Source organism: Dendropsophus ebraccatus, chromosome 2, assembly GCF_027789765.1.
Source record: "Dendropsophus ebraccatus isolate aDenEbr1 chromosome 2, aDenEbr1.pat, whole genome shotgun sequence".
Taxonomy (NCBI): domain Eukaryota; kingdom Metazoa; phylum Chordata; class Amphibia; order Anura; family Hylidae; genus Dendropsophus; species Dendropsophus ebraccatus.
Window position 1 is genome coordinate 200,783,760 of NC_091455.1, and position 136,417 is coordinate 200,920,176.

Genomic DNA, 136,417 nt, shown 5'->3' on the forward strand with positions numbered 1-136,417 from the left:
AAGAGGATGTAGGGTGGGTGGGCTCCGAATGCGAGGCACTCTACTTCAGGGGCCCCATTAAAACTACACAAAAGTTTTCCAAAATATCTACCCACGTCTAATTGTATAAGTTATACTTTTCACAGCTTCTAACCTGCCCCATTCACTTACTGTGAATTCCTTTGTCAGCCCCATTGTCATTCCGCTCGCACGTTTGGTGCCAGGTACCATTCGTCATTGTTGCCATTGTATGAACCATTGTGCGAATCATAAATTTATTGGCGAGAACTTGATGGCTCTTTACATTATGACTTCCAGCTGCTTTAATATAAATCATTACTTTCCTCGTGATGAATTACACCGCACGCTCATCTATTATTGCCTGTATACAAACAATGTTACACAATGCAGTTATTCTAATGGTTTTAATAAGGTTATTTATTCCGTTGCAGCACGCGTTATACATGTACGCTCAGCCCAGGGCCATTGGATACGGACGAGTACTCTGAATTTTTTTATGGTCTGAAATTTGCCTTTGACCTTGCCTCCCATAAAGAATCATTGAGTCGGGGTGAGTGTAAATAATGTGTAAGTAAATATCTGAAGTTCCTCTGCCATAGGGAAGATGGGCCTTAAAGGGAAATTCCACTGAAAAGCATGAAATCCCAGAATTCGTCCGGGCAGGCAGTGTTGGTGTTGGCAGGCTATGGGCCTATTGATGCCTTGCCTGCACATTTATGAATGACGGCCGCAGGACGGACAGAAGGCAGCAGGTGACAGTCTTCACGTCCTGCATGCAGCTGCTCTACAATGGACGGTGAAGGTAGGGGACAACTAGCAAACACTTTGCTAGGTCTTACTTCAGGGGAGGCCTTATATTTAGCAATTCAGCAAAACCTCTACTAGGTTTTCAGGAGAGTTCTTATTTTTTAGGAAAACAGAAAATCTAGCACTTCAGTGTACACTATGGCTTCAGGAAGCTGGCTATGCATCTGAGCAGGGAAATCCTCCATCTGGTTGGTATTTTACAGTAAAAACCTTTCCAACCTCCGGATCATTGAAGAACTGGTGAGCCGATCAAAGTATGTTCATTAGGATCTGCAGGGGTCTTACATCATGGAACTCCTCCATTACTGCTAATACTGTACAGCAAGGAAGATTACTTGTAAATGCAATGAACTAGAAGGGAAAATAATTAGTTATTTAAAAAATGTAATATATAGCTGCTTTAATAGGATTTTCCTAGAACATTATGATAAATAGGTTAAAACTCTATATATACAGTATTTACTATATTGGTTGGCGTTAAGAACTTTTTGCCTTTGGATGTGTCCACCTTGTGGAATCCACAAAGGTGGTCACACATGCTCAGTTCAACTGCAATCTCCTGGCCTGTCTCTGAAGAATTGGCAGTTGGTCTCCACTGATCATCCAAGCAAAGAGGATTGTTGGGAAGCATGTGCAATATCACACACTGTACAGAGCATGGACACCGTTCAGAGAACAATCGAGGAAGTGATCAGATCCAATGGTTGAGATGAACAGTAGAGCCATGTAAACTTTTGTACCTGAAAATGGCTCGTTTGTACCCCTTTACATTATATATGTGGTGCTGATTTTACCAATTTAATGTGAAACACCTTTAATAATCCAACTCAATATATCATACTACTGACACAATTCTTGTATATAAGAGGTTGTTAGGTATATAAGACCCATATTCAAGTACTCAATGAGAGAATTCTGAATCACCAGAGAAATATCTTTCATTCCGGACGTCCATCAATAGCAAGAGCGTCTCTTGTCCCGGAGGTTGTGGAAGATCTGTGTTACATATGCATCCCATTGGTTTCAGCAGGTATAGTGTAATGCTTACAAGCTGGGACCACACCCTTGGAAGCATGCAGAGGATCCAACGAGTAGGGCAGGGCAGAGCTGCAATTTATACTAGAAGGCTGCTTATGCAGCAGCCAATCAGGGGCACACTGTCCCCTTAAGTTTAAGTAGAGTCGGCATGTGTCCTAGGAGACAGGGACGTGCGCGCCGACCCAAGGAAGACATGGACTGTCGGCAAGGGGAGGAGCTGGAGCCTTGGGAAAAGATGGGCGGCGAGCAAGAGGAAAGTGACAGCGTTTTAAGACTCACAACTGAGGCTCCACGGGCCCCTTTTTTGCATATTCAAATTTTTTAGGGGGTAATGTATCAATAGAGACTGAGTGCTCCATTGGATTTTTTTTTACGCTGATCTCCCTGAGCTCAGTCATTGTTGTGTTTCATCTAGTTTTCATTGCCCCCTGTTGGCTAGAATCATGCTTCTAACTGATGAGGGGCAAATACCCCGAAACAGCTGTCTGTGGATGGATCCTTTGCTTTTCCCTTGTCATCTCACAATACTCGCAACTGAGTTAGACTTTGATGTAGAAGGGGCCATCCTGGTATTTCCCTACTTATGTTCCAATACTCACAACCAAGTGGGACTTAAGGGGCGACATATCAGGGTGGTTTGGTGATCTCCCCACTGGGAGGCACCTCTTGGCAACAGGTTTTCCTTCCCTCGAAAGGTTATCTGGCTATTCTCGTGTTTTGAGACTCGCGACTGAGACTCCACGGACTCCTTTTTTGCAGGTTATTGTTTGCAAACCTTTCTATACAGGGATGAAGAATTCTTAAAATTTCTAAAATATTCACTAACATTTGGTAACAACAATCAGATAAAAAGCATATTATTATAAAACAGACGTCTAAAATGACATCTGAACGCTTATACGATCCACTCGATCCACCCAAGAACACCCACAAAGCTTTAAAAAAAACAACAACACTACTTTGAAGCTCTTTGCAGTATAGTATCCCATATATATATATATATATATATATATATATATATATATATATATGTGTGTGTGTATATATATATATATATATATATATATATAATGATGGTATAGGATTTCAGTACCTTATAATGCAGAGAAAGCCAAAACAGCTGAAAAGTAAGACTCAAGTCAAAGCAATAGACGAGAAGGGCAGAGCATTCAGCCGGCAGTCATTGTTTATAACCTAACGTCTATAATTATATGTTGTATGAAACAACCATCAGACTGTATATGTATGCTCAGAGGTGAACACAGTAATTTTACCTGAAGCACCGAGTGGGTGCTCAACAGATTTCTCAGCCTTTTTACCCCTACTGTTTTTTCTATGATTCATTGTACGGTTTCTTTAGGTTTCAATGGCCATTGCAATCAGAGGTTATACATGAGGAAACCATGCTGTCCAGGAGAAGAGCTAGCAGTATGATACAGTCCATTTTATTCTAAGTGCAGCATTAATGATAAGTTTGAACATTACTCAGGGTGTGTAGACACAAGAAGTATCCAAGCCCTTCAACAACATGTGTCATTTATAATACTAGACAGCCATGTCCTGCTTCCTTCTTCTCCTCACAATCCTGTGACTTTGTGTAAGACCACTGGCTTCAAAAGAAGCTTCCCCCATGTCCTGACCAAAGTAAAACCTAAGGATATTTAAAGGGGTTATCCCTTGTTCTCAGGTTGTGTGTGGTATTACAATTCAGCTCCATTGACATCAACAAAACTGAGCTTCAAAATCACACTCAAACTTAGAACATGAGTGGTGCTGTTTTCCAAAGAAATTGGCCATGTTTTATAGGCCTGGTTAACCCCTTTAATGGGCTTTAGGCCACACTCCAGCTGCTGATTAACAGTTGTCTATACACAGTATAGATAGACAACTGCCAGAGTGTGCTGGTGCTCATGAATATTCAGGACTACTGAGCACACACATAATAGAGAGGACCACAGATTATATGATATGAGAGTAAGGGGTGACAGTATTGCTTTAAGTAAACTGTAAAAAAGTCCATTTAGCATTTTCCAACTACCCTTCAGCTACTACAAGCAGGTCAAGTAGGGTTGGGGGACTGACTCTTAAGATTGGTGTGGGTCCAAAACATGAGACCTATATCTACCAGAAGGGATACCATAGATGCAAAAGGACGCTGGTTGAGCTCAGGGAGATCAACCAAAACACAGCAGAGAAACCAACACGTGTCTCGATGTCAGTGAGCTAGTCAGACCTTCCTCTGGGAAGGAAAAACCAAGCCAAGGAATGTCTCCAGTCAAGGGAACCACCCAAGCAAGGTATCTGTCCACAGACAGCTGTTTCAGGGTATTTGCCCCTCATCAGTGTGAAGTAGGATTCTGGCTAGTGGGAGCAATGCCTAGTAAGTGCATGCAAAAGGACGCTGGTTGTTCCTTCCCGGAGGAAGGTCTGGCTAGTACACTGACGTTGAGACACGTGATGGTGTCACTGCAATGCTTTTTGCATATTTGATTTCCCAGGGGGCAATGTTCTAGAATACGCTGACGTCGAGACACGTGATAGTGTCTCTGCGGTGTTTTGGTTGATCTCCCTGAGGTCATCCAGCGTCCTTTTGCATGCACTTACTAAGCATTGCTCCCACTAGCCAGAATCCTACTCCACACTGATGAGGGGCAAAACCCCTGAAACAGTTGTCTGTGGATGGATACCTTGCTTGGGTGGTTTCCTTGACTGGAGACATTCCTTGGCTTGGTAGTTCCTTCCCGGAAGAAGGTCTGGATAGCTCACTGACGTTGAGACACGTGATGGTGTCTCTGCAGTGTTTTTTGCATATTGGGATACCTTAGATGTCCAGATAGGCATACCCCTTTAAGAGTATTTAGTAAAATTATTAGCGAATTACCCACAATGCTCTATGGGAATCATACATAATGTGAGCAATACTTTCCTTATTGACTGTTTTTATCTTTTTATTTTTTTTTTTGTATTTTTATTTTTGAAGTTTGCATAAAAGCAACTATGTATAATTCTTATTTCTACTGATATTATTTTTGGGAATAATATTTGGATTTATAACTACTTCAGACCTTACATGAGGAAACATCTGTCGCTATTTGGTAACTAATAAAACAAAGCGATTGTCCTGAAGGTGAGAAATAGTTTGCACAATAATGCATTGTCTTTTGCACCTTCACGCTGTGCATAAATCCAGTATAAAACTTTAATTAATTCCTCTTTTGTGGATCGGCTCTTACCTTGGCCGCTTCTCTCAGACCGACACATTAGCTCCTCGCCTATTATTCTAATTGGAAGCATTAATATTTCAGCAGGCCGGGCCTAGGATTGATTTCCACTGCCATACAAAGTATACTACTGTACCCTAGAGCTGCTCTCTGCAGGGAAACCTGTAGGGCTCGGTCTAAAGAAATTAATGTTTTATACTAAAGATTATTATACCAAAATATTAAGGGGAAAAAATGATAATTCAGGTCAGCCTACCAAGAACATAGGAGGAGATTTATCAATCAAACATGGTGTAAAGTGAAACTGGCTCAGTTGCCCCTAGCAACCAATCAGATTCCACCTTTCATTTTCCAAAGAGTCTGTGAGGAATGAAAAGTGGAATCTGATTGGTTGCTAGGGGCAACTGAGCCAGTTTCACTTTACACCATGTTTGAGAAATCTCCCCCTTCATAACCCTATTACACATACTGTCCACCTTGTTTTGGACCAAGTAGACAGACAGAAAGTAGATGGATCTGTGAAACTGGCTCAGTTACCCCTAGCAACCAATCAGATTCCATATTTGATTTTCCAAACAGTCTGTGAGTAATGAAGTGGAATCTGATTGGTTGCTAGGGGCAACTGAGCCAGTTTCACAGATCCATCTACTTTCTGTCCGTCTACTTTTGGACCTCCATATACTGTATATACAGGGTGGTCCAAAACTAGGTGGACAGTATGTGTAATAGGGTTATGAACGGGGAGATTTATCAAACATTGTGTAAAGTGAAACTGGCTCAGTTGCCCCTAGCGACCAATCAGATTCCACCTTTTATTCCTCAGAGACTCTTTGGAAAATGAAAGGTGGAATCTGATTGGTTGCTAGGGGCAACTGAGCCAGTTTCACTGTACACCATGTTTGAGAAATCTCCTCCATAGAGTGTGAACAGACCTGTAACTTTAAAGTGAATCTGTAGCCCCCTGATCACTTACCAAGCTGATGGCACTGCTGGATAGGTATCAATGAAAGCATTCAGAATATATTTTTGTTGCCCGTGTCTGTGTTTTTGTTTTAATTTAAAAAAAACAACAACTTTATTTAGGCTGTGAATGGTGTCAAGGAGGCGGAGCCTATTATTCCCTGGGTCTTAGAACCACTACACCTCACTGTGCTGTATGCAGCATGTGCTGATTATACCCACATAGCACAATAAGGCATAGGGATTCTAAGGCCCAGAGAATAATAGGCTCCACCTCTTTGACACTATTCACAGCTCAAATAAAGGTTTTTGTTTATGAAAATTGTAAAGACCAGCATCTACTCGTCCTCAGCACTTTGGTGACATCTATTTGTTGTTTGTAGATGCTTTTATTACATATTTTCAACTATGCTATTATAAAGAAAGAAAGTTTTTTGCAACTATTTTTTGTCCTGTCCCGTGGTTTGGATGTTTATTGGAACATATACCAAGGTAGCGACTTGGTTTGGGATAAAGTCACACGCGGTTGGCACCAGTTTACATAATATTTATTGAACATAGACTTGGCAACAAAGGTATCTTCTGAATGCTTTCATTGATATCTATCCAGCCGTGCCGTCAGCTGAGTAGGCAGTTGGGGGGGGGGGGGGGGGGTACATATTCAGAGAGCTGCTTTGCATCTACTGCTCTATAGATCAGGTCAATGATCACCAATATTGCCTTTCTTTAGAAAAATAAATAAATGAATAAACACTGCATTTCTATGGCAGTAAAAACTTTAAAGGAGATGAAAAAAAATATTTTACAAAATCAGTCACTATCGATTTCCATTGAGGTGTTTTATTTGTTCCTTACATTTTTCATCCTAGTCACCAGAGCTGTGGCCCCCTTCACACTTCAGTAAAATCTATCCGGATTTCGAATTTTCTGACCCATAGGGTTCTATTGGGCATGGACACCCTTCAGGATTTTTCCTGAAGGGTGTCAGTGCTGAAATTTAGACCTGGAAATTATAGGACATGTCCTATAATGGTCTGGAATTCTGGCGCAAATGTCGCATAGAACCTTATGGGGGCATTCGGAATTCTAACATCTCCGGTTGTGCATCTGGAAACTAAGGATTGTCCGAACCTGCCGAGGTTCGGGTTCGTATGAACCGGAACGCTCGCCATCAGATTCCCGCTGTCTGACCGCTCCGTGCAGCGGGTGGATACAGCGGCAGGACCGCCTGGAAAACTGGGATACAGCCTATGGTTGTGTCCCAGTTTTCCAGGCAGTCCTCCCGCTGTATCCACTCTCTCCACGGAGCGGGCAGACAGCGGGAATCATTGCCGAGAGTTCGGGTTCGTACCTCGGCAGGTTCAAACCATCCCTACTGGAAACTGTTCAGAATTCTGGGTGCATTGCTTGGCAGCCCGAGCCAGTAGCAGCACCTGTGCAAGTGATACCGGGTGCTGGCGATGGCACTATAACTGTAAGCAGTCCTAATTAGGAGCACATACAGTAAGATGCGGTGTTAAGTTTGACAGGGCTGGGAGCCATTGGCTCTCTGCCCTGTCAATCCCTCTTCTGGCCAGAGGCAGCACTATGACTTTGGCCTCAAGAGGCCACTCCTCTCCCCCAGCATTGCGGTGTATGAGTAATGTCACTCATTGGCTCACAAAGTCCGAAGACAGAGGGAGAAGCTGGAGGAAACCGGAGCAGCCTGCAGCAGGTGGGTATGTTTTTGGGTTTTTTTTCTGTTTTTACAGTGAGGAATAATATTTATACTATTCAATTTTGAAGCAGACGTTTCTTCTATTTAAATAAAAAAAAAACAAAACATATAATAAAATAAGGCCAAATGTCCATAGTGAGGTCTACTATTCTAATGGGAACACAACCCCGTACATAGAGTCTTGGAAGAAAGTGCCCAGCCTGGGGTATGTGATGTCTAATGATCATTTCACAAATTACCAATAGAATATTTAGTACCTACTGTATTTTCCCGGCAGCATAGGAATAGTGCAGTTCCCTTTCTTTACCAATATCATTTACAGTATCCCTTTCCCCTTTGGTCACTTTGATGTATAGGTTTGCATGTACCTGCTAGCTCGCCTGGCTGAAACATTAGTAATCATTAGGTTGCTGGTTCGATGCCAACTTAGTGTATAGGGCACGTTTTCTTCTGATGATGGCCGCAGACAACGGCATACGCAGGAATATAGGAAACTAAAGCTTGTCATACACATATGTATGTGGATGTGTGCCATAAGGGGGGGGGGGCAGAAGGATTCAGCATGTTGCATTTGAGGTGCCACTCGCCCAGCCCCTCCTGCTCGCCAGTAATGATAAATGTCACCCTTTATCATTGTCTTTTAGGGTATATCTGTGTTTTTTTTTTTTGTTTGGGGGGGGGGGGGTTCTACCCCATTACCCTTTGCAGGAACAATAACATTTTATTTTAATAATTTGGAAAATAAGATATGCAAATATACTACAATAAATAGCAAATATACTACACTATTGAGAAACAGATTGCTGAACTCAGGGAGAGCAGCCAAGCGACAACACTGCCGGCTCTTAGTGAAAGCTCTCAATGCAGTGAAGTGCTAGGTGCATTGCCCCCTGGGAAACATGAATATGCAAAAGAGGAGCCCATGGAGCTTCATTGAAGAGTCTAAAAACACAGGAGTAGCCAGATATCCCTCCGGGAAGGACCCAGCCAAGGGGCAGCTCCTGTAAGGAAACCACCAAATCCACTATATTAAGTGGCCCTATAAGTCAATGTAATGACAAGGGATAAACCAAGGCTAGGTAACCATCCACATACAGCTGTTTCGGGGTGTTGCCCCTCATCAGTGTGGAGCAGGATTCTGGCTAGGTGGTAGCAATGTCTAGTAGAGCCATAAGAGAGACAGATTGCTGAACTCAGGGAGACCAGCCAAACGACAACACTGCTGGCTGCTAGTGAAAGCGCTCAATGCAGTGAAGTCCTAGGTGCATTGCCCCCTGGGAAACACAAATATGCAAATATGCTCTACTAGGCATTGCTCCCACCTAGCCAGTTAACCTATTACATTTTTTAAAAGCAGTAGCAAATTCTCATAGAAAACCTCTTCTGCTCTGAACAGTTCCTGACACGGACAGAGGTGGCAGCAGAGAGCACTGTGTCAGACCGGAAAGAATATGCCAATTCCTGCAGAACATGCAGCAGCTGATAAGTCTTGGGAAAAATTAGATTTTAAATTAAATGAAATTTTAAATGTAAATAACCTTCTGACATCAGTTGGCAGTGGGAAATTACCATCTCAGCTAATAAAGTTAAACTTGTAGGATAAGTCAAGTTAAATATTTTTAAACTACATTTATTAAACTTGCCTCCTGATATGCTGCTCTTTCCCTCCTATTGTTGACAACCACCACTCTGCACTAAGTGTTCATATCTATCTATCTATCTATCTATCTATCTATCTATCTATCTATCTCAGTCCTCCAAGTATAACTACATATTTTTTTTACAGCCTCCTTTTTAATCTTCTGTGATCATTGTAACAAACATATATACATATACAGTAAACATGAAAGCATTGCACTTACATATATACAGTACAAATAATAGTTGTATACACACACACACACACGTGTGTATATATATATATATATATATATTAGATGTGTATAGATATAGTATGTTGATATGTTCCAACCAGCAGGGGAAGTGTTAACCGTCCAGTGGTAAATAAATCCTCTTGCCGGAGCTTTCCAGCTACACCTTCTCTAATGGACCCGGGAAGGGATTAACTATTTCTGGAAGTTAGTGGCCTGCGTGCGAGGGAATGTCTGTGTGTAATCTGGCGGCTATTCTAGGAAATAGCCTAAGGTTCTGCTTACTTCCATTACCTTTCCCTAAGATCCATGGCCGCTAATCTGCTGGCCGCGCCATCTGAGACAATGAAGCCGAGGGGTGAAAACTTCTAGGGCAGCGTAAGTAAGGGAAGACGCTCGCAGTGACAATGACACCGCTTTGACTGTTCACATTGGACATCACTATGTTTACCTGTAAAAATTTAATGCACCGCACATCAGAGAATAGGCAAGTAACAGGGGACGACGCTGGCTGTGTAGATGAGGCTTGCTACCTATGCCTGGCACTCTCGGACCCTGCTGCCTTCTCCTAGGTGAGTACTGCTTTATATACTATATATATTCTTAAATAGGACTCTCTATGTAAGGGATGGGGAACCTTCGGCCCTCCAGCTGTTGCAAAACTACAATTCCCATCATGCCTGGACAGCTTTGGCCGTCCAGGCATGATGGGAATTGTAGTTTTGCAACAGATGGAGGGTTGAAGGTTCCCCATCCCTGGTCTATGTATTATATGCACTTTATAAGACATGGAGCCTTTGGGCCCCTCTAAATCCATAAGGACCGCTTAAAGAAGCATTGTAGTCTACTTAAAGGGGTATTACCATCTAAACTGATGGGGTTCTTCCAGTTATATATTTTTGCACATACATTCAATTAGCAATCTTGCCTTCTTCTCCTGATATGCTGCTCTCCTTCCTTCCTATTGTTGACAATTTTTTGTCTAGGTCACCAACCACCTCTCTGCTCTAAGAGCCGTGGTTTGGCTGATATATATATATATATATATATATATATATATATATATGTGTGTGTGTGTGTGTGTATATAGCTATAGTATACTTTTATATGTATGTTATAAAGTAGAATTTATCATTATTGTGCATGGTTGGCAACATTTGGGGGTGGAGCTTCCCATGACAGAGAGTGGGCTTCCCACAACGGGGGCGGATATTCCGAACAAAGCCGGGACATGGTTTTGCTGGGACTGTCTCCTCAAAATCGTGACAGTCCCTGCAAAACCAGGACTGTTGGCAACTATGGAGGAGGTGTGGCCTCCTCCCCCACCTGATTTATCATGATTTACGCCTACTAGCAAAATTCTACACCTGCTCCTTAGTAGGTGTAGATGTTTGTGCCTGTCACAGATCCCCTGGATTTTCTTGGAGGCGCGCTTCTCTTAGTAAATCTGGTGGGGTGCATGGGGGCGGGGCTTTATTTAAAATCAGTGTCAGGCTACCCCAGTCAAAATTCCCCCCTTATCTCTATACATCTACATTGTAGCTATATATACACCAGCCCGACCACTGCTTTTAGAGGAGAGTGGTGGTCGGTAACTTAGACAACAAGTTGTCAGGAGAAAGGGACAAGGTTGCTAAATGAATGTGTTTGCAAAAATATTTAACTTGGCGAATACTATAAGTATAACTATATAAGTTGAGATAGGAATACCACTTTAAAGGGGTTGTTCACCTTTTTTTTTCTTTCAAATGAACTAGTGCTAGAAAGTGCAAGAGATTTGTAATTTACTTCTATTAAAAAATCTCCAGTCTTCCAGTACTTATCAGTTGCTGTCTGTCCTGCAGGAAGTGGTGTATTCTTTCCAGTCTGACACAGTGCTCTCTGCTGTCACCTCTGTCCATGTCAGGAACTGTCCAGAGAAGGAGCAAATCCCCATAAAAAACCCTCTCCCGCTCTCCAGACTGGAAAAGCTCTCAAAGCTCGAGCTTAAGAGGTTGGTGCCCCCGGTTCATGACCTGATGCTGTGTCATCCTTAATGTACTTAGTCCCGTGTTTCAAGACTCTCGAATGAGGCTCCACAGACTCTTTTTGCAGATTTGTATTTCCCAGGGGGCAATGCATCTAGGTTTTCACTGTGTTGAGCGATTTTACTAGCTGCTGACAATGTCTTCTTTAGCTGGTCTAACTTTACCATGGTGGTCTACTGGGCATTGCTCCTGCCTAGCCAGAATTCTACTCCACACTGATGAGGGGCAACACCCCGACACAGCTGTCAGTGGATGGATACCTTGCTTTGGTATTTCCCTTGTCATTTCCTTAGACTTGTAAATTGAGTTGGATATTGACTAAAAGATCCACTTACTGAGGTGGTTTTTGTGGTCTCCGTACAAGAGGCACTCCTTAGCTGGGTCCTTCCCTGGAGGAATACCTGGCTAGTCCCATCTTCCGAGACTCATGAATGAGGCTCCACGGACTCTTTGCACATATGGATTTACAAAAAGAAACAATAGGCAACTATGTTAGAAGGAGAAGTGAGGAGTAAGTTAGGAATATTCCAAGCAAGAAGGTGTGTATCAGGCAGGGGGGCTATAGGGCAAGAATCCCACTAGTTATGAGAAGCTCATGTGCATGGAGGTTACTGGGTCAGGAGAGGTCTATTGCTGCCACTACATATAGGTCAGACAGAGTTCCACATGAGACCAGCATGGACTCCCCAAAAGGTACAAGGATCAGAAAAGGGAAGCTTTTTTGGTTCTTTTGTCCAAAGAGACTGTTACTTGGGTCCTCTGTAGACATGGCAGAACCAACGATGGCCCAAGAAGGTTGGGCAAGTAGAGTTCAGCAACATTACTCTTTGTTTCTCCTGTCTGTGTTCGAGTTGTGCCATTCCAGTTCTAGAGGAAAGATCAAGATTGGGTTGGGTTGATGTGTGCCACTATCATGATACAGTCTAAGGGCTGGCTAGGCTCTGTAGGTTCCCACACCAGCACAGATAGGTAATGGTAGCTAGAATGAAGTCTCTGACCCTGGGGTGTGCATTCAGCTGACACAAAAGTGATAATAGGAAGGATCTATACAGTCGTTGCGAGTGATGTTGGTCCCTAATATTATTCCCCTGAAGACCCTCAAATACAGTAGCTGATCATTGGGACCTTCAGGCTCCCTTGGTTTAGGATTGTCCGAAACACACTGCACAAGGTTCGAGCTCGGGCTGCTCCAAACTTGGCCATGTTCGTGCCGTTGGTTCCCAACTCTATGGAAAGTCCCAACACGACTGGAGGTCAGCTAAGGTACTAGATTGCCAATAACTCCTTGAGAAAAGTTTCCCTGGAAAGAAAGAGAAGTAAACTGGTACACAGGGTGTCTGTAAATTCCTTGAGAGAACCGGGCACGTAGGCCATGACTCTTTTGGTACACTCTTGCTCTTTCTCTACTCCGGTTCAATCCTTATTACTCGTAGACAGTAGTATGGTAACAAGGCTCAAATAAATAGAAATAAATTAGGTTATCACACCCCTTACCCAGAGTTACCTGGAAATTACTACCCTGCGGCCCCGACCAGTGGCTCTACATCTGCGGCCCCACATAGAGACAACACTGCCAATGCTGTTACCTATAACCAGTAATGAGATTATAATTCTAGCCTTTAGTACTAGTAGATGAATGGTAACATCTGCTGGGCTGGCAATGCTTTTAACACCTTTATTCCATAAGTAGCTGGTAAGACTATAAGTCTAATTAAGACCATAGAGTATAGTGAGGGGTGAGGGCTTTCTCTATGCTACCAACAGTGATAGAACTCATGTTCCTGTATTATTAATGATAAAGATACAGTGTGGTGCAGGATACAGAGGGATAGGGGAAATAGCAGGATAGATAGATAGATAGATAGATAGATAGATAGGAGATAGATAGATAGATAGATAGATAGATAGATAGATAGACAGACTGTGCTTGCAGTGGACATGGTATTGTAACCAACCCCCAACCTTGTCTGCATCCTGCTGGGAGATGATACTTAAAGATATCTTTCTGTGGTCTTGTATGTGGGATTGAGTATAATAAAGTATTTTTATACTTTTCAATGTGTGGTGGAGTATTTTGGTGATTAAAAACAATTGAACAAGAAGAGTTCACCCTCATCCCCAGACAGATGCAAATATTAGGGCAGCATCCAACTTCTTCAACTGCGGGGGGATCAAACACTGAGTGTTCAGGTTCAGATAACATTGCCAAAGCCGAACATTTTGATAGTTCCGCTCAACACTACCAAAAACACCAATGTCAATATTTTTTTTTAAAGTGATAGCGCCCATTTAAATTAATTTCCATATAGAAATGTGTAGTGGCCAGTACTGCCATATTACCGGAGCATTATATGGTATGTAGGTGTCTTACAGTACATATCACACTATATATATATATATATATATATATATATATATCCCTACTTACAGTATATTCCCTTGAGGTTAGTCCTTGCACTTTATCAGTTTTATTATCTCACATACTTAGCATGAAATGACTGCGCATGAATTTTTACCAAGCCTTTAACTCGCTTTGTGTCAGAGTCTTTTGTAGCTGTGGCAGCCATTGTTCTCAAGAAAGTATTGACTGACAGTGTTTGCATGTATTCCTATTCTTCTGCTTCCAAAGACATGCAGGTTTTTCCTGTCTATTGTGTTAGTCTCACAGCTTTTGTTACAAGATGCTCATTGTCAGCGATGCCTGAAGGTCGCCAACAGGTCAGGTTTGCAGGAGGAGTATAGTCAACGCAAGTTATTGAAAGTAACACATGCTGCAATGGCCTTAAAGGGGTATTTCTGTGGGAAATAAAATTAATAAAAAAAATAAAATAAATCAAGGTGCTTATCATCTGCTGTACGTCCTACAGGAAGTGATGTATTTATTTGTAATACAACACAATGCTCTCTGCTGCCATCTCTGTCTGTGTCAGAAACTGTGATAGAACCAATTAGAAAATGACCTATGAACTTCTATGGGAGAGTTAATTGATCATGCTCTGTGACTTGTGCAGAAGTCACTGTATATGGAGGAAGGAGGAGCTACTGTACACTATCACCTATGCCAGTGGAACGTTACCTTCCATTGTATCCTGAAGTCTGATGAGAAGAAGGTGATGGCGCACCCTGTCCCCAGTGTAACAGGACAAAGTGACAGGAAGTGTTATCCTAATGTAAGTGTTAAGTGGTCAGTGCTTCATTTTTTACAGATAATATCTAGAGATGATCAGCCCTCACCAAATTCATTTTAAGAGATTTTCCCAGAAATTGGCCATCATTGAGGTCGGGTTTGGAATGTAAGGAGTTAAAGCGACTCTGTATCCACTGTAACCCACTCCCCCAAACCACGGGTAGCATCCGTTTGATGAGAGTAAGTCCTTCTTGGTTGTCTCTTTTAAAATGCGCCCGATACCTTGGTTAGGGTAAAAAAAATGGTGTTTTAATCTGCAGCAGCCGAGTCAATGTGGCGTGGCCTAGAGCGTCTGTGCCCCAGGTGAGTGACGCCTCTCCTTTCTTCCTCCCCACTCTCCTCATCATGCTCAATGCCCCTGGCAGGATTTCTCCTACTTATCGCTTGTTTAAACACTGCAGCAGACAGTAAGCAACAATCAATATTGCTGCTCACTGTACAGGAACAGGGACCCCTGTCAGAATGATATGAGTCCCTGATCTTCTATGTGGTTTCAAAAGCAACCTTCAATGAAAATTGTGTACTTAGCAGGAGACATGATAGCCTCCCTGTTTAGTAAACACCTGCTGGACTTGTTGCAGATCACCTGACTCAGCATGTGTAAGGAGTATGCGGCAATGCATAAAGCATCACCAATTACCTTTTGAGGCCAATCATTCGAATGGGTGCTCTGTGGACATCCCAGCGTGTGTGAGCTGAATAGCAGTCGTGCAGCGTATTCTTCACTGCTCAGTAAGTACAGGAGCAGGGATCCCTGTCTTAAACAGGTGTCCCTGCTTCTATACTGCTTTGGCCACAGCAAATTGCAAGATTAGTATATTCAAATTAATTAGATTTTTTTGCAAAATTAATTATTCATCTGATGAATTTCTAACCAAATTATTCATCATTTCTAATAAGATGTAATTAAAAAAAAAAAAAAAACTTTTTAAAAGAATGTTTAACATAACAAAAACTTGAGTGATTTAAAGTTGCAATCCTGGTATATAGAGTCTGTTTCTATAGACTGCAGCTGTTATAGGCTCTCTGCTGCCACCTCTGTCCGAGACAGGAACTGTCCAGAGAAGGAGAGGTTTTCTATGGGGATTTGCTACTGCCCTGGACAGTTCCTGACATGGACAGAGGCGGCAGCAGAGAGCACTGTGTCTGACTGGAAAGAATGCATTACTTCCTCCAGGACTTACAGCAGCTGATAAGCAGTGGAAAACTTGAGATTTTTTTTTTTAATATCCACCCACAGACACTTAAAATTCAGTGTGAATACAAAATGAGTGTCGTTGTGCAAGTATACATAAGATATTTTCTACACCATTAGGTTAAGCTTTATAATTGCAAGATGACTCATTGGAGTTCTATAGGCCTCAGTGGCTCCTGCAATGTGTTTGACATAGGAATACAATACATAGCAAAGGGATTATTAATGCCTTCAGATCTTGAAAACAGACAGCTATTATAATGTATACGGTATAAATGCATATGGTATGAATTATGGGAATTACAGAGCTGAAGTGTCCTCTTAGCTGGAAGGACTGATGTATTTGTGATATTAGATACTTGAACAGGGATGCGTTATAGTGGCTCCAGTAAGGAGTAGTAAGAAGCCTCCGCACACAAACCTGCCATGAACTGTTCTCACTTACACATGCACCTGGGGATGTGGTCATATCTAGAAGATCATCAGATGTCATTGCTGAGTATCAGCTGTACTGACCTCAGTTTAACCATGTGAGAGAGACCTCCGCCAGTTGTGTAACACGTGCCAATAGCTAGTTACATAACACTTTAAACAGGATAAGAAAACAAAGAGGTGGGGTTCCAGAAACAGCGCCACTCTTGTCCTTGGTCAATGTTTGGTATTACAGCTCAGTTTCTTTGATGTCAATGGAGCCAAGTTGTAATACCCCACACAACCTGAGGGCAGGGGTGGCGCTGTTTTTGCAAGAAGCCAGCTACGTTTCTCTGATTAGGATTACTAGTTTTCAGGAATGGGACCAAAAGCAAAAAGTATAAGGGTATGTTCACATGGGCGAAAGAAACCCAGCTTCTATTCCAGCTTCTTACTATGGGGAGCGCAACAAAAAAAAATAAAGTTGGGTATTTTTATTTATAGCATGGCAAAAAAATATATAAATATTTATGACTCAAAGGGGTATTCCAATTTAATAGATTGCGGTGGGTCCGACCTTTGCCCACCTTCTCCCCGCCACCGGTGATCTCGGTATCGGCCCACGGCTTTATTCAAAAATTCAAAACAAAGGAACCAATACCGAGATCGCCAGGGGGTATGGTATATGACCCGCGGCTCTATTCATTCCTATGGAGCGATGGAGTGAGCTGGGTGCCGTACTCTCCTCTTTCTGGCGGCTCCATTCATTCTCTATGGAGCTGCCGGAGAAAGCCGCACCTTACCCACATCTCTATTGAAAACAAAGGAGCCGTGGGCCATTACGAAGATCGGTTAGGGTTATGGAGGTTGGACCTCCCCGCAATCTCTTACTTGTCCCCTAGCCTGTGGATAGGGGACAACTTATTTAATCTTGGAATACCCCATTTAAGCATTGCAATTTGAGTACATGGCAAAGTATATTCTCTAAGTATATTCAGGGGGTTTGGAGCTCCGTAAACGTAGCCTTGACTGATATAGAATATTAGAAAGAGAACATGGTGTTAAAAGGTGGACAGTCACTTTAAAAACAATTAAGGTCAATTAATGAAAAGAGAAATAACCAAAGGACGGAGAAGAACAGCGGTCGTTGTATATTCTGCAGGAATTTTAGACTGCAATTTATTATTCCTGAAAATACAGGAATGCCTGGGGGGATGGCAACCCTAAAAAAAAAAAAAAAAAACTGAAATAATACAACCATTAATTTTCCTAATCTGCTTTCATTATGGCGGCATCACGTGTAATGAGTAATTATCCGGCAATTATGGATTCAGATTGTACTCACTAAACTGTGATACCAGGAAACAACTATCACGCTACTAATTCCTATTATCTGGAGTAGCCAAGCTTTACTCGGATTGGGACGTCTACTTTCAAGCGTCTGTTTCAAAGGATTTTTCTTAAAACCTGAATGGTTTTGTTAGATTAACCCTTTAATGTAGTGACAAGGTGTTTTTTGGACTCTCATTGCTGTTATTGACTCTCCTCCATGGTACACAGCTATTTCTCAATCCCTTCAAGGAGCGGCACCAGGGCTTAGTTTGCCAGTAGTACACGCAGAGGCACTTCCTTTCCCTTAGTTGTCTGGCAAGTCATAGTACAGAGTATATTTCTCTGTGTTATGTCATGACACATCTCTGCGTTGTGATGAAGGATGACTTACAGTAAACTACTATAGATGGGAGAAGAAAGAAGACTTACTAATGCTCTGGCTTTGCAAGGTTAAATGAAAGAAACAGCAGCAGAGAAGAGGTTACGTTGAGCACTAAACTACTGAGAGTGAAACTTTAATTCAGTATGGACCTGCTAAAAAAAGGCAGAATGGCTCACAGATTACAAGTATATATCTCAGACTCTTCCCTTCTCCTGCACATAGAAGTATCTGAGACCGTCCTTTGTCTCATCCTGGTGTCTTTGTAACTAGAGACAGACTGAGTCTAGCAACAGTCAGTGGGCTGCAGGTTGCAGAGAAGTGGGACACCTAGTGGCCACAACTTTTTTGGTATAGGAAGTGACTTATAAATATGTTAGGAATCAGATAAGTGTCACATGGAGATAAATTGTTTGAAATAACAGTGATAGTTGAATGCATCTTTGTAACATGTGAACATCCTTAAAGTGTCACTGTCGTTTACATTTGTTTTGCAGAAATCAATAGTACAGGCAATTTTAAGAAATTTTGTAATTGGGTTTATTAGCAGAAAAATGCATTTTTATCATGAAAAAGCAGTTTGAAACTCTCCCCCTCTGTCTTCATGGTTCTCTATGGAGAGGGGAGGGGTTGAGGGAGATGTAGCACCAAAACAGGACAACAAAGAGTTAATTTACAGCTACATCACCGGGCTTTCTCCTCTGAAGTCAGCACTGACCTCTCTGACCTCTGAATACAGCTTTCACACAGCTCCCACTGTGTAATCCTTGGTTCTCTGCTCTCTGCTGGCGACTAATCTCTCTCCTCCCCCCTCCTCTCTCCATAGGTTACACAGGGCCCGACTGATGTAAAAGAGTCCAGATTTCCTGATAATAAGCAGTGAATGAGAAAGAGGAGGAAGGGAGGGGGAACCTGGGGAAAATCTTTTTGAATGCAGATAATGGCATATTTGACTAATAAACCCAATTACAAAGTTTCTTAAAATCAATAGATTTCTGCCAAAAAAAAACAGACAATGACACTTTAAATTTGAAGGGTCTTATTGGTTATTTTTGGTGTGAAAAGCTTTAAGGAGTTGCCCCCCCCCCCCCCCATTAGCATTTATCCCCTGTAGGGGATAGAGTGCTGGGTCTGAAAACCGGGTGATTGTTTTATATCGGGAGCCAGAAGCTTCACATTACGCCTCTGCCGCTTGCTCTCAGTGACAGCAAACAATCATTGTTTGCACCAAAGTCTGAAAACCTGAGCTGTCCTGCTGGAAGAAGCTCACAGTCTGCTTCTCTTTGCTTGTATACCTGGGTCACCGGGATCTGATCAGGACAAAGGGTTCAGATGAAAACAATTCCATTCCCTGACAGCAAGCATTGGAAATGGTGAGAAACAGACACATGAAAGTTCTAGAACTCGTCCTTGTACCATGTGATTATTATGTCTAATCAAATGAGATTCTATCCTGTAGATATTACATAGTATAGCAACTTTTTTATGTTTATTTATTTATTTTTAAGGCTGTTTCACTGAAAATGTTTTCATTCCGTGGTAAGTCAATGATATTCGATGGATTTCCAGACCCTTCTGACACTTGGGAAATAATCGAGACTATTGGTAAAGGAACATACGGTAAAGTCTTTAAAGTTGTGAATAAGAAAAATGGAAGCAAAGCGGCTGTGAAGATCATGGATCCATTTCATGTAGGTAACTGAAGCTACAATATCTTATAATGAGTATAACATTACAGAATGGCAGTGCTCATCTACTATTGTACCCCAAACCTCTGTCTTGTGTCTAGAATTTACTATGTGCGGCTCTGCTGCATGTATCTATTTATCTATAACTTCTCCATTCATCAGTAGTGGCCAAATCTTATATAAGAGAAGCTAGGATAGGGCTCTGTTCACATTGGTGCCTTAGGTTCTGTTTGGAAGTGATTACAGTGACTGTGATTGTGACCACCCCATTATACAATGGATCTTGCTGCTGATGGATCCCATTAACTTATGGGTCTTTCTGGGATCCACTGAATCCACTATTTAATATATTGTATTGTAGAATATACATGTACAGTGCACAAATTTTCAACTGAATACTCATATATTTCTATCTATCTATCTATCTATCTATCTATCTATCTATCTATCTAGCTATGTATCTGTCTGTCTATCTATAGTATCTATCTATCTATCTCCTATCTATCTATCTATCTATCTATCTATCTCCTATCTATCTATCTATCTACCTATCTCCTATCTATCTATCTCCTATCTATCTATCTATCTATCTATCTATCTATCTATCTATCTATCTATCTATCTATCTGGCTATGTATCTGTCTGTTTATCTACAGTATCTATCTATCTATCTATCTATCTATCTATCTATCTATCTATCATCTATCTATCATCTATCTATCTATTTATCTCCTATCTATCTATCTATTTATCTATCTATCTATCTATCTATCTATCTATCTATCTATCTCCTATCTATCTATCTCCTATCTATCTATCTCCTATCTATCTATCTTTCTATCTATCTATCTATCTATCTATCTCCTATCTATCTATTATCTATCTATCTATCTATCTATCTCCTATCTCTCTATCTATCTATCTATCTCCTATCTATCTATCTATCTATCTATCTATCTATCTCCTATCTATCTATCTATCTATCTCCTATCTATCTCCTATCTATCTCCTATCTATCTTCTATCTATCTTCTATCTATCTATCTATCTATCTATCTTTCTATCTATCTATTTATCTATCTATCTATCTATCTATCTATCTATCTATCTATCTATCTCCTATCTATCTATTATCTATCTATCTATCTATCTATCTATATATCTATCATCTATCTTTCTATCTATCTATCTATCTATCTATCTATCTATCTATCTATCTATCTATCTCCTATCTCTCTATCTATCTATCTATCTATCTATCTATCTATCTATCTATCTATCTATCTATCTATCTCCTATCTATCTATCTATCTATCTCCTATCTATCTATCTATCTATCTATCTATCTCCTATCTATCTATCTATCTTCTATCTATCTACCTACAGTATCTATCTATCTATCTATCTATCTATCTATCTATCTATCTATCTCCTATCTATCTATCTATCTCCTATCTATCTATCTCCTATCTGTCTATCTATCTATCTATCTATCTATCTATCTATCTCCTATCTGTCTATCTATCTATCTCCTATCTCCTATCTATCTATCTATCTATCTATCTACCTACCTACCTACAGTATCTATCTATCTACCTATCATTCTGTGCTCCTCGTGCTCCTTGCAGTATCTCTCCATTAAGTCACGCCACCGGTGGTGAGTGCCCCCGACCTCTCTGTAACCCTTTATGGACTTTATGAATTTATGACAGCTCATTATCGAGCGATGCACAACGCACTTTACACAGCACTTACTGTGTGTATATATACACTAGTGATCTCTGGATCTCAGATGTCACTCATTTTGCACTTGATTTCACTCTGTATGTCTATTTGTTTTTGTATGCAAATCAATCTATGACATCACTAATTATACCAATGTGTTGGATATAAAATGACATCACTGAGACACTCCCACTATGCTTGATAATGATCTTGTGAGGAGGTCGAAACGTCGCATCTTTTGTACTACTCTGTATTTTTTGGAATAAATCACCTTTTACACATATGCTGGTGTGCTGCGGAACATCTTTACATATCTATCTATCTTCTATCTATCTATCTATCTATCTATCTCCTATCTATCTATCTATCTATCTATCTATCTATCTATCTATCTACCTACCTACAGTATCTATCTATCTACCTATCATTCTGTGGAGTGCTACTGTCGACCGGTCACTTGCCAGATTGTGCTGTGTGAAGCCACTATGGTGGTGGTTGGTCGTAATATAGCTCAGCCAGATGGTATGTTGTCGTGACGCCAGTGCCAGTTGGGCATACAGATTTGGGGGCACACCTGCTTTTATTTTACAGTGGCTAGCTATACCCTGGGGGTCCCTTGGGTACTTATCACAGTGGTCCGAAGTGGAGTTGTGACCCACCTGGACTATCGGTACCACCACCCACAGAAAGAGGAGATGACCCAAGGTTGGTGTAATGACTGTGTAGGTGCCGGAATAATAACCACTGAGTCCTGTTACCATAAAAAGAATCTTCATTACTTTAGAAATACATAGTACAGTAGCTGATAATAGACTTCTGACTTGACTAGACACAATCTGTGTTAAGAGCTTTTGGAGCAGAAGAGCTGTGCTGACTTGGCTGTGTGCTGAGAAGTAGAGTGAGTTGAGAGTAGTAGAGAGGAGTTTGTGCCGAGAGTCCCAACCCAGGATAGAAGTGTGCTCTGCCGGAACTTTGGAAAAGGAAGAAGTAGAATACTGAAGAATACTTGAAAGTAGAAGACTACTTGTGCCCGTGTTTCGACCTTTGTTTTCGCTGTACCACCTGTCACCCAGTGTTGGGTGACCCGTCCTCCTAGGGTGACACAAGCCCCAGACCTTGTTACCTGAGTTGACCAGGGTGGCCAAATTACCTGGTTACACCCGCGCTGCGAGATAGAAGGCGTAGTCTTGTAGCAACTTTTCTCTATCCAGATCAGTTCCTCTTGGTTCAGGATACTGTCCTGCACTGTTAGAGAAGTTCACGGCGTAGGTTGAGGTGATTTCTGACTTGTCCTCTCCTGAGTGGTTTAGCACTGCATAACGAGGGTAAGTGTTGCTTGGAAGAAAAGTAGAGTCTCTGGGCTGTCAATACGTCTGTCCGTTACCACACTCCCGACTAGACTAGAATAAGTGTGGGTGTGTACTTCCTCTCCCCATGTGACAACTTCCTGCAGGGTGTGTAATACCGCCTGTGAGTGGTGGAGAAGAAAGTGCAGAGAAAAGAAGGAGACTAGACATAGGTGAAGAAAAGAGAAGAGCACTTATTGGTGTGCAGATTACAAACAGACAATAACTCCTTATTCACTACAGCTGTGCAATATACAAGTGCATATACAAATAGTAGCGACATCTAGTGGTAAAACTTAGGCATAACTTCATTACCATTTTACTTGAAGTTCAGACTTTTGCAAGGGGTGTATAAACTAGTAACACCCGTGGTGGGATACCACACATCTATCTATCTATCTATCTATCTATCTATCTATCTATCTATCTATCTATTTATCTCTATACAGAGAAACATAACTATTCAGACAGAACCCATCCCTATAGCAGATATATGTGATAGGTGTTAAGGATTTTCAGGAACGTAGAATTAGGTGTTTTGACCTGTGGAGTAAATGTTATTTACTGATAAAGATTATGTTTTGTGAAATGTCATAGAAAATACTATTAATTTTCTCCATCTTCTCCTGAGCCGCGGTCCCAGCAGAATGAAATGTAACAGGAGGCAGACGTTGATGGACATTCGCCCTTTAAACTTCATTTAGTGTGTTGCTGGTTCAGGAGACACGCTCATACTAACAGAGTTATCGCTCAAGGGGAAACTTTGGTAATAAAATATTATGTCGCTCATTCAGATTGGAATTATTGGACACTTTAAAAATGAATTCAGTACTTTTATTTTGTTGTGGAGAAGAAACTAACTACAACTATACAGGACATAATAACATATATATCAGCTACTAACTACTACTATACAGGCCATAACATATATAGCAGCTACTAACTACTACTATACAGGACATAATAACATATATATCAACTACTAACTACTACTATACAGGACATAATAACATATATAGTGGCTACTAACTACTACTATACAGGACATAACATATATAGCAGCAACTAACTACTACTATACAGGACATAATAACATATATAGTGGCTACTAACTTCTACTATACAGGACATAATAACATATATATCAGCTACTAACTACTACTATACAGGACATAATAACATATATAGCAGCAACTAACTACTACTATACAGGACATAATAACATATATAGTGGCTACTAACTACTACTATACAGGACATAACATATATAGCAGCAACTAACTACTACTATAAAGGACATAATAACATATATAGCGGCTACTAACTACTACTATACAGTGCACATATACATCATGTACAGTGGCTGTATGTTCCCTTGTAGTTAGGCCTCCCATACTCTATACTCCCCCCCCCCCCCACTGCAATAAGGCTCCCCCATACTGTATACTTTTCCCCTTTGCAGTAAGCACCTCCCATACTGTATACATGCCCTTTATACTGGCAGTCCCCATACTGTATGCCTCCCTTCCCCTCTATATTTCTTCCCTCATTCTTTATACCTCCTTCCCCCCTCTGTAGTTGTTCCCCCGTACTATATACATACTCCTCTACAGGTAGTCCCCATACTGTATACCCCCCCCCCCCCCTTCAAGTAAGTCCCATACTGTATACACCCCCCTCTGTAGTTCCTCCTCCATACTCTATACACCCCCCCCCCTCTGTAGTTCTTCCCTTATACTGTATATCTTCCTCCCCCTGTAGTTCTTCCCCCATTCTGTATATGTGATTGGATATTTGGTGGATGGATGGGTCGCTGTCGCAGTGTTATGATGCGGTAACCTGCTTTGGCCAGTATACTATCCCCAATGGTCGGTAACTTCCAGGAGTTCCAAGATAAAAAGTTCATGGCACTCCATTTCCCAAAATGACGATCCTTTATTAATAGCAAGCATGAATAAATCCACATAAAAGTAGAGCGTGCACAGCAACGCGTTTCAACGTTTCCGTCTTTATCACAGCTTCAAGGAGTGTTTAGGGTCACTTGGGCACTTGTCACGGTAGCCTGGAGTGGTAGAAGACCGACCCGGGTTGTTGGTACCGCTACTCACAGAAAGGGGTAAAAGCAAAGTATACGGTGGTGTGTGGGTGCAGGTGCTGACAGATTTGACCAGAGTCCTATGCGGTTAGTTATAAAATATAACTCCTTACTGTAAGACGTGTGTTTAACAGTACACGTGATACAGTAGTGCAAATCTTGAAACGTTGAAACGTTGGTTCTGACACAGAAGTAACCAGTGCTTGTGGAAGTAGAAAGTGCTTTGTAGTACAGAGAAGAAGAGGAGAGGAGTGGCTCTGAACCTCCTTATGCTCCCTAAGTGCGAGATACCTGTCCTAGGTGGGTAATGCGAGCCCCAGTCGTTGGTTATCTGGGTTTAGCAGACATGCAAGGTTTCCCAGTCGCCCTGTACTGTGTAGTAGGATACGTAGACCTTTGCATGGTAGCTTTGTCCTACTGGGGTCAGTTCCTCTTGCTTCAGGATACTGCCCTGCACTTTTTAGAGAGGTTCCTGCTGTGGACAAAGGTTTTACAAGGTGGATTCTCTCCTCTAAGTTTAGCTTAACACTGCATAGTTACTTTAGTGTCTAGCAGGAAAACTTTGTAAGAAGCTAGTCTCTCACACATCCGTCCGCTTAGACCTCCAACTACTTACTCCCAACTTCCTTCTACCAGGAAATAACTTCTCCTACAGGGGCTAAAACTGAACCCTCCTGTGAGTGGTGGGGCTCAGTGTGTGTGAGAGAGAAGAGATAGGATAGGATAGGATAAGAGAAAATAAGCACCTCTGACTGGTCAGCAATACAACACGTGACATAAACACTTAACCCTTTGTGACTTCAGTTGTGCAACAGGTAAAACCAAACAGTAGAAACACCTAGTGGGGGACAACACAGTAATACATATCCCACTGGTGAACCTGAAAGAGTGACTTACTCTGGTGCTCTACTGGCGAAAGCACATACTCCCCCTCTTGAACCGAGAGGAAGTCATGAGACAAGGTGAGCACAGCATCGGTTAAACAAAGCAATATATTAATATAAATAGATATACAGTATATATAACAATATAAATAACTCTGGAACAGTGCAGAAGGCAATGGTGAGATTGTGCATAGTGTATAAACTTTGTAAACAACTGGAACTGGTCATCAGAAGTCTCTGAGGGCAACATATATACAATGTAGAAGTCCATAAGTCCATGGCTTATATCAACACCTAAACTAAACTAACTTATCTATGTACACTGCAATCAAAGAACAGGAAACATTTCAAGGGGCCTAAATCGAGGGGCAACTAATCAAAATCCAGGTCTCGGTAGTGCTCAAGTGGTTTACCTTTGTTGGATCTGGTGGATCTTCGAAGAATTCCATCTTCTTAGGAGATCCCAGAGTCAGGTTGGGGAATGTCCGCCGGTACATGGAGATATGTAGGGTGATCTGGGCTTCTTGGCGGACCAAAGGGAACCTCTGTGGGAGCCGGAACAGTAGTAGGCCCGTAAGGTAAGTACAAAGAAAAGAAGCACCTCTGACTAGTCAGCAATACAACACATGACATAAACAGTTAAGCCTTTGTGACTTCAGCTGTTCAACAGTTAGCGGATAAAACACAGTACTACCACTGGTGAACCTGAAAGAGTGACTTACTCAGGTGCTCTATACAGCACCAGTGGTGGGACACCACATATGCATCTTCCTCTGCAGGTAGTCCCTATACTGTATACCTCCCTCCCCCCTCTGTAGCTGCCCAAGTACCCTCCATCCCCCATATTCAGTGTCTCCTACTGTGCATCCTCTAACCCCTCCTTCCTCCCCTGTAGCTTGTGTTGAGCAGGTGGGGGCGTGGCATAATAAGTTTGACCCTGATTGGTTAATGCTCATTCACCCAGTGTCAGGGATCTGGTCAGCTGACTTTAAAGGGGTGTTCCTGTCAAACATAACTTTTTATATGTTGCTGCCTATGGTGAGACTAACAATTCCTTCTATACTTGTTATTATCCAGTCAGTGTCCTTCTCCCAGTTCTGATCCTACTGCTTTGTACTGAAGACAAAGAAATCTGTGTTTGAGCTGTTTGAGAGCAATATTTGACTCTTTTTACGTCATTTCAGGAGGATATTGATGAGGAGATTGAAGCAGAATACAACATCCTAAAGGCTTTATCTGACCATGCAAATGTTGTCAAGTTCTATGGAATGTATTTCAAGAAAGACTCTAAGACCGGGGATCAGCTCTGGCTAGTCTTGGAGGTTTGTAATCAGTTTTTTTTATACTATATTAAACCTTGTCCCTTGTGCTTTAGGCTCATGCTAACCTGTTGTCTGCTTTGGGTATTACAAGCTGAGAGAAACTTTTTACAATGATTACAATTCTTTCTCACTCCTCCCATATTGAGGCTGGGTTCAGACTACGTATATTTCAGTCAGTATTGTGGTCCTCATATTGCAACCAAAACCAATCCAATTGGTTGCAATATGAGGACCACAATACTGACTGAAATATACGTAGTGTGAACCCAGCCTAATGGTACTTTATATTTACCACAACTGGTGGTCACATGTCAAGGATATAAGGAGTTTGGTCACATGACCTTCGTACAAGCAGTATCAATATGAAGTGCGGTCTGAGGGAGAACTCTACCATGTTTAACCCCTTTCCACATTAGAACCAATCCCAAGTCCGACCCTCTCTCCTCAGAGAGCTGGAAGTTTCTAGTTAGTCCTGGCTCGACTAGGGTAACGAGTGCATCTACAGCTTTCTCCTGTTAGGTCCTGTACTAGTCTTAGGCCAAGTTCATTTTCAGCTTCTAGTTCCTACAAGCAAGTTTCCAAAGATCCTACTTAAAGCGAATCTGTACCAGCGAGTACTCACCCCCAAACCACTGATGCCGTTTTGTACACGTCATCATGCCATGTCCAGTCTGGGGACTTACTGGTGAGCATGTGACATACCTATGTTATACACAGAGCTGTAGGGGCGGGAGAAAGAAGCAGCCTAAACCAATAAGAAGACAGGGGGTGTGTCATAGACTAGCCCAAACCCCTGTGTGCACTGTAGCTGAGCAGTAGTCACAGGTCACAGCTCTTCCCTAATATAACTGAACTAAAAAGCAGCCAAGCGGCAAGATGTAAGGGAAATAAAGAACACATAACAATATCCTCTAAGTACTTATATATACAGTATATAATGTTTGAGCTCTTGACTGTACAGTCCCTTTAAATCATGATTCTATCTTTGCAGTTGTGTACTGGAGGATCTGTAACCGATTTAGCCAAAGGTCTTTTGAAGAGAGGAGAAAGAATGAATGAAGCCATCATTGCTTATATTCTGCATGAAGCTCTTATGGTGAGAGGTGTAATATTCATTTATATAGAGCTCTGTTATAAGGCTAGATGGAGTACGTAGCAGCAGGATAGCGATCGCATTATCCTATGAGTTTATGTGTATATTGGAAAGGAAATAATTTTATCATTCTGGCTAGGTCTACAGAAGAGAGAGAGAGAGATACTATATAGTATATACTGTGCACTGCTGTTTGTGAAGTAGACTATAACTTAAAGGGAATGTGTCACCAGAAAATGTCACATTGCTTATTTCAAAGTTGTACGCGAAAGTTTTAAAGATATTTTTTAAAGGCACACACACACACCGCTTGTACCATTGGATCACTGCTTTTAATCTAAGATCTGTCCTGGGGTCCGTTTGACAGGTGATGCAGTTGTTTTTCTAAAAAAAACTTGCAGCCCTGTATCAAATTGGCGTGGCCTAGGCCTGCACTGCCTTTCTTTTCTTGCTTCCCGCCCTCTTCATCATTAGTAATGCCTCTAAAAGGATTTCTCCTGTTCATCACTTGTCTGAACACTGCACACGTGCTGCATTATTAAGGCCCATGTGCAGTGTTCAGACAAGTGATGAATGGGAGAAATCCTAAAAGCAGCTATCCGACTTTACAAATGGTTTGGAAGGGCAGTTGGTGGGTACAGAGTCACTTTAAGTTTCAACTTTACTATCTATATTATATGATATGATATATTATTTATGATGATAAGAAGGAGGCTACTGTAAAGGATATGCACCCACACCGTTAAAAGGATAGTTGTCTTTCAGGACTGCCGCCTTCCGGTAATGGCGGGTGCATTTGAGGTGATATATACCCTTTAAGTAGTGTATGGCTTCATAGCTTTGGCTGCCTTTTGCAAATGGAAACAGAACATTGCAATATGCATAACCAGGGAGAGGAGCCCATTGCCCTTTCCTATAGATCCTTCCACCTCTCCTGTGAAGAGCACAGTGTATGTAAAGAAACAATGTCTTGTATAGTATATATGGGTAGACAAAGTTGTATGTTACTCTACTGATTCTCCTGTTGTTTGAAATTATTATTTTCTAAAAGGGCCTTCATCATTTACATAGCCATAAGACAATTCACCGGGATGTGAAGGGAAACAATATCCTGCTGACTACAGAGGGAGGGGTCAAACTGGTGGATTTTGGTAAGTGTGCGAATTATTGTTAAAACTTCACCCAAAATAAAACATATTTAAGGATGAACCATGTCAGGGGTATACAGAATGGGGGAGATTTATCAAACATGGTGTAAAGTGAAACTGGCTCAGTTGCCCCTAGCAACCAATCAGATCCCACCTTTCATTTTCCAAAGAGTCTGTGAGGAATGAAAGGTGGAATCTGATTGGTTGCTAGGGGCAACTGAGCCAGTTTCACTGTACACCATCTTTGATAAAACTCCCCCATTAATATGTCTACAATGTGTCAGGGGTATACAGAATATGTCTACAATATGTCACAAGTATACAGAATATTTCTACAACGTCTCAGGGGTATACAGAATATATCTAGAATGTGTCAGGGGTATACAGAATATATTTACAACGTGTCAGAGGTTTATGTTAAAGCGACAGCTACACTTTAAAGCTATGTTCACACAACGTATCAGACCGGCCGTTCCGTGACCCCGGCCAGGTCACGGAACGGCCGGTCTGTGCCCGGATCATCGTGGCCGGTACTTAAGTACCGGCCAAATGATCTGTCCGGCCGCAGAGCTCTGATGCGTGCACATCAGTGCGCGCCCGCATCAGAGCTTCCCATAGCGCACAGTGAAGCGAGCCGCCGGAGCCGCTCGCTTCACTGTGTGAACTGACAGGTCTTTCTGCGGCCAGAATTCACTGAATTCCGGCCGCAGAAAACTGACATGTCAGTTATTTATTATTATTATTATTATTATTATTATTATTATTTTTACTCTTTTATGTAGTAGCTAGTTTCTTAGCTTATAGACCTGTATCATGGATATTAACATTGAACAATTCCTGCAGGTGTATCAGCACAGCTAACTAACACTCGTCTCCATAGGAATACGTCAGTGGGGACCCCCTTCTGGATGGCCCCAGAGGTTGGTCACAATTTTTTATCAATTGATTTCATTGTAGGTAACGTTATTGACAGATCTAGAGCAATGCTTGTTCTTACGTCCTTTCTAAAAAGAACAAAGGGGGAGAGTTATCAAACATGGTGTAAAGTGAAACTGGCTCAGTTGCCCCTAGCAACCAGATTCCATCTTTCATCCCTCACAGACTCTTTGGAAAATGAAAGGTGGAATCTGATTGGTTGCTAGGGGCAACTGAGACAGTTTCACTTTACTCCATGTTTGATAAATCTCCCCCATAGTCTTTCGAGTTAAGACCTTTTTTTTAATAGTTTCCTTTTCTTGACTTGAAAAGAAACCCTATTGCACTTTGGAGCACATCCCACTGACTGGAAATGATTTCTTTTATTTTTTTATTTTTCTTCTTTATAACCGGATACAATGGACATAGTGGCAGCTGGTGTGTTCTATTGTATTACTTGCTTCTCTTTTATAGTAAATACTCAATATTAGTTATGGTCCGAACCGAGTTCGGTTCGGGTTCGTACCAACCCGGTACGGCAATGATTCCCGCTGTCTGCCCGCTCCGTGGAGAGGGTGGATACAGCGGGAGGACCGCCTGGAAAACTGGGATACAGCCTATGGCTATGGCTGTATCCCAGTTTTCCAGGCGGTCCTCCCGCTGTATCCACCAGCTTCACGGAGCGGGCAGACAGCAGGAATCTGATGCCGAGCGTTCGGGTTCATACGAACCCAAACCTCAGCAGTTTCGGACCATCCCTACTCAATATATCTGGATGAAGGGGGTCAAGTCCATGGTACTCTGGTCCAGACACATTTTAGTGATTGTTACCATATGTTAGTTTAATAGCTATAACTAGAGATGAGCGAACCAAACTTCACAAACCGAGATTCATTATGAACTTGTAAAGATGGCAGCCGCGCAATTTAGGGTATGTTCACACGTACAGGATCCGCAGAAGATCTGCAGCCGATTTGAAGTTGCAGATTTGCATTAAATCTAATCTGGGCCATCAAATCCGCTGCGAGTCTGTACGTGTGAATGCACCCTTATGGGGTGAAATCCGCTGCAGATTTAGTACTGTGAAGCTGAAGGGGTCCCATACATGCAGCGGATCCTCTGCGTGTATGGGATCCATTTAGCTTCACAGTACTGAATTCGCAGCAGATTTTGCTGCAAACTTGCAGCGTGAAATCCCCTGCGGATTCGGTACATGTGAACGTACCCTTAAAAGGGTTTTCTGCTCAAACATAACTTTTGATATGTTGCCGCCCATGGTGAAACTAACAATTCCTTCCATATTTGTTATTATCTATTCAGTCTCCTTCCCCCAGTTCTCAACTGCTGCTTTCTGCTGAAAACACAAAAATTTGTGTGTGACCTTTTATCTCTGTCTCCCCCTCCTCCCCCCTCCCTTCTGAGACAGCTCATGTAAACAAGTCCCTTGCACGCTTTATCTGCAACACTGTAGCTTCTTTATAATCCTGGGAGGGATAATCACAGTGAGTTCATCAGCAACTTGACCTCATATTAACCCTTCCAGCATTACAAAGAAACTACAGAGTTGCAGATACTGCCTGCCTGTTTACATCAGCTGTCTCAGAAGGGAGGGGGGACAGAGAGAAAATCTCACACAAGTTTTTTTGAGTCTTCAGCAGAAAGCCGCAGCTCAGAACTGGGGAAAGGAGACTGAACCCAAGAAAAGCGTGCAGCAGTGACAGTGGGACCCCCTTCTATATGAACCAGTTTGCATAAAAAGTTTTTAATGCATATCTCCAGAACAGTGACAAGTTATGCCCTATCCTTAGTATCCATGAAATAGAGATCATGGTGGGTCTGACACGCAAGATCTTGAGTATCGAGACCCTGCTGGATAGAGCTGCAGACCACTCTTGTGCACTGCTGCTCCATTCATTCACTATGGCAAATCCTAAGATAGACTAATGCAGCTTTTGGCTATCTTTGTTGGCTCCATTAAGAATGAATGGAGCAGCATGCATGGGTGGCCAGCCACTCGGATTGTCGGATCCCCATTCTCGATATTGCAGAAAGCTTCGGCCATCTTCAGTCGCCTACCCTATCCTGTGAATACTGCGGATAGGAGGACGTAACTTGCTAAGATGCTCTGATCATATTGAAATTATGGAAATGTTTAGAAACCTTCAAAGGTGTCATCACACATGAACGATCAATGGGGATTCAGAAGGTATTTTTCATGATTGAAAGACAATAGAATTTCTTTGTTCTTTTGGTAGGTCATAGCATGTGAACAGCAAGTGGATACAACGTATGATGCAAGATGTGATGTCTGGTCTTTGGGTATTACAGCCATAGAACTTGGAGATGGCGATCCTCCTCTTGCTGACTTACATCCAATGAGAGCCCTGTTTAAAATACCAAGGTACTGTGCCCATTACTACAGCAATTTCTATCAAAGTTGAATTTACTAAGGAACAGACATGAGCGCAACCTGAGTATGCTTGAGTCCGATCATTCGTCATTGGAATACCAGTGGCTGAAGAAGTTGGATGCAGCCCTAGGGAGTCCTTGAAAACTTGTATACAACCACAATCCATAGGCTATATCCATAATATCCAGGACTCCCTAGGGCTGCATCCAACTTCTTTAGTGACCGGTATTCCAATGACGAACGATCGGACATACTGTACCTAGCAGCTTCCCCAGCTGTAGCTGAATGGTTTATGTTTTCTTACTATTGCAGCCACCCATGCTGTTACCGCCATGATGTCTGCAGTCATTGCTTTGCATGTAAGCTTGTTGGCAGATTAGGGCAAAATGGAAGGGACATACTGTATTGATAAATACCTACTATATACAGTACATGTTCCGGCATACATTTTTTGTTTTTCAGGAACCCACCTCCGACTTTGCGTCAGCCGGAACTGTGGTCACCAGAGTTTAATAACTTTATTAGCAAGTGAGTATGAACATAAAAACATAAGAATACACTAAACATTTCTTGTTATATTACTTTCCTGACCCTGGGAATTGTATGCAGTTTTTGCCCGTTGCCATGTGCTGACTGCCATGGGGTTTCCTGGCCAGAGCTGGAACATTTTTGGTGTATCGTGTCTCAAAAGATTTCTTCCCAGGAAATCCCATGGCACTTAGCAGCATACCAATACTGCAAATCAGCACTGTTGGCTTGTTATGTAGTGCAAGGGACAAATATTTTCAGGGAATCTATTACAGTAAGCTAGGGATGCATAAAGCATCCCTAGCTTACTGTATGAGCAAGTGCAGCCAAAATAAATTTCTTGAGATTTAGGATCATGCTAATTTTATTGTTTTGCAAAGTTTACACCAAATCCAGGTCTGTTAGGTTGGTTTGCCTAACACTGGTGTCTACAACTGGATATATTACACACATATTGTATATGTTGCAATTCCCTAACATTTGGTGCTTTTTGATTTCACAAGCCTAGGACAATTAAATATTCTAGAAAATCTACCTCTGTAGTAACCACAGTTTGGGTAATGACAGCCTGGATCACCTTTTCCCCAGTTTTGCAAAATCGTGGAAAAAGCCTCAGAAAAACTGCAACGTGTGAACCCAGCCTTAAAGAGATTGTCTACCCAAATATAACTAGTCCTCTATCCACAGGATAGTTGACAAGTAAGAGATCGCAGAGGGGTTCCGACTTGTGTCCTCCTGGCCAATCACCATATCAGGCTCCGGCTTCTTTTTTGTGAATACAGCTGTGGGTACGGCACTTGACTGCGGCTCTATTCATTCCTATGGATCCGCCGGAGAGAAACTTGTTGATAGGGGTCAAATTAATTTTGGGTGGAGGTTAAGGCAGTACTATTAAGACCAGTGCTTCTCAATTCCGGTCCTCATGGCCACCAACAGGTATTATCACAGGTGTTCTTTGTATGGGAGATCCTCAAAACATGACCTGTTTCATGTCCTGTCTCATAGACACCATTCTATGGTCAGGCAGATTCCGCCATCTGCCCAAAGGATTGACATGTCCATTCTTTGGGTAGACAGTGGAATCCACCTGACCATAGCATGCGTGCAGATTCCTCAGTGTGCACACACCCTTAGACCTTGTATTGGAGTGCATTTGATTACTTTATGGAGTTATGGTCTCTGTATGTTGTATTATTGCAGTGTTCTTCTTCAGGTAACTCGGCAGATTCTGATGTTTGTTCTGCATATTTATTGCACTGATGCAAATGGCCAAATGCAAACCTGACCAATACTTTTCTATTTTGTTTTACTGCAAGCAAAATAGAATTGAGGACACATCCAAATAGTGCTATTCAAAGTAGTAGTTTCTTGTTTATTTCCAATCCGGACTGCTCTTCAGACGTCACTTATACAGTCTACTGACCTTGTGACGGTGGTTTGAGTTTGTGCTTATGCACGTATATTTGGCATTTAGATTTTTGCATATTGTTTTTATGCATATGTATAATGTATATTATAGGGCTATATTGTAACTGTATACCTATTGTTGCTGTATGCAAAGTGCCCAGCTCCCTCTGTATTTCTGCTTCTGAGTGAAAATATATTTATATGACTATGTTCACATGACTTTTTTCTGCCTGTTCGAAATCCCCCCCCCCCCCCCCCCCTCAACATGACGCCATTCATTTGGCGTTTTGGGTGTCCGTCATTACGATGACAGGTGTGGGTACATTATTTCAGTTCAGGCCCTTTTGGGTTTGGTTCCTTTTTTTTTTTTTTTTTGCAGGTTCATTGAATTTAGTATTAAATATGGTGAAAAGACGGTGGAAGAAAAAATATACATGTGTGAAAAACTGATTTTTGCATAATAATGTCCACGAATAATTGTCACCAACATTAAATTGACGTCCGCGCAAATAACGTCCCTTATTCAAAACACTATGGGCCTCATTTACTAACAATGCATCGATGATAAGCCACTATGTTGTTATTTGTAACTAAAACCCGTCCATCCTGCCACACTAGATGATTTTTAGAATTAAAAACCCGTAAAAAATCAGAATTTCAAGTGGAATCCGTGCTTAATTTTACACGTATTATGCTTGAAATTCCGCCTGTACAATATCTACAGAGCAATGTCCCATTGTGTTCAATGGGATTTCCGCTCTGTTGTTCACACTGCAGAAATTGCGCATGGAATGGAATGTTCTGCCCGAAGGATTGACACGTCAATTCTTTGGGCGGATTCCACTACAGAAATGCCATAGAAGTCATTGGGGCTTTGTATTTCCGCTCGCATTCTGTTCAAATTCTGATGGAATTCCACTTGAGTTCCGCACCAAATCATCCAGAACTGAAGAAGAGGAAATTTCAAGCAGAAAACTTTCCTCTTCAATTTCTCGCCTATTCCTCAGTATAAACCTGCCCTTAGAATGGACTATGGCAGTCGAGTGCTGCAGCCTCCTGATTGTCTCCATGCTCTCATATACTGTGCTGGACATTTATATGGACTATGCTAGTTAAAATTTTAAGGTAAAACTCTATATTTCATCCTTCCTTTTCTGCATTTCAGGTGCCTTACCAAAGATTTTGAGAAGCGCCCCATGGTCTGTGATCTTTTGGAGCATCCTTTTATTAGGCAAATTAGACATAATGAAAGAGCACTTCAAAAGCAGCTAATGGAATTCATAGATATCCACCAGCAAATGGGCATAATGGAGAAGAAGAGGTAAACAACTCAGATCTGCTTAATTGGGTTAACATCAATGAATGGGCTGCGAATGGCGCGCACAGGAAGCCCAGCCGTCCGGTTTAATCACCGCATGCTGCACTAAATGGAGTTTCACTTAGATTCGTCTTTCTGACTAATTTACAATTGAAACAAACTATAATAAACCAGATGTGGAAGTATAGTTGCGTTTTATATCAGAGTAATAAGAAGGGATAATCTAAAGGAAAAGTTTGTTACTTAGCTTGTTAGATTTCTCGCTCTGAATAAGTGGAACAAATTATAGTCTTAAAGGGGTACTCCAGAGAGATTTTTTTTTAAAATCAATTAGTGTCAGATTTGTATATTAATTCTATTTAAAAAACTAAAGTCTTCCAGTACTTATCAGGTGCTGTATGTCCTGCAGGAAGTGGTGTTTTCTTTCCAGTCTCACACATTGCTCTCTGCTGCCACCTCTGTCCATGTCAGGAACTGTCCAGAGCAGTAACAAATGTCCATAGGATTACGCCTATGGGGATCATGGCAGAGATCAACCAGCAGGCGCAATTCCTGTATAATATATATATATATATATATATATATATATATATTATAGCTACATATACACCATCTAGACCTCTGCTCTTACAGCAGAGTGGTGGTTGGTAACCTAGAAAATGAGCTTTCAATAGTGTTGAGCAAGCCCTTAAATGCTTAAATGCTCATTTCTCCAGTTGAGCATTTTTCAATGTTCGAGTGTTTGTCTTGAGTAACGAACCCCATTGAAATCAATGGGAGACTCGAGCATTTAAAGGACGAGTGCCATGAAAAACTTTTTCCCAGTAATTGAAGCACATTACAAAGTTATATTACTGTGTAATATGCTTCAATCACCTATCTGCCTCCCTTCCCTGTCTTTTCCCCCCTCCACCCCCCACCAGGAAGTGTCCTGACTCACACAGACCTAATGACTGTCGTCACCATCACCAGGCAGCTCCTTCTTGTGAGGATGAGTCATCAGCAGGAGGGCTGCTCTAGGTCCTGTTACACCAGCCTCCCCCTCCCCAGTCCAAGTGATGGCTTGCAGTTGTTCAGCCAATGGGAGCTGAGCAAGCCTGTTACCTGACAAGGCAGGGGAGGGGGGAGGCTGGTGTAACAGGAGAAGGAGCTGAGAGAAGAGCTTGGTGACGGTCTGTGTGAGTTAGGACACTTCCTGGTGGGGGGTGGAGGGGGGAAAAGACAGGGAAGGGAGGCAGATAGGTGATTGAAGCATATTACACAGTTATATAACTTTGTAATGTGCTTCAATTACTGGGAAAAAGTTTTTCATGGCACTTGTCCTTTAACTAGGTGCCTCCTGCTCATCCAGATTACATTATCCGAGGTGCCCATAGGAGAGAGTGGTGGTCTGCTGCCACCACTTCTATTACATGAAGCGACGCCAGCAGACCATCAATATCATTATTTTTCGGGATTTTTGGTCATGATTTAAATCAACGATCAGCCAACATCATGTATGCCAGCTGATCATTAATTTAAAACATGACCTATTACACAAAACTGTTATCGGCTGTAACAGTAGTACGACCAATAATTGCTTTGTGTAACAGTACCCTAAAGAAGAAGTCCGGCAAAAATTTTTATTAAAGTATTGTATTGCCCCCCCAAAAGTTATACAAATCTCCAATATACACTTATTACGGGAAATGCTTATAAAGTGCTTTTTCCCTGCACTTACTACTGCATACAGGCTTCACTTCCTGGATAACATTGTGATGTCACTTCCTGGATAACATGGTGATGTCACTTCCTGGATAACATTGTGATGTCACTTCATGAATAACATGGTGATGTCACGACCCGACTCCCAGAGCTGTGCGGGCTGTGGCTGCTGGAGAGGATGATGGCAGGGGGTCACTGTGGGACACAGGGCACTGGAGGGACACTGAGCATCCCCCTGCCATCATCCTCTCCAGCAGCCACAGCCCGCACAGCTCTGGGAGTCGGGTCGTGACATCACCATGTTATCCAGGAAGTGACATCACGATGTTATCCAGGAAGTGAAGCCTTGATGCAGTAGTAAGTGCAGGGTAAAAAGCACTTTACGTGCAATTTCCATAATAAGTGTATATTGGTGATTTGTATAACTTTTGGGGGGCAATACAGTACTTTAATAAAAATTTTCACCAGACTTTTCTTTTAAGATTGAGGAGGAGTGAATCGGCCTTACAACTACATCTTTTATTACAGCAAACTACAGTAGGTGAAATATGGGATTAGAATCCAGAATATGCAGATGTGTGTGCTGTACACACAGGTTCGCTCATCTCTATTGGCCATGCTTGCACATTATTTGCAGTCGTTATTTATTCAAAGAACATTGTGTGAACACGGCCTTACATTGAATCCCCCAATAGTCTCTATCACAGTCCATCATATTTATTCTATGAGAGTTTGTATTTATTCAAAGCACATCCAGTTAGCAGACAGCACCTGGCGCCAGCACCTGCGCTGTATTCTGCTGAGTATATCATTTGACTCCCAATGAGGCTATTTTACATTGGACTCGTTCCTTGCCGCTCTCTTGTGTACCAGAAAACAACTCAAGCAGCATCTTCTATTTATTTCACAGTCAAAGTAGCTTACACGGTGAATGTAAAACTCGTAAGGTTCTTTGCCAGTCGTCCGTACTTATCGCCTGCCGATTCACGTTGTAGACGGTTACTTTGAAGACTTCTTTGATTGACTTGGGTTTTGGTGTTTAGGCATGAGAGGATTCATACCAAGAAGGGCATCTTCAGAGAGTCTATGACCACCAACCAGAACGATGTGGATGACCTGGCCACCTTAGAAGTCCTGGATGAGGTAGGCTGCTGCCCGGGAATTTTAGACCTTTAAATGGGGGAGATTTATCAAACATGGTGTAAAGTGAAACTGGCTCAGTTGCCCCTAGCAACCAATCAGATTCCACCTTCCATTTTCCAAAGAGTCTGTGAGGGATAAAAGGTTGAATCTGATTGGTTGCTAGGGGCAACTGGGCCAGTTTCACTTTACACCATGTTTGATAAATCTCCCCCATGGTGTGAAATTAAGCTGACTCTGTTGCCCCTAGCAACCAATCAGATTCCTTTTTCCTCGCAGACTCTTTGGAAAATGAAAGGTGGGATCTGATTGGTTGCTAGGGGCGACTGAGCCAGTTTCACTTTACACCATGTTTGATAAATTTCCCACCTTATTTGCAGTTTCCTGATTTTGTGGTTACATACTGTATACTTTAGATGGAACTCTATGACTTTTAGGCTGTATTCACTCATTCCTTGAAGTTTTCTGTGATCATGGACAATTTTATAGCTCATTGCTTTCTATTGGGCTAGTCACATGTTCCGTTTTGTTTTTTTGTTTTTTTTCCATGGATCTGCAATCTGTTTGTGAAAAAATACATTAGGACAAGATCATGGCACGGATTCACCCATAGAAGTCTATGAGATCCATGGAAAAACATCCGTGTAGTCCATGAAAAACACGGATGTGATGTAATCAGTGTAATTTAAAAAAAACTTTGAAGAGATCCTTAAAAAACACGGACATGGATGCAAAACAGATGCAATCGTGGATGTTTTTCCACGAATCACGGACGTAGATAGCGGACATCATTCACGGACCTTAAAAGTCACTGAACGTCTGAATGCAGCATCAGGTTGAAGGGGTATTTCGGCAAAAAATCCTACAAATCAACTGGTGTCAGAAAGTTACTGTATATTGATTTGTAATTTACTTCTATTTAAAAATATCCAGTCTTCCAGTACTTATTAGCTGCTGTATGTCCTGCATGAAGTGGTGTATTCTCTCCAGTCTGACACAGTGCTCTCTGCCGCCACCTCTGTCCATGTCAGGAACTGTCCAGAGAAGCAGCAAATCCCCATAGAAAATCTCTCCTTCACTGGACAGTTCCTCACATAGAGAGGTGGCAGCAGAGAGCATTGTGTCAGACTGGGGAGAATACACCACTTCCTGCATGACATACAGCAGCTGAAAGGCTTGAAATTTTTTAATCAAAGTAAATTACAAAGTTATATAACTTTCTGACACTGGTGTATTTCAAAGAAAGAAAAAAAAAAAAAAAAAAAACCCTGCTAAAGTTTCCATTTAAACCTATTGGGTAAAGCTTACTGTTAAATTCAGACAAGATTTGATGAATGTTAAGGCTGAATGTTGTCTGTAAATAAAATCTACACTACTGTACCTTTAAGATACGGACATGGAGAGAAAGGAGCTGCTGCACCCCACAGGTGTTAGGCGCAGCAGCTCCTTTCTCTCCATGTCCGTATTCTACCTTTAATATTATAACTTGTCGTTTGCATGGTGTTCATTGCTTGTTACAGAATACTGTGACAGATCAGCTCCAGAAACGTTACAACAGGGATCAGATATACACCTATGTGGGGGATATCCTTATTGCTGTCAATCCATTCCGGAGTTTGGATCTCTATTCATCACAGGTCTGATCATGTTCAATATTCCTCTATAAAGGGTACCCACACCATTTTTTTTAAACTGGTGTCAGAAAGTAAGGCTATGTGCACACTGAGGAAAAGGGGAGGAATTCAGCTTGAAATTCCTCCCGTAAAAAATGTACAGAGCAAAGTCCCATTGTGTTCAATGGGTTTTCTGCTCTGTTGTTCACACTGCAGAATTTCAGAGCAGAATTTTCTGCCGCAGATCTGCTAGAGGAATCCTATAGAAGTCAATGGGGGGCTTAAATTCTGCTTGAATTCTGCCTGAAAAATTTCTGCTTCAATTCCTCGAGAATTGCTCAGTGTGCACATACCCTAATATAGATTTAAATTACTTTTTAGGTCCTTATCAGCTGCTGTATGTCCTTCAGGAAGGGGCGTATTCTTTCCAGTCTGACACAGTGCTCTCTGCTGCCACCTCTGTCCAAGACAGGAACTGTCCATAGCAGCAGCAAATCCCTATAGAAAACATCTCGGGGGACATTTATTAAGTTCGGCGTTTTCTGCGCCGGACTGCCTCTACATAAATCCTGTGCGCGCCGGTGCGCACGGCAGGACACCTACGCCAGCTGAGAGCTGGAGTAGGTTTCCTGCTTATTTTTTGGCGAATCTAAAGATGAATAGCACGGACTCTGAGTCCGCGCCCCCCGTACCGCCCCCTCCCCGCCCCCTGGTGTACCGGGAGGAAAGTGCCCATTTGCAAATATTTTATTCGCAAAACGGCCATTTGCGAATAAAATTATTCGCAAATGGGCACTTTCCGTTGAAAAATATGATTTAGCCGCTTAAAACATGTCCCTCCTCCTGTTCTGTCCCGGCAGGACATACAGCAGCTGATAAGTACTGGAAGGATTGATATTTTAAATAAAAGTAAATTACAAATCTATAAAACTTTATACCACCAGGTGATTTGAAAGAAAATTGTTTTCCCCGGAGTACCCCTTTAGGTTTTTGATTGCAAAATTTCTTGGATTCAGTAAAAAGTTTTCACCTATATTAAATGTTGAGCAGTAATAGAATGTTTAAATTATAATATATACAGAACCTTTAAAGTGAATCAGCTGCAATTCACATTTCAAACTGCAGGTTCTGTTAGATAAGTGTTAGGTCAAGGAGACACATGGTACCTGTCATATATCCGTTTGGGCTTCCTTAACATAGAAAATGGTTTTTATTCCCCTGTGCAAAGTGTTCCCTGTTCTGCTTAATTCAATGTTTAACTCTGTTTTCTCAGCATTCAGAAACATACAGCAGCGTAAAGCGGACATCTTACCCACCACATATATTTGCTGTTGCTGATATAGCTTACCAGTCTATGGTTACTTATAACTCAGATCAGGTAATTTCTTTTGCTCTTTTTTTGTGTAGACTTTTGTCCTTGTTAAAGGGTTGCTCCAGAGATTTAAGGCTGGGTTCACACAGTGTATGACAGCGGCCGTTCTGTGACACGGCCGTGTCACAGAACTGCCTCTGTCTGTGAAGTTCATCCCGGCAGATACTGCAGTACCGGCTGCATGAACTTAATTTCTTTTTAATTGGAATGCGAGCGCATTCAGGTGTGCCCGCATTCCAGTTACCCATTGCAGACAATGTAAAGTGCAGCCGTAGTCACACTTTACATTGTCTGCTCTGTCAGTCTTAGGTGGCCGCTATTCAATGAATAGTGGCCGCACAAAACTGACATGTCATTTTTTTGTGCAGCTGCAAGGAATCCCAGCCGGAGTGAATACAGTGTGTATACACTGCAGCCGAGATTCCATTATCGGCAAAACTACAACTACGGCTGTTGTTTAATGAATTTTTATGTTGTGTGAACTTCTCCTAAAGATAGATATTTTTTTTTCTTGCTTAGGCTGGGTTCATACTGTGTTTTTGCAATCAGTTTTTTTTATTATTATTATAATTATTATTAATTTTTGTGTGCATTCGTTTTGATCCATTTTTCCATTGACTTCCATTATAAAAAAAATTATACTTCTGATTAGTCAGCAGTAAGGGCCGGTTCACACTGAGCAAACACGGCGCAATTCCCGCCATGCTCAGTGTGCTGCTTTGAGCGAATAGGAGAGCGCGCGCCTGTCCGCTCCCTCTCCTCTCCGCTCAAAGAATGAACATGCTCATTCTTTGAGCGGAGAGTGGCGGCAGCGGACGAGCGCGCGCCCTCTCCATTCACTTAACAGCAGGATACTGAGCATGGCGGGATTCCGCGGCGGAGAGCTCCGCCGCGGAATTGCGCCGTGTTTGCTCGGTGTGAGCCGGCCCATAGAAGCGACACAGCCTCCTCTGCTGCCACCAGTGTTTGTGTTAGGTACTGCAGGGCTACTCTCTTTCAGTTCCCAATCCCAGTTCCAATGTTGTATCGCCATACAGAGCAGGGTCCCATTTCACCCATGTACTGTATATTCTTAAAGGAAGCCTGTCACTCCGGCTGCCGGGGTGAAGCCCGCCCGTCCCCCTGGTGGAGCCCCTTATATTTACCCCTTCCTCGAAGTCCCGGTCCAGGACCCTGTCCCGCCACAGAGAAATCCCCACCAGAAGATGTGCGTGCGCTCACCAGAGATGAGTCCGACGCCCATAGAGAATGACTGCATCTCTGGTGAGTCCATGCATGGCCTCCGGCGGTGGCGGGACAGGGTCCGGGACCGGGACTTCGAGAGGGGGATAAGTATAAGGTGGCTCCACCGGGGGGGTCGGGCGTGCTTCACTCCGGCAGCCGGGGTGGCAGGTCCCCTTTAAATACAGTACACAGGAGGTGTATATACAGTTCTCCTGGCAGTGGTATTCAAATGCCAATTGTTTGGGTTTGTGTGAACTTGAACTTTCGGCAAGTTCACTCATCTTTAACCAGGAGATTTCTCACTTGCCAAGCATGTAAAATTACCATGTTCCCTATCCTAGTTTTCTCCAGCATCAGACGTGTCACATACACATTAAATTGGCAGATCTGACATATGAGGAGGGTAGCAGCACTAATTTTTTGCCCATGGACCTCCACCAACCTTGACCAACGTAACCTTACCTAGATTGTCAAACGTTGTGGGGGATAATGATACTATATACTTATTTGCAGAAGTTCTGAAAGGCTGAAGAAAACATGCAGGTAATAATTTGTTCTTCCAATTCTAGTGCATTGTTATATCTGGTGAAAGTGGTGCCGGAAAGACAGAAGGGGCTCATCTTCTGGTCCAACAACTCACAGTCCTTGGAAAGGTGAAATAGTGTTTAAGACCACAAATTACATTGTGTTAAGCAATGAAAACATTAGCCTACCGCAATCTCATTCCTAGTCTCCAACATGGCTCCCCATCTCATTCCTAGTCTCCAACATGGCTCCCCATCTTATTCCTGGTCCCCAGCATGGCTCCCCATCCTATTCCTAGTCCCCAGCATGGCTCCCCATCTTATTCCTAGTCCCCAGCATGGCTCCCCATCTTATTCCTAGTCCCCAGCATGGCTCCCCATCTTATTCCTAGTCCCCAGCATGGCTCCTCATTTTATTCCTAGTCTCCAACATGGCTCCCCATCTTATTCCTAGTCCCCAGCATGGCTCCCCATCTCATTCCTAGTTCCCAGCATGGCTCCCCATCCTATTCCTAGTCCACAACATAACTCCCTATCTCAACCCTTTTCCTAGCATGGCTCCCCTTTTGTTTCTGGTCCCCAGAATCTCTCATTCCTGTTTCCACACATGGCTTCACATCTTACTCATGGTTTGAAGCTTAATCCCCCTTCTCATTCCTGGTCCCTATCATTATGTTCTGTCTAATTCCAGGTCCCCAGCATGTCTCCATGTCTCATAATTCTCTCCACGCATGGCTTCCTATCTTGGTTGTGGTCCCGAGCATGGCTTTCCATCTCAGTTCTGGTCCCAAGCATTGAACCTCACCTTAGTCCTGAACCCCGGCATAGCTTCCTATCTCTTTCCTTGTCCTCAGCATGGCTCCCTATTTCTTTCTTGAATCTAGCATGGATCTCCATCTCATTTTTGGTCTTCAGTAGTGTTGAGCAAACTTGAGGGAACTGTCTGGGTTCAGCAACTTCTCCAAACCTGAACGCTCAGAATTTGACTTCCGGCGCCTGGAGAAGTTGGATGCCACCCTAGGAAATAGGATATAGGCTATGTTCACACTACGTAAAAGTAGCCATCGGCAACAACGGCCGTACTTTTTGCGCCTGTGAACACTGCCTTTACTTCAATGGGATCCCGGCCGGAGCGTATACACATGGTATACGCTCCGTCCGGGATCCCGTGCGGTGCCGCAACTAACAGACATGTCAGTTTTCTGCGGCCCGAATTCAGTGAATTGTGGCCGTAGAAACCCTGTCAGTTCACACAATGAAGAGAGCGTCTCAAGCCGCTTGCTTCATTGTGTGCAGTGGCAAATTCTGATGTGGACGCGCGCTGATGCGCCCGCATCAGAACCCTACGGCCAGAAAGATCATCTACAAGACTACAGTACTGGATGATCCGGGCAGAGACCGGCTGTCACAGAACCGGCTCACGGAACGGCCGGTCTCTTGCGTAGTGTGAACATGGCCTTAAGCTATGTTTAGACGGGGTAAGAGACCGGCCGTTCCGTGACCCGGTTCTGTGACAGCCGGTCTCTGCCCGGATCATCCCGGCCAGTACTGTAGTCTTGTAGATGATCTTTATGTGTGTTTATTTGGATCCCGGCCGGAGCGTATACAATGTGTATACGCTCCGGCCAGGATCCCATAGAAATGTAGGCAATGTTCCACACTGCATAAAGTACGCCCGTTGTTGCCCATGGCCTTACTTTTACGTAGTGTGAACATAGCCATAGGCTGTATCCATGTTTCTCAGGACTCCCTAGCGTGGCATCAAACATCCTCAGATTCCAAGAATCAAATGCTGAGCGTTCAGGTTTGAAGAAGTTGCCTAACCCGGACAGTTTCCTCAAGTCCCCTCAACACTAGTCCCCAGTTTGCACCCTCTCTCCTTCCCCCATTCACTTACCCAGTATTCTTAAATGGGCAGTATCACAAAAAAAATGTTGACGTGTCAAAGAGACATATTAGTCATGGCCTGAACACTCCGACCTTGACCGATCAGAACTACGAGCCAGGAGAAGTGCACAATGAAAGTCTATGGGACTGTCTCACTCACTTAGACTACAATGTGCCTCTCTCCTTCCTCGCTAGTTCTCCTGATGGGTCGTGGAGGAGATATCCATGATTAAAAAAAAAAAAACAAAGCTGCTTTCTTCCAAAAACACCACCACTTCCTCAGGTTGTGTGCGGTATTACAATTTGGCTTCATTCATTTCAATGGAACCAGGCTACAGTACCACACTCAAACTGAGGACAGGTGTTTTGTTGTTTCTGGGAGAAAGACGCTATGTCCTTCTAATTCTGGACAACCCTTTAAATTAAGAAATTATGACATATTATATAAAAGAGAATAGACATGCTATTGAGTATGTACAGTATATTTATAATGTATTCTCCATGCATTTGTTTTAGTCTCACGTAAGTTGGAATTCATTTTTCCGAACCTGGTGTCTAAAAGAAATAGTATAATTTATTGGAAAATGTAATTAATTGGATATTGTAAATCGCTGTTTAAACACATGTTCCTATGGGGAAACTCAGTACAGAATCAATTGCGTAAAAACCAACACAAACAAAGCCTGAAATTTACTCAGCTCCTCTATGGGAATTTCCATTGCAGAACAGCCTTGCGTAACTTGCACCAAATAAATGATATTTGTCTAGCTAAGCTCATAAAGGGGTGGGCGATGATGTTTGTTTGGATTCCCGAAAACTTGTAACGAAGCCAGAATTCTTCCATCGCAAAATGGAATGTGATTGGTCGGTGATCTCATCAGAATGGAATCCATCCAAATAGTATAATTGATGGGAGAGAATTATCCTATAAGGAAATCAGAGAAGTCATTATAGAAAGGAATGGAGGAAATTATTCATAGAACAATACAAATGTTATCGACTCTACTATGTGCTGGTGCTTCAAGGGACATTTTAGGAAAAACTTGATTTGTATAAAAATATTGGGAATTCTTTAGGTTATGATCAGCAAGGTATACATGGGGCTATTGGCAGAAAGCCATCTGTTGACTTTAAAGTTAACCTGTCACCTCTCCTGTTTTAGTTAATACTCGTATTCCCCCTGAAATAATTTCAGAACATCTTTTCTTACAGCTCTGTTATGTACCATTCCTCTACTATTCTTACTTTAAAGTCCAGACATGGGGGAAAAAAAGCATTGCCTGTAGAGGGAACAAAGACAATGGGAGGAGATTTATCAAACATGGTGTAAAGTGAAACTGTCTCAGTCGCCCCTAGCAACCAATCAGATTCCACCTTTCATTCCTCACAGACTCTTTGGAAAATGAAAGGGGGAATCTGATTGGTTGCTAGGGGCAACTGAGCCAGTTTCACTTTACACCATGTTTGATAAATCTCCCCCAGTATGCTTACCAGCCCGCGTACCCGCACTGCTTGGCATCACCAGGCTCCCGTACCCTGTGAATGTCGTCCTCTCCCATCTTCGGGGTATGTCACGACTCGGCTGACATGTGACAAAGTGGTGGGATTTAGCTTCCACAGCCAATCAGTGACTACAGCGGTGTCCTGCAAAAGGACGCTGGTTGACCTCAGGGAGATCAACCAAAACCCCGCAGAGACACCATCACGTGTCTCAACGTAAGTGTATTCTAGAACATTGCCCCCTGGGAAATCAAATATGCAAAAGAACACTGCAGAGACACCATCACATGTCTCAACGTCAGTGAACTAACCAGACCTTCCCTCCGGGAAGGAACAACCAAGGCAAAGGCGTTCTGCAGTCAAGGAAACCACCTCAGCAAGGTATCCATCTACAGACAGCTGTTTCGGGGGTTTTGCCCCTCATCAGTGTGGAGTAGGTTTCTGGCTAGTGTCCAGATAGGACAGCGGTGTCCTATCCCAGTCACCAACTGGTTGAGCTGGGCATCCGTTAGCCAGGTCTCATGACACAGCTGCAAGGGAGCTAGGAAGACTGCTGGCTGGGGTCCAAGAGCGGGGCATGGCACTGTGGGTGCATTGGGACAGGTAAATATAACTTCTTTATTATGTTCCCCCAGCCCACAATAATGCCCCCCTTCCGCTGGACTTCTTTAATTTAGTAGATCATGGAATCGTCAAATTCTCTCAAAAACTGTGACGTCACGAATCAGTTGTAATTCCTATGGAGTGTCCAGCAGGGGGTGCACTATATATAGAAGTCAATGAGTACCATTGACTTCTATATAAAGTGCGCCCCCTGCTGGACACTATATGAATTCAATGGATGTCTATGTAACACACGTCTATGTATGCACACATATACACTGTATTATTCCTCCCATCATCTGCTCAACTGATTCGTGACGTCATGGTTTTTGAGAGAATTTGAAGTTTACATGATCTACTAAATTAAGGGAAATAGCAGTATATGTGCATTTCCAATGTACATTAGGAATTTGTCTAACTTTCCATAAGTAATAACATATAAAAAAATACTTTTGGCCGAATTTCTCCTTTAAATGTATTAACAAACTGGGTGTTATCAGTTGGGGGCATATCCCTACAGTCTGGCACTGTTTTCTCTGATTGGATAGTGTCAAACAGAGTAAAGACACGCCCCCTAATGGTAACAGTCAGTTAGTTATAAAGTCATACATTACTAGTAGGAATAACAGGGGAACGGCACATGGCAGAGATATAAGAGTAGATGTTCCAAGATTCATATTTCATGGGTATTGCAGGTATTTGCTAAAATGGACAGGTCAGGAGTAATGACAGGTCCACTTTAATGGACGGACATGCAATAGTCTACTGCATAAAAGTTCAGAAACGTAGTCACTAGTAAATTATGTTTGATCTGTTAAAGTCAAGGGGTGCCATATAAATTGGCACCTTTGTACTGGTAACATTATAAGAACCATTACCAAGTGCTATACCGGCAGCATGTATGAGCAGATTCTAGTAAACCAATTGTATCCTCTCTAGGCAAACAACAGGACCTTGCAGGAGAAGATCTTGCAGGTGAATAACCTGGTGGAAGCTTTCGGAAATGCATGCACTATCATTAATGAAAATTCAAGTCGCTTTGGGAAATACTTAGAAATGAAATTCACCAACAATGGAACAGTTGTAGGAGCCCAGATTTCTGAATACCTTTTGGAAAAATCCAGAGTTGTCCACCAGGCCATGTAAGTTCATAGTTATAGAAAAGCCTGATGTAGTATTACAACACGCTGGATAATGGCGGACCACTACAGGCATACTGCCCCAATTAGGGTAAGGGCCCTATTACATGGACTGATGAATCTCTGTATGCGAGCGCTGATCTCCTAGATCGGCAATCAGTTACTGAGCCCATAAACTGCCCAATAATGGGGCAGCAAGGGCCGTGCCGTGATTCGGAGGAGGATCGCGGCACAGATCCTCCAGCAGTGCAGCCTCCCCAGCAGCAGAGATGACAGAAGCGCATAATCAGCGGGACCGTCCGTGCCGCGATCTGCACTAGGACATGTCCAATTTTGGGGGTCGCACCATGGATTGTATGTATGGCTGCATTCACTTTAATGGTCTCTGAAATTGTCTGTGGTGACGGAACTGCCTGCATTTTTTTGCGACAGTCCTTTTTTATTATGCAAAGTGTGAGCTGCAAAGAAATGACACAGACACGCAGTAATAATCAGGAGTCATTATTAGAATGTTCCAATTAAGGGATTACCGGAGATAATCATTGATCCATGTGTTTGTCCATAGAAATATCCAACAAGGAAGACATGTGGACTAGGCATTTGTGATAATCTCACGGTAACTCTTTATAGTGCATAAGCTACGGACTATGTGCCGCTCAGCTTGATGTGTAATGACACCCATGAGACTACAGAACTGGAAGGTCATAAATATCTACAAGCTACCACCATGCTTCTATATATCTGGCTCTAAACAGCCACATCTTGTCACTATCAAATGTAGACGTAACCTTGAGTGGTGCCGAGCTGACAATAACCTGTTCATTCATCCCCTCAGGCTATATTTTTGATCCTCATTGTATCGTGTTGACAGGAGCTGAAATTACAAATAGCCTCATAGGGAATTTTTCTGATGACCACAGTTTCTGATGACCACAGTACTATCCCACCCAAGGAGACTTTGTCATCAGAATAATCGTGGAGTCAGCAAACAAACAAACAAAAAAAAAACAACAACAAAGTTTGACATGTCAAAGACACATGCAGTGGTGTAGCTAGCATGGAGGCAGACCACGCAACTGCTACAGGGATAGATATATCCATACACATTCCCTTTAAAAACTCACATTTTCACTTTTTTTTTTAAATGTTTTGCTCTCTTCAGAGGAGAAAAAAATTTCCACATTTTCTATTACATTTACGCCGGATTGTCGGAGAAGAAGAAACTCGCACATTATAAATTGCCAGAAAACAAGCCTCCCAGGTAATGCCATAGATTAGACGTGTTCCCCAGCGATGTGATTTCTATTCCGCTCTCATTGAAGCGCTGATCATTTATCTCTCCATTTGCAGATACCTACAGAACGAGCACATTAAGATGGTACAAGACTTTATGAACAACGCCTTCTATAAAACCCAGTTTGACTTAATTGAACAATGTTTCAAAGTAATCGGTTTTACAATGGAGGTGAGTGATTGCATCTCTTGTGTCCATTGTATTGTATTGTATTGTTCATAGTCATACTGTATTCCCAAGACTAGCGACGCTTGGGTGAGTTGCGTTTGTGTTTTTACACTTTAAGGACATTGTAATGATTGTTCAATATACAATGTGTTTGAACCAGGAAAAAGTATATGTTTCCTTCCATTGTGACGGCTTGAATTGCCACATACTTGTTACAATGAATAATTTATACATTTCAAACAAAAGTTAGGATGGTTTCCCATGGTGTCTTCGTCCCATGTGTCTGGAGAGCCCCTGCATAAGTCAGGGTATATGCACACTGAGCAGTTCTCACAGAATTTTGAGCAGATTCCGCATCAAAATGCGCACGGGATCCGATTAAATCCAGTGAAAAATTAGTAACCTTGGCTCCCATAGGTTTCTGTTGGCTTTCCGCGCATTAGTGCACATGGCAGAATTTTCCACCTGGAAATTCCATTGTGGATCTGCGTTTCGCCAGGGCGGATTCCGCTAAAGGAATCCTAAAGAAGTCAATGGGGCTTGAATTCTACTTTAATTTCACTCGCATTCCACTCAAATTCTGCTCTAATTCTGCTAGAGATGAATAGGCGGGGAATTTCAATCAGAAAACTTCTTCAATTCCTTGCAAAATTTGCATGAATTCCATAGTGCGCACATACCCTTAGAGGCTTGTAACATGTCCCAATGTATAGGCTTTTAGGGGGAGATTTATCAAACATAGTGTAAAGTGAAACTGGCTCAGTTGCCCCTAGCAACCAATCAGATTCCACCTTTCATTCCTCATAGACTCTTTGGAAAATGAAAGGTGGAATCTGATTGGTTGCCGGGGGCAACTGAGCCAGTTTCACTTTACACCATGTTTGATAAATCTTCCCCCTAGTGTTTTACTGTATGTTGCCCTCTCCCAGAAGGGAGGCCCTGGAGAAGCTCTGATGATGTCATAATCCATATATGGACAGAGGAGACTGGGTGGTTTAGCTTTGCACTGAGCTTTCCTCCTCCTCCTGAGTTCTCTGCATAGTGCCGACATTGCTGACAGATTATTATTATTATTATTATTATTATTATTATTTATTTATAGAGCGCACTTAATTCCAGAGCGCTATACAGGTAACAGGGGTAACAAACAAGAACATTACAAGATCAAAACACATTACATGAAGGCAGATGGCAGACTGATACATGGGGAAGAGGACCCTGCCCACCAGGGCTTACAATCTATAAGACAGATACCCAATATACATTCTGAGGCTATGTTCACACAGCGTAAAAGTACAAGTGCAAAGTGCAATCGGCAACTACGCTGCATGTTCTTCTATGGGATCCCGGCACACATAGTATATGCTCCAGCCAGGACCCCTCACGGCGCTGCAAAGAACTAACATGTCAGTTTTCTGCGGCCACTATTCAGTGAAACCAAGTGCACACTATGAAGCGGCCGAAGCCGCTCAGTTCATAGCCTGCTATGGGTTCTGGTGCGCCCACATCAGAACTCTGCGACAGGAAAGATCCTCTGTGGCAGGAAAAGAAGAAGAACAGAACTGTTTGCTGTTTGCTTTTCTGTTCTTACCACGAATAGAACAGCGCGGTACCGTGGTCCTTTTTTTGAGGCGCAGTCCATTTCCCACGCATGGTGCCAGTATATTACTGAGCACCGACCCGGTGAGGGGAGTAGTTTCCTCCCACTGGGAGCAGACTGGCCCACCTCCTGTGCTTCAGCACGGGTCAGTGCTTGGCAATAGAACAACGTTGTGTGCGGGAACTGGGCTGCGGTTCAAAAAATGGAACGCGGCATCGGCATCCCTATACCGATGCTGTTCTATTCATGGTAAAATAAGAAAAGCGATGTACCACTGGTACATTCGCTTTGAAGGGGTTGCCATACCAATAAATATTATATTTATTGTATATGTCATAAAAAGGGATTGTTATTTACAAGCGGTTAAATTGAGTCATGACATTTACTTCCATAGTATGGCACCACCTGGTGTTCGGCGTATATATCGATGTACATGTCCACCAGATGAGCTGAAACTGGAGGACACACATGCTCAGTCCCTTTCCGCACAGCCGGGTCTCCCTATAGTAATCTTCTGGCCACTGATGAGCAACCGATGCAAATAGCTTTCTGTACTGTTTATCAGGGAAAGATCAGTCTCTGAAATACATGGCAGAAAAGCTTCTTTAGGCCATGTTCACACGGCGTATTGTACCGGCTGCTCCGTGACCCGGCTGGGTCACGGAGCGGCTGGTCTCTGCATTTGTTTATTATCTGCATTGAGGAACTAGCTTACATGTGTCCCCTTTACTTAAAGGAACTGGGAAGTGTGTACAGTATCCTTGCTGCCATTTTGAATGTGGGAAATATAAACTTCACATCCGTGGCATCAGAACATCAGATCGATAAAAGCAACATCTCCAACCCATCAGTGCTGGAAAACTGTAAGATTCCATCATGTTCAGCCTATATCACTGCAAACCAAAGAAATACTCTGTATTTGTGATACTGTGCATTGGTCTGTATACATACATCTTCATATTCATCCTCCCATTAGCATGGACTGTTTCAATTTATAAACCTCGATAAAGATCCGTTCAGTCAAAATGTCACATTGTAATGGGGGAATAAATAAGAATATCTAAATATATTTGCATATCATGGCATTTTTTTCTTGATCTTCTCCACTGCAAGATCAAGATCCTAAAGTGGTCTCCTGTTATAATACACTATGGAGAAGATTTATCAAACATGGTGTAAAGTGAAACTGGCTCAGTCGCCCCTAGCAACCAATCAGATTCCACCTTTCATTCCTCACAGACTCTTTGGAAAATGTAAGGTGGAATCTGATTGGTTGCTAGGGGCAACTGAGCCAGTTTCACTTTACACCATGTTTGATAAATCTCCCCCTATGTCTAATGCTCAACACATTCCACCTCTTTTCTGAAGATCATCTACTTATCACAGTGCGGCTTTTATTTCTTATTCTGCTCCAAAAAGAGGAAGTGGTGTATTCTTTCCAGCCTGGTGCTCTCTGCTGCCACCTCTGTCCCTGAAAGGAACTGTCCAGCAGAGGTGTAATTAGAAATTGCTGGGCCCCACAGCACCCCCACCCGAAATATGGTGCCGTTTAATAGAACCCTTATCCACATATAAAAGACATTTTCTTGTGCATAATAACATTGTATACGTAAATACATTAGTCAATCAGCTACTAAATAAATCAAATATTGTGACCATATATATTACCGCCATACTTTTTCTAACCAAATCCTAGACACGAAGAACAATGATATCAGTATATAGTACCACCATACTGTTACTGACCAAATAAGTATACTAAGGGTGGTATTACACGGAGCGATTATCGTTCAAAAAATCGTTAAACTGTTCGGATTTGAACGATAATCGTTTCATGTAATAGCAGGCAAAGATTAAACGACCAACGAGAACTTGTTGATCGTTTAATGGGATCCAGACCTATTTTTATCGTTTGATCGTTCGCACATCGTTCGCACATCGTTCGGTGGAATAACAATTCGCAGCTGAAACGTACGCAAACGACCGCAAGAACGATCATAAGTAACGATCATCGTTCCGTGTAATTGGGCGTACGATTTCGGTTCGTTTGCCTTAGCGGTCGTTTAAGATCGTTAATCGTTAGTCGTCGAAAGATTGCTTGGTGTAATAGTACCCTTAGACTATTAATACCAAAAGAAAGACAAAGAGATAAATATTACCACAATATGATTACTTATATCACCGCATATTGACTAACGCCACCATTATACCATTATGCCACAAATATCACCTCATACAGTGCAGTTACATCCAGTGACTCATAGGAGACATCTTCTTTGAGTAAATCTCAGGGGTCTTCTAGTCTCATTGGAGTCAATCACTTTTCCTTTTCTTTTCCATTATGAGGTCATCTGTCAGACAAACATTTTAGACTCCTCCGTCATGCAACATCGTCATCCTCCACCCCACATATAGTAATTAGGCCTCTTTGTCTCCATATAGTAGTTAGGCCCCTCTCTTCCAAGGATAGTAGTTAAAGTGACACTGTCACCCCCTTTTGCATTCTGACATCTCTACACAAGTGTAAAGGGTAAATTTAGCAGTTTTCATACCTCATTTTATATCATACATCATGGTGCTTGTTCAAGTAAAAAGTGATCTTTTATGAAATGCAGATTGTGTCAAGTGGGCGGGACCTCGCCCCCTTGGAAGCCATTGGTGGGCCGACCTAGAGGGGGTGGGGCCTAGACCTTTAGGCCAGCCTGTTCCAATGGCTGGTGAGGGGGGCGGTGCCAACAGTGGCGTTGTGGGCGGGGCTAAGTGGTGCTGTTGCCGCGAGGATAAGCTGATAAAAGATGACTTTTTACTTGAACAAGCACCATGACGTATGATATAAAATAAGGTATGAAAACCACTAAATTTACCCTTTACACCTGTGTAGAGATGTCAGAATGCAAAAAGGGGGTGACAGTGTCACTTTAAGCCTCTCTGTGCATCTATAAATTTACAGCTATGTCTCTCTGTACAGGTAGTGTCCCCCATGTACCCAATCCCCACCCTTTCCCTGCCAGTCTGCCTAATTGCTTGCTGTAGATACCCCCCTCCCCCGGATTTAACTGCAAGTGCTTGTCAGGAGCACTTGCAGTTAAAGAGACATTTGCAGCACCCGGGAGGCTCGCTCAACTACTCGTTGATGCAAATGATGCAGGCTAAGGAGGCCATAAAAACCTTTCCTGCTCTGGACAGTTCCTGACATGGACAGATGTGGCAGCAGAGAGCGCTGTGTCAGAATGGAAAGAATACACCACTTCCTGCAGGGCATACAGCAGCTGATAAGTAACAGAAGACCCATTTTAAGATGGAAGCCATCACTATAGTCTGAATGGGGCCTAAATGCTTACTTTTAACTTCTATTTTAGTAAATATTTTGAAGGCAGTTGCTGTTTTTATCCTCTAGCTCCTTTTATAACCGACTGCTTTGAAAGAGACATAAAACAGAAGAAAATACTTTTTTTTTTTCTATTTGAAGACTTGGCAAAGACTTTTTAGCAAACTTAGTGAAAAATATAAAATATGCCATAAACAACAGCTGTGCTCCAGCTCCGGAGGTTTAAGTCCCATTAGCATAAAGGATTGTGATGGTGCATTTTGAGTGATCAGCTAAAAATGTCTCTGCACATCATGATATAACAGCCTATAGCCTATCGTGTACGTACACGGCAAGTCTCAGCACAAATAGCTTCTAGGCAGAGCCCAGCCTATGTAAAGGGTTCCATCATTACTCATTTGACATGATTAGGTTAATTTTTCATAAGCTATTTAAGATCTTTTGATTGATTGGTCCTGTAACTGCATAGTAAATGGTTGGAAACATTCAGGAAATATTGGTTTTATGGGAAAAAAAATCCTCCTGTAAGATTCATATAGAATGATTCCATGTTATGGCTATGTTCCCGCTATGTCTTTTTTGCCCATTTCATGGCTGTCTTTTAGGACGGTTGTAATTGTGAGTTCAAATAACGTCTGTTATTGTGGAAATAATGGCTGTTAGGCCGCATTCACACTGAGCAAAACTAGCGGAATTGCCGTCAGCCTCCCTCTCATAATGGGAGTCTATGGGAGGCGCCTCTCATAGACTCACATTATGAGAGGGAGGCTAACGGCATTCCGTGGCGGACAATTCTTGCTTACTTGGCTTAAAAATTATGTCAGTCCTAAAAGACGGCTGTAAAACGGCCCAAGGCTATGTGTCCACTACGGGAACGGCCCATTGTTTATCGGGGAAAGGTGGCCATCTGTTGATAATAACAGCCAAAAATATTGATCATAATCATTATTTGCAGCCGTCTTTATGAATAGATAGCCTCCTTTGCCCGATAAAATCCCATAGTGGAAAAGACATAGTGGGAACATAGCCTATAAGCAAAGTATTCAATATTGTAACTAGGATTTAGACTGATTCCCATCTGATAAGTAACCCATGATAGGGGTACATGGTTGAGCATAGACAGAGTGGTATGGTGGTGTACTGTATATGTATAGCGTTGTCACCCATTTGGGCTCAATGGTTCAATAGCCCGCTAGTGACTGTGTGAAAACCATAGTAAATCCAGCCCAGCAGTTCTCTAGTAACACAATGAATTCTTCTATAGGCTATGTTCCCACTACAGGACTTTTACGTGAAATTACAGCGGCAAATAATGATCGTGACCGTACCCATATTCTGAACCTAGCCTTATGTTACTTCTTTAATATTCGAGATAGAACATGTGAAGCATGCTACTACTTAAAAGCTAGTACCTAAAAAACCAAGGGTAATTTGCCAAAATGACTACTATCTGTCGCTGTTGTCTTAAAGGAGACTACCCCTACCCTTGCCTATATGCTGTCCTTTACGAGCTTATAGAAATCATAAAGGGGGGGGGGGGTTTCTCCAACTCAAGAAATTTCTTTATGAGCTAGAACAGGGATGGGGAACCCTTTAGGTGAAGGTCCCCATCACTGATCTGGAAGATTAATCTGGTCTAAAGGCAAAGGAAGTTGGTAAAATGGAGGTGTGTTCAGCATATGGTGGGGAGTATGTCCCACGTATTCCTCCAATAGAAGGCTGGGACATTCTATAGCCATACAATGGGATACATTAAAGTGGACTCCCACCAGTTTTTCTTTACTATATACCTTTGTAAAGAATAGCTTGGTCTACCAGTTGATATTGCTTGATGTCTTACTATTACAAATGGTGCCCAGCAGGCTGGTCCATAACACGAAAACACTTGGCCATGGCGTATATCCTAAATGACAATCTTAGGCATAGTTTTCTAAAATATAATTCTGTAAATATGACTTTGTATCTTGTCTCTTAGCTGCCTCCTTACTCTGTATACAACCTGATGAACTGCAGGATGCACTCACCTCTCATTGTGTGGTCACACGTGGAGAAACCATCATTCGGCAGAACACTGTGGAGAAGGCAGCCGACGTCAGAGATGCCATGTCCAAAGCGTTGTATGGGAGACTCTTTAGCTGGATTGTAAACCGAATTAACGCTTTGCTGAAACCAAGTAGTGAATTAAGGTGAGACCATTGTTGTTATACTGTATGTTCTAGTTTCACATTATATGGTGGGATCCCGAACTGTGAATATGCATTCCTAGGTGTCAGGAGAATTGAGCCTTCGAAAGTTGGGTAGCTGGGTTCCATGAATGATTGTTGGATCGTTAAAGTGGGCTGTCATTGGCACATCCCTATTACATAGGGAGATGTGAGGCCAATCATCTTTTAGGGGGTCAAAATGGCCTAATCACCTAATGATGGCAAAAATGACCCAATCACTCAATGAACGAGTGTTCGGCAGGTATGCTATAGTTGGGCGTTACCCTCCTTAGACTCTTCCACATATGGGCTTGTATAAAAGCCTTTAGTCTCATAGGGGTGCAGTCCAACTACCAAGCTTTAACCAAAGACTTTATCCACAAGTCTGTTGCCTGATGCTAAAGCGAGGTTTCTACGATTTGCTGGAAGGAACATAGACTTGCATTGCGAGCACTGTTAGCGAATCCACTTTAGCTGCCCACTATGGACATTTTGTCAAAGGTACCTGGAAATTTACAACTATATCCTGCTGCCCAGAAATTGATAGAGCTGTGCTTTACACTGCTGCTCTTCTGTTCATTTGTACAAGTCTATTTACCCACAATGTGTGAGAGTAACCATCAAGCTTCAAGAAAGACTGAACCCATTATGTTTATGTTCCACTTAAAGGTCAAGTCATGCCCTATCCACAGTATCAATTGAAGAGGGAATAATTAAAGCGGTTGTGTCGGTAACAAAACAAGGTCTATACTGAGGCATTATGTTAAATGGAACATATTTTAAATGTACAAGCATTTCTTAAAATGTATCGTTTGGGAGTTATAGACTCACTAATGCCCCATGTGCTGCTTTGTTTATTATCCTGTTGCCCTGGTTAAGGCTCGCCAAGCATCCATGAAGTTGTGTGCACATGCTCAGTTCAATCCCAGTCACCTGATCTGTCTCTTTAGTACTGTAAGTTGGTTTTTACTTCAAATGCAACAAGGGGAATTGTGGGAAAGTGTCTGCACTTCTGGGCTCCATTCTTACTACAGAATATTACGTGCGCAAACCCTCCGCGTGGACTCGGCACTAAATACTGCCTTCTATCACTTTGAACGGGAGGGCTCGCACACTTCATGTCAATTCTTTGAGTGGAGAGACACAAAGAGCGGAGGCGCGCAAGCCCTCCTGTTTAAAGAGATTGAAGGCAGTATTGGGCACCGAGTCTGCGCAGGGGGGTTCCGCACAGAATCTCGGCGCTGATTCCGTAATGTTAATGGGGCTTTGCACAGCAACATCAGGGTCACAGCTGAGAGAGGAAACCAGGAAGTAAATAGATCCATTGGGGGGCGGAACAGTAAAGTTACCTTACTAAAAACATCACATTTTTTTCTCCTTTACATAAATGTATGTGGTACACATCTGATTATACCTTCTTTGCTTCATGACGCCACTCCTTTAAGAGAATGCAGGGGGGTCCATCTACTGAGGCCCCCCTACAATCTTGAATGCAGAGACTTTGAAATCCCTGCAGGATGGAGCTGAAGTCTGCACATACGCCACCGCTCCATTCATTCTTTATGAAGGCTCTGGAGAAAAATGCAGCTTCGATAGCTCCATAGAGAATGAATGGAGCAGCAGCACACATGCACATCACGCTACTGGGATTTTGGGATCCCCGTACTTGAGATAGTGGAGACCCCATCTGTTGGAGCCCCAGCAATCTCTTGATTTTGCCTTATCACATGGATACTGTGGATAGGGTGTAACTTGTCCGCATGGGAATTACCCCTTTAATGGAAACCTGCCCTCACTTTCATGCTTCCCTGTAACACAAGTCATCAGGAGGGTCCCCGGAAGGCCTCATCCACCCCCCGCTAGTCCACACCTCTCACATACCCATCCTCTCATCTTACTTTTGTCGCTCCGGCTCAATTTTCAAACCCGATTAAGATCGTTTCATGAATGATCCAAACATAATACATGAAACGTGTTCAATTTAAAAGATTAATCCTACAAATAGAGGATAGCCATGGACGGAATACAATTATACAGACGTGTTTGATCTTTCAGTGAGGAGGAAGCCGGCTACAGTATCGGGATTCTTGATATCTTTGGCTTTGAGAATTTCAAAAAGAATTCCTTTGAACAACTGTGCATTAACATTGCGAATGAACAAATACAATTCTACTTCAACCAACATATATTTGCATGGGAACAGGTAAGGAGATTTTATGGAAATGCATCATTTATGCATTAACCCATTAGCACATTTTTTTAGACTAGCCCAGACGTATGTTTTTGGGAATGTCCTGTTGTGTTTTGTTTTTCTTTTGTTTTTTTAATTATTATAATGTTTAGCTTAAATTAATGTCACCTTCAAAATGGTGACTGAGCATCTGGCACTGTGAAATGCATTGCAATAAAAACTTTGTATTGACTACAGTGCTGGCAGTTCAATGACCCTTTCAAGGCGACTTTGTACCCCCCCCCCCCCCAACCACTTGCAGCCCTGTGTCAAATTGGCGTGGCCTAGAGTGTCTGTGCCCTAGGCCTGCGACACCCCTTCATCCCTCCTCTCCACCCTCTTTACCATTAGGGATGCCCCTAATCATCACTTGTCTGAACAGTGCACATGTGCTGGATCATTAAGGCACATGTGCAGTGTTCAGACAAGTGATGAATAGGAGAAATCCTGGGGGAATTCCTTATGATGAAGAGGGTGGGGAGGGGGAAAATAGGAGTGTCACAGGAATAGGGGACAGACACTCTAGGCCACGCCAATTTGACATAGGGCTGCAAGATTAAAAGTTGTTTTTTTAGGACAATAACTGCATCCCCTGCCGAACGGACCCCAGGACAGATCTTGGATTAAAATCAACTATTAAAAGTACAGATGGTTGGGGGGGGGGGGGGGCAGATTGTGGGTCCAGAGTTGCTTTAAGGATGACAGATTTGCTTTAAACAGATACACTGTATAGTATCATGACACTGTTTTCAGGTAATATATGGGGTCATAATACATATAACATTAAGATTTTTATCTAAATAACATAGAAAAGGCTCTGTTCACATCGTCTCCGTTACACACTCCATAAGTTTTGATGGGAAGAATACATGAAAAGCATCCAAACTAGTTAAAAGTAAAGCACTGCTGTTTACTTGTTCTCTAGATGTATAAAAAAAATAACTCTCCAACCATTTACAGCCTTCCAGTGTCCCCTGGAGATGGTTGGAGGTCAAAAACAACTTCTATTGACATTAATGGGGGTTAGGCAAATGGTGGAGCCCAGTAAACTGGAGTTCTTTTTGTATCTTTCCGAGTTACTTAAACCACACAGCTCCTGCTGCTATGTCATAGTCCCTTTCTGTTCCAATATATAAGCCTTTGTGTTAATATGTAAATGAGGATCAAGTGTCCAGGGGGCGTTCCCCAGCACAGCAAGATTCCAGATACGTCTAGCCATGTTTTCTGCCTCTGTGCAAGATCGCACCCACATATCCTATTCGACAGACGGCATCTAACGGCCATATTACACGGCACAATTAAGAGGAAGAAGCACACGCTAACCTGTCAAGTCAGCACTCGCTTCCTTCTCGTTCTCTGCTCTCTGTCTGTGTGCATGGAGGTGCAGGAGGGGCTGCCCAGAGCATGAGTGGGTGCCCGAAGCGACTGGCTGCAAACTGTTGCTGTCGAGATCGTTTACATTCAACATGCTGAAAAACAACGATCAGCCAACATGCATGTCGGCTGATCGTTACCTTTCTAGCATGACCTAATAAACCAAACGGTTATTGGCCAGAACAGCCAATAATCGGCCAAATGCGGCCGCTATTCGCTTGGCGTAATAGGGCCCCTAATCAGAAGCTAATAGTCTGGACTTACCTGGGCTCCTGCCATGCTTAGGAACACCCCCTGGGCTTTTGGGTTTTGCTTACATAATAACAAAAAGGCTTCCATCTCTGAAATGGACTAATAAGTCATAAGGGTATGCCGGGAATAATGAGGACTGGCCTTATCTAGCCATGGGCTTATATACACCCCTGTTTACTGCTAACAAGTCCACTTTAATAAGATAAAAAAAAGATCCTTCATGAATCCAGCAGAAACAGAGGTCAGATGCAGATGTGAACAGAGCCGTACGGTATTATTCACCCAATTGTTTTCAATAAAAAGAATGAAATGAATCCCAACCAGGATTAATCAGGATATTTATACCACAATTATACAATTCAAGCCCAGAACAGATTGTATTGTTTTAAGCACCAACAGCTTGCAAATGGGCTCCAGAAGCTCGGACATGAACAATTTCATACCTAATGTACTGTGAAACCTCCTATCTCCCATGTACAGTATGTGGACAAATACGGCGCTGGATGCCACCGCTCTATGTGTGCACAGTAAGAGAATTTACAATGCAAATCCCCATTTAGGAATTTGCATTTCTAATGCAGGAAGCTACTGTATATGTAATTGACGTGACCTTTGGATTCGCTCTCCATAGGTCGATTAGAGGAATAGGTTTGCTCTGCGTACATGCAAATTGATGGATGAATCACTGATGTAATCATCTTTCAGCTCGACAAATAATCACTTTGCAAATTAATAATTGTAATTTTTACTATAATTATTTGTAGTGTATTTTGTTAGTGTTGGGAAGATAGGGGTTTGTAGGAGCCTACAAAGCAAATTAGAATAGTTGCTAATTTTACGTCCCGGTACATGGAGTATATGGAGGACCCTTAGGGCTCTATTACATGTAGCCATAATCGGCTGAATCAGGCCGATTCGGCCAATTATCATTCCATGTAACAGAGACATCGACTAGCCAATGACAACGATCATCGGCTGATCGTGTCTTTAGGTCACCATGGTATCACCATGTATCATCACTCAAGATGAATGGTATTACACGTAACGATTATTGTTCGAAAAATCGTTCGGATTTGAACGATAATCGTTTCGTGTAATAGCAGACAACGATTAAACGACCAGCGAGAAATCGTTAGTCGTTTAATAGAATTTGGACCTTTTTTTATCGTTGATCGTTTGCAAATCGTTCGCATATAATAGGACGTCGTATGGTCATTCGCAGTAGTTGCGAACGCAGTGGCGACGACAGGACGAACACAATAACGATCATAGGTAACAATCATCGTTCCATGTAATTGGGTGAACGATTTCAGGTCGTTCGTTAAAGCAGTCATTTGAGTTCGTTTATCGTTGATCGTCAAAAAATCGCTTCGTGTAATAGTACCCTTCGTCAGGCTCTCATAGCAACCCAAAAAATACGTTGTAAATGGATTCTAGAACCAAACTGCAAATTGATTCTAGACAACAGATCAACTGGAAAACCCAGAAAACCCTGAAAGAAAGAGCACATCTGTAAAGTGTAACTACCATTTTAAAAAACTGACATGTCATAGTGTATATCGGTTGGGGTCCGGCTGCTGAGAACCCTGCTGATAGCTAGAACGAAGGGGCTGCCATGTGTGGGCACACGCTCTATGCCCCCTTATCTCTGCTTCAGGGAGCTGAATTCTACTGCTAATACGAGCCCTTCATTCTAGCTATCAGCAGGGTTCAAAACAGCCGGACCCCGACCAAAATACACTTCTGACATGTCGCTATGACGTGTCAGAAGTTTTTTAATTAGTAGTTAGACTTTAAGTAGATTCTAGAATCCATAACATTGGACATTGATCCCACTTCATGTAAGGTCTGGAACCAACTTGTAATTTCATTGGTTCTAAAATCTTTATAAAAATGTTTCCTTTTCCTGTTACGACTTTTACCCCAGTAACCCAAGCACCACACGGTTCTCAGTGGAGCATAGCGCACAATTGAGCACCCCGATGCTAAGAGCGATAGAGCATGCTCGCTCAACACAAGTTAAAATTTCTGATAAAGCAATATTTAAAGGGAATTAAATAAAACTTATTTCATAGTCATAAGGTAAAGGGGTATTCCAAGAAAAGTTAACTTGTCCCCTATTCACAGAACCCTCAGTTGATTTACGCATCTGCCCCCAGCTTCTGTGTTATGAATAGAGCCGCTGGCACGGCTTGAGACCCACAACTCTATTCATTCATATGGAGTAAGCCGGAAGAGCGATGTACTTGGCTCTCTCGTGTACCTCCATGGGAATGAATAGAGACGCGGGTCTTGTGCTGTACCAGCGGCTCTATTCATAACACAGAAGCCAGGGGCCAATACGGAGATCTCCGGGGGCTTCGGAGGTCAGACCCCCTGCGATTTCTTACTTGGCCCCTATTCTGTGGATAGGGGACAAGTAAAAATTTTCTTGGAATACCCCTTTAAAGATTGTGAGCTCCTTGTCATTGCATAGAAATCATGCCCTCTACCTCCTGTAATGGAAAGGAAAAATGTTAGGATGCCGGACACATGGTTCATTATATGGCTTTTGTCAAACTGGAGATCGCTGCAATAGTTTTAACTGGTGGACAGTTTAAAGTGGTCATAGCTATGTCAATGCACACAGGTTGTGGATACAATATGTAACAGTGGGATAACAGGATACGGTTCCTTTATGAAAGTCCAGGGTTTGGACTGGTTAATGATCCTCTACATGTGCAAGATAAGAAGGTTCTTATGGCCCTATTCCACGGGTCGTTTTAGAGGAGCAAACGAGCGCTATTAGCGCTCGTTTGCTCCTCGTTCGCCGCTCGCTGCCGCCGCTATTCAACGCGGCTGCAGCGAGCGGGTGAGTGCGGGAGGGGCGGCGGGGAGCTGCGGGGGGGCTGCCCGGGGGATCGCTGATCGTCCGGGCAGCCCGATAATCGTTCCGTGGAATAGGGCCTTTAGCCTGGAGACAACCTACGGGAGTCAGTCTTCACCCTGACAGCTAGGGAAGCAATGATGTACAATAAGTGACCAGACAGCCTTCCATTTTCTTTGCGCTATTGATGTGATTACTTTGGGCGAAAGGAAAATAAATAGAGATGAGCGAACCTGGAGCATGCTCGAGTCCATCCAAACCCGAACTTTCGGCATTTGATTAGCGGTGGCTGCTGAAGTTGGATAAAGCCCTAAGGCTATGTGGAAAACATGGATATAGTCATTGGCTGTATCCATGTTTTCCAGACAACCTTAGAGCTTTATCCAAGTTCAGCAGCCCCCGCTAATCAAATGCCAATTGTTTGGGTTCGGATCGACTCGAACCCGGTTCGCTCATCTCTAAAAATAAAGCTTGGTTGATGCCATTTTAATTGAAATTCCCCCGATTCTTGGTTACGTCTGGCGCCGTGAGCATGTCTAACCCAGGAGACGGCAGACCCCCAAGCTAATCCCTCTTACAATACATAATAAGTGACTAATAACCAGGTACCCATTCCAACCCTTTTAAACCAGAAAATACCCTTGATTTCCACACTGTCATCGCTTAGATGACTAACCTCATTCATTTACGTGCGTCTGCTTCTCTACTAATGAAAGAAGACATTAAACAAGCTGTGTACGCCGCTCGGATTATAATAGGAATTGTAATCAATTTTACGACCTGTCATATTGTTGTCTATGAAGCTATAAAACCAAGACTTATTCTTCTCCTAGATTGCTTGGTTCTTAGAGTTACATGATATTACGGAAATATTACATATACATTCATGTTATTATTTCTAAGAATGAATATTTAAATGAAGATGTGGATGCGAGAGTCATTGAGTATGAAGATAACCGTCCGCTACTGGACATGTTCCTGCAGAAACCGATGGGTCTGCTTTCTCTTCTCGATGAGGAAATTAAATTTCCTAGGGCAACCGATCAAACCCTTGTAGGTACGTAGTATCACAGTAATAGCATGTTAATGTAGTGTACATCAGATGTGTGGATATCAGCAATATGTATGCCAGATATAGTGAAACCTGGTAACTTGGTTGGAGAGCGTTTTGAAAGACAAGCCAACGATTTTATAAAATTGTCGGTAAACAAGCAAGATTTAGTGATACGAGAACCCTGTGCCCCATCCTGATACTGTACTAGGTGGAAATCCTTCTCATGTTAACCCACTGCTACCTGATGTACTGACAGTGATTGGACATCTTCAGGATCTCCTCTGGTGGCCGCGCGTGTCAGGGCTCTGTAGAACTATGGAGACCTCCTGTGGAAGCGAGCAGCTCAGCCTTATCTCCTCTCCTTGCTGCCGGAGGACTGAGTGTGAGTGTAGTTGCGGTGTCCTCCTACTTCAGTGCTCATGCAGCCTAGATCCTGCATGCACAGACATAACCCAAGCAGTGAGGGCTTGTCTGGACATGTCCCTCCACTTCTGTGCTACCATGTTGCTGCCATCTTGCATACACATGGCATGGGATGGTGTAGGCCCTCTACTTCCCTCTGACCCCTGAATTAACCCCTTCATCGATAGCTGCTCCAGGCAGCCGGCACTAGTAAGAGCAGGTACCAGCACCACAGGTTTGCAGCCACCTGGGGATTTGTGTGGGGAGAGGTAGTTAATTTATTAACCCCTTCTTTACTGATACAGTGTTCTTTATTGATCCAGAACACCTTACCCACCTCATTTTTGGGTTGTGGAATAAATAATCTGTGTTTTAATTATTTCTTATGTGAAAATCTGCTTTTATATATGAGTAATTTAGATAACAATTACGTTCCCGGAATGAATTATGCTCGTTATCCAAAGATTCGCTGTATATAATAATATTGTATATTCTACATATATCATAAAATCTATGAGATAGGGGGAAATACAGATTGCTGTATATGTAATATGTGCATTTAAATCCTAACCATAGTTGGAAAACCTTCCATTCCTTAGTTGCACCTTTGGGGAGTTAAGGAGTTTAGTTGTTATATAATACTTATTCTGTGCAAAAAGATGATCCCTGCTTAAAGAGGTCCAATGTATCAACACGGTTTTATAATACAAGTTCCTCTACTTCTGGTTTCCATGTTTAATCCTTGCCAAAATTGGATATAGCTTTCCTAAATTGTCTCACTAATGTTTATTCACCTGAATATAATTCACAGAAAAATTTGAAGACAACCTAAAGTCAAAGTATTTTTGGAGACCAAAGAGAGTAGACCTAACATTTGGAATTCACCATTATGCAGGAAAGGTAAAATGTCATAGCAATCCGTAACACTATGTGACTATTGAATGTGTAGTTTTTTAGCATTTCTTGTCTATGACTGTAAACATCTCTTGAGCAATACATTAACAAGGCTGCTTAAAGCAAATGTGCAGTACCAACAGGTACATCGCTGTAAGATTTTAACATCAATAGAGTGGTGCCGGCATGGGAATGCCGATGCTACGGTCCTTTTTTTCAATCGTGGCCCAGTTCCTGTGACCGGTGTTGGTCCATTCCCGTCACCGGCCCAGTCTGAAGCACTGGAAGCGAGCCGGCCTGCCCCCAGTGGGAGGAAACCCCCTTTCCTCTGTGACACGGCTCCATTAGAATCTCTACCAGCCGCCACCCACCTCAAACCTCCGGCATCATAAACTTCACCCCGTCATGTTCGGTCCCGGGGTGCAAGTTGTGGAAAGTCAGGAAGTTTGTCCGGGGGAGCAGAAGGCTTGTGCCATGTAAATGGATTTGAGGCTCTTAAATGGCTATTCTGGTCTATAACACATGGCCATTCCACAGAAAGGGGGCATAAGTATTTGATCACAGGTGGTTTCTGATCACTGAGACCTCCATTGGTTTCCCATCTGAATGGAGCAGCCAGTCAAGAATGCACGCTCCATTTATTGTTTACAGGATCTGTTGAAGATAATTGAGCCCAGTACTTAGATGGTACCTATCATAATGCTTCCTGCCCCAATCAGTTGCTCCTGCCATTGGAAGTTTGGGTAACTATGAATGCGATTACACTGGGTTCCGTGCACAAGCCCTATTTTTATTTTATAGGGCACCAACCCTGGATGGTCATATCCATAGCTACCCTTACTTCTGGCGGCAGAAGCCAATCAGGGCAGAAAATCTCATACCCTTTAACTATCTCCAACAGCTCCAATTGTCGATGAATGTTGACATAGTGTTCATACTCAACTGGCTTCTCCATCACAGAAGTCCCCGTACTCTTATCACCCATGAAGAAGAGAAAAATGAAAATATGGGATCCTTCTTCCCCTCAATGTATAAATGACATCATAGTTATATAGAAGGTAGAATTTTCAAAATCTACTGTTCTAAATGATCGAATAACTTTAGTGTTTTCCCGTTATTTTACTACTTATACCACCATTTACATTACGAGGAAGGAAATTCACTCGCTCACAGTACTGTTCACCTAATCCTTAAATCCTAATGACGGCTAATCCTGACATTCCCAGAACTACCTGATGGGATTTCACCATAACACTCAGCTGCCGAGTCTTGTGGCCGCAGTGGAAGCTATAAATGTCATTACCCATTTTATTCAATGTCAAACACTTTTGCTTTAACTACGTCTCCAGCCATAAATCAGATGAGGGAAAGCTGTTAATAAAGCTGTGCTTTCCCTCAATAACTCTCCATTGCTGCCGCAAATTGCTTAAAGGAATTGAAATGTCTTCAGTCACATTGAGATACACTGATCAGATGTTTTACTCCAAGCTTTTACCAGTTTGCTTTATCTTAAGGTTCTCTACAATGCAGCTGGCTTCCTCGAGAAGAACAGAGACACGTTGCCAGCTGACATTGTGCTTCTCCTCCGGTCCTCCGAAAATAATCTCATTCGTATATTGGTGACTAATCCACTAACTAAAACAGGTAAATAAAATTTTTTTTAAGTTTGAAGGGGTACTGCAGAGAGAAATTAGTGCTCTCTGCTGCCACCTCTGTCCATGTCAGGAACTGTCCAGAGCAGTAGCAAAACCTCTCCTGCTCTGGACAGTTCCTAACATGGACAGAGGTGGCAGCAGAGACTACTGTGTCAGGCTGGAAAGAATACACCACTTCCTGCAGGACATACAGCAGCTGTGAGTACTGGAGGACTTGAGGTTTTTAAATAGAAGTGAAGTACAAATTTATGTACTTTCTGACACCAGTTGATTTGAAAGAAAAAAAATCTCTGGAAAACCCCCTTTAAGGTAGCAGTAATCTTAAAAATTCATTATAAAAGGGAAAAGAAAAAAAAAACAAGCAGAAATCTAACTTTCCTCCTGGTCCCTTCTATTTTTATCTTACTGATGACTAAGATGTGGGCAAAGAGACTTAAAAGGGAAGCTGCCATCTTTTTCATGCTGCTTGAACCCTGACTCATTGGGGCCATCTCCGGTAGCTTCTCCTTATCCCATCAGTCTTCATTGATAAATCTCTTTCTGTTTGGTGATATGGAAAAATCTATAAATCAATGCTGGGGAGATGGGACCACCCCAATGACTCTTAGTTCAGGCAGCATGGAAGTGGGGACAGGTTCACTTTAAATAACTAAAAAAAGAGTCTAGACTGCATGTGTCCTATGATGCCCATAGTGGAATTCCTCCATTGCTAGTGAATATTATTTCTTCCTCATGTTATTTGGGGACATAGGAGACCACAGGTATAGCAGGTGCGGCTAGGAGGTGAATTTCGAGCCAAAATGTCAACTCCACCTACAAGTTTATATCGCTTCTTGACTGAACCAATCCGTTTTAGCTTAGTATACATAAGACTTCCCTGATTTTGTGACTCTTCTCCACTTTTGTTTTTTTCTACACTTTTTTACATTTTTTCTCTTAGTCTTCCCTATCCATAGTAGTCATTTTAAACCACCTGACTGATTTTCAACCATCATTTGAGCCTTCCTAGTTGACTTCTTATTCAAGACTCCAGGATCAGTCTCCTCTCAGACCATTTGGTCTATAAAATAAAAATAATTTTTAGGCCCCATGACTACTATGCTTCATTCCTTCTAGCCATGATTCTATGGACTATCTCCTCCACCAACATATAATCATCTGTATTCCTCAGGAGAGAGGTTTTGGGGCATCTCTTTTCTGTCTGGTGTTCCCAGGGGCCATCTGCTATTCCACATTTTACTAGTATATTTGATGGCATGACTGCTAAAATCACACTACTGAGTTTTTCCCCTACTTCCGAAACGTACTTCTCTCAGCAGTGACAGACTCAATCACCGACTGAAGTAGGACAGCGGCAAGGCGGCAAGGCAGTGGCAGTGGCAGTGATTGGCCGAGTGGGCTGTAACAGCTGAGACAATTCAGTCTTGGAAGTAGCAGCCACAGCTTACGGCAGGGGACTCAAAGACGTCACAAGAGGACCCCTGGAGTTCCCCTTTAATGTTTAGTTTCATTAAAAAAAAAAATGATAAAAAGTCATGAAAGGAATATTTTATGTTACTCAACTTTAAAGGAGAAGTCTGATACTGCAGAGGCAGGGGGGAACATAATAACCACCACTACTCACCTCTCCCCCGTGCCTGTTCAGATCCAGAACATGCAGCAGCTGATAAGTACTGGATTTTTAAATAGAAGTAAATTACAGATCTGACCCCAGTTGATTTGAAAGACCATTTTGTTTGCTAGAGTACCCCTTTAACATCAATTTTGGGTGAAAATGTAGACAAGGAACACCCGAAGCTCTTACATATACACACAGTATCTGTTTTGCATGGACTATCCCTTTAAATCCTGTAAGTAAATTGCCTTTTTTGTTCATCCAGGCAACCTCGCTCACACTAAAACAAAAGCAAGAATAAATTCGCAAACGCTTATAATGCCAAAAACAGCCAGCCGCAGCAAGGTAAAAAGAATTCTTTGTTCTAGAACTTACTGTTTCTTCCCACAAGGCAATGCTATTGACATGTAACATCCTCTTGGTTTATTTGCTTTCCATCCATCTATCAAGCTGGATATCTTAATATTGTACAATACTTGTTACGCCTGTGAGGTAAACACATTTCTGTGTCCTCTGTCTGTCGGCTTTGTAGAATAACAGATGTCAGCCTAGATGAGTCTCCTATGTATCACCTTACTGAAATGTATATGTGGCGGTGTGAAATTATTTAGTGTAGCCTATACCACTCACTGCTTAAAGGAACATTACACCCGGGAATGAACGATACAGGAGAAACCTGCCCTTGATGTCTCCTTATACCTATAGATATCTTGTTAATTTTTAATCCTGATTGCTACAGTTTTTGTATGAAATAGACAAGGGGGTGGGGCTTAGCAAATAAGGCGGGGCCTGGCGATACAGAGCAATGAGTTAAACTATTCAGTAGTTATAGTATGTACAGCAAAGATATCAAACTCAGGCCCTCCAGCTGTTGCAAAACTACAATTCACATCATGTTTGGACAGCCAAAGCTTTAGCTTTGGCTGTCCAGGCATGATGGGAATTGTAGTTTTGTAACAGCTGGAGGGCCTAAGTTTGACACCTGTGCCCTACAGTTAGTCACGGATTTGACTAAAAAAAAGTGGAGAAATGGTTGACTATAATATGTGGGAGATTTATCAAACATGGTGTAAAGTGAAAATGGCTCAGTTGCCCCTAGCAACCAATCAGATTCCACCTTTCATTTTCCAAAGTGTCTGTGAGGAATGAAAAGTGGAATCTGATTGGTTGCTAGGGGCAATTACTAGCAATGTAAAATGAAACTGGCTCAGTCGCCCCTAGAAACCAATCAGATTCCACTTTTCATTCCTCACAGACCCTTTGGAAAATGAAAGGTGGAATCTGATTGGTTGCTAGGGGCAACTGAGCTAGTTTCACTTTACACCATGTTTGATAAATCTCCCACTATATCTTCACAGTTTTAACTGCAATATAAGATACAATGGGATCAGAAGGAAAGAATTTCCATAAATTTATTTATTTTATGTGTATTTTTAATTAAATCTTATTTTTGTGCTTAAGAGCTGATATCAGCGTCTCGATAAGATTTCTTTGCATTATTCCACAGAGCGAGTTCGGTGATGCCCGTCACCCTCGAGAGACAACCAACATGAAGACTCAAACAGTCGCGTCATATTTTAGGGTAACATTTTTCAGCTTGTGTTTATGTAAATGGCAGAGCCGAATGCTCATATTAATATTATAGGCATTATTGACCATAGGAACATGCCACATGCCGGGCAATCCCTGCGTTGTAATACAACGGCCATAGTTTAAAAAAAACAGCTGTTGTATTACAGCGTGTGAACCTAGCCTAAGGCTAGGTTCACACACAGGAAAATAAAAGCAAAATAAAGCTGTAAAATAGGCATAAAATGCAGCCATATTTGTAAGCTTATAATGTGCTACATGTCTATGGAAAACAGCTGTCCGTGCACACATTGTAAATAAATATGAGAACGCACTGACATTTTGACTTTACTGTAGCATAAGGAAATGTTTTTTTTGCAGGCTTATTTTAATAATATTTTTTTTTTTCTGTAATTATCAAATTATGACTATATTATTACCTCAAAAAATGTTTTGGACATCCATCATTTTGAGGTGAAAATATGTCCATATTTGATCATTATGTCATAATATAGCTGTATTTTTGCCTCAATAAGATGTCCAAATTTACGTCCGAAAACAAACATTGTGTAAACATAGCCTTGAAGTGTTATTATCATTTCAAGTGTTACTGGTTACACCGGGTCTCGTTCTTAAGACCTGCTGTAATCCCAAAATACAATTGGGGGAGTATGCGGTATCCCCCTTTACTCCCAGGGTGCTAATCAAAACCAACCTGTTCATTCCATTAGAGGCTATGGAGCAAACAACTCAGATGTCCCTGCCAGCTGGGTGTTGGGTGCACTGCCTCGCTACATACTTCCCATAGTGGAATCTCAGGATCACAGTGGGTCTCAGCAGTGAGACCAGGTACCATAAATAACTTTGACATTTCTGAGGACATATCAAAAGTTACTTGAAATGACAGAAAGGGCTGTTCACAAAAAATTTTCTTTCACATCAACCGGTGCAAGATATTTGTAATTTACTTCTATTAAAACATGTTATGTCTTCCAGTACTGGAAGACGTGATATGTTTTAACGTAATCTCTGGCACTGTAAAATATGTAAAACGAATCTATGGCACTCTCTGACACGAGTTGATTTGAAAAAAAAAAAAAAAAAATTATTAGTGAACATCCCCTTTAATTGTAAATATACTATAAATATACTATCAAAATGAATATTACACTGTATACACATATAAAGTCTGCATAGCTGTAGAAGTAGCCCTGGCATTTAGAATAATAACCACCATAATTACATAAAGTACATACATACACTGGACTACGTATGTATATAGACTTCCTATTTCTGTCGCAGTATTCCCTGATGGATTTATTGTCAAAAATGGTGGCTGGACAGCCGCACTTTGTGCGATGCATCAAACCCAATAATGATCGCCTACCAAGTAAATTTGACCGGGAAAAAGTATTGGTGCAACTAAGGTACACAGGAATTCTGGAGACGGCAAGAATACGCCAGCTGGGATACTCACATCGGATTTTATTTGCCAACTTTATAAAGAGGTAAGAGCGAGTGGGATCAGCTGTCTTGGGAATTATTCTCCTCCTGTATACAGTACTCATGGATATTAAAAAGCTGACAAAACAAAAAGGTTGAATGAAGCTTATTAGAATATTAGTGTTAATTTCTATGTACATGTAGCTCTTTACATAAGCTTAAAGGGGTACTCCAGCAAAAAAAAAAAAAAAAATGATTTCAAATCAACTGGTGCCAGAAAGATTTGTAATTTACATCTATTATAAAAAATCTCCAGTCTTCCAGTACTTATCAGTTGCTTTATATCCTGCAGGAAGTGGTGTATTCTTTCCAGTCTGGAGAGCAGGAGAGGTTTTCTATGGGGACTTGCTACTGCTCTGGACAGTTCCTGTAACTGACAGAGGTGGCAGCAGAGAGCACTGTGTCAGACCGCTTTCCAATGCATCACTTCCTGCAGGACATACAGCAGCTGATAAGGGCCGGAAGACTGGAGATTTTTTTAATGTAGGAAAATTACAAATCTCTGTCACTTTCTGGCAACAGTTGATTTGAAAGGGAAAAAAAATCACTGGAGTACTCCTTTAAGTAGTTACTAAGACATTTCATTGAAACTTAAAGAGCTATAATGGTATGTCCACAAAACAGAATCCTGGCGGATCACCCGCCGCAGATTCCGCAGCTCGCCCCCGCTTAATTCTATGCTTCAAATATGTGTTCCAGCACATAAAGGCTATGATCACACATAGCATGAGACCGACCGTTCTGTGACCTGGTCGGGTCATGGAACTGCCTGTTTCAGAAAAAAACGGAAGCTGGGGGATTCGAACGCTTATCGAATATTTATCGAATATTCGGCGAACTATTCGATAATATTTGATAGATCGAATACCTTACTATTCAATAGAATATCTATTCGATCGAACAGTATTCGCTCATCACTACCGGCCGGTACTGCAATTAGTTGGCGCCCGCATCAGAACTTCTCACAGCACACAATATATACTATGTGTATACACTCCGGGCCAGGATTCCCTCAGCCTGCAGCACTAAGTAAATACCGCAGAAATCACAGCCATTGTAACAATGGCCGTGATTTCTGCTGAACTTACTGTACATAGTGTGAACATAGTGTGATGAGCCAGATTTGCTTTGCTTTAAATCTGCTCCATCAAATCTGCTGCGGATCCTGTACACGTGAATGCACTCTTAAAGGGGTTGTCCTGGAATAAGAAACGACTGAAGCTAACAGGTAGTGTAGAGTACTTGCCAAACTGTCCGGGTCCAACAACAATCTCTAAACCTGAACGCTCCTGGGACAACCCCTTTAAGAGTTACATTTTTGAAACTTAGAATTTATACGTGATGGTTGTAATGTATCTTTACTGCATGTGGTGTGTTATTGCTGCATATTGATATTATTACTCATCATCATCGTGAATCATCTCTGGCTCCTTTCAGATATTACCTGATTTGCTTTCAGTCCTTTGAAGATACCCCGGTCAGCCCTGAATGCTGTGCTTCCATACTGGAAAAGGCAAACTTACACCACTGGGTATTAGGAAAAACAAAGGTATTTATGAGTACAGGTCTGCCATCAATTCTGCGGGTTTGGATGGAGAAGTAACGTAAGGGTCCTATTAGATGAAGCAATTTTTCATTTAATCCGATTAACAATTGCAATTATCATCATTTGTATACTGTAGTCTATGAACGATTGCAATAACGAATGAACGATGTGTACGAAAGATTTACGAACAATTAGCGATGATTTTATGGTCACCTCAAAAAGATGCGATCAACGTCATACGGTTGAATTTTCCTTGGTCGTTTTATCGTTGCCTGCATACACACGGAAAGATAATCGATTAAATTCTAACGATATATAAGGATCTTTCCGTGTAATAGGGCCCTAACCCTTCTTGCTTCCTATGTATATAAGCCAATGGCTTAAAGGGGTTACCCATGGAGATACTAGGTCTTAACTGATGCTAAATGTGAAAGTAAGTGAATTGCATTTTTTTTTTAGAGATATACTAATCATAATACTAATTTGAGACACTTACTAATTCCGCATGTCCCTGTTTGGTTTGATAACCTGTTATCTTTCAATACCTTATGAAATCCACAAAGGTGGTCACACATGCTCAGTACAACTGCAAGTCCTTGTCCCAGAGGTATTGGCAACTACTCTTCACTGTGCCCGCAAGCAAGGGGGGGGGGGGTGTTATGAGAAAGTGTGTGCAATGTTACATGGCAACTAGGATAACACTGCTAACTGCACTGGAAGTGCACCGAGGATGAAGGTAAGAAACATACCTTCCTCCTCGGCACCCCATGTGCAATAAGGGGCTAACGGCAAGTTAGATTTGTCTGATAGTTCCCCTTTTTAAAAAAAAAAAAAAATTCTGAAATCAATTCTAATGTTGTCCTAATGGTAGCCAGTCCCTAGTTTTGAACCTTCCCAATTTTATCAATGTATCAGAATATATAGTTTTATTACCTCTCTGATATACAGTAATTTCTCTACTTTTTGCTTCTCTATTATTTAGGTCTTCCTCAAATATTACCATGTGGAACAGCTGGATCGTATGATAAAGACCATAGTCAATAGAATTGTTCTTTTTCAAGCCTGTGTCAAAGGATGGTTGGGGGCCAAAAGATACCAAAAACTGAGGCAGAAACGAGAGGAAAGTGCTGTAAAAATCCAATCAGGTAATATACTCTATGTCCAGTGATCAAATAACTTTCATTTCAACTTAGTTGTGTGATTTTAAACTCTAAATAAATAAATAAATATAATCTCCTATCTATGCAATGGTTCAGTGGGGTACTTCGGCTTTAACTGCGCTTTGCCAACACTGGGGATAGTGGGAATAGTTGAAGAAAGTCCTGAAGACAACCTTTGTTGCATGTGGTTACCCCAGACGTAGACAGGTTAGATCCCCTTGGTGGTAGTTTCCCCTTGTAGGGTTTTAGCAATGGACACTGCTATGGCTTGCACATGTACAAACTGAATAAGAAGGTACAGTATCTGGCAGGTGCAGGCACCTACCCACAAGGGCAAGGCCCCCTGGCCAGCTATCTCTGAAACAGCTGACTGATCACCAACTAGAACCCCCTAGGCTTGACCAAACTTCCTATATAAGGTCCAGACCTTGGCTAATCTCCGATTGGTGGAGGAACTGTGAGGTGACTCGACATCCCATTGGTGGGAACTTTCTAGAATAAGCCCAGTACAAGCTAGGCATTGGGATTTGACAGGCAATCACACTCTTACACAGGTAAAACATCATATAATATCAACAATGCATTAACCCCATAGACCTTCAATGTGCTGTAAAAGAATAAACAATACTCAGTGGCTGCATCTTGTGGCCAAAAGTGAAAGCTACAGGTCTGAGCATATAATATAGAAAATACCAGCACAGTGGTGTTATGGAGCACAAGGAACCTTCTAGCAACTACCTTCAGCGCCAACTAGAATAGACTAGGACACGGTAGGGGCTCGTTGTTTCCAGGACACTACACATATATGCTGAATATAGAGCAGATACTAAAGGTTTATACTTATTCAAGGATGATTTCAGTCTTTGACAGAAAAATTGATGGCTAAGGGGGAAAACGTAATACAATGGTGCCTTGGATTACGAGCATAATTTGTTCCGGGTCCATGCTTGTAATCCAAATCCACTCTTAAACCAAAGCAAAATTTCCCATAAGAAATTATAGAAATGCAGACAATTGGTTCCACACCCCAAAAATAATGATTTATTATTCTGAAAAAAATGTAAAAATAATGAAGCAAACATTTAGAAACAGCAGAATATGTTATATTATAAGTTACTGTACAGTAATGGAGAGGATGGGAAACACAAGGGCTGACAGAGACTGCAGGGAGCATGAAGGAATAAGCAGGCAGATGTGGGCACATACATGCAGCACTCTCTGTCCTGGGAGAGAGGGGTTACAGCTATGGAGAGATTACCTCCACAGTCCTGTCCCCTGATGTAAGCCCCAGCCTGAAGTGGGTCTGCTATGATTTGGAAGGTGAGGGAGACTTCCTGGGTCAGAGTACAGTGCTGTAGACCACGTTATGCAGACCCTGCCCCTCCCCCACTCCCCTCCCACCCAGTACAGGGAGCTCTTAAACCAAAGCAATGCTCTTAATCCAAGTCACAATTTTGAAAAACTAAACCAAAACGCTCTTAAACCAAGTTACTCTTAAACCAAGGAACCACTGAATATAGTCTGTGATGCTATGTGGCAAACCATGATGGGATGGGGCTATTCTGAACTAGGTCCACTATTCTTATATGTCTTTAAAAGGGTAACTATTACTTTCAAAAACTTTCAAAAACATATTAAAGAGACATGGGACAAGTTGTAATTGGTGGAGGTCCGGGTCCTTAGAACCCCCATGATCACTAAAACTAATGGTCAGACCTCCGCTAAGATTTGTGCCCATTCACTTTCACTTGACAATGCTTTGCACTGCTAGAAGAGCAGTATAAGAGAAAGAAAGATAAGAAAGATGTGTGCTGTGGGTCATGTAAGACATAGAAGAAATATTCTCTTATGTCACACACAGACCGATCTTGCTGCAAGACTCAAATATTGATCAATGGGACCATTTTTAAAAATAAGGTTAAAATCGATGAAAAAATTTGATGCTTTCCAGCACGCAGTAAACAGATCTCTAGGATGATGTATGGTGTGCAACAAAACTTTACCTATTAGAGGGACGAGTGAGGAATGGAAAAGTCTGTAATTCTATTACCTAGGGTCTGTGCATTATACTGCAAATAGCTTGCAGAAATGACATATAGTAACGGGTCAGTCTGTCCTATACTGGGCACTATTGGTCATGTGTCACCAAAAAACATTTGCCCTGAAGCTCCCATTGATTATAATTGGAGCTTTTGTGCCGAACTGCACTGAAAAGTCAATGGGAGCAGTTTTTTTGGGCAATGATACAGAGGAAGCGGGTTGTTTTCCCCATATTAACCAGCATTTATTTTGCCCATATGAACATACCCTTAGGCTATGTTCACACTACGTAAGTTCCGCAGAATTTACGCCCGTTGTTACAACGGCCATGATTTCTGCGGTTCTTATGTTGTGCTGCAGGCTGAAGGAATCCAGGCCAGAGTGTATACACATAGTATACACTCCGGCTGGGATCCCTAGCAGCGCCATGAGAAACTGACATGTCAGTTTTCTGCGGCCGCTATTCAATGAATAGCGGCCGCAGAAAACCTTGTCAGTGCACACAGTGGAGCTAGCGACTACAGCTGCTCCCTCCATTGTGTGCCGTGGAGAGTTTTCATGCGGATGAGCACGGATGTGTCCGCATCAGAACTCAGCGCCGCTAAAGATCATCCAGCTGGTACTACAGTACTGGCTGGGGTTATCTTTTCTAAGACCGGCCGGGTCACGGAACGGACGGTCTGTTACAGTGTCTGAACACAGCCTAAGGCTGTGTTCACACATAGTATTTCAGTCAGAAAAAAAAAAGAAAATAGAATATAGATATTTGCTCTTTTTGGCTACGTTCCCACTGTGTCTTTTTTTGCCCGTTTTATGGCTGTCTTTTTGGAGGGCCGTCATTTTGTCCCAGATTTATCAAACGGTTTGAAATATAGACTGGTGTAAACTGCCCACAGCAACCAATCACAGCTCCTCTTTCATTTTACCAGAGCTGAGAGCTGAGCTGTGATTGGTTGCTGTGGGCAGTTTACATACTGTAAGTCTATTTTTTTACCCTTTGATAAATCTCCCCCTTTGAGTGTAAGTAACAAACATATTCTGCAAATAATGCCTGTTATTTGAAGAATACCGACGTTATTCGGCCTCAAAAGTACAGCCGTCCAAAAAGAAGGTAATAAAATGACAAAAAAAGACATAGTGGGAACATAGCCTACGAGGCCAGTGGAAGCGTGTAAACACCAAACGGCTGTAGCCTCAATGGGACGCATTCTGCCAATCTGCCTGTGAACCTATGCTGGAGCTATTTGAAAAAACGCAGCACTTGAATAGTGAGTGACCGCCTCTTCGTCATTCTTCGCTACCTCTGTGTTTTTACCCCACTCCTGGTTTTGGTTTAAAAAATATTGACAACAATACTGAACGAAAGGGTTTCTGCGGTTGCTATTCACTGAATATGTCAGTTTTCTACGGCGCCACAAGAGATCCTGGCGGGAGCGTATACAATCCGGCCGGGATTCCATAGAGGCCAGGTAACGTATATTTTCGTATTATTCATGGCCGTTGTTGCACTCGGCAACAAAGGCCATACTTTTACAAAAATATACGTCGTATGAACATGGCCTTCTAGTGAAAATGTAGTTTTCAGTAATTTTGGTATTACTATAGTCAACAACGCATTTTCTTTGCTTACACTACAAAAACATTATGTTAGGTCAGATGATCATACCTATACATTATATCACAATCAATATTCTGTATTCATCTAAAACATGTCGGCTGTAATGTTACTGTATATTTCTACGTGTTTTACAGCTTACAGAGGACATGCTGTACGAAAAGAGATTCATGCAAAATCGGAGAAGTCGGGAAACGTCATTATTAAATTCCAAGCGCGTACGTATGCATATCAATCTCATTATACAAATCCTCGGCTTTTATAGGAGCATTTTCATTTTTTCCTCATCCTTTCTCTGTAATATGTTCCAGGTGCCAGAGGATACTTGGTCAGGAGGAATCTCAAGTTAAAAAAAGAGACTGAGGCGGCAACTACCATCCAGTCTCACTATCGCGGGTTTAAAGAACGAAAGAGTTTTGAAAGAAAAAAGTAAGAAATTTGGTTGGCTTATATTGGAACATGCTATATAGAGCTATATTTTCCAGTCCAGCCCAGGACTGGATCCAGCTTTTAAGTAAAAAATCCATCTAGTCTCCCCTTTTAGTATTTCCTTCCTTATTATCTTAGGATAGATATAGGTTTATCCCAGGCAGGTTTACATTCAGTTAATATTTTCTCACTTTGCTTCTGATCTTTCCTCCCAACTAATCTCAGATTGTGTCCTCTTGTTTTTGAGTTCAGTTTTTTTTTTATTAAAAACTGATCGTGCCCCCCTCCCCCCCCCCCTTCCATGTCTTCTTTCCTCTAGACTATACAGCTTCATGTCCTTTCTTGATATGTTTTATGCCTCACACCATCTACCATTTCTGTAGCCGTTCTGGGCTTTGGACCTGTTCTATTACATCAATATGTCTTTGTAGGTGAGGGCTCTAGAATTGGACACAGTACTCAAGATGTGATGTCACTAGATCTCTATACAGCTGGATCACAATCTCCCTATTCCTACTGGTTATACCTCTAGCTATACAGCCCAGCACACCATTATATATACAGCCCAGCATACCATTATACATACAGCCCAGCATACCATTATATATATACAGCCCAGCATACCATTATATATATACAGCCCAGCATACCATTATACATACTGCCCAGCATACTATTATATATATACAGCCCAGCATACCATTATATATATACAGCCCAGCATACCATTATACATACAGCCCAGCATACCATTATATATATACAGCCCAGCATACCATTATACATACAGCCCAGCATACCATTATATATATACAGCCCAGCATACCATTATATATACAGCCCAGCATACATATATATATATATATATATTAACCCTTTGAGGATCAGGCCCAAAATGACCCAGTGGACCGCGCACATTTTGATCTTAGTGTTTTTGTTTTTCCCTCCTCCCCTTCTAAGAGCTCTAGCACTTTCAGTTTTCTATCTACAAGCCATGTAAGTGCTTGTTTTTTACAGGAATAGTTGTACTTTGTAATGGCATCTTTCATTTTACCATTACATGTATGATGGAATTCCAAATATATTATTTATGAAGATATAAATAGGTGAAATCGTAAAAAAGAATGCAATATGGTAACGTTTGGGAGATTCCTGTGTCTACGTAATGCACTATATGGTAAAAGCGACATGATACCATTACTCTATAGGTCAGTCCGAACACAACCATATGCAGGTTACACAGATTCTCTAATGTTATATATTTTCTTTAAATGAAATCCTTTTTTTTGGCAATTAATTATAAATAAAATGGGCCTATTGTGACGCTTATAACAGTTTTATTTTTTCACCTACGGGGCTGTATGGGGTGTCATTTTTTCCGCCATGATCTCTAGTTTTTATTAATACCATATTTGTGAAGATCGGACGTTTTGATCACTTTTTATTAATTTTTTTATATATAATGTAACATAAAATCGGTAATCCGCGCACTTTTTTCCCTCTTTTCGTGTACGCCGTTTACCGTTCGCAATGACGCTTGTTATACTTTAATAGATTGGACAATTACGCACGCTACGGTATTATATGTTTATTTGTTTATTTATTTTTATATGTTTTATTTATATAATGGGAAAGGGAGGTGATTTTTAACTTTTATTGGGGGAGGGGTTTTGGGGTAGTGTGTTAGTGTTTTTAACTTTTTTTTTTTTACACATTTGAAGTCCCTTTGGGGGACTTGTACATACAGTACTTGGATTTTTACACTGATCATTGCTATGCCATAGGCATAGCATTGATCAGTGTTATCGGCGATCTGCTCATTGAGCCTGCCTGTGCAGGCTTAGTGCAGCAGATCGCCGATCGGACCGCACGGAGGCAGGTAAGAGACCTCCTGCAGTCCGTTTTACCGATCAGGAGTCCCCTGTCACTTACCGACCGGGACCCCCGCAGTGTGACTGCGGGGGTCCCGGTCGGTAAGTGACAGGGGACTCCCCCTGTCACTTACACTTAAACGCCGCGGTCGCGCCGCAATCGCAGCGTTTAAGGAGTTAATGACACGCGATCGCTGCAGCCTGTCATTACCGGTGAGGTCCCGGCTGCTGATTGCAGCCGGCCCCCACCTGCTATGAAGCGCGCTCCGCTCCGCTGGGGACAGACTTCCATGGCGTAACTATACGCCCTGGGTCGTCTAAGGGTTAAACAGCCCAGCTTATATATATATACAGACCAGCATATGAATATATATATATATATATATATATATATATATATATATATATATATATAGCCCAGCATACCATTTTTATATACAGCCTATCATATGATTTTCTTTCCCTACCGCCTGGTTGCACTGGTGACTCATTTGAAGGCTATCAGAAATCGCTACCCTTTAAATCCTACTCTTCTGAAGTCTTTACCAACACAAAACTGCAGATATGATACTCTGATAGAGGATTCCTCCTCCCCAAGTGCATTATTTTACATTTTGAAACATTGAACTGCAGTTTCCATTGTTTGGACGACTTGGAATGCTAAATAATTTTCCATTGTGTTGGCCTAAAATATGTACCAGCTATGTCTTTACTGCGTGACTGTACTGCAATGAACGTGTTAATAAAAAACTACCTGATTTAAAAAAAATATAATTTTCCATATTACTGACACCTCCAAGAATATCAGCCCTATTGCGCACTTTGGATGTTTGAAAATAATAATAATGCACACTTACCTCCTTCACCGCCACTGGTATACCACCGCTTTGTCCCGCTGTGTGGCTGCTTCCAAGTCCTGAGGCTGTGACATTGCAGGGCTGCCCAGCCATCCAGGGACTGAGGTGCGGCACTGCTGCAGCCACTGCTTGTCAAGGTGGCTGCACAGGGGACAGAGTGGTAAGATAACGGAGGCAGCATTGGAGCCTGGGAGGTAAGTGTGCTTTAATAGACAACACCTTAACTTTTCTATGTACTAGGGAAAACATCTATTTGCACTCCTTTAAGGGAATATGGACTTCATAAACAGTGATTTTTTTGCTGATCTGGGGCATCCATATATCAATTAACCAGTCCTTGTTATTTATTTATTTATTTATTTATTTATTTCCCCTATAATATCTATGTTTTGCAAAACTTCCTTTAATCCAGATAAAAATACCAATGCAATAATATTTTTACAGGGACTCATTGAAGAGAAAACAATGTCCAAAAAATGATGAAGTGACGAAGAACGATGAAAAAGAGGAAACAATAGAAGATAACAAACCTAATGAAGGTAAAAGTAAAGAAGAAGCAGCCGTTGTAATACAGAGTCATTATCGGGGACACCAACAAAGGAAGCACATGAAAGAAGAAAGACTAAAAACACAAAATGAAGATAATACCAAGCCGTCTGAAGACAATCAAACAGAAACAGATATGGAAATAGAAAAATACCAATGCGAGACTGATAACAATGGTGAAGAAATGGATAAAGCTGCCATAGTCATCCAAAGCAACTATCGGGGTTACAGAGAAAGGGAGAAGTTTAAGGAGAGACAGAAAGATATAAAAACAGAATCATCGCCCAACATCTCCAATGGGGAAACCCAAAAAGATGACCATCCTATTGCTGAGGGTGAAAATTCTGAGGATTATGTAGATTCCCATATACATAGCAATGGAGATGCCAAATCTCCTGAAGAAAAAGAGAAAGCAGCCGTTGTTATACAAAGTAACTACCGGGGTTCAAGAGAAAGAGAGAGACTGAAGAAAGAAGGAAAAATTCCCAACAAAAACAGCGCAGTGGAACCTAATCACACAAGTAATGGAACAACCAGTATAATAAAGGAAATGGAAGATCTGGCGTTCTTCACAGAACAGGTAAGAACCAGTCTAATAAAGTGCTACAAAGGGTCACGATAAAGTTATTGGTTGGGAATATACTAGGTACAAAATAAAAAAATAATAATGTCTAAGTAGACACAGGTTGATCTGGTTCCCAAGGCATAAAACTTATAAGATCTGTAGTAGAGATGAGCAAACTTACACTGGTAACACACTTAAAGGGGTACTCCGGTGCTGATAAAAAAAATAAATCAATCATTAATATAGTTTTCCCACTTACCATCCCTCCTGAGTCTGTCTCCGTTTGAATTTCCGGCTGTTTGCAGGTCCCTGAAGCTCCAGTTGGTATCTTCATTTTTTCTTTACTTCCTGGTTTGGGCTTTCCCATAATGCACTTTATCTCCAGTGATGTCTAACTGACTCTGTAAAACTGTTAGATGGCTTACAGCTTGTTCAGCCAATCAGAGCTGAGTAGCCTGAGTCATCTGACAAAGGGAGGCTGGCCTAACAGGGCTTAGACCCGCCTCCCTTTTGATGATGTCGTTGTCACAAAATGGCTGCCACAGAGCAGCCTGGGGTCAACAGTCATTAGGTAAGAATGAGTTTACTTTACTTCCTGGTGGGGGATTGAGGGGGGGGGGAAACATAGGCAAAGGGGGCAGATAGTTGATTGAAGCATATTACAAAGTTATATACCTTTGTGATGTGTTCCAATTACCGGGAAAAAGCTTTTAACTGGAGTACCCCTTTAAGGTCAGGAGGATTTTACAAGCCGACACTGATGTAGCACATGGACAAACAATAAGTTCAGGTTTGCACGGACCTGAACGCTGCCTGTTTTTCAGGCAGCCCTGGGGCTACATCCATTTCCTCCAGCCACCATGATTCAAATACTGAACCTTTGGCTTTGTCCAAACCCAAACTTACTGTAAGTTTCCCCACGTCTAATCCGTACCAATGACTATAGCTATGATATTCTTTGAGTTGACTCATAGAGATGAGCAGATCTCTAGCATGCCTAAGTGCATCCAAACCCAGAAGCCTCTGCATTTGATTTCCGTAGCTAATGCAGTTGGATGCAGTCTTAGGACTGCCTGGAAAACATGGAGATCCACTCATCTTTATTGACTCATTCCGGAACTATGGTTCTTCTTTATTGGAGATTATTAGAGATACATCTGCCCTACTGTGAAATTGTTACCCCTGTTAGTTGGAGTCACTGCTTTATATCATTTCAGATCTCCAGGTTGTCAGAAAACTATTTAGTTCTGCAACAAAGGCTGAACGATATGATTCTGTCTAATCAGCTGAATCCCGAAATCACGGCAGAGCTAATGAGAGTGAAGAAAATGACAGAGAATGATTTCCATCAAAATAAGACAGGTAAGGGGGTAACTGTCCACTGTATGGAAGTGTCAGCCATGTCATCCTTACTAATGGGTGAAGACTGAGGAGTGAGATGAGATGGGATGAGGGCACTTACAAATCAGTGTTTGCCCTCTCTTATCGCTCATACTTAGAGTTAGCCGAGAATTTGCATTAGAATCTTATAGATATTTCAAATTATGTTCCATAAATTTGCCGGGCACAGTCATTGTAATGGTAATACCAATGCTTCCAGGAAAAATAATGAGATTAGAACAAGCTATATTGTCAATCAAATTTTAACTCTTCACTTAGCATGAATGCCTGAAAAGCTGTAAGCTAGAGATGAGCGAATCTCCTCAGATTTGTTTCAATGTGATTTGCCAAATCTGATTGTCAGATTCATTTTGGATTCAAAAGTGTCTGAGTTGCCCTATGAATGCCATAGCCAAGTATGTACAGAAACAGGGACTCCTGTAAAAGAGAGGTGTCCCTGCTCATACACAGTATAGATACTAAGCAGCTATGGGGCACCCAGTCTACTGAATTCAATAAGTGGAATAGTAGTCAACTATGCCAATTCATACCATAGTATACTGCAAAAAAGAAAGCAAGGATGTCCAGACACCTTTGTTATGCCCCCTTTATATCCCTATGTAACTGTGCAGATACTGAAAAAAGTGCCCCATATCCAACATAGTGGCTATGATCTGGACATAGCATAAAAGATAGGGCCCCTCACCCATTACTTGCTGGGCTATTCAGATATGTAATTTTCCAGTTGATTTCTGAAATGAAAGGGTGCCCTGAGACTTACCCTCTATACCTGATGGCTTATAACAGGGGCATTACTTTTATTTCAATTAGGTACAAGAAGTTATATACAGTACCTCGGCACTATCCAATACTCGAGCGGTACTGCTGGGGATGCATATAAAACATCCACTCTGACTCCTAATACAGGGTGGTGCTTCACACAATGGGCAGTGTCATCAGTAGAAATTCATTGGCACTCACCCAAAGTATGCCAGTTATATTCCAATCACATGGCCATGAAAACTTACATTGCAAGGCAACGATTGTTCCAGGCTGGTAGGCGTATGGACCAAGAGGAAATGCATACCAGCACGAAACGACCGTTGCCTTGCTATATTCGTATCCACGACCATGCGTTTGGAATAAAACTTTTGCACACTTCGGGTGAGTGCCGCAGCATCTTTCTGTCTATTGCTGTCTCAATCCTCTCTTTATGCTTTTCTATACTTGTTTATGGTTGATAGAATTTCAGGAGACTCACCTGCCACATGTAAAAGTGATAACTATGGGCTGGTATGAGTATTTTCTATGTGCATACTATATAATCTACAGCCTAGGATGGAATCCATAATATAAATGTATTTGCCATGCATGAGGGTACGAGCTCATTGCTTTGTACAGCCATCACGTTGCATCTCCTTCCACATAATTTAATGCAAAATACCCTGTATTATTGCAAATATGTCACCTGCTCGGCTTCCGAAAACAAATTAACATTTTCAGGAAGCTTCACACCGTCTCTACTCTGGAGCTCCACTTGTGCGCTGCCACCATGTCGAGGCGATATCTAAGGGTATTTACAGGTTCATTTAGTTTTTTGCTGTCTTCTGTCACATTCCATTATCGCAAATGTTTTGAGGCAGAAATTGCTACCTGAGAACTTTTTCGGCTGATGCAATGAAGCTATTTCGTTCCTTGTTTTTTTTTTGCCATTTATATATCAGATTGCAGGAAAAGCGAATGATGTTATTATGATGAAGAAAAAAATGATATGATATGTTCTCTCATCCATATTATATGATTGTTGTGCAGGTTGTTGTTTTGTTTACGTGCTAGACATGTACAGGATAACCAAAGGCAACGTCATTTTACAGCCAGACGTCCTCAACAGAAATCCTCTGAAGAATATTTTTTGGCATTGTATTCAAAATTCTAGGGACTTTAATCTGAGAGAGTAGTTTTACCTAATTTACTATGAAATTACTTTGGGGTATGTTCACACGTCCAAGTTGTTAGATGCAGTTTTTAAACCCAAAGCCAAGAATGGGTTTAAGAAGTCTCAGTCTTTCCTCTACGTATGCTCCATTCCTGGCTAAAACTCTCAACAGTACATTAATGCTGTATGAGAAGTTCGGAACAAAGATTAATTCATGCATACAGTAACGGAACCAAGCACAGTACATGAAAATGGCACTGGAACCAAGTTTGGTTTATAAATAGAGAACCACAATGGAGATCATTACCTTTACCCCAATTATATTTTGTATGAAAGAAGCCTGATAGCACCGAGAACTACATATCTGTAGCGTGTCCTTTTCAAGTTGTACAGTACACTGCAACCCTTGTGATGGCTTATTAAAGGGGATTTCCCCCTAAGAACACTTCACAGAAAAACTGATGTGTGGATACTACTGGGAACCCCACATTTTTGGCTCTTGCAGTCCCAAAAACTAGGAATGAATCATGCATGCTTGAAGGCCATTCCATTTAAGCTTCTCACTGCAGGGAGGGATATCTGGCTATTCCTGTGGTTTGAGACTCGTAACTGAGACTTCATGGATCCTGTTTTTACATATTCAATATTTTAGGGGGCAATATATCAGTGGAGATTCTCGATTAAGTACTCTATGGGAGTTTCTTTTTGTTGATCTCCTTGAGCTCAGTGATTGCTGTGTTTTGTTGTTCTACTGTTCTTTGCCTCATACCCAAACGGCAATATATTAATTGCCCCCCATACCCAGAATCATCCTATTCCACACTGATGAGGGGCAATAGCCTGAAACAGCTTTGATTTCTACCAGGAATTTATGAATACATTGATGCATTTCTACTTAACAAAGGGTTGTAACACTAAACATGTGATACTGTCATCAATGATTGGTCAATGTCATAGTACGTAAGGACAAACCCCCAACTGGCCATATCCAATCTGCAATATATTCATTGCCCCCTATACCCAGAATCCTACTCCACAATGTTGAGGGGCAATACCCCGAAACAGCTGTCTGTGAATTGATGCCTGGCTTTGGTTTTCCCTTGGCATGTTGCAATACACGGAACTGAGTTAGACTTTGACGCTAAAAGGGCCACTCTGGTATTTCCCTATTTGTGTTCTGATACTCACAAGAGAGTGGGACCTAAGGGGCTATATATCAAGGTGGTTTTGGTGATCTCCCCACTGGGATTCACCCTTTAGCAATGGGTTTCCTTCCTAGGAGGGATATCTGGCTACTCCTGTGTTTTAAGACTCATGACTGAGGCTCCACGGACCCTATTTTTGCATATTCAAATTTTTTAGTCGGCAAGATATTCCTACATTTCTAGGAGAATATTAAAGGAACAGCACAACACAGAGCTCTAAATAAACGTGTTATAATTGTTATATAATGGGAATTACAAGCATTTACTATTAAAGACAGGTCAGGAGAGACAACATTTTTCCTTTCTCACTAAATGCTCAATAAATAAAGTAAGGGAGACAAATGAATCGGCCGTTCAATTAATCTTTCTAGTCAATTTGGCAGATTATCGCTCTGTGTAACAAAAACAACGATCAGCCAATGACAGTGTTCATTGGCTGATCATGTCTTTTTGTCCTGCCTAAAAAGCATTGCTACGTGTAATGACGATACACGGCCGACAGCTGATGACTGTGTTAAAAAAAAAAAAAACTTCATACTTACCTTTTCCTGCTCCCCAGTGTTCTTCTCGCTTCTGCCCCCTCCCCACTGCCACTGCTGAAGCTTCTACACCGGCCTTTGGAGTTACAGGTCGCTCAGCCAATCACTGGCTGCAGCACTGTCTGTCTCGGCAAGTGATTTGCTAAGCACCCTGTCACTTCAGAGACCAGCTCTGAAATCCCAGCTGTGGCTGCGGTGAGAAGCAACAAGAGCCTTGTGAGCATGGAGAGGTAATGTACTGTATATGCTTCAGTTTTTACTATATACAGCAAGGGCTGCACAGACATCGCTAATGATGTCCATACAGCCCTTGCTTGATTATTGCAATAGGCTCAGTAAGCAAGCGCTGATCTAAAAGATCAGTGCTCGCTTACATTAGAGATCAGGCTGTGTCATATGGCCCTTAGTTAAAGGGGTTTACTAAAGGGGTTACTTACTTCCATAAACAGCATCACTCTTGTCTCCAGTTCAGGTGTGGTTTGCAATTAAGCTCCATTCACTTCAATGGAAATAAGTTGCAAAACTTGCACCCAAACTGGAAAAAGGTGTGGTGCTGTCTCTGGAAGAAAGTGGCCATGTTTTTGTAGCGCTGGAGAACCCCTTTAAGACCGGCATTCAGATACATTAGTCTTGATAAATCCCTTCAAGTTAGTCCCTCTCAGCCTGATACTGTGATGCATCTTTTCTTTTACTAAGGACTATAGATATAACCCCTCTCACTGATTTACCACAATTTATAAAAGAAACAGATAAAGGACACATTGAGCTCTGCTATCTCTGCGTGACAGCCCCGGCATGGTGAGTAGTGAGCGTACAAACCTAGAGAATTGGCGGACTATACTGTAAAAAATCCATTACTCTGACTTTGCTGTCGTTGCATAAACCCAGCTCCCCGCTGAGCGTCTTCTGTGCCTTTCTCCGGCCGCGTCCATCGCTCTCTGGATATTTCCATTGCTGATGTCAGTGAAACGTCCGGCCATCTGCCAGCAAGTGAACTGTAAGAGGAGTTAAAGAAATTGCTGTGATGTTATCTCAACCAACGGAGGGAGCCGCTCGCTCCACTAATTGTAGTCTGAGGGGGTTGGAAGGTTCCGCCGGGTAGTCATAGATGGTGTTAGTCATCTGGCTTGTGCCTCGTGATGGATGAATCACCTCCCGTACACCGAAATTATTCTCAACTCTCAAACTTTTTTTTTTTTATTAAATGAACTACAACTAACATGTCTATGTTCCGCATAATTACAGCCTGTCAGGGTGCTCGATGATAATAAGATACTTCTGCTTAGGATGAGACTGATCAGCTTGGAATGCCTCTGCATACACTGGGGAAATGCAGCCACGGAAATCGTGAATCGTGATGGCAGAAAAAGAGATCAATTCCGCCTGCCAATGTCTTAAAGAGAACCTGTTACCCCCTGTGCCGGCGCAGAGAACATCCGACCCCCCCCCCCCCCCTCCGATGCAGACCCATATAGTTACCGCATCCCGCCGCCGTGAAATCCCCATCCAAAGCCGCGCACGCGCTCCCCAGAGATGGGTCCATAGAGAATGACTGGAGCCGCGACTTCAGACAGGGATTTCTCTGCAGCGGGATGGGCTCCGGGACTGGGACTGCACCCGGGGGTCGGCTGGGCTCTGCCCCTCTGCATGGGGGGTGACAGGTTCCCTTTTTTTTTTTTTTTTTTTTTTTTTTTATAAATCAACCGGTGTCAGAAAATTATACAGATTTGTAAATCACTTCTATTTAAAAATTTTAAGCCTTCCAGTACTTATCAGCTGCTCTATGTCCTGCAGGATCTGGTGTATTTCCAGTCTGACACAGTGCTCTCTGCTGCCTCCTCTGTCCATGTCAGGAACTATACAGAGCAGTAGCAAAACCTCATTAAAAAAAAAACTTTTTTTAACCCTTCAGAGAGGTAATTTTGACAAAAATGGACAGCTGCTCAGACCTCAGATCTTCAGCAGGCAGATGGGCATAGCTTGCAGGTACAAAGTCCGGAGTTTCTTAGGTTCACTCCCCCTCTCTTCTGCACATGCTAAGCCCCGCCCACACTTCCTGTAATTTGTGGGGAGTTCTGATGCGGGCGCGCATGGATGCACCCAGATCAGAACTCTGCGGCGCTAAAGATCATCTGGTCGGTACTGCCTAAGGTTATGTTCATACACAGTATGAGACCGGCCATTCCGTGACCCAACCGGTTCACGGAACGGACGGTCTCATTAAAGATCAGTACTGCAGTACTGGGCGGATGATCTTTAGGGCCGTAGAGTTCTGATGTGGGTGCATCTGTGTGCGCCCGCATCAGAACTCCCCACAGCACACTATGGAGCGTGCGGCCAAAGCTGCTCGCTCGATAGTTTGCACTGACAGGGTTTTTTGCGGACGCTATTCAATGAATAGCGGCCACAGAAAACTGACATGTCAGTTTTCTACGGCACCGCGAGAGATCCCAGACGGAGCGTATATTATGTATATACGCTCAGGCCAGGATTCCATAGAGGCCAGGTAACATATATTTTCATATTAATCACGGCCATTGTTGCAATAGGCAACAACGGACGTACTTTTATGAAAATATATGTTGTGTGAATATAGCCTAGTACTGCATATACACCTATATTGTGCTAAAGTAAATGTACTGAATCTCTTTTATTTTTAAGACTATTGCAGTCCCTAGCTGTACAGATCAGTACTATAGTGCCCACAGCTTGTCGATTCCATGAGGAGGAACACAGAAGCTGGTTTATTGGATTCATATAGATTTTATGCAAAGAAAAATGATATCTCACTCAAACCCATGCAGCATCACAGATGCCTTCTCCCCTAGCATTGCTCCATGACTTTGCTGTGTGCATGGACCCTTACACTAATAGGTATAACAATGCCTACAGGTCATTTTTTTTTTTTTGCCTTTGAGATAACACTTGGTATAGTTGATGATGCATTATGTTACATTTGAGGTAGGATTGAAATTCTAAGTTAACTCATGACAGAGCAAGCGTTACTTATACATGAGAGAACATGTTAGAAAGCAGCAGGACTCAGAATGCCCAGCGGCATCAACTCCCGCTGACATTTCAAGCTATACGGTGGATGGAAAACTTGGATGTCATTGTATTTCGGGTTTATAATGGGAATTATTTTTCTGTAAAGTTTTAGTGTTTCTTCATGTATAAGGTAATATAGTATAATAAATATAATAACATGAAATTTGCTGGATTTAAATTATTATTACATGCTCAATAAGAAAACATTCGGCACTCACCACATTTATTTGAGAAAACATGCTCCTGTTATTCCATAAAATAGAGTTACAGCAGGTTAGATGCCAGTGTTTTTCAGACATTTCATGCATTACCTGCTGTACCTCTGCTTTTATGGAATAAAAGTAGCATGTTTTTCTCAATTAAATGTGGTGAGTGCCGCATGTCTTCTTATTGAGCGCTGGGTAACCGGACTGGTTTCATTAAGCTGAGCACACCTCTTGCAATTTGAAGAATGTTTCACCTGACTGCATATCCAGTATTAGTCTTCACATGCTTGTGAAGAGTCTTTTCCTAGAAAGAACCTTTGCTGTCTGTTACTCTATTTCGGATTACATTATTATTAAGTTTGAGATAACTTTTAAATAGATGCAAAAATGGAGCCTCATTGAAGAGTCTCAAAACACAGGACTAGCCCTCCGGGAAGGACCCAGCCAAGGGGCAGCTCCTGTTAGGAAACCACCAAAACCACCATATTAAGTGGCCCTATAAGTCAATGTAATGACAAGGGATAAACCAAGGCTAGGTAACCATCCACATACAGCTGTTTCGGGGTGTTGCCCCTCATCAGTGTGGAGCAGGATTCTGGCTAGGTGGGAGCAATGCCTAGTAGAGCCATAAGAGAAACAGATTGCTGAACTCAGGGAGACCAGCCAAACGACAACACTGCCGGCTGCTAGTGAAAGCGCTCAATGCAGTGAAGTCCTAGGTGCATTGCCCCCTGGGAAACATGAATATGCAAAAGAGGAGCCCATGGAGCCTCATTGAAGAGTCTCAAAACACAGGACTAGCCAGATATCCCTCCGGGAAGGACCCAACCAAGGGGCAGCTCCTGTTAGGAAACCACCATATTAAGTGGCCCTATAAGTCAATGTAATGACAAGGGATAAACCAAGGCTAGATAAACATCCACATACAGCTGTTTCAGGGTGTTGCCCCTCATCAGTGTGGAGCAGAATTCTGGCTAGGTGGAAGCAATGCCTAGTAAAGCCATAAGAGAAACAGATCGCTGAACTCAGGGAGACCAGCCAAACGACAACACTGCCAGCTGCTAGTGAAAGCGCTCAATGCAGTGAAGTCCTAGGTGCATTGCTCCCTGGGAAACATGAATATGCAAAAGACGAGCCCATGGAACCTCATTAAAGAGTCTCAAAACACAGGACTAGCCAGATATCCCTCCGGGGAGGACCCAGCCAAGGGGCAGCTCCTGTTAGGAAACCACCAAAATCACCATATTAAGTGGCCCTATAAGTCAATGTAATGACAAGGGAAAAATAGATGATTATATATTTGATACAACTACCATCATAGCAGGTTTGCATTATAAATGCTCACATTTTTTTAGCTAATAAATGTGTCACCTTTATGTCTCACAAAAACGTTATTCCATGTTCCAATAGAGAGAGCTCTGGCTGAGGCTTACCTCTCCCAGGACAAAGGGTCAGGCAGTTATTTTCTGTCATGCCCAGCCCTTATCTCCACGAACATCACCTGTCAGTGGTGGGTCAGGAGAGCGCTATGAAGCTTATACTGATGGCTGAACCCACCACAAGTTGAGAGTATGGCCAACAAAAGTATAAGGTGTATGGGGACCTTTACTTGCAGTTGCAGACTTCCTGTAGCTTGGAGCTGAGGCACTGGCTGTATGAATAGGTGAGGGCAGCCTGAGATAAGCGTCACCCTGCCATTACTTCCAATTAGTGTCCAATTAACATTAAACTATAATCTCCCTTAAAGGGGAACTATCAGCAGGTTAGACATATCTGTCCTTATTGGACAGGAGACACCGAGGATGAAGATAAGTCGCTTACCTTCCTCCTTGGTGCCGTTCTGGTGCAGTTAGTCGTGTGACCAACAAAACACAACAATCACTGAACTCAGGGAGAACAGTGAAAAATTCCAATGGAGTTGTCATGATCGCGCCTGAAAAGGCATCAGTGTCACCCTCTGCTGCGAAGTTTCGACCTCTGCGCCAAAGACTGCGCTTTTGGCCATGATCCGTTTCTTGTTTTACTGTGCTCTCTACTTGTGTCTTCTGTGTTCCGGTCCATGTTTTCTTAGTGCTCCCTGCACTTTCCTTGCTGTGGTCTGTTCTCTGATTGTTGTCTGCTGTGTTGTGATGGACAGGTCTCCTCACCTCTGGCTTTCTGTGATTTCTTGTGTGTTTCTCCTGCTCAACCTATCCGCTTGGAGTCCGGGACTTCTGTTCCCTTATAAGCTTCTCCCTCCCTCAGGGGCGAATTAACTTTACCATAGGCCCCGGGCTGTTCACCAAGCCTGGGCCCCCCCACCCCACTGTAACTATGGCGACACTAGCCTGGTGTTCATAGTACAGTATAGATAATGTCATGATGTCCTGATTTGTGCAAAATTGCCATAAAAAAAACAGTGATTTTTTGCAAATCATGGCAGAAGTGTAGCCAGGAGACAGTACACCACTGAAAGGATAAGTCTTTTTGGGTGGTCATGGGCCCCCCAGGAGCTCAGGGCCCCGGGCTGCCGCCCGGAACGCCCCTGTTATAATCCACTACTGCCCTCCCTTCACTCAGGGCTCTTGATAGTTTTGCAGCTTGTCTGTCTGCTAGATCCTGCCTTTGTGATTTTGTCTCTATTCCTAGTTCCTGATCCCTTGCTTGTTTATTAGCTTCTTTGTCTTTTGGTTCAGTGTTCTTCTTAGTCCTCAGTTTACCTTGCTTAGTGCTCAGTTCTTTTTGCTTCATCTCTGGCTTTGGCTCCACTGTTCTGGCTTTGGCTTCACTGTTACCTGGTTGCATCTCTGGCTTTCGTCCTCCGTTCGTTTGGTCCTCTGTTCCTTGCTGCTTTCTTGGTCCTGTCCTTCTGTGTGTCTTTGTGACTTTGCCTTGTCTGCTGTCATTGTACCTTGTTTGTCTGTCCTGTGTCTTGTCTGTGTTCACACTTATTTGAGTGCAGGGATCGTCGCCCAGTTGCGGACTGGTTGTTTAGGACCTGCACTGCAAGTAGGTAGGGAGAATGTGGGGGGTTCTTATCTATAGGGCCCACTTGTCCTGTGTGTCTTTGTTCCTGGGGGCCCTGACAGGAGTACTCATTTACGAGTCTCCAAACACGGGAATAGCCAGATATCCCTCTCTCCAGAGAAGGAAGCCCATTGCCAAGGGGTGCTTCCTAGTGGGGAGAGCACCAAACCACCCTGATACGTAGTCCCTCAGGTCCTCACTCTGTTGCGAGCTTTGGGACCTAAATAGGGAAACACCAGGGTGGCCCCTGTAAGTCAAAGTCTAACTCTGTGGCGAGTATAACGACATAAGACAAGGGTTACCAAGGCTAGGTATCCATCCACAGACTGCAGTTTCGGGGTATTTGCCCCTCATCAGTGTGGAGCAGGATTCTGGCTACTGGGGCACTGATAAATAGACCAACAAAACACAACAATCACTGAACTCAGGGAGAACAGTGAAAAATTCCAATGGAGTACTCATTTACGAGTCTCCATTGATTGTCCCATACAAAATTTAAATATGCAAAAAAGCGGTCCCGTGGAGCCTCAGCCTGAGCTCCACGGGACCCCTTTTTTGCACAGTTAGTCGTGTGTCCATGGTCCGGTGAGACCGTTAGGTGCACTACCCTCCCCCAGAGCCTCAGGGTCCTATTCCACGGGCCGATGGGGGCCCGATAAATAATGTAAACGAGCGCGGATCTGCTAGATCCGTGCTCGTTTACTGGGCCTATTATTGGGCCCGATAATTGTTTAGCAAGGGCTGCGGGGACGTTGGTACCGATGTCCTAGCAGCCCGTGTAAACACCATACATTACCTAGCATTTACAGGGCTTCTCCTGCACTCCTTCTTCCTCCCGGTCCCACACGCAGCAGCAGCTTCATCGGCTGATCATTGCCTCTATTCCACGGAGCGATAATCGTCCGATTATCGCTCCATGGAATAGGCCCCTTAGAGCAATGTTTGGAAGTCTTTCCTGCTAAGTATGTGCGCTGTGACCCCATTCCCTCAAGGGGCAATTTACCTTTTGTTCTTTTGATCATAAGGATCCCAGTAATCGGATCATCTCCAATGATCTAGTTATCTGTTATCTTGTGGACAGTTTGTAATCTTGGGATAAACCCTTTAAATATCACACAAAGGAATCCTCTACTGTATGTTCTGTATTTCTAGTCCTGATCCGATATTAAGAGCTATTCCGTCAGCGAGGTTCACCATGGCTCCCATGATAAATACTTACTTCTGACCGGGTGGGTGGGGAATCTAATCTTTTAATGAAGTAAACCATTTAATTAATAGGCTGCCAAAATCTGGAGAACGATCTACAGAGTAAACTCAAAACATTTAAAGCACTGACACTAAGGGAAATGTGATGTGGCCCATAGCAGTATCGGGAGATGCTTGCCTTTGTGTTCTAATCTGCAGAGCCTGAGTGACAAGTGACGGCTACCTGCAGTGATCCCAATCCTTCACTTATAGGGGAAGATTAACCAAACATGGTGTAAAGTGAAACTGGCTCCGTTGCCCCTAGCAACCAATCAGATTCCACCTTTCATTTTCCAAAGAGTCTGTGAGGAATGAAAGGTGGAATCTGATTGGTTGCTAGGGGCAACTGAGCCAGTCTCACTTTACACCATGTTGGATAAATCTCCCCCATAGGGTGTAACTGTAGGGGGTGGAAAGACTATAGTCACACCTGGAGCCTCTTTGCCCCCTATGGTTGCCTTCTTTTTACCAGTTTTGGCCATTGTTTACTGAAACCTTGTATTACCTTCTTTTTTTTTTTCCTTTTTGTTATTGTTGAATTAATTGGATTGTTCCCAATCAGAAGTGGTTAAGCCCCAGAGGGGTCCAAGAAGACAGAAACCAAAGACGTTAACCAGCCCGGAGGAATCCACCTACTACAATCTCCTACATGTAAGTCCATGGGATTGGTTTATCTTCTCGTTTTGAAAATATTGATATCATTTAATTTCAAAATGGAAATTTATAAAATTCAGGTCCTGAAGATTCTTTTTTGTTTTATCTCTGTCCTCTATAGCCCCTTCTTAAAGGGGAAACATTTCTGGGGGGAAATAAATTAAAATCAACTGGTGCAAGAAGGTTATACAGGTTTGTAAACTACTTCTATAAAAAAAGAGAGAAAAAAAGACTTCAAGTACTTATGAGCTGCTGTATGTCCTGCAGGAAGTGGTGTATTCTTTCCAGTCTGACACAGTGCTCTCTGTTGCCACCTCTGTCCATGTCAGGAACTGTCCAGAGCAGGAGCAAATCCCCATAGAAAACCTCTCCTGCACTGGACAGTTCCTGACATGGACCAGCAGAGAGCACTGTGTCAGACTGGAAAGAATACACCACTTCCTGCACGACATACAGCAGTTGATAGGTGCTGCAAGACTTGAGATTTTTTATTTTATTTAAATAAATGTAATTTAGAAAACTGTATAACTTTCTGGCACCAGTTGATTTGCATACATTTTTCCTCATAGTACCCCTTTAAGTGGGACTCATTGGACAAAACAGGTTCCATTGTGTCTCGAATAAATCTAATGCAACAGTAAATAGTAGATGTCAGGTCATGCTTGGAGTTGTAGTTATTTTACACATCTTCATACCAATCAAATGTTTTTCAGCTGTATCCTTGGTTACCAATAACTTTCTTGTAGGTTATTCCAGTTAAAAGACATATGCAATCATTCTTCTACTCTTTGCTTCTCAATTCTGCCGTTCCTTAATACATCACATTCGTCATAAACATTGGAATTCAGAAAGTTTTGTGACAGGCAAGCTAAATGCACTTTCCATCTCATTTAATGTACCAAGCTAAAAATATATTCCATGAAAACACATCTTGTTATTGCCTTATTCAACCCGCTCCGTGTCATACTTGGTGGACGCTGTGTGTTTAGTGCAGGGTAACATCAAACTCCTTAGAGTGCATGGTGACATTTATTGGCTTGTAGTCGCTCTGTCACACTGTAGGACTATAGGGCACTGCATGTATTTCATTGGGTAACCAGGTAAAGATAACATACTGTTTGATTTATATTTTCAGGATTATATAGGATACACTAGACCTCTGAAGATAGATAGATAGATAGATAGATAGATAGATAGATAGATAGATAGATAGATAGATAGATCTTCACCAGTGCCCACCACAAGGCAGGACGGATTTGACGGATTGATTTTTTTGTCGATGGTCTCCCTGAGCTTAGCGATTGCTGTGTTTTGTTGATCCATTTTTCATTGCCCCTGTTAGCCAGAATCCTACTCCACACTGATGAGGGGCAACTACCCCAAAATGATCGTCTGTGGATGGATGCCTGCCTTGGTAAACCCTTGTCATGTCGCAATACTTGCCACAGAGTTAGACTTTGACGCAAAAGGGGCCACCCTGGTATTTCCCTATTTATGTTCCAATACTCGACTACCGAGTGGACGTATCAGGGTGGTTTGGTGTTCTCTCCACTGGGAGGCACTCCATTGGCAATAGGCTTCCCTCCCCTGGAGGGATATCTGGCTATTCCCGTGTTTTGAGACTCGTAACTGAGACTCCACAGACCCCTCTTTTGCATATTTAAATTTATAGGGGGCAATGCATCAGTGGAGACTCTTCAGTGAGTACTCCATTTGATTTTTTTTTTGTCTCTGGTCTCCTTGAGCTTAGCGATTGCTGTGTTTTGTTGGTCTATATTTCATTGCCCCTGCTAGCCAGAATCCTACTCCACACTGACGAGGGGCAACTACCCTGAAACGATCGTCTGTGGATGGATGACTGCCTTGGTAAACCCTTGTCATGTTGCAATACTTGCCACGGAGTTAGACTTTGACGCAAAAGGGGCCACCCTGGTATTTCCCTATTTATGTTCCAATACTCGCAACAGAGTGGGACTAAAGGGGCTACGTATCAGGGTGGTTTGGTGTTCTCCCCACTGGGAGGCACCCCCTTGGCAATAGGCTTCCCTCCCCTGGAGGGATATCTGGCTATTCCCATGTTTTGAGACTCGTAACTGAGACTCCACGGACCCTTCTTTTGCATATCGATCTGTGAACCAGATACCTAAGTATTGCTGAATCCGCTGAAGCATCCCTCGGCTAGGAAGCTCCTGTGTTTACCGCTGTGCAGTGTGTGGCAGTTTACAGCAGCCAATGTAGCAGAATATGCTAATCTTTATAATATGCTTAACTTCCTGCAAATTTTGAATGTAACTTCTGTGACAAGACTAGAAACTGCTAGAAATATAACACATTTATCTATATTTTTTAGTTGCCATATAAAGATGAAAAGCGGAAACCAAGGAAAGATGGGTGAGTTCTGTCATGGACGGATACAATTGTACAGTACTGTATGTATTCTAATACAGATAAATATGGCAGGAGATTTATCAAACATGGCGTAAAGTGAAACTGGCTCAGTTGCCCCTAGCAACCAATCAGATTCCTTCTTTAATTCCTCACAGACTCTTTGGAAAATGAAAGGCGGAATCTGATTGGTTTCTAGGGGCGACTGAGCCAGTTTCACTTTACACCATGTTTGATAAATCTTCCCCTATATAGGGTTTTGTTTGGAAATATAACTCACCTGGTTGATTACTGTTAATAATTGTCTGTAATTAATAGGTTTCATCAATTGTATTGACTAAATATAACTATATGTGGGGGTCTAATACTCTCACAAACACTGCCCTTACTATCAGAACAGAGCTCTATGAACATTACCATAAGGCGACTACTTATCTGTATTCCATCCCCTTGTTTAAGCATTTGGCCCCCCAACCGGGAGCCATCTTTGATTTCTGCTTCTGGCTTTACAGATGGAGCTTTGTTCTCTTCTAAGTCCCTATTAGAATTATAATCTGTGATCACCACAGCAAGGTCTGCTAGGACTCATGATGTCAACTGATTCATATGCAGGGGATCTGAAGCTCTTTATCAAACAGCAACTAAGTTCCAACATCTATAAAATATATAAATTAAAGAGTATTTCAGCAAGATTTTTTTTTTTAAAGAATTGTGAGTGCTCACCCTTCCCCTGCTCCCAGTCCTCGCTGCTTTCTGACACCTCCCACAATGATGTGTCACACTTGCAGGAAATCAACCAATCATTGGCTGAGGTGGGTCACCATTGAAACCAATGATCAGTTGAGCTTGAAAGGTTGACATGTGAAAGGAAGTTGGGAGCCTTCAGAATATCAGCTGTAAAGGAATCAGGGCAGTTGTGTATGCTTTCATTTTATTTTTAAAGCACCCTCAATCCTTTTTAATATTTTTCCTCACTGGAATACCACTATAATCAGCACAGAATTATGAAATCTATTTGGACTTAAAAATGTTTTCTAGGGTAGACATTTACTCTAAAATAGGTTTTATCCTCGAAATGCACCATTTTGTTCGCACAGCGTAAGACGCCGGCCGTTCTGTGACCCGGCCGTGTCACAGAACGTCCTGTTTTAGAGAAGATCATCTTCACTGCTGCCAGAGCCATATGCTCCATTGTGTGCACTGACAAGTTTTCTGTGACCGCTATTCAATGATTAGCGGCACAGAGGGATGTATGAAAGTTACCATGGGTTTCTTTGACCTAACAAAAACTTGGATTGCAGCTGACAGATTTCTGTTTAATTCTCCCTGGACTTATAAAGAAAGCCCTGCCTCCCCTGCCGACACACAGTAATTGACAGAGCTCCTTGTATGAGATTGTATACATATAAAGCTGTTGATTGCTCCGCGTGGGCGGGGCTAACAGGCTGCACAAATCATGAAGCTTTGAAAACAAACAGCTGAAAAGTCACATGTTTTTGTCACAAAAATATTATGACTTTCCACCAGTCTTCATCCTGCTCACCAATTGGACAGGAAGGGGGGGGGCATGTGTAAAGGGAGGCGTGGCCTCAGGTTTACTCAGAGGTGTGTCTCACAGGCAGGATTTTATATAACAGCTCCATATGAAACACCATTTGTGATAAATCCCCTCCTCTCTGCTCCTGAGCTCAGTTTCTCCCCCCTCTATATACCACCTTCCAATAAAATAACCGGCAAAAAACAATTTATTTGATTATTAGCGCCAAAAAAAGTTTTTTGTAGGCATTCAATTTCAATCCAAAATCCTAACCTGCATGTATTACTGCTCTCAAGTGTTTAACCTGTAAACTCTGACTCCCCAGAACGCTCAATAAAATGGACAAAGGAAATGTTCTTTTTTTTTTTTTTTCCTCGCAGTCAAGGCAAAGTTTTGGAATCAGAAGATTATTATAGAGAGATTTATTGCAATCATTCAGTGTCAATAACTAATCCCAAAACACATGATGGCTTTTCCGCCATGGAATTTTCCCTCCTAAACCCAAGTGAGAGGTAACGAATGCTTTTTCTTGCTAAAGCAAAGTGAGCTGCTCATACGGGTGACTGCTGCTTCTCATACATCCTAACCAGGTTGGAATAAAGTGGAGACCCCTACAACTGGTTAGAATGGATGAGTCTTAGGGCTGACTTGTGTTATCGGCAATTGGCTGTTTCTAGGTGGTAGGAACCCTATACAGTGAGACATGTTTATGTCATTTACAGTATATTTTATATGCTGTATATTAAAAAATTTTGTTTTGTGTTTTTTTATCACTCCGAAATTCACTATAAACATCAAATTACTGGACTAACGTGGTGGTGAAGCTATGGGTGAATAGTCTATGTCTAAACCCTCATTGCCTAGAAATTGCCCATTTGCTAGTTTTAAGTAGCCATGAAGGTGAAGCAGAGCTGGGTTTAGAGTTTATGTTCCTTTTGACAAGGCCATAGAGAAAGGTAATACGCAGTAGGTGCCATTTTAGTGCATTCATAAATATCCTGTATTGGATAAGACCTCTTGTACACATCCTTGTTACATTCAGACTGGAGATTTGCAGAGATGAAATAGAAGCACTTATCCGGATGGTAGTCCATGAACCAGTAGTAAAAGACAAAACGGCAGGTTATCCTAAACCTACAGTTAAGGTTCTATTACATGAGCGATCTCTGTGAGCAAGCGAGCGCTGACTACAGATGATCGAACTGCCGAAAATCTTAGGTTTGATCGAACTCGAACCTTGCCAAACTTTCCGCATTTGATTCCTGATGCCTTCCCGGTCCGTGGGGAAGGAAGAGACAGCCAGGGTACCACCTGGAATTGCGGAATTCAGCCTAGATAATACGCTGTACCCCGGAACTCCTGGCAGTACCCGGGCTGTCTTCTCCTTCCCCACGGATCGGGAAGGCATCAGGAATCAAATGTGGAAGGTTTGGCAAGGTTCGAGTTCGATCAAACCTAAGATTTTCAGCTGTTCGATCATCTCTAGCGCTGACCTGTCTGGTCAGCGGTCGCTTGCTCCTCGTTCCCCGACTGCTTGGCATTTTACTCCCGGTGGCTGGAGAAGTTGGGTGCAACCCCAGGGCTGCCAGAAAAACATGAATACAGACTAGGGCCTATGGTTGTATCCATGTTTTCCAGGACTCCAACTTCTCCAGCCACCAGGAGTCAAATGCAGATTGTTTAGATTCAAACATACCAGAATGTTCTGTAAGTGGTGGGGGGTCTGACTGCTGCCGTCACCACTGATCCTGAGAATAGAGGTCAATTGTCCACGAATGAATGGTACGGCAGCTCACATATGAGGCCAGCACTCCAATCTTTCACTATCGGGCTTCTAAATGTTGCTAAAGTCGGTGCAGGCCCTAGCTGACAATGTTCCGGCTATTGAAGTCAATGGGGCCCGTGCCTGTCCGTGCTCGTTCACGTCAGCAATCTATTTTGATGCAGGCATGCAACAGAGGACACAATAGTGATGTGAACGCAGACTTAGGAAAGACTCCAGAATGTAAAGCATCACAGAGCTCTGCATAATAAAAACTCAGCAAAGTTTTCACACAATTGTAGCAATCAGATGCAGCTCTGTGTTAGGCTGTATGCCATAACTCAAGATTGGCATCAAACTCATCTATTTATATGTTAGAAAGTTATGTTGTTTTGTAACCATATAAATTTAATAAAAAACATTTGATCGTTTTAACATCCAGCTCTGCTTATCTAATAATCATGCAGGAATACATATAGGTGAAAAATGATTATTAATAAAAAAAAAAGTAAAAATAAATAAATAGATAGATAGATAGATTTACAGTTTCTATGGAGTCCAGTATCTCCATGGTAACAGACTACAAACATCCCTCTGTAGTCTGACTTTTTTTTCACCTTAAATGTATTGGATTGATAAAATGAGTGCAGTGGGAAACCTTAAACACTTTTTTTAATTCACTCCTCATTTCTATTTTCTATTCTATTATAAATGTTGCTTAATTTTTTTTTAATAATGTAAACTTAAAAATGACAATAGACGTTCTTACAGGTGAGCCTAAAAGTGAATCACATAACTTCCATGCTTATGTTTTTCCTCTATTTTCATGTCATCCATTAGACTGTAGTTGATATTTATAAAATAGTCCAGCATACAAGAGAGTCTGAATACGGCACTACACACCATCCAAAGGAGGACTAAATGCACACTGTTGATAGGCATATAAAAAATCGTAAACTCTTTCGGGGTGGTGCTCTATGTGAAGACAGTCCAGTCAAATTATATATCCAGAAGAAAATATAGACATGGCACTCACCCTTACAAAGTCTTCGTAAGGGTGAGTGCCATATCTATATTTTCTTCTGGATATATGGTATTTATAAAATATTTAAAGGGAACCAATCACCCCGAAAATCGATGTAAAGACAAGGATATGTGCTGATAGATCACCCAGCACACTTCCCAAATATGCCCCTGTAACCTCTGTGCCCCCCTCAATGAGACAGTAATCTTACTTTCTTCTTGTCACGCGCTGTATGTAAATTTTTGCTAACTAGTCCGGGTGGGCGTATGTAGTCCTGGTGGGCGTATGTAGTCACGGTCCGTGGGCGTATCTACTCACGGTCCGGGGGCGTATGTAGTCGCGGTCTTCGGCTGTAATCACGCCCAGAGGGGCGTGATTCGGCGGCTTGCGGTCCAGTGACGTCATCCGGCGGCTTGCGTTCCGCGTCGCGGCCGCGCTGACGTGTTCGGGAACCCGCGCATGCGCAGTACGGCGGGAGACGACGCTGACGTACTGCGCATGCGCGGGTTCCCGAACACGTCGGCGCGGCCGCGACGCGGAACGCAAGCCGCCGGATGACGTCACTGGACCGCAAGCCGCCGAATCACGCCCCTCTGGGCGTGATTACAGCCGAAGACCGCGACTACATACGCCCCCGGACCGTGAGTAGATACGCCCATGGACCGTGACTACATACGCCCACCAGGACTACATACGCCCACCCGGACTAGTTAGCAAAAATTTACATACAGCGCGTGACAAGAAGAAAGTAAGATTACTGTCTCATTGAGGGGGGCACAGAGGTTACAGGGGCATATTTGGGAAGTGTGCTGGGTGATCTATCAGCACATATCCTTGTCTTTACATCGATTTTCGGGGTGATTGGTTCCCTTTAAATCTGGCAAAAGTCACTAATCTGTTTTGAATAAGGAGATCGCATATGTCTGCCTCTTCTGTTCCATCTTACAGGAATAGGATTTCATGGCCCTCAAACCAATTTTGTCCATTTTTTACAAAATCTGTGGTTGTGTGTGGAGGAGAGAACCATCTCTGCAAACGGCAGACGGGGCCCCCTCTGTTTGGGTGCCATGTTATATGCTAGTGCTAGCGCGTATAATCATATGTGAGCAATGCACATCTTAATGGGGGGGTCCAATTTAAAGCTCAATTTAACAATCACAATAGTAAATATTATCAATGTTCACTGAGCTTTAGGCTGTGTGCCCACTTCCAGAACATATCAGACAAAGGTGGCCGTCTCATCATATAGACGGCCACTAAAAAAAAAAAATCATGATTATTATTAGATTTCTCCTATTAATCATTTATCTGAACTCTGCACATGTGCCTTAATGATCCAACACTTGTGGTGTTCAGACAAGTGATGATTAGGAGAAATCCTGCCCAGGGGCATCCCTAATAGAGAAGAGGGTGGGATGGAACGACAGAGGGGTGTCACAGAATCACTCTACACCACGTCAATTTGACACAAATCCCTGGGTTCTTTGTGGGGTTGAAAAGGAACCCTGGACGTGACGGGCAGTCCTGCTCAGCCAGTCAGCGACTGTAGCGGTGTCCTGCCTCTGCCGCTGAGTGCCTGAGCAGGCCTGCCCCGTCACGTCACAAGTCCTATCTCAGGAAACGGCTGTGGCCAGAGCGTCAGTATGCAACCATCAGCATTGAAGCTGGGGGAGGTAAGTGATCGTTCTTCTTTTACTCACCCCCTCCCTGGCCATATATATATATTTATTTATTTATTTTTTTTAAAGTGTTCTCCTTTAACAATATACATTTTCATATACATTTTTTCTTCCCCAAAACATTTCTTGAAATAATTTCTCAAACACCAGCCATTTCTATTGTAAAAGCAATGAAATCATTCTGCAACGATAATTGAGTTTTCCCTTATCTACAGTATGGCGTAGAATTGAATACGCTTATCAATAAGCAGAACTAATACATGAATAAAACATATTTCTTTATTTAAATCTCCTCCTGATGAAGTGAGAGAAACGTACGTCGGGCTGTCTGTGCTGGAGAGTGGTAAGATGTCAGTGTGGTAGCTGGTGCTTTCCTTTCTGTTCCTTCTGTCTATAATTTGTACTTATTGTTTGCTGGGCAGATTAGTGGGGTTACCTTGTTCCACTATACACACTTGTGTTTGCCCTGTGTGTTGGCCCTGCACATACCGGAGGTCATTTAATCTATATATATAGCTGTGCCTTACACGGGGTGTTCCCCTTTATACTGTTTACTTATTATTTGTCCTTAGTCACATATACCCCACTGACATCTATTCCCCTCTCCAGCTTTGTACTTCTGTGTATCTCATGGTGATAATTATGTAATTTATTATTGATTTAAATAAGTTTTATTATATAAATGTAACGCCTGGAGTAGTGGATCCACTGGACCGTCACTAGCGATAGCACTAACCTCACCAGGGAGCGGAGTCTAAGGGGCCGCTGGTTTTCACCAGAGCCCGCCGCAAGGCGGGATGGACTTGCTGCGGCAGGCGACCCCCAGGTCGCTACCCCTGGCTTGGTTGCTAGTGACGGCAGGCGAGGCGTGGCAGGAGCAGTAGGCAGGAGATGGTGCTGGCAGAGGCCTGTAGGTGTAACCGCAGGTGACAGGCTGAACACAGGAGCAATGGTATGACAGGGGAGCAGCAACCAGGAACAAGGACTAGGGACCAGGTAGCGGATAGGAATCAGGAACAACAGGGAGCTGGGCCAAACGCTATGGGAAGCATGTAGAGGCTCCAACACCTGTAGTGGGGCAGGGTTGGAATTTATAGGGAGTGATTGTGTGCAACACCAATTAGGGGCGGACTGTCCCTTTAAATCTGAGACAGCCGGCGCGCGCCCGCCCTAGGAGGCGGGGACACGCGCGCCGGCCGGCACAGACTGAGACAGGAGCGGAGGAGAGGTGAGGCGCCCCCAGGGGCCGAACTAGCAGCAGCGCCGGGTCCCTGCACAAGGACCCCGGCGGCTGCATGGGGCAGGAGGAGGTCGCGGCGGCGGCCCGGAACACGGGACGCCGCCGCGGCCGTGACAATAAATATATTTTATTCAAGTATTAGTTCTGCAATTTTTTCTTTGGTTGATATTGTGGCAGACTTTTTTTTTTTTGGGTTCCTTCTTATCAATAAGCAGCCCTCTCAGGATAGGGGAAGATCAAAATATTGGAAGGAGCCAGAAGGCTTGGTATCTCTCTAAACTCAACCTGCACCCCCACTGAGTGATGTCACCCTGTCATATATATATGGCCATTATTTTAAGTTGTTCACACACAGCTCTTTAAAAAAAAAATTCAATGGACCTTTAATAATAACCACACCCAAAAGGTCATTCATCATTCAACCTAAACTTAAATAATGTATCGTCATTGCAATGAGCCAAAGTATGTTAAACAACGGCCGTTATTTGGTACTTAAAATGACGGCCGCTAATAACATTGAAAATTTTTGTGTGAACATAGTCTCTTTATGAATATTTAGAGGAGAGTGAGATGTGTTTAGAGCATGCTGCCATGTTATGAATGATGCCACAGACAAAGGAGCAGACATGGAGTGAGAACAGCAGGTGCTGCAACCTCATTGATTGTGCAATAGTCCATTGTTTTATTAAATTAAACTAGGAGCAGAATAGGCAGAGTGCTGGGATGAAGAGCTGAGGAAAAGCAATGCATTATGGGTATTGTCGGAGTGCTACTTTAACTAATCTGCAAGCAAACATAGCTTAAAGTGTTCCATAATATGTATAGACTCTTACAGGAATGCTTGCATTTGCGCATTGTAAATAGTATATTTTTGTATTAGAGATGAGTGAACCCAGTGAAGATGGATCCGCAGCGAATTTAGCAAAAATTCATTTAGCAGATGAAGCAAATTTTTGCTAAATTTGTTAATAAAATTTGTGAATAAAAAAAGTTTATTCACTTGTCCGCACTCCCCCTGTGTCCTCTTCTGTGGTGTCTTTAGCCGTCTCATGCTCAGGCAATCCCTAACTGAGGGACAGAGCAGCGGCCAGTGATTGGCTGAGCGGACTGTCACTCTCGAGACACAAGAGTGACAGCCTGCTCAGCCAATCACGGGCTGCGGCGCTGTCCATTCTCAGTCAGTCAGTGATTGGCTGAACGGACACTGACAGCCCACTCAGCCAATCATTGACTGATAGAGAAGAGACAGTGCCATAGCTAGTGATTGGCTGAGCGGACTGTCACTTTTGTAGCTCCAAAGTAACAGCCCGCTCAGCCAATCACTGGCAATAGCGCTGTCCCTCAGTTAGGGATTGCCTGAGCGGGCTGGAGGTGGCTGAAGACACAGAAGGAGACAAAGGGGAGCGCGGACAGGTATGCATAGATTCGTTAAGTTTGGTTCATGAAGTTCGCAAATTTTTCTGTAAAAATTGGTGAACGTTGCAAACGGAATTCTTCAATGTTTTGCCCATCTCTACTTTATATATAGGATTAAGGAATAGCGCATTTCCGGTAGATGCCTAGAACTTTGCTAAGCTGCTTTCCTGTGATATTTTTATTTTACTGAAGTGAAAAAGATAGTAAGACCCGTCTAATCAGAGATCTCTGTCCTCCTTCTCCAGATCTTCAGCAGCAGAGCAAGAAAACCCAACGGACGACAACCCGTATGACTACAGGAAGCTGCTCCGCAAAACCTCCCAGCGGGATCGCCTTTTACATTAATTTTTGATATCATTTATAATTTATTATTATTACAGACACTTGCGTACTTAGATGGATCTTTCTTCCATTGTTCGTAGCTCTTTTCATAAAAAAACCTATGCTTTTTTGTTTATATTGTGCTTTCTAAACACGTTTTTCCAATCGTATTTTATTGGTTTGGTGCTCTTTCCCCTTATGCCAGGGAAAGGGAACCTTCAGTCCTCCAGCTTTTGCAAAATTACAATTCCCATCATGGTTTTGGTTGTCCAGGAATGATGGGAATTGTAGTTCCCCATCCCTTTATGCCATAGGTTTTGTATTACAGATTTATGCACAGTGGCTGAATATGTGTAATGAATTTGGCATGGGCAGATCAAAGGAAGCCACCCCAGTGAAACATGTACATTACCTCTCTTACTGGACATTAAAGGGGTTATCTCAGTAGGCACAGTATGTGTATGTATGTATGTATGTATGTTTGTTTGTACATAGACATGTTATCTATAGAAATTGATTTAAAAAAAGGTTCCTGTTAATAGATCTTAAAGGAGAAGTCTGGCGAAATTTTTATTAAAGTATTGTATTGCCCCCCAAAAGTTATACAAATCACCAATATACACTTATTACAAGAAATGCTTATAAAGTGCTTTTTTCCCTGCACTTACTACTGCATCAAGGCTTCACTTCCTGGATAACATGGTGATGTCACTTCCTGGATAACATGGTGATGTCACTTCCTGGATAACATGGTGATGTCACTTCCTGGATAAAATGGTGATGTCACTTCCTGGATAACATGGTGATGTCATAACCCGACTCCCAGAGCTGTGCGGGCTGTGGCTGCTGAAGAGGATGATGGCAGGGGGACACTGAGGGACACAGGGCACTGGAGGGACACTGAGCATCCCCCTGCCATCATCCTCTCCAGCAGACACAGCCGCACAGCTCTGGGAGTCGGGTCGTAACATCACCATTTTATCCAGGAAGTGACATCACCATGTTATCCAGGAAGTGACATCACCATTTTATCCAGGAAGTGAAGCCTTGATGCAGTAGTAAGTGCAAGGAAAAACTGTAATAAGTGTATATTGGGGATTTGTATAACTTTTGGGGGGCAATACAATGCTTTAATAAAAATTTTCACCGTGCTTCTCCATTAAAGCAAATTTAGCATTAGGTACATCAATTATTTTTACCCAGTTACCCTTTTTTCAAAACACCACCCAGTTCACACACTCTGTGCCATTTTTGCCTTGAGCACCAGCCCGGCTTAGAGCACCCCCCAGTGTGACAATAGCAATAAACCCCCCACCCCCGCATGACATGGCCCTGTTGTTTCTAATGGAGCCAAATAACCCAGGGGAGGAGAAATTGTCACACTGGGGGGGGTGATGTAAGTGGTAGCACCACGCCTCCTCCCTGCCTTTCCACACACCCCTCTTGCATGCCCATCAGGTGACTGATACACACCACGGAAAAAAAGTGAATGTGCCCCTTTTCTGTGGCATATGCCGGGGCGCACATTAATAAATATGCCCCTATAACACTATTTATTAGTGAGCTCTCTAGAGCTGTGTATGAGGGATTTCTTTCATTGTGGGTCAGTGGAGGGAGACAGGGTAAATAAGCTCTGGTGACTAGTGAGAAAGAGCTACCAAAAACCAGACTACAACAGCTGCTTCCTGATCACATGTTCATACAAGGGGCATATCTAAGATTCATGGTGCCTCATTGCAAATGACCTCATGAACCCTGTATGCCCCGCTCCCCCATACACATATACTTACCCAGCCCCGCCGAAATCCCCCAGTGTTACTTTGTTCTCCTATTTCTCCCCAGCACACGAGTGATGTCACTCATGCGCTGGGGACCCAGGAGAACAAACGTCAGAGGACTAGGAGCACTTCAGGTTAGCATGTACATGGATGGTCTGGGGGGGGAGTGGGGGCATTGCCAGTTGTTGCCCAGGTGGGATGAGCTGCCAACGGATGCCAGGAGGGGGGCGGGGGAAACTACTATTGGCTTTTGTGCGGTAGATGCTGGTGTGAGCTGTTCCATGGAGGCACATCACACTGTGCCGCGTGGGCCCTGAAGCAGTTGCTTTGTCTGCCTCTGTGTTACTAGTTCATACTGATGCCCAACTACAAAAGTGAAAAGGACCAGAACTGCAGAGTGGAGAGAAAAAAGGCTAATAAAGGGAGAAATCACATTGAATTACATAGAATAGTGGGGTGTACTGTATTACTCCAGAGCTCTATTTTTTCCCATTTCAAAGGATAACCCCTTTAACAGAAGGGCCTGAAGATCAAACAAAAAGTCTTATATAAGTATCTACATGACATACATGGTGAAAGGGAGACTCCATAACCACAATAACATTTAGACATTTTCCAGGAGCTGCTTGACACCACCTCACCCTAAAAGCGACTTTCTCTCTCAGTTATAATTCACGTTGCTGACACAACTAGCTGTTAGGACAAGGAGACACATGGTACCTTTTATACATCTGTCTGTGCTTCCATGATATAAAAAATATATTTTTTATTCTCTGGTGCCAAGTCAAAGAGGCGTTCCCAAGCTGCTGAATTGCTAAGGTCCCTGCTCGATTGACAGTGAACTGGAAGCCAAACCCTGTTTCTAAATCTCATTCCTGCACCGTACATACAAATTGTGTGCAGGTGTGAGATTTGGAAAAACAGGGGGAGACTTATCAAACATGGTGTAAAGTGAAACTGGCTCAGTTGCCCCTAGCAACCAATCAGATTCCACTTTTCATTCCTCACGGACTCCATTGGAAAATGAAAGGTGGAATCTGATTGGTTGCTAGGGGCAACTGAGCCAGTTTCACTTTACACCATGTTTGATAAATCTCCCTCACAGTCCTTACAGCGTCCGCAGTTTGGAACATGATCTGTAGTAGAGAGAGTCCCTCCATACATGTGTCAGCCAAACCCACTGGTTTCTGCAGGACCTGCTCACCATCTGTCTATAAACTAGAAGTCTGGACGAGTATCTATACACCATGTTTATAGGGACTTCCTGGCAGGAGGAATAGGGAGACATTCATTTTCAAAGCCCAATGTTTTTGTTCTCCCAAGTGATAAAAAAAAAAGGAATTTGTTCCATCCGTGCCTTTTTTGAGCCATTGCTATAAATAAAAGTACTATCCTGTACAAAGCTCTATGCTATACCACTGTTCTTCCTTTCCATAAGTAGATTGATGCGGTGTCTTGTTAAAACTATAGAAATGCCAAATATAATATAAACACTTATACAGCATGTGATACCAAATAATAAAAAAAAAGTTTCAGCAAGTTATTTTTTTATGATTTTGTCTCCACTTTTAATACCTGATCAGGCTGTGGGAGGTATTGCAGCTCAGTCAGAGTCATCTTTATGGAGAAGAGCTGAAATGGCCCACCCAGTTCATTGTCAGGCGTGGCACTGCTATGGGAATACAAAACAGTGCCACATTTGTCTACAGGCTGTGTGTGGTGTTTTAACATAGACTCACTCACCACCATCGGTATAAGAAAATTACAATAAAATAAAACCCCAAGACATATAGCTTATTCATATAGTGTTATGGCTAATAGTATTGGTTTCAGTGGCTTTTGTGTACTTCACAACTGACAGGAAATGGAAAATAGAAGAACTACACAATGTGTATTGTCTCCAGCTCCCCAACTCCTCCCCCATTCCTGAGACAAGGAGTCTTGGCTGGAGCATAACAGCTGGAAAATCACATAAACAAAAACCCCATGTGTGAACACATTCTAAGGGTTCGTACACACTATGGAATCAGCACGGAGATTCCGCTCGGAACCCCTGCCGACAGACTCCGCGCCTGCTATCTCTTTTCAGTGGCAGGACTTGACATGTCAATTCTTTGAGAGGAGAGCAGAGGCGTGCAAGGCCTCACATTGAAAAGAGATAGCAGGAGGGATTTGGCTCGAAGTCTGCGGGCGGGGGTTCTGAGCAGAATCTCTGCGCCATTTCCTTAGTGTGAACGGGCCCTAAGGGACAGTGAGGTGTGAAAACAACATGATGCAATAAAGAACTGTGGCACTCACCCAATCTGGCTTGCAAAAGATAAAAAAAAACTTTTATTCCATAAAAGACAGGGTTTTAGTGGCTGATAAGTGAATAGGCAACACCCGTTTCTTGCACATGCGCACAATAGATTGAGAGGAAGTTCACTGTGCATGCGTGCCAAGCAGCTGTTGCCTACTCTCTTGTCAGCATCCGAGGCCCTGTCTTTTATGTAATAAAAGCTTTTTCATCTTTTGCAAGCCAGATCCGGTGAGTGCCACAGTTCTTTCTTTTTCTCAAGTTACAGACTAAATAAACTCTTTACGCTGGTGTGCGACACCGAGGGCTTTTTTGTCTGTAGGTGCGGTGACTCCACAGTGTCAAGGGGCATGCAAGTTCATGCTTTGTAGCGCCGAGACGTTCAGATCTGCTGTGAGTGACTTGTGCTGAATGATGCAGCAGGTGCTGCAAACTCACTGAGTAAAATGAGATGTTCTGCAAAAGCTTTGGGCAGGGAATTGGTAGACGTGCTGGGGGAGGGGTGTAGGAAGGGTGGGAGGACTGAGATAAACAGCTGAGGGAAAGCAAAGTATTCTGGGACTTGTAGTGCTTAGCAACTGCTCATCCAGGAAGTACAACCATGAAATACAGAACTATGACCCCCAAAACTAATTAAAGGGAACCAATCACGCCGAAAATCGCCCTAATGATAAGGAAACGTGCTGGCACATCACCCAGCACACTTCCCAAACATCCCCTTGTACCCTCCGTGCCCCCCTCTATTAGACCGCATTCTTACTTTTATGAAGTCCCTCGCTGTATGTAATTTGCGGGCAAGTAGTCACGGTGGGCGTATCTAGTTGTCACGGCCGCGGCGGCCGTCCCGTGCTCCGGGCCGCCGCCGCGACTCCTCTCTTCCCCATACAGCAGCCGGTGTCCATAGGCAGGGACCCGGCGCTGCTGTTACTTCGGCCCCGGGGGGCGCCTCACCTCTCCACGCTCCTGTCCGTCGCTGTGCCGGCCGGCGCGCGCGTCCCCGCCTCCTAGGGCGCGCACGCGCCGGCTGTCTCAGATTTAAAGGGGCAGTGCGCTCCTAATTGGTCTTGCACACAATCACTCCCTATAAATCCCAGCATGCCCTGTCCCTTGTGTTGGAGCCTCTACATGCTTCCCATAGCGTTTGGCCCAGCTCCCTGTTGTTCCTGATTCCTGTCCGCTACCTGGTCCCTAGTCCTTGTTCCTGGTTCCTGCTTCCCCGTTACACTTTAGTTCCTGTGTTCAGCCTGTCACCTGCGGTCACGCCTATAGACCTCTGCCAGTACCATCTCCTGCCTACTGCTCCTGCCACGCCTCGTCTGCCGTCACCAGCAACCAAGCCAGGGGTAGCGACCTGGGGGTCGCCTGCCGCAGCAAGTCCATCCCGCCTTGCGGCGGGCTCTGGTGAAAACCAGCAGCCCCTTAGACTCCGCTCCCTGGTGAGGTTAGTGCCATCGCTGGTGACGGTCCATTGGATCCACTACTCCAGGCGTTACACTAGTCACGGTCCTGAGCGTATCTAGTCGCGGTCCTGGGCGGTGGGAATCGTTGTTATCATGCCCAGAGCGGTGTGATTGAAAGACCTGCTGACATCACTCGGGGCCTGCATTCCCCGTCGGCGAAGCGGCGACGTCTTTAGCATGCGCTGTATGGCGGGAGAAGACGCTGACGTACTGCGCATGCGCAGCGTCCTGAAGACGTCGGCATGCTGCCATCGTGGAACGCAGGCCCCGGGTGACGTCAGCGGAACGCAGGTCTTTCAATCACGCCCCTCTGGGTGTGATTACAGCGATTCCAACCGCCCAAGACCGTGACTAGATACGCCCAAAAAGTAAGAATACGGTCTAATAGAGGGGGGCACGGAGGGTACAAGGGGATGTTTGGGAAGCGTTCTGGGTGATGTGCCAGCACATTTCCTTATCATTAGAGCAATTTTCGGCGTGATTGGTTCCCTTTAATTATTGGTAGTTTCAGGATCAGACAAACATGAGCATTCTGGCCTGATTACTTATACGATGACCTGAACTAACAGCCATTAGTTTGGGTATTCAGACCCACAGTCATGCCACCAGTCTGTAATATGCACCCAATAGTGCACATGTAATATGTTCATGTGCAACCAGGCATACGCTACAAAACTCTTGGGAAGGAAGCAGCCGCACATGTCTTATCCTGGACAACCTGTAAAGGGGCACAAGACATTTGTTATAGAGGGGGATGGCATCATACACATTATGTGCATTTGATCAATATCTCATATAAGTAAAGCATGAAAAGACACATTCTAGATTTCCCTCTTATCGAACCCTCCAGAAAAAACAATTACCGTACAGAACTGAAACCCTTCTAGTATCAGCCGAAAATTGCTTTTCTCTTATAGATGGTTGAATGGAATATTACAACATATATTTACATCTAAAAAACGCACGAATCTGACAGTGGATTAAAATGTCAAGGCAGATCCTCTCTGGAATAAATTGTTAGTTGTCAGATAAAATGAAGCTGCCAGTCATTCAGTCAGATGGGGGGGGGGGGGGGGGTGAATAAAGAAGGGAAAAGAAAAAAGTTCAAGTGAATCAGAAGAAAAATGGCATAAATTTTCCAATCTGCATATAGATTATTATGCATAACAATTCCGGCTTCAAGGGTCTTTGTTTAAGGCAGCGTTCCCCAACCTGTGGCTCTCCAGCTGGTGTCAACATGTTGAAAAACAAGCGACTGATATAGCAGCGATCTGCTTCCGTCGCTCCGCGATCAGCGATCACCCGTGCAGCCCCCCCCCCGCAGCTCCCAGCCGCCCCTCCTGCACTCACCCGCTCGCTGCTGCGTTGAATAGCGGCGGCAGCGAGCGGGAAACAAGGAGCAAACGAGCTCTGACAGTGCTCGTTTGCTCCTCTATGACGACCCGTGGAATAGGGCCATTAGACGAATGTGACCTGCTGATAGCCCCCTATTGTGCATGGGGCAGGTATATCTCTTACCTTAATCCTCGTCAACATTCCCATGTTGGTAGCAGTCTATTCCTCAGTCTGGAGCACCATTAGGAGCACTGTCCTGATGTGTTGGGGCAGTGCTCCTAACGGTGCTCCGGACAGAGGATTACAGCTAACAGCACCGGAACGACACAGAGAAGAAGACATACCTACGTGATGCCAGTGCCTGGTGGGCACACAGGTGTGATGGCACGCCTGCTTTTCGAGTGTAAGGCCGGGTGTACCCTTTTCCCCTGTGGACGGTAACCTATCGGGTTGCTGCAGGGTCCCTTGGGATAGTGTAGTCACAGGTGGTCAGAGCGATGTAATGACCTTCCCAAATAATGGTAGGCCCCCCCCACCCACAGAAAGGGGAAATGTTCCAAGGTTGCGGTGTAAGTGCTGTGCAGGTGGTAGTGAATAATCACAGACTCAGTTGACAACGTTGACTTGATTTACTACTTGTTAATGTGCAGCAGATAACACAACGGATCTTGACATACACTTATATTTTTATACAGTTCCAATAAATACTCGAACATAGAACAACCAGATCTGTGTGATAAGTGCAGGGCCGGCCTTAGGGGTGTGCGAGCAGTGCAGCCGCACAGGGCGCTGTGCACTCCCGGCAGGAAGGGGGCGCCACCTGCATCCCTGAGGCCATATATCCGTCCCCTGCCTCTGCACAGCAGCCGAGGAAGCTCTTCTCCCCGGACATGTGACTGCAGCCTGGCCCCCATCCCCCGCCCCCCACAGCGTCCCCCAGCTCACAGAGGCCCATAACCCCGCCCCCTCCCCCGACGGAGACATCAGCAGTGTGATCCTCGGCTCTACCTGCTTCTCCTCATGGGCAGAGACATCCTCCACTACTGCAGTGTGACTGTGAGTATATCTATCTCTGTCTGTGTGTGTTAGTGGAGTTTGTGTGTGCTCTGTGTGTGTTAGTGCTCTGTGTGGTAGGACAACATCTCCCAGCATGCCCCTGTGTGGTAGGACAACAACTCCCAGCATACTCCTATGTGGCTCTCTGTGGTGAGACAACAACTCCCAGCATACTCCTATGTGGCTCTGTGTGGTAGGACAACAACTCCCAGCATACTCCTATGTGGCTCTGAGTGGTAGGAAATCTCCCAGCATGCCCCTGTGTGGTAGGACAACAACTCCCAGCATACTCCTGTGTGGCTCTGAGTGGTAGGAAATCTCCCAGCATGCCCCTGTGTGGCTCTGTGTGGTAGGACAACAACTCCCAGCATGCTCCTGTGTGGCTCTGTGTGGTGGGACAACAACTCCCAGCATACTCCTATGTGGCTCTGTGTGGTGGGACAACAACTCCCAGCATACTCCTGTGTGGCTCTGTGTGGTAGGACAACAACTCCCAGCATACTCCTATGTGGCTCTGTGTGGTAGGACAACAACTCCCAGCATACTCCTGTGTGGCTCTGTGTGGTAGGACAACAACTCCCAGCATACTCTTATGTGGCTCTGTGTGGTAGGACAACAACTCCCAGCATACTCCTATGTGGCTCTGTGTGGTAGGACAACAACTCCCAGCATACTCCTGTGTGGCTCTGTGTGGTAGGACAACAACTCCCAGAATACTCTTATGTAGCTCTGTGTGGTAGGACAACAACTCCCAGCATACTCCTGTGTGGCTCTGTGTGGTAGGACAACAACTCCCAGCATACTCCTGTGTGGCTCTGAGTGGTAGGACATCTCCCAGCATGCCCCTGTGTGGTAGGACAACAACTCCCAGCATACTCCTATGTGGCTCTGTGTGGTGGGACAACAACTCCCAGCATACTCCTGTGTGGCTCTGAGTGGTAGGAAATCTCCCAGCATGCCCCTGTGTGGCTCTGTGTGGTAGGACAACAACTCCCAGCATACTCCTGTGTGGCTCTGTGTGGTAGGACAACAACTCCCAGCATACTCCTATGTGGCTCTGTGTGGTAGGACAACAACTCCCAGCATACTCCTGTGTGGCTCTGTGTGGTGGGACAACAACTCCCAGCATACTCTTATGTGGCTCTGTGTGGTAGGACAACAACTCCCAGCATACTCCTATGTGGCTCTGTGTGGTAGGACAACAACTCCCAGCATACTCCTGTGTGGCTCTGTGTGGTAGGACAACAACTCCCAGAATACTCTTATGTAGCTCTGTGTGGTAGGACAACAACTCCCAGCATACTCCTGTGTGGCTCTGTGTGGTAGGACAACAACTCCCAGCATACTCCTGTGTGGCTCTGAGTGGTAGGACATCTCCCAGCATGCCCCTGTGTGGTAGGACAAAAACTCCCAGCATACTCCTTATGTGGCTCTGTGTGGTGGGACAACAACTCCCAGCATACTCCTGTGTGGCTCTGTGTGGTGGGACAACTCCCAGCATACTCCTATGTGGCTCTGTGTGGTGGGACAACAACTCCCAGCATACTCCTGTGTGGCTCTGTGTGGTGGGACAACAACTCCCAGCATACTCCTATGTGGCTCTCTGTGGTGGGACAACAACTCCCAGCATACTCCTGTGTGGTAGGACATCTTCCAGCATGCCCCTGTGTGGTAGGACAACAACTCCCAGCATGCTCCTGTGTGGCTCTGTGTGGTAGGATAACAACAACTCCCAGTGGTGGGTATGTGTGGTGTGTATGTGTATATGTGACTGTATGTGTGTCTGTGTTTGCAGGATATATATACTGTGCGTCTGTATGTGTCTGTGTAAGCAGTATATACACTGTGGGAGAGGTTCATCAAACATGGTGTAAAGTGAAACTGGCTCAGTTGTCCCTAGCAACCAAAGAGTCTGTGAGGAATGAAAGGTGGAATCTGATTGGTTGCTAGGGGCAACTGAGCCAGTTTCACTTTACACCATGTTTGATGAACCTCCCACGTGCGTCTGTATGTGTATATGTGACTGTATCTGTCCGTGTAAGCAGTATATACAGTGCGTGTCTCCAAGAGATAGGCTTGGGATGGGCTACAATCAGCCGGGGGGGGGGGGGGGGGGGGGGGGCGCCAAAAGAGTATTCTGCACAGGGCGCCATCTACCCTAAGGCCGGCCCTGGATAAGTGCTGGGTAGGATGTAGTAAAGTTGATAAGGTTGTACTGAGGTAGCATAGTAGAGAGGAGGGTGTCGTGAGAGTCTGAACCCAAGTAGTAATGTGCTCTGCCGGGATGTTGGAGTGTGTAGAAGGATAACTGTAGAAGAAGAAGAAACAACCTGTGCCCATGTATTGACCTTTTCCTATAGTCTTCACACCACCTTATGATCACTAGATTTGGTGGAACCGTACTAATGGGTGACACAGGCCCCAGACCTCGTTACCTGGGATGAGCGGAATGTTCAGGATTTTCTGTTACACCTGCGCTGCGAGATGGAGTTCATAGACTTTACGTAACTTTGCTCCACCAGGATCAGTTCCTAGCTCTCTGGCTCTTTTGCGGATACTGTCCTGCCCTGTAGTTACTCCTAGTCCTCGGCGTGGGTTGAGATCATCTATTGGCTAGTCCTCTCCTTAAGGGTGTAGCACTGCATCACACAACGTGTTGGTGCTTCAAGAAAGAAGTTGGTAACCAGGCAGTGTCCTGTGTACTACCCATGCAGGGTACTAAGTCTAAGGAAGAGTGCCAGGGCCCAGGCAAAACCACTGTGGAGAGCTATCTGAGCTGCATACTTTCTCCACAGAATCTCAACTAAGACTCCTCCCTCACCCAAGGGACTAACTTCCTAACCAGTGCGTGAGACGCGCTGTAGTTGGGTGGAAAGAGTGCAATAGAAGAACAGAAAGGGAAGAGGTGATAGGATAGAAAAAAACAGACATCCTACTAGTTCACAGAATCTGGTATACACAAACACAATAACCCTTTAAGACACTTCAGCTGTGCAGCTTCCACACTTCAGCTATACAATACAGCAACATCTAGTGGTCATCTCTAGTAACACTTAAGCTGCAATAGGACTACAAAAAGTACAGGATTTTATGAAGGGTGTGGATAATAGTAACACGCCTAGTGGGACACCACATAATCAGGGTCTTCACTCCTCTTGTGTGCTCCCTACTGTACCTCCTCATAGATTGTAAGCCCTTGTGATTAGGGTCCTCATTCCTCTTTGTCCTCCCTACCTCCTCATAGATTGTACGTTTAAATTGTTGATTGGTTTGTTATATTTAGCATATGATTTTTTCCTGTAAGGTTCTGCAGAATGCACATCACTATAGCAATAAAGATGACTATTATTATTGCATATAGCACAATATATATATAATAAGTCATAGTTTTCCTGGAGCACAACCCTTCCTATAATCTTCTTGCCATAGTCTTAATGATTAGGTCTTTATATTGTGCCAACCAAACATGACAGATGCTCAGCCCCACCATGCTCTATATTTGCCTATACCCTTTCTATACCGCGGCACTAAGTAGCTTCCTTTTCTTTTCTTTTCTTTTTTTTTTTTTTTTTTTTTTTTTTTTTACATCCAGCAGGTAAATGGGCTCAGTTTAATATGAAAGCACTTACTAGGACTGGCATGAGAGCGCTCATTTACTGCATTAGGCATCTAGAATCTGCAATTGATGGGAAAAGGCACAGAATTAACTATTTAGGGGTAGCTTCTATTTCAAGTATGTTTATTCTTAAAGGGACAGTCCACAATTTTCAATATACCTAAACGTCACGTATTTAACCACGGCTCTATTCTACTCTGTATGCACATGGACTCTATAGGTGATCTGCTGTAGCCATGGGGTCACTAGAATAGAAGGGAGAAGACACCGGGTTAAATCAAGTCCATTAGCATTCTGAGAAAGTGTTGGAAAATAAGCGAGTGATATCTGCTGAACGGTTTGACACAGCTTCACTCCGAACTCCTTTACCATCTGCAGAGAATCCATTATGAATTAATTCCTATAATTACCTCCTTGGGGCTGCTTTGTTGCGGAGCTCCCCGGCTGCTAGAGACGCAACTGTCTGAAAATCAACACTTTTATTAAAATCTACTCCGGGGAGGGGGAGGACTGTACAGCCGAGCATTAGGTTTTGTATAGACGTAAAACGTCCCCTCATTTCTGACCCCAGTCCCCTTCACTCTTGTATCTACCTTCCTTTGTATAAAAGACATGTAATGATAGGTTGTGGCAATGACTAACTCAGCTCTGCTGCTTTGTCTCATCTGTGCGCGGTACGACACTGCATTTGTGTTCAGCTTGTACAGTAAAGAGAGGAAATGCAGCGAATGTTCGGCCCATAGAGACAACTGATTCATCGGCTGGTAAAATAGAATAGCTATAAAAACTAGTAATGGCTATAAACATTATTTCTGCTATTATTATTATTATTATTATTATTATTATTAATATTATTATTATTATTAGTAGTAGTAGTAGTTATTGTTATCGCTGCTATTATTATGATTAGTAGCAATAGTACTTGTTGTCGTTGTTATAGTCGTAGTTTTGCTGTTGTTACCCCGTTAGGCTATGTTCACACACTGTTTTTTCAGCTCCGTTTAAAATGACGTCCGTCATTTTGAGTCCAAAATAACGGATGTTATTTAGCTGTCTGGCCTCCCCTTAGTGCAATGACATTATCCTTGTTTGGGGTTATTAATTGGCTTTAATTGAAAAGTCCATTGAATTTAATAGTAAAAACGGAGAAAGAACGGTGACAAATGAAAAACTGTGTGTGAAAAACTAATTTAAAAAGTCAGCTGTTTGCAAAAGACTTCAGAAAATAATGATCAGGTTCATTGTTTTGACGTCCACGGTAAAAAAAAAACGTTCGTTATTTAATACTGTGGAGGAGATTTATCAAACATGGTGTAAAGTGAAACTGGCTCAGTTGCCCCTAGCAACCAATCAGATTCCACCTTTCATTTTTTAAAGAGTCTGTGAGGAATGAAAGGTGGAATCTGATTGGTTGCTAGGGGCAACTGAGCCAGTTTCACTTTACACCATGTTTGATAAATCTCCCCCTTTGTGTGCATTGCACGTCCATCTTCCCTTTGACTGCAAATCGCGGCATCCGTGCGCGCCCGCATCAGAACTCCCCACTGTACACTATGGAGCGAGTGGCCGGAGCCGCTCGCTCCACTGTGCGCACTGTCAGGGTCTTCTGCGGCCGCTATTCAATGAATAGTGGCCGCAGAAAACTGACATGTCAGTTGTTTGCGGCACCGCGAGGGATCCCGGCTGGAGCGTATACTATGTGTGTATACGCTCCGGCCGGGATCCCATAGGCAGCAAAGGCATGTATATTTTTGTAATAATCACGGCCGTTGTACAATGTACATTCGTGCATTAATTCGCTGGTTCTGCTGTTACTTTATCTGGAAATTAGCCTACAGAACAAAAGCAAAACTCAATGGAATAGCTGTACATCTATGTATGGAGAAAATAATTAGAATGTAATAACTTAATGACCATGTGCAAAAACAATATTGTAACAAGCAAGCTGAGGCAAGGTTGCTAGGATACCGGGCATAATACCGTGTGTGCACCGGTGTATGCCGGACGCTGCTAAGTAAGCTGAGTAAATAAAACTTAAATGTAATTACTGAGAATTAAGTGTCTGTAATAAGCCGATAAAGGTGAAAAATAATGGCTGAAAGAGGAAACCAGCCATGTGACTGTGAGGAGGATCGCAGACTAAAAGGTGGCTAAACACTTGTAGTATACCTCACAGTTAGAGATCAGCGAACCAAGATTTGTTATGAACTTTGCCAAAGTTCAGACCGAGTTTGTAAAGATGGCGACTTCACAGTTTGATACACATAAAAAGCAAAAAAAAAAAAAAAAAGGTATACTTACCTGTACCTGTCCCCTGCCACCTCCAGCCTGCTCATCCAATCACTGGCTGAGACGGGACAGCGCCACGGGTAGTGATTGACTGAGCAGGCTGCCTCAGTCAATGATTCGCTGAGCAGGCTTTTGGCAGCTGCAGGGGACAACAGAGACCAGAGAAGGAGGACATTGGGGGAGCGCAGACAGGTAAGTATTGATGAGCAAACTTGCAACACCTAATAATTTAACTGTTTTAGTGCAGTTCATTTAAGGTGCGGTCCAGACAAGCCCAAACTTTACTTCAAAGTTCAGCGAACCTGCCGGACCAAACTTTTGAAAGGTTCACTCATCTCTACTCCTCTACCTCCTCTAATGCCTGATCACTCTTTCCTCTAATATCATCTGTCAGAAAGAATCAGGAGGACCCCATACACATTAGAAATGGTTCACAATGTATCAGAAGCTCAGTCACACAATCCTTTTCCATATTGCCGTTAGACTCACGCAGCAGTCCAGCCACCTCCATTTGCCAGTGCTAAATGAAAGCTCCCTATCCCTAGTTTGCCCGTCCAACTGAAATTTGCAGACTCAGTCAACTTCTTCTAATGTATAAGGCGCCCTATAGCAAAACATGGGTCAAGCCCTGTGCCCATTGCGGTGCCCTAAGTCAACCTTTACTTCCCCTACAAATTTAAAAATGGTAAAAGTAAAATATATATATATAATCCCTACGTTTTATAGGTGTTTTGCAGGGGTTTTTTTATCGTCTTGATCCATGGTAAGCTGATCAATAAGAAAATTCTGTGCATCAATGTAAATCATCACTATTGGAGGCATAGTAGCCTTTATAAATGGGCAGAGAGCAGAGAACAAAGGATTACACAGCGAGACCTGTGTGAAAGCCAGTATTCAGAGAGGTCAATGCTGACTTCAGAGTAGATATCCCGGTGATGTTGCTGTAAATTAACTCTTTGTTGTCCTGTTTTGGTGCCTCATCTCCCTCAACCCCTCCCCTCTCCATAAGAGAACCATGAAGACAGGGGGGAGAGCTTCAACTGCTTTTTCATAATAAAAATGCATGTTTAGGCTAATAAATCCAATTACAAAGTTTCTTAAAATCGCCTGTACTATTGATTTCTGCAAAAAAAATTTAATGACAGTGACACTTTAAGTACACTTAGGTTTTAAATCGAGGGATGTCTCAGTTTCCGTCCCTGCCGCATACACCTCTGCACACACTTACTATTTCTTGGTCTGCTAAGTGAAATATTGTCTTTACAAATTGCTATAAAGTAATTGCAGACTTGTTTCAGTACACCTATTCCATTGAGTTCTGCGTCTTTCTCCCAGAAACACCGTTGACAAATAATTTCCTATTTCAGCAAAAGAACATCAGAAGTAATGCGCTAATGTAGACGTGTGATGCATTCGAAAACAGATTTACAGCCTGTATTTTTATATTTGTACACACCCAGTAGGTTGATGTACAAAATGTGTCTTCTTGGTACTAGTTCTTGGAATGTTTTTTTTTTCTACAAGGTACACTCTCTCCTTTTCTTGTGCATTGTATTGGAGATTGTTCAATAAATATTGCTCTTACCTGATCCCTTTGGTCTGCTTAGAAAATGTGCTTCAAGTCAGAGCTGCACTGCAATTCAGTGTTATAAGGTATATTATAAGGGGCAGTATTATTACGTATAAGGTATATTATATGGGGAAGGGTTGTTAGGTATAAGGTAGGTTATAAGGGGCAGGGTTATTAGGTATAAGGTACATTATAAGGGGCAGGGTTATTAGGTATAAGGTATATTATAAGGGGCAGGGTTATTAGGTATAAGGTATATTATCAGGGGCAGGCTTATTAGGTATAAGGTATATTATAAGAGGCAGGGTTATTAGGTATAAGGTATATTATAAGGGGCAGGGTTATTAGATATAAGGTATATTATAAGGGACATGGTTACTAGGTATAAAGTATATTATAAGGGGCAGGCTTATTAGGTATAAGGTATATTATAAGGGACATGGTTACTAGGTATAAAGTATATTATAAGGGGCAGGCTTATTAGGTATAAGGTATATTATAAGAGGCAGGGTTATTAGGTATAAGGTATATTATAAGGGGCAGGGTTATTAGATATAAGGTATATTATAAGGGACATGGTTACTAGGTATAAGGTATATTGTAAGGGGCAGGCTTATTAGGTATAAGGTATATTATAAGAGACAGGGTTATTAGGTATAAGGTAGATTATAAGGGGCAGGTTATTAGGTATAAAGTAGATTATAAAGTGCAGGCTTATTAGGTATAAGGTATATTATAAGAAGCAGGGATTTTAGGTATAAGGTATATTATTAGGGGCATCGTTATTAGGTATAAGGTATATTATTAGGGGCAGGGTTATTAGGTATAAGGTAGATTATAGGGGGGAGGGTTATAAGGTATAAGGTAAATTATAAGAGTCATGGTTATTAGGTATAAGGTAGATAATAAGGGGCGGGGTTATTAGGTATAAGGTAGATTATAAGGGGCAGGGTTATAAGGTATAAGGTAGATTATAAGAGTCAGGGTTATTAGGTATAAGGTAGATTATAAGGGGTGGGGTTATTAGGTATAAGGTATATTATAAGGGGCAGGGTTACTAAGTATAAGGTAGATTATAAGGGGAAGGGATATTAGGTATAAGGTAGATTATAAGAGTCACGGTTATTAGATATAAGGTAGATTATAAGGGCAGCGTTATTAGATATAAGGTAGATTATAAGGGCAGCGTTATTAGGTATAAGGTAGATTATAGGGGGCACGGTTATTAGGTATAAAGTAGATTATAAGGGGCAGGGTTATAAGGTATAAGGTAGATTATAAAGGGCAGTGTTATTAGGTATAAGGTAGATTATAAGGGGCGGGGTTAAAAGGTATAAGGTAGATTACAAGGGGCAGGGTTATTAGGTATAAGGTAGATTATAAGAGACAGGGTTATTAGGTATAAGGTAGATTATAAATTATAACTGTCATTACCTTATACATGTGGAATCGATCTGGAGACCAAGCAGAGAGTAGTATGTGGCAGCCCGTTTCACTTTAATGCTGTCCATCATCTTTGTCCAGTGGACCCACACACTAATAAAGGAGCCATCTGGATGGAGATTGCTGCAAGCTGGTGGGTGAAATGCACTACTGCGTGTTTCCCTTGCTTCATTCTCCTGATCAATGGAGGTCACAGCAGTGAGACCACCGCCGATTAAAACTTTTGACATGTCCCTGTGACAGTTCTAAAAAGTTTTTTTGTTTAGTTTTTTTTTTTTTTAATGAATCTTAAAGGGATTTTCCAGGCAATATGCACTGACATCCGATACCCCCTCAGATCAGCTGTTCTGCACCTGCACTTTGTTCACTGTATAGCGATGGCGAGGTGTAACTGCAGCTCAGCTCCTGTTTGAGGAAAGGCAACTGGTCCGGCTGGTTTCTGGGGGTGCACCAAGTGTTCCTTGATCTTGCAGTGGCCAGGGCTTCACCGCCCTGGCCGATCGGCTCAGGTGTGCTATATTGATATTAACTGACTGGACGGACGGCACTGCCAGTCAGCTTTTGTATGAAATCTGGGGCTGGGACTCCAGTCTCCATAAGCATACTTCTCTCTGTGTCTCTCTGCCTGTTATAGAGCCTCATTCCTCAGTGTCACTAAGCTACAGTTTATATCCTGGTTACGTAGTTTCCTTAGTACCATAGTACATGGTTTCCCTGACTTTGGCTTGACTTCCTGACGATTTTGTCCATTTGACCATTTGTTTCTGACCCGGCTAGACGACTCCAAGTATATTGGGGGAGATTTATTAAACTGGTGTAAAGTAGAATTGTCTCAGTTGCCCCTAGCAACCAGATTCCACCTTGAGGAAAGAAAGGTGGAATCTGATTGGTTGCTAGGGGCAACTGAGACACTTCTACTTTACACCATGTTTGATAAATCTGGTCCATTGTGTTTGTTTGTCTTTGTCTCTGTGTTGCACCCATCTAGGTTAGTTACCCCCTGCTGCCTAGGGACAGTGGGACGGACCCTGCCTCACCTGTCTTGTATCCTTCAGTCCCAACCTAACAGGACCCTTCTCTATGAACCACAAAAGCCCTTCTGAAAAAACTCCCAGAGGACTTGGACCATCCATGGAATAAAAGGACAATGATTCATCTGAAAAAAATAACAGCACAGAAAAACCTCAATAGCAACAAAAGCATAAAAAAGGCATATACAGTGGTACCTTGGTTTAAGAGTAACTTGGTTTAAAAGCGTTTTGGTTTAAGAGCTCCGTTTTTTGAAACTGTGACTTGGTGTAAGAGCATTGCTTTGGTTTAAGAGCTCCCTGTACTGGGTCGGAGGGGGAGTGGAGGAGGGACATGGTCTGCATAGCGGGGTCTACAGCCCTGTACTCTGACCCAGGAAGTCTCCCTCACCTTCCAAATCATAGCAGATCCACTTCAGGCTGGGGCTTACATCAGGGGACAGGACTGTGGAGGTAATCTCTCCATAGCTGTAACCCCTCTCTCCCCGGACAGAGAGCGCTGCATGTATGTGCGCACATCTTCCCTGCTCATTCCTTCATGCTCCCTGTAGTCTGTCAGCCCTTGTGTTTCCCATCCTCTCCATTACTGTACAGTAACTTATAATATCACATATTCTGCTGTTTCTGAATTCTGTTTGTTTCATCTGTTTTACATGTTATTCAGAATAATAAATCATTATTTTTGGGGTGTGGAACCAATTGTCTGCATTTCTAAAATTTCTTATGGGAAAATTTGCTTTGGTTTAAGAGTGGATTTGGATTACAAGCGCGGTCCCGGAACGAATTATGCTCGTAATCCAAGCCACCACTGTACTAAAATATGATTTTACTATGGTGTTTGCTGCAGTTTCACCAGTGCTCGCAGTGCAGCTGAGTGCCAGGTGTGTACGTGGTCTTACATACAGGAACCAGCTTACACCTCAGTTTTAAGAGGAAAGACGAATCTATCTACACAGAGAAGAAGATAAACACTTATAACCATGCATTATCCTCGATTTTATGTTCTTTGGTTTTTATGTCATCCGAGAAGTCCTAAAATCAAAAGCATTAAATGGAAACACTTCCTAAGAATCTAATGTCTATAATGACCCCATTGATGGAGATGAATAGCATTGAGCAGGGACGGTGAAAAGGCTGATGCCTCTTATACAGGAAGAAAATTGCAGTGGCTTCACCTAATTCCCTTTGATGGTTTGTATGAAAGGTTTGGACGCCCATTTTCCTTTCAATAGGCGATAGGAGAGAGCACTGAGCCATGGAGACATCACAGCAGACGGTCCACGTCCAGTCACTAGGTCAGGAGTAGGGTCAAGAAATACACATATGAGATATGTGTACTGTATATGGAGGCTGGCGTTTCATCTTATGATATACAGTATGTCAAGGTTATAGGCATGACTTTATGTTAGAACCCCACAATGTCAGTCATGTCTGGACAGCCTATAGCTGCCTTGGCATGCTGAGATTTGTAGTTGCAGCTGCAGGGCCACAAATTGTATCGTCGTGAAACATTCTACGTGAAACATATACAATTCCATGCAGTACTGGAGACAAATGCTGTCACAATGATGTTGATCAGTGATCTCTAGCTGTTGTGAAACTATGACTTCCAGCATGCCTGGACAGCTATTTACTGTTTGAGGATGGGGGCTCGATTCACACGTAGTAATAGTGCGTCCGTATGTACGGATGTAATAGTGAGGCCGTATATTTGATGTTTCGTGTGTATGCTGGGAAGTATAGGATATGCGGCTGCACAGTGCACACTCCGTATGAGTTTCTGGCCTGATTGTATCCGGGTCCGTAAAAAATGAGCAAGACCATTATTTCCGGGCCGAAATGGTCCAAGTCGACCGTAGGAAGTAACATTCGGGCCTGGCGGAACCTCTGATTACTGCCGGATCAATCTGGATTCTCATTAGAATAATTCATCAATGCGTAACGCCCCTTCAGTTTAAAAGGCCCAAGTGAATGGGCTTCAATAGGTGACCATCCTTTTAGGTGTCCCGATCTGGAGCGATGGCACGGCGAGCGGAGCATGGTGGTGCTGGTCGTGGGCGACGTGGTTCCTGGCAGCGGGACATTGATGTTCCACGCCTGATCGCAGAGGTAAGTTTGATCGAAGAATTACACTCATCTTTCTAGAATGGTTTTACTTGGAAAATAGGATGTGTAGTCTCTTTCTGTGTATCTATTTATCCCTCTCTCTATCTATATATCTATGTAAATATATGTCTAATAATATGTAATGTATGCGAACCCAAATACATATCTCTGTTAATATATTTATGTGATGTGTTAAAATGTTTTACTTGGACTTAGAAATGCACATGGTCGTCTCGGCCAACCAAAACGCACCTAAGCCACATGTAACACACATATGAATGTCAACACTGTTAGTGGTCTTAAATATAATCGTTTTAGTCATGCGACACGGGCGTGGGAATGTGGCCTGCAAAAAACCACAAAGTATCGTCATGTGTTTCCTTATCTGCTATAGTATTAATTTCTAGTGCAGTTCCCATATAAAACCACTACTTACATATGTCGAATTTAGTATCCCTATTGAGTGTAGGGTTGTTTGATTTCTTACATGTATCAATTGTATTTAATAACAGTGACATGTGTACAAATGTAGACAATTTTTCTGCACAAATCAGTATAGTGCGTTTTGGATGCGTTTTTTGTGTGATATAGTGCATGTGAATCTGAGTAAGCGTGCGCACTACACCGTACACAGTATAGTCAAGTAATGTTTGTGGAATCTTTTGCAAATCGAGTCGAGCAAGGTTGCGTTTTGGATGCGTTTTTCATGTAGCTCGTTTTTGCACGTAGTTTCATGTTATTGTGTGCTCCTCCTCGAATGTTCGACCTAATGCTATACCTAACCTTACATGTATTTAATTATTAAAATATATTTGTCACTCTATATCAGCGACTGTTTAATACATAAATGTTGACCATAGTTATTACAAAATGTCGAGATCTCTAACCATAGTCGTTGTGACATGTTTTATCCACACACTAAGATAACAAAACACCACACACACACCAGAACAAACACCGCAGCAGTGAAATAGTTAGCTTCACTCGTTTGCACATGTGTTCATGTATTTTCGAAACAATGTTGATTTTCTCTTTCATCAGGTGTGAATGCAAAGCTGGCATTGATCTGGTCTTGTGGCCTACTAATTAGTGCTAGTTAAGATACAAAGCCTTTCCTAAATTCAATCATTAGACACCAATCTTGGTATGTTTTCAGAAGTGTGTTCAAAGAGTTCTGGCATTCCTTGGTTTAGTGAGTCTTGGCTCAGTGGTTATTAGGTTGTGTTCCTTAGATGACACAGGTGGTCTGTTGGAATCCCAACACCACTCTATGTAATGTCATAATGGAAAACATGTTCTTATTCTAATCGATGTAGACACACAGAGAGGTGAAGTCAGATGGAGATGTCTAGTGATTTCTGTCTTTCTATATAATTTTTCAGGTGCGGTCCCGTCCCCATTTGTGGGACTTGACTGTGCGTGGCTACCACGACCGCGTCCTGCGTCGCGAGACGTGGGAGACGATAGCGGCTGTGGTAGTCCCACAGTGGGGCGATGTGACGGACAGCGAGCAGCTGCGGATGGGTATGTCGTGTTGTCAAATAATGTATGACATAAAATTGTGAGAACAATGTCCGATATTTCTACCAAGACCTCGAAATATCTATCAATTATTAAAATCTATCTATTTCTAATAAATCTTTGCTTTTGTCAGTCCGAGCAGTGGAGACACGCTGGTCTAGTGTCAGGGACCAGTACCAACGGGCGATACGCACGGAGGAGAGGGGTGGGGAGCCGATCTCCATGCGCTATGCGCCTTTGTTGGATTTTATCCCGAGCCGCAGTCAACGGCAGTAAGTATATTTTTCTTATTCCATAATGTATATAGTATCATATAGTGTACAATATGTAATACATGAGATAAAATGTTATATGGGAGTAATGAATTTTAATTCTGCCTTTGGTTGTTCAGCAGAACCTGGTCCATACTCACTAGCAGATAATCTCATCCGATTTCACCAATCTGCCTCTTTATGTATATGTTTTATAGGAATGTGCAGACAATTATCTTTAATGTATCCCGATAATTTGACTACATACACTATTGCCATTCTTTATAAGGCCCTAGTTGTGTCATGTTTGTTAGCCTTCATGCTGGTGTATGTGACTGTCCAGAGAGGGTTAATGTATCCTGACCAATCACAATAGTCCCCTTTGCTCACACTCAAACAAATGCTTACACACCACTCTGACTCGTGCTTCAACATCCTGTCATTTCTCTAAAATATGTTAGTTTCTGTCATGGCGCTAGAACAACATCTCGTGATTTTTGCAGATCACGGTCACTCCCTCAGTTGTTTAGCGTGTGCTGTAGGTGGCAGAGCCAGTAAGCATGGTGAATGAAATGGCTGTTTCTATGCAGCGGATAATGTTTTATATTTAGTGTCCTACAGTACTAAGCAGTCCGAGAGCTGTTCTCCGGCCCACACTATTCACTTCCTTTATACTCAATGCTGGGCGGCCTGCTGCTCTGTCACTGTCTCAGTGTGGCCTGCGGGGATCTATGACAGGTACACAGGCCTCTTACTGGCCGCTTGTGTATCTGGTCACATGACTAACTCAGGCTCCTCTCCCTGCTGGGCCACATTAAAAAACACTTGTTGTTGTGTTGTCACCAGAATGGTTCCATGCCCACAACATGCCCTGAAGATGAGAGCATTGTTTCCACACTCAGAACGGGGAACATTTTTGGCTAATGTTTTTTTGTTTAAGTTTATTAGAAAACACTAATGTGAATGAGTTAATATAAATAGTTGTATGTCCTAACATAGGATGCGCATAGTACTACATAATGTCTTCGTGTTACCAAAACACACATTTCGACATACTGTATGTTATCAAAACTTAAACATTCGATATATGAAGTACCTTTATGAATGTGTCCATATTAGCTAACCTTTCTGTCTCTCCACAGAACCAGTGGCAATTTCTCAGACCCACCGGGAGGACAGGATGCTGCTGGTTCTGATGTTGCAGCATCCCAGCAGGAGGGGGATAGTGCCACGCCACCGCCATCACAGGAGCCTGGCAGTCCTACTCTTTCTGAGGGCACGGAGCCGATGCCAGGACCTTCTGGCTCGACTTCCATGCACGAAGAGGAGGAGGCTGCAGCACCATCAACATCTGGTGCAGGTCCTAGTGGTGTGCCCCTGGCAGCTCGGCCACGTCAGCCACTCACGAGGCCCACTACTACCACCACCAGGAGGCGTCGGGAGCAAGAAGAAGCTCATTCAGCACTGAGTGAGTTGGATCAATCTGTCGTCAACTTTGTCAGGCGGTTTGATGGAGGAGATGATCAGAATGATTTCTTCTGCTACTATCTGGGAGTCCGTTTACGGAATCTCCCTACTAATCTGGCACGTAGTGCGCGGATGGTTACAGAAGTGCTGCTGTCGTGTCACGAGCAGATTGACCCCGATACTTTCCCCGACCCTTGCTATGTGGGCGTCCTCCTACAATCTGTGTATGGGTTACACTCACGGAGGCCACATATCCCGCCGGAGGGCTTTCTTTTCCCCGAGACCACTGCGCCCCCACCTGTGCCCCCACCTCTCTCCCCCCTTGTCCCCCCAGCATTGTCCCGAGAGCCACCTGGTGCCATGCCCCCTCCATCTGAGGGTACTAGGGCCGTTCCTAGGCGCCAGCCACGGCGTGGACGGCGCTCTCGGACATCTCGTTACCCACGACGTTTATGATTTCTACTATGTGATGTATGAGGCAATACATCATAATATTATTATATTTTTTTGGTTTAATTTTTCTTTTTTTTTTTTTTTTTTTTTTTTTTTTTTTTTTTTTTTTTTGGTTTATGGCAAGTGGTCTCCTTTTTCAGGCCCAGAGAGGTCATTTTGTGTTAGGGTAGAGTAGGGTCCATGTCCCTGAGGACACCTTACCGGGGTGACATGGTACACTCTGTTTGAAAAAACAGTTTGCTAAGATCCTCATTTAAAAGATTCTATAGAAAAAAGTAAAATCATAATGTCTTTCCTTTAGCTATCTCCAGGGCGAATGGTTCTTGTGTGTAGGGGCCCTTGTTAGCAGAACCAATATGTCACTACATTTAAACGTCAATAAGGAAAAAAAAGGACTGTCATACAAATAGATGAGTTACTAAATGCAAGTGTCTGATGTGTCCGGTTTTTACATCCATTACTGACTTTTGTTGCCTATGTTTGACTCAGCATCTTGCACAGAAGGTTGATTTGTGAAATGTATCCTTTTTGTTAACCTTTATACACAATAATGGGTTTAATGTGATATTTCATACAGAACATGCAGAGTTTGGTGTAAAATTATTTTAGATATAATATTTAATTCAACATTATAAGTATTTTAATGATCAACAATAAAATCCAAACTACATTTGGCCTGGAGAAAACAATGCTACATTGTGTGTGTGTGTAAGTCGAATAGTTGACATTCTTCCACACACATCTGCGTTGTTCTCTCTCGATTGGGAGGTGTAATGTAGTGATTTGGCTCAAGGTTACTAAAGTACCGCGCGCTTACACAATGTACTGTATCCTAGAATAAAATCCACATTTTCACACATGGAGAGGCCTAAAGCCTTGCCAAGGATACATCAAGGATCTATTCACATGTTTTCAGTTTAAAAAGCTAAAAATTAACCATTATTATGTTTGTATTGGTTTGGCCTTTGCACATAGTGCAGTTAATGGATGTGTTGACGATATATATGTAACATTTCCCACAAGTCTCAGGCTTTTATTAACATGTTGTGTCACTACGCTAATCATTGACTCAGTGTGTGCTGGATGAATATCTGATAGTCTGCTCCTAGACTGGCCCACGAGATCGGCCTTTGGGAGCCTGCAGCAGAATGCAATGATCTGTCTGCAGTAAGCTGCAGCTTCATGCGCCCTTCCCCCTCTGTCCTAATCTAACTTTGACTTTACTATTGTGACATCATATTGCTTGGCAAGTCTGAGAATGTTTTTGAATAAAATTCCTTGTGTATTTATATAATCTCTCATTTTTTCACCTCTCCCAGAAAAAGCTTAGCTGGTTGTGCACTTTGTTTCGCGTAATGATTTGCATTAATGCGACATGCCTATTTTAGCCATGTATACAGATGGCAACACTTTATCAGTCTGAATACAAAGCCTCTATTTCATATGGTAATTCAAAATTTCGTAACCCTGTCAGTAACCAAAGTGAAAACTAACGTTGATTTCTAGTCAACAGTGGCCTTTGCCGCCAAGGGCTGGTTATTTGCATATGTAAATGAGTGTGTTCGCTCACATATGGAGATAGTGGCTGGGCTGATCCACCGGTTCGGTAGCTCCAATATAGAATGGATCACAGAAATCGTGGGGCCCAAGCGGCAAGCAGGTACGACATGGTGCAAACAAAGGGGTGTAAGGAATGAATCTAGGAATAACAAACGTGTTGTTCTGTGGTCATTTCATGGCTGAGCACCAGTTTTCTCCTTCTGGAGATTACACCTTAGTTTGCAGTTAACTGACGACCAGTGAGTGCCTGGCCTGAGGGCTGGGTATGAGGTATCGTTGGTACAGGTGTGCTCTCGGCCTTGTCAGAGAGTGGACATGTGTCCTGGACCTTTGCAGGTGCCTTTTGGGCCGGAAGGGAAAGGAATGTTGTGTTTGTGGTCCATTTCTTGGAGAAGTGGCCAAATGTTATATAGCATTGTTAGTGCATGTATCTGAGTGCCACCCTGCACTGTGGCTAGTTGCACCTGTGTGATGAGAGCAGGATTGCCATTTGGCCTTGACATAGGATGATAGAAGAAAGGAATTATTTATTTGAAGCTTAGCCATGAGAGAAATATTGTTTGCCACACATTTCTCACGGTCTTATTTTGTAATTGTCCTTGTATATTTTTAAATATAACTCAAAATACAGGGATGAATGTAACAACTGTTTGTGTCCAGGCTTCACCTAGGCCGTGTCCGTGACTGGATGGAGATAACAAATGTATCATTTTGAGTTCCTATGGGCAGAAGGCAAGGTTATTTAGGATGTGTCTGCATTGTAAGAATCTGCACTTTGAAAACCGTCGCTGGAAGAAGAAGTGATTTGGACAACAAAGCCGGAGTGATTCATGGAGCCCGAGATGTATCCTGATCGGTCTGTTATAGCCGTCGGCCAGCTGATCAGTGAAGTAAGTATTTTCTGGAGCTGTTGGGAGTGCTTTATACATAGATAAGATCATCGATAGAAAGATTTCGATCGTCCTTTGGACTCGGAGAAGATAGTTGTGTGGCCGTGACTTAATGTATGACTGTCATTTGTTGTGTGAGTCACATTTACATACATGTAATTTACAAGTCTTGTCTTTTATATCGCTTTTTGTGATGTCCAAAAGTCACATCTGTAATTGCATCCTGTTTAAGTGGTAAATAATTTAGTGAAAACAAATCGATTATGTAATGATCAATAGATGCTAGATAATATTTATTTTATGTGTACGATTGTCTATAGTCATTTAGTGGCACGATACATCGCTCCGAGTAGTTTATGTAAGTACGATTGTGTGTAATTCCTATGTGTTTGCCATCAGGGGGCGCTTGAAATCCAGCAATGACTGCATGAGTCTTTTCAGATGTGTGTGTCTCCTCCAAATCTGTGAATGTGTTAGCTCTTTCGGACCATGTAACGCACATCGTATTTTAGGCGAGATTTGTAAGTAATGGCTGGTCGAGGAATTGTCCTTGTAATAGCACATGTTGTTGGGCAAACAGGGCGTGACTTAGGATTGCTCTTAGCGAGATGGCCGTGCAGCGAACTCTCTCCCTTCTCCCTCCTCCCTCCTCCCTCCTCCCTCCTCCCTCCTCCCTCCTCCCTCCATGATGGTTGTTGGCGGCACATACATAGTAGAAATCCTACCATATAATGTGCTGATAGTGTCATCATAAGGAGGTCGCTTAAATAGTACGCAAATCACGCACAAGATCCGGCGCAGGCTGATGATGCTATAGGCTAGCGACACAGCGTGGACACGCCCCCTCTCTGTAGTACATGCACGTCATCAGTGTGCGTAGCGGGGTTGTTGTTTAGCCGGAGTGTTTGGTGTGCTGTGCTAATTCTGTTCACTGCTCGGCTAATGAGTATTTTGGCTTTTAGCGCTGCTCTGCTTTGTACTTTGTCAGGCGTTGTAACGTCGGAAGCACACACAATCCGCAGCAGCCACGTTCAAAGAGGCGTGGCCGACCATTATGGCACTTGTAGTGCAGCGGCTTACGACGTGACAATGCCGGACAGAAATGGGTAAGCTGAGCATCGTTACATGGTGTCACATAGCAATTCGCCGAGCACACGACACGCAATAGTTAACCCCCCCCCACCCCCGCTACGCCCAGTGCTGAGGTGGCGAGACTACAGAGAGGAGGCGTGTCCCCCCGTGTCGCTATCCGATCCCAGACCCCCGCGCCGGATTGTGGCCTTCCATTCCCTAGTAGTAAGCACATATATTTAGGGCAAATACTATGAGGACATGATGTGAGTAGTAGTGTACTGTGTATATGATATGTGGCGCCAGCAAACATCATGGAGGGAGGGAGTTGGCTGCAGGTGAAGCTGGAGACCCCACCCACATAAGTGACGTACTATTTACAATCAAACATGGCGTGTAGCATGTGACATGGGTGTAGTAGCTATGACCTTATTGACTAATAATTTCTAAGACGTTACTGTAATTATTTTGGATTTTCAGGTCCATGCTCGGCCAGTGCTATGGGACGGCCCTGCGCCTGGGTACAGAAGCCGGCTAACACGGAGTGCCGCATGGAGGGAGGTTGCCCGGATTGTATACCCAGATTGGGACCAGCATACTAGATTACAGCAATGGATAATTGGTAAGTTGTTTAGCCACTGTGGCAAACCATTAACTCGAGTGTTATGGTCACCTGACGCTGATATATTCCTAATGTGTGGATGCTTTTGCTTGAAGCTAACTATGTGGAGACCAGGTGGTCCAGTGTGAGGGACCGATTCATCAGGCAGCGACGGCAGCTGATCAGGCGTGGGGCCGCCCAAGAAGAACTGGCCGCTTTGCGTTTTGCCCCAATGCTGCGTTTCATTTTGAATTCCCCCAGACGCCGCAGGTAAGTGTGTGTGTTAATTGCATGTGTCCATGGTAGTAGCAGATGATGATGGAAGTAGCTCAGTGTCTTATGTGTGCAGACATAGACATGTGTTAGATTTATATAGATTGTATACATCGAGGCTCCAGCAGGGGGAGCAGTATATTTAGTGAACACTTTAGAGTAATCTCGATTTCGGGAAGATGATGCGCCCCCTGCTGGACACCAGATAACTAACAAATGCAGCCTGGCCTAACCGCTTTGGGAACAGCTTTTGATCCCTCCAGGATCTAATCCAGAACATGAAATGGCAGTTATGCCAATAGCGTGGACTGTCTTCATAATGTTTAAACAATGTACGCAATGTGTCCATAGAGTAAACTAATGTTCCACTCGGGTGGCCTTGTGAAGACCCACATTTTGGGTCA

The 136,417-nt window shown here is 42.9% G+C and overlaps 1 protein-coding gene and 1 long non-coding RNA gene across 5 annotated transcripts; both read left to right on the forward strand.

Annotated features, from left to right (window-relative positions):
• Nucleotides 1-977: 977 nt before the first annotated feature.
• On the forward strand, nucleotides 978-108,507 carry MYO3A (myosin IIIA). 4 transcript variants are annotated; one of them, XM_069959093.1, is made up of 35 exons: nucleotides 978-1,061; nucleotides 19,654-19,836; nucleotides 27,070-27,204; nucleotides 28,196-28,300; nucleotides 29,349-29,448; nucleotides 30,289-30,365; nucleotides 32,616-32,761; nucleotides 33,233-33,298; nucleotides 35,871-36,026; nucleotides 38,771-38,870; nucleotides 40,388-40,504; nucleotides 41,754-41,858; nucleotides 43,646-43,729; nucleotides 48,530-48,732; nucleotides 49,892-49,990; nucleotides 50,080-50,194; nucleotides 52,528-52,654; nucleotides 57,095-57,305; nucleotides 59,379-59,526; nucleotides 64,949-65,102; nucleotides 66,313-66,401; nucleotides 67,910-68,039; nucleotides 69,931-70,010; nucleotides 71,173-71,247; nucleotides 72,537-72,742; nucleotides 74,175-74,286; nucleotides 75,266-75,428; nucleotides 79,236-79,316; nucleotides 79,410-79,527; nucleotides 82,700-83,381; nucleotides 84,584-84,728; nucleotides 96,494-96,582; nucleotides 98,936-98,976; nucleotides 100,888-101,019; nucleotides 107,874-108,507. In XM_069959093.1, exons 2-35 carry the CDS (start codon nucleotides 19,669-19,671, stop codon nucleotides 107,971-107,973), a joined length of 4,659 nt encoding a protein of 1,552 aa, XP_069815194.1. In that variant the 5' UTR covers nucleotides 978-1,061; nucleotides 19,654-19,668; the 3' UTR covers nucleotides 107,974-108,507. The 4 variants fall into 4 exon arrangements, with proteins under 4 accessions (XP_069815194.1, XP_069815195.1, XP_069815196.1 ...); XM_069959094.1 differs by lacking the exons at nucleotides 978-1,061; nucleotides 19,654-19,836; nucleotides 27,070-27,204; nucleotides 28,196-28,300; nucleotides 29,349-29,448 and adding an exon at nucleotides 29,678-29,793; XM_069959095.1 differs by lacking the exons at nucleotides 978-1,061; nucleotides 19,654-19,836; nucleotides 27,070-27,204; nucleotides 28,196-28,300; nucleotides 29,349-29,448 and adding an exon at nucleotides 29,717-29,731.
• A 20,896-nt stretch (nucleotides 108,508-129,403) lies between these two features.
• LOC138784849 (uncharacterized) lies at nucleotides 129,404-131,138 on the forward strand. The gene is made up of 3 exons (XR_011361964.1): nucleotides 129,404-129,450; nucleotides 129,581-129,719; nucleotides 130,841-131,138. It is a non-coding gene; the product is annotated as an uncharacterized lncRNA (long non-coding RNA).
• Nucleotides 131,139-136,417: the final 5,279 nt, after the last annotated feature.

Excerpts from the sequence above, each read along its gene's own strand:
- MYO3A (XM_069959093.1), top strand. The coding sequence starts at position 19,669 with ATGTTTTCATTCCGTGGTAAGTCAATGATATTCGATGGATTTCCAGAC. Across the intron at positions 30,366-32,615 it reads CCTTCTGGATGGCCCCAGAG|GTCATAGCATGTGAACAGCA; the intron begins GTTGGTCACAAT and ends TTCTTTTGGTAG. Across the intron at positions 84,729-96,493 it reads TTTCCATCAAAATAAGACAG|AAGTGGTTAAGCCCCAGAGG; the intron begins GTAAGGGGGTAA and ends GTTCCCAATCAG.